The 138,433-nt window shown below is 48.3% G+C and overlaps 3 protein-coding genes and 1 non-coding gene across 4 annotated transcripts; 1 reads left to right on the top strand and 3 right to left on the bottom strand.

Moving 5' to 3' along the window:
* The first annotated feature begins 20,115 nt into the window (after positions 1–20,115).
* Positions 20,116–33,666, top strand: LOC144168616 (uncharacterized). Its single transcript, XM_077697563.1, has 6 exons — positions 20,116–20,183; positions 22,089–22,147; positions 23,778–24,047; positions 26,742–26,797; positions 30,201–30,324; positions 32,467–33,666. Exons 1-6 carry the CDS (start codon positions 20,116–20,118, stop codon positions 32,769–32,771), a joined length of 882 nt encoding a protein of 293 aa, XP_077553689.1. The 3' UTR covers positions 32,772–33,666.
* An 11,234-nt stretch (positions 33,667–44,900) lies between these two features.
* Positions 44,901–44,973, bottom strand: Trnat-ggu (transfer RNA threonine (anticodon GGU)). Its single transcript has one exon. It is a non-coding gene; the product is annotated as a tRNA-Thr (tRNA).
* An 8,163-nt stretch (positions 44,974–53,136) lies between these two features.
* LOC144168615 (uncharacterized) lies at positions 53,137–73,919 on the bottom strand. The gene is made up of 6 exons (XM_077697562.1): positions 73,886–73,919; positions 73,241–73,326; positions 71,062–71,313; positions 58,483–58,854; positions 55,051–55,451; positions 53,137–54,840 (listed from the first exon to the last, which is right to left on the bottom strand). The coding sequence occupies exons 1-6, from the start codon at positions 73,917–73,919 to the stop codon at positions 54,720–54,722; spliced, it is 1,266 nt and encodes a 421-aa protein (XP_077553688.1). The 3' UTR covers positions 53,137–54,719.
* A 16,049-nt stretch (positions 73,920–89,968) lies between these two features.
* LOC144167769 (uncharacterized) lies at positions 89,969–138,338 on the bottom strand. Its single transcript, XM_077696950.1, has 3 exons — positions 138,215–138,338; positions 94,128–94,317; positions 89,969–90,204 (listed from the first exon to the last, which is right to left on the bottom strand). Exons 2-3 carry the CDS (start codon positions 94,291–94,293, stop codon positions 90,026–90,028), a joined length of 345 nt encoding a protein of 114 aa, XP_077553076.1. The 5' UTR covers positions 94,294–94,317; positions 138,215–138,338; the 3' UTR covers positions 89,969–90,025.
* Between the last annotated feature and the right edge of the window lie 95 nt (positions 138,339–138,433).

Here is a 138,433-nt window from a genome sequence, read left to right as displayed (position 1 = left end):
GTGGTGTGTCTATTTTTACGCTCTCTTTAAACAAAGACCTGATTCACATCCTGGATTACAGATCTAAATTAGCGTTGTAAAAACAGCCACGTGCGAGCGTGTACTTTACAGGGCCCGCGTGTTCTCAACGGAGGACCAAAAATTTGCGTTTTAGTAGCATCGAGGTGCGAAATCACCGTATGAGGGAACGTATGGAGTTTGATTTTTAATATCGCTTGAATATCTTAGTATTGACTGTCTGAACACCATACCCGAAGATATCGGGCACTGGAGTGGCCAGTGTCGGTTTTATTGCTTCCAGGTTGCTGTTAGGGCCAGAAACCCCCACCACCACCACTCCGAGAATATTAAGCTACGTCTGAGTCTTCGTAAAATTTATGTGTGCCAGCGAACGAAAAGTTAAGTACACAGTGACAGCAAGCGGAGAAGGTGACGCTGAAGCAAATATGACACCACCATAATTTCCGCTCGCAGAAAGCGCAGAAAACTGCTATATGAACGTAAATTAGCGCCAACTCCCATACCGAGGCGCACCCCAGGCGTACCGAGGCCTCGTGGATGTTTATTGAGTGTGGTTCGAATTTCGGACTCGCGTAGTGCGTAAATCTGTGCGAGAGGGTCCACGCCCGCGCAACGCTATAGCTTTCTCAGTCGTTCACGAGGAAGGAGGTGGGCCCACACGCACTGCTCATAATTGGAGATTTTGCGGCTCCTCACACGGCCTGGGGATACCCAACGTGTAAGCCAAAGGGCCGAGACCTCTGGGAGCGAATACAGACGCATCATTTTACGCTAGAGAATAACATTCACACCCCTACACGAATCGGAAACAGCGAACAACGCGACACCACCCCGGATCTCACTCTCTCACTGCACACAAACAGGGTAAGGTGGGGAGTCACCGATCAGACACTGGGCAGCGACCGCCTCATAGTAGTAATAGTGATTATACTTAACCACAAAATCATTCAAATCCTCAGACAAAAAACAATGACTGACTGGGATGAGTTCACAACGCTCCGGGAATACACCAGCAACCATGCGGACGAGTGCGCAAGCCCGGAATACATTGGGGACATAAACGAATGGACACAGCAACTACTTGCATACATTAAAGCAGTCACCAAGGGCTCAGACCCCCACATCCCTTCCAAAATCGTAGACTCCCGTCTCAATCACCTTTGGGAAGTGTACCGAGGAATCCAAAAACGATGGCGCAGAAATAAGAGCTACCGCAAGCTGCGGCTGAAACTGTCCTGACTACAAACGGAGATTGATGCGCACGCGGTCAGTTTCTCGCTTAGCAACGGGACCAGATCTGCGACCAGATGCAAGGAAACTTTGGGATGAAGAAGAAGTGGAATCTACTTAGACACCTCCTCGACCCTGATCAGAACAAAACAGAACAGAGAAACCGCATAACCAAAATCCTCCGCACATACTCGGGCTCTGACGACGATCTCATAGCACAAATCAGAGACCTGTACCTCGCGATAGGACCCAACATCGCACCACCCCCGGTCACCCCATGAGCGAGATGGACATAGCTGAAGCCGGGGCCCGATTGGCGATTCGCAAACTTAGGTCTGATTCAGCCCCAGGTCCTGACCACATTCGAACCGGGCGCTACGAAACCCGGACAATACGTCAATCACCGCTTTTCTCAACACATGCTGGAGAACGGGGCAAATCCCGGAATCATTCTTATTCCCGAGCCAAACAAGCCACTCGCAATCGAACACCTCCCCCTCCATTTCCCTAACGTCGTGCTTACGAAAACTCATGCAACATGTCATATAGTCCGGCTCCCAGCACGCATGAACAACACGGAACGATTCCCCCACACAATTATTGGCGTCAGACCTGATCTTCCAACTCAAGATATACTCGTACAGCTATCAGAACAAGTTAACAAACCATACTCAAACCTAGACACAGCGGTGATACTTGTCCTGGACCTGACGAAAGCCTTTGACAACGTCTCACATGGGGCCATAATGTCCGGTCTAGGATCGGTCAATCCGGGTGAGAGAACCTACAATTACATTAGGAACTTCTTGAACCGGACAGCCGCCATACATCTAGTTTCCCGTTAGGAAGTCGTGGCATTCCGCGAGGAACCGCACTGTCACCATTATTCTTTAACCTTGCAGTCATAGACATCCCGAAAAAATTAGCATTAATCCCCCACCTCTACCACAGCCTCTACGCAGACAATATCACCCTCTGGATTAACCGGGGTAGTGATGGCCGCACCGAAGAAACACTGCAAAGAGGCATAGATGTGGTGGTGAAGGAGGCCAGGAGAGTGGGTTTGGCCTGCTCTCCGGCCAAGTCTGAGATAGTTGTCGTTCCCCCTAACCAGAAGAAACGACTGCAATCCAACGTCGAGCTCCACATTGAAGGTAGCGACATCCCAGACGTCACGGCCCTCAAAGTCCTACATCCAAGCCTTCGTAATGAGCAGAATAGTTTACTCGGTTCCATACCGTAAACTAACAGCTGCTGAAACGAATAAATTGATGTCCTTGTTAGACGCGCCTAAAGGCAGCACTATACATCTCTCCCCCGGCACGTTTAGTGCCAAACAGGAAGGGTTAGGCCTTCACAACAAGGCCATCGAACTAGCTGAGGCCCACCTAATGGGACTATACGAAGGCCTCGCCCGCGCACCCACAGGGAGACACATACTCGAAAAACTAGGAATAGGATACCATACACTATATCAAAACGCGACAAAGTTCCACACCCACCGCAATCTCCAGTACAACCGATCTGGACCCCCGCGCATTCTGCGCTCGAGGGAAACGAGGCGGCCCATGACCTAGCCCAACAATGTGCTATCCGGGCTCGGCCGAGCCCGTATCCTCACCATGGAGCCCGGTCTGCGCGGTACCGTCTGATCGGTTTTCATGACATCACCACCTATTACCTCCTCTCCCGCCGGATCTATCACCGGGCGGATAAAACCCTCACCTTAGAACAAGGCCACGTCCTGCACCAACTCCAGACAGGAGTCTTTCCCCTCTGGAGTTGGAGGCGTAGAAGGCCACCATGACCCATATCCACCCCAGCCTTTACCCAACCTCGGCATGCCCCTTATTTAACGCCCATTCCACCCAGGCTCACATCATGTGGGCATGCCCCCAGGATCCGTTTCCCGAGATCCTCTCTGAGGAGAGGTGGAAGGCCTCGCTTCGCAGCCCCTACCCGGACCTACAGGTCCGCCTAGACAAGCTGGCGGGACAGATCGCCGGAAGCCACCGGCCTACGGCCACCACGCGGGACCATCAAACTAAGGAGAAGACGTCCAGGAGGGGGCGGGCCTTCAGCCTGCCACCACCATTATTGATTCTGCTCGAGGCACTTCATCACAATAAAGTCTCTCTCTCTCTCTCTCTCTCTCTCTCTCTCTCTCTCTCTCTCTCTCTCTCTCTCTCTCTCTCTCTCTCTCTATCTCTATCTCTCTCTCTCTCTCTCTCTCTCTCTCTCTCTCTCTCTCTCTCTCTCTCTCTCTCTCTCTCTCTCTCTCAGGGCTCTGAGCTCTTTCCGATCTTGTAACAAATTCTGTTATCAAGGTTTTCTTGGTGGGCAAACCTTTTTAATTTTCACATCAAGACCGAGACCTTTATCCTTCACCATTGCAGCGCTCACGAAGTCGAGAAAAAGGTTCCACGAAGTTCTGCCGTAATCGTTTATAATAGACTAAGGGCCGTATTCTGAGTCCCTCCTCCGCTGCATTTGCTCCCTCCACTCTGCTAAGGGGAGGGGATTCCACAATGCTTATGCATGGGGAAATCTCTTTTAAGGATCCCCTCCTTTGGAGGTTCGAGCGGAGGAGGGAATCAGAATACCAATGTAACTCTTACTGTGTACCTAATTGTTTATCTTCTTGTTTTTCTTACTACTCTTATTTGTAGCCCGTTTCAACTCAGCACAATTAAGTACATTGTCCGCGGTGACAGCATGTGCTTCGACCAAACATCCGCTTCTGACTTCTAAGCACAGCTGGTGTGCTGGGCCTTTGTCCTTTCCAGCAAATCCCAGCCTTCCTGGGTTGAAATAAAGCATTACATTGCATTGCATTGTGTTGCATTGTATTGTATTGTATTGTATTGTATTGTATTGTATTGTATTGTATAGTATTGTATTGTATTGTATTGTATTGGCGCTATGCGAACTTTTAAAGCTCATCTCTACCCACGTCGCTAATCTCTGAGGTGTTAGTTAGGACACATACGCTCACGCCTGAAATTGAAAGCCGTTTTACCGAAGTGAATGCGATTTGTTGATGTCGAGGGAGCTAGCAGACGACGCGCTTCAAACGCTCCCGCCTGCAGCACCACCCACCGACCAACCTGGGTGTTGTGTCCTTCTAGCAAGGCATTCTTTTCCTCCGGGACCTCGATTGAAAGGCTTCACACCCCGACAGAACGACGTCCGCAGCGCGCTTCTTTTGCCTCCGCCGCCTGCCGATGGCCTGAATGACCGGCATATTCATTCCTCGACGTCACGCGCTCTTCATTTGCGGGCTGCGTACAAACGCGACGCGAATATTCAAAGTGGGGGCATATGTGACGCATAAAAAAGGGTTTTCTCATCGAAGCGACGCTGCGGGCGTCAAATAAACGCTTGAGAAGTCGTGAGCAGTAACCACAAAACTAACCCTCAGCGGATATCTTAGTGCACAAGTTGAGCTGCAACGGAGATGCCATTCCTTAAAAGCCCTTAAGTGGGCGGGTCGTTTTAACATGTGCATAGCTAAAGTGATTGCCGCGTCAGACATCAATGCAACCGAAATCGCCAGCCGCCTCTTTGGCTTAAATATGAGCTGCAGCGCAGCGACTTTTCGACTGCAATCTTTGGTGATGCGTGTTGCAATCCAAATGCGCGTTGTAAAACTTTTAAAGGGCTCGCAATCAGCCACTCCGAGAATGGCGTTTTTCGCGGAAGCCCTTTCTTCTCCGTCAACATTGACTGTCCCATTTTCAAGAGCAGGGATCTGGCACGTCTATGTTTGGAATAACGCACATCAAGAACATCCTCATGTTCCTCTCATAAGATAACGCCTCAAAACTACTATATGCATAGTGCGCACACGAAGCGCGGAGAAGGAGGAGTGGGGAAGGGGGGCGTTGCTGGAAGATAGAGCCACATCCTCCCGAGGCTTTCACAAGTATATCTCTCAACAGATGCTATTGATCTCGTATCTTTGGAAGCGGGAAAGAGGGTGCACCCCCCTTTTTTTTTCTTTCTATATCTCAATATTTTTGGGTCTGCCAGCTCTGCGTACATATTGAGGATGGCCGATTTTAGTGCGGTATGTTTTTCTTAATAATCCTATGACTCTTATCGCATGTTGGGTAGATAGAGGCTGATTCTATTGGAGGTGTACTTATAGTTGAAAGCGGTATGTTTAAGCTGCGGTGTGCACCAGACTCTCTTCAAGGGTTGTTCTAAGCAATTTGAGGGGATAAATGGTCTTTTGACATGACAGAGCCAACTGAGCGAACAGGACGGAACGCTATGTGGGGTCTTATTCTTTCCGTCCGTCCCGTTGTTTTCGTGCATTCTATTCTGTCATGTCTCTTCGATGGCGACGAGAGTAGTTCAGCGCATGTGGCCACTGCAGTTTTTTCGTCGCTCGTCTCTTTCCATAGTGGGACGTCGCCTGCACGCATTGTCTAGTGAACACCACCATTTTCTTTAATATTGACTGACAGGTTCCTCATGACAGCATTGTTGAAAATTTACGGAATCCCCGCCTATTGCTGCCAAACAAACAGTGGTGGGATTGGCAAGTTCTGATTTCAAAGGTTCTATTTTTCAGGAAGTTAGATCGAATTGAATCCAAGGGCTGTTTTAGGTGTCTTAAGGCGGGCCGCATGGTCGACCTTTCTTCGTAAAAATGCCGATTCTCAAGAGGCAAAGTTTATATCAGAGCCCATGTTGAAGTGAAGTCATGTTTGGGCCATATTTTTGTTGTTGTGTATGTCGATGGAATGGGCAGAACGAGCGAGTTAGTTTACAGTGAGCCTGTGATGAGCTTGAACGAGGTGATTTTTGTGATAACACAAACAAAATTATTTAGTCCTCCGGGGGCCATATTCGCCAGGGGCGCCGGAACGTTTCCGGACGGATTGAATTGTCACGCGGTCTCACACGATTGGCTGCGCGCGCAAAAACGTCATTGGCAGCTGCGCGCTGAGCCAGTCACAGGAGACCGCGTCAGAATACAAAATCGCCGGAAAATTTCCGGTGATGCGAGAATTTAACCACAGGTCACATAATACGCTGTCAATCCTGGCTGTCACACGATGTAAAATTTGACTTCGGAAACATTAGTTTCCAAAACAAAAACATATTTTACATAGCGGGATCAAATTTCGTGAAAGAACACTACTGAAAGCTTCAGAAACTATGGAGAATCTATGAGATTCGTCTTCGTTATTAATGCCTTGAAATCGTTCTTTAGTAGTGCCAAAGACCCAATATTTTTTCAACTGTGAAAGGGCGCTTATACACGAAGTCGAAACTGTGGCAAAGGCGTTCGCGTGGATTTGTGGGGAAATCACGTTTGACGTTTACGCGTTGTTTAGTGGAACTTAAACTAGGCAAGGTACAACGCGAGAACTCTGCCTAACGAGAAAAGCTTAGCTATACTATTAGAGGAGCTCTCGGAAATTAAGTGGGAGACCATAGGGATAAGTTAGGTTACGAGGAAAGCAGAAGGCCTCACTGAGTTGAGTAGCGGGCATATTCTATTCTACCAAGTACCTCACGAAAAGAAAGAACACGGGGTGGGATTTCTAATCCACAGAGAAATATCGGGGAACGTAGAGGAATTCTCCAGTATGCACCGACAGTTAGCTACGATGGCGACGTTGTGCATAGTTTCTACGAATACGTCGAATCAGCAATGAAGGAACAACACCGTTCACGATTGTTATGGGAGACTTTAAAGCAAAAGGAGGTGAAGAGAGAGTAGTAGAAAGGTCAGTGGGGAACTTTGGAATAGGCACTCGAAATAGTCGAGGAGATGCACGGGTTATTTGCGGAAAGAGATAACCTGAAGCTAATGAACACATTCCTTCGCAAACTAAAGAATAGGAAATGGACATGGAAAAGACCCAACGAGAGAACAAAAAACGAAATTGACTTCATTTTGTGTAACAACCCAGGTGTTGTGCAGGAGGTGGAGGTGCTAAGCAAGATTCCGATCAGCGATCGTACGGTTAGGTGCGAAATAAGGCTAAATCTCAAAGGAGAACGATACTAGCGAAACGTATACGAAGCCCTCCATGGAGTCAATCAGAACCAGGACGCAGGAGCTTAAAATATCCCCGTATGTTCGCGGTTTCAACCAACGACAAAGAGGACAGCATTGACACGCTAAATGACGACCTAACAACGGGAATCACAGACTCGGCAGCATCTGTGGGAGAAGCAGCATGTATACGGAACATAACGGCAAACTAACACAGAAAACAAAGCAACTTATTGCGAAACGTAAGAACATTACCTTGTTGAGTACGATGGATCAAACTGAATTAACGGAGCTGTCGAAATTTATTAATAAAAGTAAAACGAATGGCATTCGAGCGTACAACATGGCAATGATCGAGAAAATGCTGGAAAAGGGAGAAATCCTGAAGGCAACAAAGAGGAAGCCGGCTATTGGCAGAGACAGAATGTACGCTCTGCAAGATGAACAGGGTAACATTACGCGCGATATGAACGAGATAATAAACGTAGCGGAGCGGTCCTACACCAGGCTATACGACAGCGGCGTCAGGCCAGGGAAGCTACTGAACCCACAAGCTTATCTTGCGATGTCGCGCTAGTAACTAAAGAGGAAGTAGAAAATGCACTCAAGGGTATGAATAGAGGAGAAGAGGCAGGCGAGGATGGCATAATCATGGACCTACTAAAAGAGGGTGGCTATATTGTACTGGAAAAGCTTGCTAAACTATATTCTCAGAATGCTTAAGGACATTAAAAGTGCCCTTAGCCTGGAAAAACGCCAACGTATTTCTGATTCACAAGAAGGGGAGATAACAAAGATCTTAACAATTACAGACCCATCAGCCTATAGTTGTTTACAAGCTGTTTACCAAGGTTATAGTTAACCGCATAGGTGACAGCCTAGAGTTTCAACAACACAGGGAACAGGCTGGGTTTAGAAAAGGATACTCTACGATGGATCACATCCATGTCATCAATCAAGTAATAGAAAAATCCGTAAGGTATAATAAACATCTTTATGAAAAAGCGTTTAGTTTAATGGACACTGGAGCAGTTTTGGCAGCGTTAAAAAAAGGAATAGTAGAGACCTATATGACTCCCAGACAACATATATGAGGTATGTACCGGCAGGATGATCCTTCACAAGCTAAGGTGAAAAGTTCCCGATCCATAAGGGAGTGCGACCGGGCAATAACGTTTCACCAAAATTGTGCACAGCACGTCTGGAGGGAGTCATCAGGAAGCCTGACTGGGAAAACGCAAGTTTAAGTATAAACGGGAATACTCGAGGCATCTGAGGTTTTCAGGCGACACAGACTTCTACAATCTACAATCAGAAAGCTTCGCAGCGGGGTTAAAAATAAATATGGATAAATCGAAAGTAAGGATAAATAAGCATCCTGAAAGCGTCTTCTTCAGCATAGGTAACGAAATACTGGAATAAGTAGAAGAATGTAACTACCTTGGACAGTTGCCAATGTTGATTCCAACCACGGGGAAAAAATGCGGCTCAGGATAGGAAGCGGTTGGGGCGTACTCGGCAAGAACTGCCAAATAATGAAAAGTAGGCTACCTCTGCCACTCAAAAGAAAGATTTACAACCAGTGCATACTGCCGGTTATGACATATGGAGCTGAAACGTGGCGCATTACTAAACAACTAGAAAGCAAACTCAGCTCGTCTCAACGGGCCACGGAACTAACAATGATACGAGTAAAGGCCCAACCACATGCACGCGTAAAATCGACGTACTCGCGCAACGACGTACGCCTGAGGGGCCTACGCCGCTGCCTTTACGCCGGCCGACGACGTCGGAGAGGGCGAGTAACCAGAGTAACCACATATCGCCGCAACGCGCGCGTAAACCAATGCGCCGCGCAGTGTGGCTCGACTACTTCGGACTCAGCTTTGTGGCGACCAGTTCAACTACATTTTAACTCAAATAAAGCAAATAATGCATATTCTCACAAATATACATATATTTAATACAGAAGCAACTAAACAGTTCTTGGGACATTAAAAAACGTTAAGGATTAGTATGTATACTTGGCAGGCACAAAACCAACGAATCCCTTCCGCTACATTTGGAGTAAAACTGCCTTGCTCCCATAGTTGCTCGTTGCTTCGCGTGTTTTGTCCGGTTGTTTGGTCACCGTATTTTACAAATTACTTCGTTTTATCGCATAATAAATAGTGAAGTTAGCTTATTTATCAATTCACTGTCTTGTTATGCGACCTGACTGCCGATAACATCACCGCCAGAGGTGTACGTCAACACCGTACGCCCGAAAGTTTGCGTCGATATCTGAATCTGGCGCGCTCTGACTTGGGCGTCATTCGGCGTACGCCGGAGTACGCCGGTTCCTTACGCGCTTACGCCGGTTTACGTCGTTGCGCGAGTACGCCGGTTTTACGCGTGCATGTGGTTGGGCCTTTTAGGAAACGAGCCACCCGGATCAGGGAACAAACTGGAGAAGGAGATGTCATAGTTCAAATGAAGAAAAAGAAATTGGCTTAGGTTGGCCATGTAGTGAGACAAACTGACAACAGGTGGACAATTAGGGTAACAGAATTGATACTGAGAGGCGGGACTGGAAGAAGTAGACGTCGATGGAGAGACGAAATAAGAGAATTCGGAGGCCGAGAATGGATCCGGGCAGCGCAGGACGGGAGCGCGTGGAGGTCAATGGGAGAGGACTTCGTCCTGCAGTGGGGCTAGATAGGCTGGTCATGATGAGAGATATATATTTCTCAAAACTCTAAAACAATCTTTTTTTTTTACTCAAAGATGAATTTGATAACTTTCAATACCTAACAGATACTGACTGATTAGTGACAATGTACGCATCATTTCTAAAAGAGTTCCAAAATTCTTAAAAATCAAAAAACTCACTTTAGGGGGTATATGTGGCCTGGTAAATTGTTTAATGTTTCAACTGCCCGTGAGAAAAAGGTAAACTTGAATGTGCTAGTACCAGCGTAGGAAGGCGTCATATTAAGAGCATGATAGTGGCGTGTCGACAAATGGTAATCAAATGGTAATCAATGGAGTGAGATTTAGAGAAATCTTTGCATGTTTTTGGATTTTTGTATAAGTAATCTTTGGATGCAAGAAACGGTGCGACAACCCCACTTGCCCTAGAAATATTTCGGATTTGTAAAAACACAGCAGACAGGTGTTTTTACTTAGCTGCTTGGGAAGGAAAGTTCAAAAATGCTGAAATTAGTATTTAGTTAGCCATTGTTATGGCTAGTATCAGGCGTCAAACCAGTGCAATGACCTCACGGGATTAAGGGGTATTGAGAGGTCTGTAAAAATAAATTTAAGTGTTTTCAAGATCCCCTGGATGGCAAATTTCAAGTGGTCCGCTTCTACGTCAAAGAAGGATTGCTGTCTCCAAATTTCAAGTCGCTATGCCAAGTCGTCGGTCTATCCATCGTTCAGTCACCCCAATTTGTCTTTTTTAAACAAACTAATAATTTTTTACCGTCGCAGAAACGGGGAGAAACTACATAATGTGTAACCCTTCATTTTAAACAAAACGACATTTAACGAAACGATAGAGCGTTATCCAGTTTCAATTCAATTCAAATATTTTATTTCAGGCATTTGCACAGAGAAAACATTGGTGTCAATAATTTTATTTTACGTATTTGCACAGAGAAAACATTGGTGTCAAAAATATCTGGGCCCTCAGCAACGCTGCTAGCAGTGGGCCCATGCAATACGTTTATACACCAACACCGACTACTGTTATAGGACATAAACCAAATGTTCAGGATTGGCAATAATATATGCTGACAACAAAAAGTGGAAACCAATTTTCTCCCCACAAAATCTGCGTAATGTGTGGCAGCTACCGAGAAGACATTGAAAAAATCATGCTGAAATAGGTACAGGTGATGAATTATAGATTATGCAATTGGTAGAGGTTCATTTTCTCCTATATGCTTTTTTTAATTCAAAAAGAAAATTAGTGCTCTGCTTTACAACGATTGGCAGGATATTCCATATTTTCGTCCAAATTTAGTTTATTGTGCCATGTGGCGTGAGAAGTGCAGTCTTTGCAAGAACGGCTAAAGTTGGCCCATGAGATTGGGATGTCGGGACATCGCACCTTGACTCAGAGGCCCTACAACGCACGTTCTTTCCTCTTCTCTCGCACTAAGTGCTACTGACACTACATGCAGAAGATACTATCATTGTCGTTTCCACCGAGTTCGGCAGCCATCGGCCAGATTCCTTGCCTTGGAGTTATAGAACGCCTTCCGCGCTTGCGGGAAAACATTGAGAGGCTGTCCACAATGCGCGTCCACGTGGCGAGGGCGTCCGCCAACGTCAGGGGCGGGCGTCACGTATACCGGCCGAAGCGGATGCAGCATCGCTCAAGGCGCCGCAACCGTCGCTCCATCCAGGTCGGTCGGCCGGTCGACAGTGCTCCGCTCACCGATACAGCGTCCGCTCTGGGCGATTCGGATGGAGCAACAGCGGCGGGCGCCCAGGAGAATACGTACGGACGTGTATACGTACGGACGTGACGCCTCGAGCCGCGGTGAAATTTCCTCACGACGGTTCTTTCCTAAACACGTAAGCGCAAACGTTCTGCGCTACCTCGCTCGCCGTCATTCTCAAGGATGGGAAACCCAAACTAAAACGACACTGCGCTGGTTCACTGACTTTGGAACTTTGGAAGTAAGGGGAGGGGGGGGGGGGGCGCAGAACAACACTCACCAAGAAAGACCTGACTGTGACGCTCGTAAAAATCATTCTCTACTGTTCATATACTACAGAAATAAACCATTTGAAGTACCTCGGAACTTTTGGCCCTTCGAGCGAAGCTGGAAAGCAGGCTCTATCCGCGCACAGAACCCCGCATCTGGTAAATTGGACGCTGGTTTAATCACAGTATTTTATGTTTGCCTTACTGAAGCAAAGGTTTGTCTATCCGCCGATTCGTGTACATGCGTACGTCGTGAAGGAATCAATTACGACTCCGTCCCGCTTCTTGCACCGTGATGGCGTACAGGCCAGGGCCGAAAAGCACTGAAGGCTGTTGCGGCGTCGTGCTGCACAACACAAAGACGTCCTCCCGGGTTCTGCTGTAGCGCTCCGAACCTTCTGTACATTCTGTACAGGAGTCTTGAGAGGACGGATTCCTGAAATTCATCTGTCCTCACACCTCAGTTCAGTAGTGGTCCCAGAGATTTCTTTTTTTTTTTTGAGGGGGGAGAATTGGGGGGGGGGGGGGGGAGAATAAAGAACCGCTCCCCGCCTTTCGCAAGTTATGCGGAGGAGGTGCCATGCCGGCGTATGCGCGTATGCGGTGTAACCCGCTGGCGCACAAATCACTCAGCGACATAGTGGTTTTTGGTCCCCCTTAGGTGGTACAACGGCTGGCTTGAGACCCCATTTCTGACGGTCGCAACACGTTTGCGACCTCGCACAAGTGGGATGCTTAAAAAAACAAAAATTAAGAGGCTGAGAACCTCTTTGGGGGGCGCGATCGCCCCCTTCGCCTCTCCCCCCCCCCCCCCTTGGGACCGCCACTGCCTCAGTTCCACTATTAGAGTGCGGTGGGGAAGCCGGACTTCAGTACAACTTTCTCCTAGGAACAAGAATCGAACATGGCGGAGATTTCATATACCTACACATTAACCTGCAGAGTTGAGGAAGCCCCAAGTCTCATTATGTGCGCGGATGCGAAAGCATATGTCTGTTTTACCGTAGACCTGGAACCGGTCGGTGTTGATGCAAAGGGGTAAGTCAGGGTGATGGCGCCGCTGCGCGTAACGTTAGGCAATTAGCGCCAGGCCGGTACATTCCAGCGTTCTTAGTCAAAGGGTGATTTTTGTGGCAGGATGGCCCCATCGTTTTTTCGCTTCATGATCCAACTATGCTTTCGCAAAAGAAGTTGTCGCAGGGCCGTTTCTGTGGCTACCAGCCTGAACCAGCCCAAGCCAAAGAACGATTAAAATCGTGCTGATATACACTTCGACGTATCCAACTTGTCTACTTGTGTGCTTTGCCGGCTGGAAAGAATTCTAGCCGCACCCGCCGCATTTGCGCCGAGTCCTCGTAGGCTTTCGAACGTGGCTCATTTGCTGTCGTAAAACTTCACCGCAATACATTGTTAATGCGGGAAAGCCAATTTCACAAACACCGTCACTTGACTGCTATACCCTGGGCTCTGTAGTGTCGGATTCACTGATATACGCACATGCATTGCTAAAAACCATTCTTCCATAAGCAGTATAAGCAGTTTTACATCAAAATAGGCCCTATATCTAGGCTCATTTCCCCCTTCCCCTTCGCTCACATAGAGTAGCGGGCCAGAGCCTATACGACCAGGCTGACCTCTCGGTGTTTTCCTTCCACTCAATAAATTACTCTCTCTCTCTCTCTCTCTCTCTCTCTCTCTCTCTCTCTCTCTCTCTCTCTCTCTCTCTCTCTCTTAAAGCCCTAGGCCATTCTATTAAATGCCCCATATTAGGTTGTGTATGCCTTGATATGGAGAAAACCACGTCACGTTTTACTGAATGGACTGGTTCCGGGTGGGAGGCAGCTTAGTAATGCTTCGCCTTGAAATTGCGATGAGCACCATGTGGGAACGTCAAAGTTGACTTCGTTCCTTGCTAACTCGCTTGCTTACTTGCTTGCTGGGTTGCTCAATCAGATGCTCCATTTTCGCGTTTTATACGCTGCCGGCTTTTCAACGAAGGGCAACCGTCATAGCTTTTTTTTAGACATAAACGCACTGTGGAGCTATAAACGTTGTAAATAGACGCTGAGCACTTGTACTTCCCGCTGCAGTAAAACTAATTTAAGTGTGCCTACGTGCATTGACGGCGAACTGAGCCTACCGATTATCGTACTTGTTTACACCGTGCTTGCGTCTCTTTCTTCTCTTTGCTTCCTCGTATTTTGGCGCGAATTACTCCGACTGACAGACACGGCCGCATTTCACACCGCATCTTTCCCTCAGTCGGGGCTCTCCTCCGCGTGCACACGTTGTACGCACGTGCTGTCGCGCTCACCTGTCGCGAACACGAATCAGGCTGATTCCTGTTCTATTCTGGCACGCTGCCTGGTTATCACCCTTGGTTCCTGCTCCGGTGACTCGGGTTCAAATCCCAAACAAACCCGAATGAGTTTTACTGCGAAGCAGCATACCTCTAACCAGCCGAGGAAATGTTCATGTCCGCGTCAGCAGAAGACTCCCAGGCTAGTATACTGGCTACACAAACCAACATCCCAGGCTACTACTGGCTGCACCCAGGGTATACACAACCAAACTACAGGCACCGCCAGGGATTGAGCCGGGGCCCGAAGAGAGGAACGGAGAGAGAGCCCGTCGTCTTGCCGACTAAGCTACGTACCACACGTGGAGACGGGGCGAAAGACGGTGGTTTGGATTCAGCGTCTGAGGAGGGGGAGGGCGCTTTGTGGAGGCAACACATGAAACGAGAACGAGGGCAGTGAGAGAAACGACGCCATAGCCACGCGTGCCGCCCTACTCACCCTTCGAAAGACACTCCCCTTCATTTTGTTTCTGCTGTCGCTGCTGCGTCCGGGATGCCGGCCCCGTGATTCCCAGGTTACGGCTGGCAGAGTCTGTGGTTTCACTCTTTGTAGAGCCACATGTGTGATTTCAAGTGACACCGCATGCGTAATCGTTGTGGGTGTCGTTTACAGATTCGCAGTCCAACCACCTTTACAGCATGGATTGGAGCAAATTTTTTAACAGGTTGTAGTTGGCCGTAATGTGTGGGACGTAACGCGTTAAAAATACCAAGAAAATGCCGAGCGCTCGTTAACGCGTGGCTCGCGGTGACCGCCCAGCGTTCCCAGCACGCGCAGTGGTTTTATCGAAAGAAAAAAAGACTGTCGAAAACCCCGAAGAGCGCCTCGCGTTGTTTAGCAACAAACAACACCACAGCTGGAGCAGCACCTGCTGCACGGTACCTCGACGCGACTCCAGGAACTCCGCGCATGCGCCGTGCCCATATAAGCGCCGCCGCTGCGCCCCAGCTGTCGTCAAGCGCTACCGCGCATGAATGAAATGCTTGACATGAGGAACACGACGATATCGATGCATATAGCGATGACTACTACTAGCGCAGTGCAAAGCGACGACTGAACATGTAAATAAACCATTTCGAGCTTGTACAAATGCGTGGTGATGTCTCCTTCAGTGCTTAGCGTAGAAAGAAATCCTGCAGCTTCGCTATGGTTAAAGCCTTGCGCGACTTAGTGCAAGCTTCGACAGTTTCTTTTTGTTTTGTTTTTTAGCGCCAGCCATTTTGGAACCATTCGTGTTGACGGACGACAGCGACGACGGTCACTTTTAGCATTTGAAGAGGCATCTGCCCTTGTCGGTACGTGCCAAAAACTTTGAGGGGGTAATCATTATCATCATCATATAAGGCCTTAATAATACAATTTCGTTCTGTTAAACTCGCTTGATAATTTTCTGACCTACAGCCGAGCGGTTTTTGGAGATGTTGCGCATCCGTCATACCTGTACTGCTGCCAGATAGGGTATTCAGTATTTTCTTCGGATGTGCATCTACGACTCTCGGTGGACTTATCTTGGAGCTCACCGATAGATTGCGTTCTACTCAGCTGACAAATCTTAAGACTTTCAGATTTCGCCACACTAAAATGTAAAAACAGGTTGGCCGATATGTGTAGATGGCAGTGCTGAAAATACAAGTATACCACTCGTGCTAGGGAGAGTCGTTTACTGGTGCAGACTGAAAACGGGTGTCGTCGCTGCCCCTACATTTTTCCGCGCTACGATTTATGACGTCACAAATATGAGGGGAGAAATTCGCATGCCAAAGATTGTTAAAGCATTTTCCTGCAAACAACATCAAGCAGGTACACGAAGTGAAAAATCAATGCCGTGGAAACTTCTGTTGACCATGCTTTTTTTTTTCAAGACACAAACTTCAGCTTTTAAACGCAGCTTAACAGGTTCCATACTCCAAGGGTTAAATTTTTGTTTTGGTTCACCTCTAAACTTTTGCCTTGTGCATCAGTTCAATCAAAATATTTATGTAGGGGGACGCGTCAGCTATAGACCCTTCTGCTGCCAGCGTCTACAACTACGCACGTACGCATGTCCCGCCAAGCACTCTACATTAAAATCAGGACGAGAAAGATCTGTACACGAATGTTAGAAATGATTGCATATGTTTTAAAATGACCACCGAAAGCATCCGACCAATAAGCAAGCAAAACTTTTTTTTTTTTTTCCGAAACAGACAAATGCCTACCGGACGACGCGGACTTGAACGTGGCCCAGCTTGCCGGAGACAAAAATCAGAGCGCGACTGAGACAACGACAATTTTATCACCATTATTCACCAGCTTGCCCAACAGCTTGTTTTGCCGGAGGCCTTTCGAATTTCGTTCTTTACTACAAGGTTACACGTGCTGGCGTGTTTACGTCGGGGCGGCTGCGTGTGACGGTATGCGGGGCGTAGGAATTTATCTTCGTCGAAATCGTGTTTGTTGGCATTAACGAGGGGGCATTGTGCGGCAGCGGCTGGCGTGTCCAAGGAGGCCTGCTTGTATTTGACCGCTCAGCCTAGTTTGCCTTGATGCTGCCTCGTACTTCGATTAAGTGTGTTGGGCTCTCCGGCACGTAAAATGAAATATCGTGCGTGGCCGCTGACGCAAGATGCCGTCGTTAAGGCGCGAGGAAGCCGACAAACAACGCGGTTCTCATTGTGCTGTTATCCTCAAGGTTGCTAACTGAGCTTAATCACCCTGTGATTTACCAGAGGGTCGGTTAACCCCGCGGTACAGTGTACTAGAATAGAACTAGTACACTGTACCCGCGGCAGCTGCGGCCACGTTTGTGTATTCTTGTGCGTATGTACGGCCGCTTGTTCTGTTCCGCAGGGTCAGATGTGCCGACGTCATTGACACCGCAGGATCAAAACAGTCAGATCACCAGGGCCGTCTTGTCACGTTGCAAACAACCCTGTGCACATGCGGCAAAAGGTGCGCGCGAGAAGGATGTGGGCCTCTTCGAGAGCTCGCACGTGCGGAACACGTGGCGGGAATGGACCTTTTTCCAGTAGCACTCTGCGCATGCGCAACTCTCGCTCCCAGCGACTGATGCGCCATTCTTGGGGGGCTAAATGTAAACAAAACGACGCCATATTGGATTACCCAGTTGCGAACACCGAGCCAGCTAAGTGCTGCTCCGTTTTCTGAGGCCTGAAAGCGGGCGACAGATATGCGCTACGGCTCCCATCGAAAAATTCCTCCGCCACCAAAACCACGCGTGGCGCCTGGGAACGGTTTCCTCAACTGCACAGGGCAGGCGGAAAAATGTGGGCGGGTTCTTCAAGAATCCCCCAAGTGTGGTTCGGGCGGCCGCCGCAAGAGTGCAATAACGCTACTGGAAAAACGTCCATTGTTTCTTCCTGTGAGCAACAGGACTGCCTCAAGGTGTATTGAAAATGAGCCACTGAGGAATGCGGTTACAGATAAAATGGAGAGAGATACATCTTGGACTATTTTCTGAAACGGACACCGGTGGAGGCTAATTATTTCCTTGATGGCGTTTCCTAATGTTCGAGAGACTACGAACTAAAGAGCGTTCGTGTAAGCGGGCGCGCGTTTTACGAGTATAGAGGAAAAAAATATATGGTGCAGGCGGGAAATTGTTAAATGATATTTCATTGCCGTGTGACCGACCTCGAGCTCCTGAGAGAAGCGCCTTCCTTCCAAAGCAGCTGTATACTCGAGGCTACTAAACAGAGCGCAGTAAATTATGCACACGGTCTAGTGTGTGCAGTTTTTTTTCGTAGGTGGGTAAACAATCCTTTCTTGCTTATGCGAAAGGTAAGAGCTCCTTAATCAGAGCAACCTCTTAAAGTGGTGACCTTACAAGGTCTGCCTCAGCCTCAAAAGAACTTCAACTTTTCGACATGGAGTGAGGTTTGGGTGACGTCAGGAACTGCGACCAGCTAAGTGCGGCGGTCAGAGGTTTTGCCTTCAACACAAGGTCAATAGTTTGAGGTTCAGTGAAGTTAAAATTGGAACTGAAGTCAGTTCAGAAACTAAGATGTGTTTTTTTTTTTGGTAGCCATTTTTCCAACGTTTTACAGCATTTGTAGAGCAGGGGGAATTCAAAAAACAAAAAAACAAAGACTTATAAAGCTGTCTTACAACGTTTGCAAGTCTAAAAAACTTTATAGAAGTAATCTCAATAATTTCACGAGCGAAAATCTCTTGATCTAATCACTCCGTACTTTTGCGTAAGCAGTGCGTGGTCTTGTTTGCATGTAGGCTGGATAGCGCCGAGAGATTTGTTTCCAGCCACGTTACGGAATAAATTTTGTTTGTCTTACGGCCTCCCATCGCGTGGCCTGCCGTATGAATTTTTTTTTTTCAGGTAGCAGGTTCTCTATGAGTCGGCTAGATGAGTCTGCACGAAAAAATATTGATTGTAGTCTTTATATTTGGTTTTTCTTGTTTTTTAAAACAAAAATGTAAGTTTACACTATTATAAAGATTAGATGTCTTAACTTCACCAATTCGACATATTTTTGGAGGAAAGGCGCCACATAGTTGGTGCTTCTCGACGAATTTTATTTTTCTGTTTGTTTTTCCTGTTTCTTACAAAATTTGCCTTAACCGCGTGAAGGCGGTGGGTTATAGAGGCACTTGGGATTTCGTTATTTAATTTTGAGCTTTTATTACTTTTGTATTTGTTTTTAATTTCCTTCGACATACAGTCTACATTTACGCTCACCACGATTAAACGTCTTAACTTCCCCCGTTGTGCCCTTCTGGGCAGATACATGGCATTACCACAGTTTTCGCGGCTGAGGTACTCGGAGTCGCTTACGCATTAAGAAGATAGGCATTCTGAAGACAAGTGTAACCGCGCCTCTTTTCTCTCCATGACGTACGAGTGCTCCAGTGCCGCAAGACCTATCTCGACAGCTCGAAAGTTCTGCTCCGTTCCTCAAGTGCATAATTTATTGAGTTCTCCTGGTTCTTTAATTGCTTCCTCTGTGAATCCACGCAAAGGATCGTCCGAAAGGTCACGAAAGTTGTTGTTTAGGCCAAGAGCTCCGAGAGGTTGCCACTGAAACGCCGATTAATCTTGGATAACAGCACCGCTCGAGCGCAAGCCTTGCCACCGTTAGAAGGGGGTATATCATATATACCGTCCTGGCGGCTGCAGCACTGTATCTCTGCCGAGGCGGATCGTTGAAATTTTCTTCAAGAAGGGTGGGGTGCCAGAACAAGGCGTGGCTGTGAGGGAATGCCTCGCACTCTACGCACGCACTCTAGCCATAAAAACGCTAGCGTGCCTTGCCCCATTGAATTCGAAACCATTTCTGTGCGTCTCTGGCGAAATCGGGCAGCTCTGAATTTGAACGTAGAGTTGCGCTGTGCGGTGTATACCGTCTGGTCAAGTAAAGACATGTTAGAAACAACGTACAACGACGATGTCTGCATGCACGTGTTTGGAACGACGACAATGGGGGCATCCATCTATGTCATCCACCGCAAACGTGACGATAGAAGCAGTTGGACAAAGGAGCCTTGGAGTCTTTCCAGACAGAGCCGCTAGATTTTAACACGAAAGTGTTTAATGCCGGGGCCCACCAAGATCTCACGACGTCATATCCGTCACGGGAATAACTTCGCCAGAAAAAATTTCGATTGACGTGGCTGCGCCGGGATTCGAGCCACGAACTCTTTCGCCGCAACGGGGGGTACGAAATGCGTCAAGACTGCGCTATGAACAGGCGCGTGAATAGATCGACAAACGCGCATTATATCCTTATTTACAGATGGTGCTGCCATATAGAAGAGGCGAAGCGAAGTAGTGCATCATGACGCTAAAGAGCTCCGACAGTTGGCGCATCGATGCCAGGGCCTACGTGTGCGGGGGCCACGCAGCGTAAGCCCTCCCCATCCATGTTCCCGCACTGGGTTGTATGCAGGTGAGCCCCCAGTTGGGCTCAATAATATCCCCAGTGCACTTCCTTTCCTTTTCACCCGAATCACTTAGTAGTAGTAGTAGCTGCGGAGAAGCCGACTTGCGGATGTCGCGCTCGTGACACGGTCCGCTGCTCCTTTCGCTGCAGCGCAACGTGTGTTCACCGAACGATGCGCTGACAACCCGTTTGGTTTCGTTCGCACGGACGGTCTGCGAGCGCCTATGGTTTCAGTCGAATTTACGCAATGCTCCGGCGCGTGCAATGTCTAACGTTGAAGCGTACAGCGGTGCCATACGGACGAAATATAAATAGCGACGTGCAAGAACACATCGATGCACAATAAACATTCAACTGCTCTTGGGAAGGCACATTTCACTTTCGTATTTTACCGGTTCGCATGGAAGAGGGAACAGCCACATTTTGTGTGAGGTACGTCAGCGATGGCTTATGCGCCATAGACAAACAGCTCGTTTGGCGTTTCATTCAGCGTCTAATCGATACAAACGTTCAGTTATTTTACTGTGGAAGATGAATAGTATAGATCCATTCCATCTAGAGTGCCCCAAGTGGCCACTCCATAGAAGGTGCCTAAACTTTTACTCGGTGCACGCCATGTGTCCCCCAAACGACCAAACGATTAGTGTTGACGTGGCTTTCGAAACGAACAAAGTATAAGCGCCAAGACTTGGAAAGCCTGAAAGAAGGAACGAGAACAGTTGAAAAAGACCTACAATAAAAGGGATACCCTAAGCATTTTATCCGGAAAGAAGCAAACAAGGTGATGACCAGTAATTTACGTCGGGAGCAGGAGACAAGAACGTCGACGAGGACATACGTCAAAGCGGGCTGCAATTCTGTACGTCCCGTACAACAGCAAGTCCCGGCACGCGTTTTCAAGAAACACGGTGTGCGCATGGCGCGTGTATACCCACTAGCAAACTGCGTTTCGACCTTGTCAACGTGAAAGATCCCCTTTCCGGCTCAAAATTTATGGGTGTTGCCTACAAGATCTCTCGCGCTGTGTACGAGTCTGCGTCCATCGGCAATCCAACGGGCAATCTGCGCAGAAGATTGACAGCAATTATGTAACTAACGGCCATGCGAAAACAAACGTTACATGTCAGAGTATTTTCGGAATACGAGATACGTGGTGGGCTGTGATGAGGCGAGAGCGGCAAGAGTTTTTACTACCGGGCGCGATCTATTGTGTCATTGCGCAACCGATGTATAAGTGTTCCATGGCGCTTCTAATTTTGGTCAATGAACCCGTAGGAGTACTACAACGGCAAAACTGTTTTTTTTTTTATTTGGTCAGTGACATTTTCGTTGCTGTAACATAGATTTGCGGAATGAGTAAATGTTGAATGTGGCATGCTTTTATGCCGCACTTAGCATTGGAAACTATTTACAATCCTGCAAGCCGAATATAGTGGTTGCGGCATGAAAGACGAATATCGCCGTGTAATGGGGTAACCAGTTTCGCATGGGAAACTTCTGGGAAACCCCGTCGAGGTAGGTAGGGTATGCGTGACACCACCGGGTGGGAGAGGGAGCGGTTGTCTTGTCCCTACGGCGGCGAGAGGGATGTCTTCAAAATTCCTCCTCTCCTCCAGCGCGTATCACGTGACTGCACGTCACGCCTTTGTTCGTAAACGAGAGAGGCAGGCTGCAGAAGCATTGGCTGCGCACTGTCACCGGTGAAGCCACAGCTACAGTGCCTAGAATATGTATATTCTAGGCACTATACCACAGCGGTCTGCGGGGATTTCTTAGCCGTTGGCTTAATATTTCTCACCAGTCGGACAACTTTGCTGGTGGTGCTCTGCGGAAGAGACCTTTTCCGCCGCTTTTATATGCGCATGCAGGCTCTTCCATCACTTCTGGTGGCTCAATCTCAGCCGAGTTGCCTCTGATGACGGATACGGTGGGCACGCCGGGCTCAACTTTCCGGCTGTCATTCGGTGGTTGCTGTCAAAGCGCCAACTGCTTGGACGGCCAATGACCGCCATTGAGATACGTTGCGAAAATCATGAACAGTGCAGCTCTCCTTCTGACCCCTTTCTCTTGTGTTTCGGCACGAAAGCGCGGCGTACAGTCACGCGATGCACCGCGAGGGAGGGGAGGGAGTTTCGCCTTTTGTGAATGCCCCTTAAAGGGACCCTGCAACGCTTTTTTTCAACACTCTTCGAAATCTTAAATGCTTGCAGAATGTAGTCAACCAACACATCCAGCACTACTTAGATTAGGGGGTCGCAAATAACTGCTCTATGCCCATCAGATAGCTTAGAAACATGCTCAAAAGATTTTCCTCTCTTTGCCAGTCTCAGCGTTGTGCGAACGCTGGAATTACGTCATTACAGCGGTGTAGCGGCTATTGGCCGGCTTTCCTTCAGTTGCAGCAATGAACACATTCGATAGCCACTTCAAAAAGAAAACCTCAAAAGCACAGCAGAAACTGAAGGCGTATCTGCTGCGACGGGCAAATCACGCCGTGCCGCTCCCTGGCGATAAATATAGCTCTCGCCGTGCTTCCAGACACGAAGGAAGGAGTGAAAGCGTTTATCGGAAGTGTTGCAGACTCCCTTCAACGCACTGGTTCATCGCTCTATCGGTTGAATAGTCACGCAGCGAACTCTTCAGACGCGCAAAGACGCCATCGCTCAAGTGGCAGCAAATCTTCCATCCAACTGGTTGAAACTTAGTTATATCGGTTTAGAGCGCACGGCTGTGTGTTCTTGTTCTTCGTCGCCTGCAGCGAGGTTTTGCTCTGAATGTTGCACCAGCAATCCAGCGGAGCGTTCTCATTTCGGGTGACAACATCCCAGCGCTGCATGGTACACGAGCATGAACGGCACTGTTTGGCAACCTGGGTCAGCCTTGTGTAACTCTTTCTACGTGTAATCTAGACCTCCCTCCAGTGATCCTGCTGCTAAGCGAAATATTGTACAATAAAAAGATGTTCTCTCTCTCTCTCTCTCTCTCTCTCTCTCTCTCTCTCTCTCTCTCTCTCTCTCTCTCTCTCTCTCTCTCTCTCTCTCTCTCTGCGGTGTACTGAGTGACACACGATGGTAGAGGCGGCCTCTAAGTGCGCTGTCACTGATTTTGCCCAGGGTAATAGGTATGTCAAAGGATTCGACAAAACTTGTCGGGGGGCTAGTTGGGGGGCTCGCCCAGGGGCTGTCAAAGGACTAGTCCGCATACGTGGTAAGGGCAGTGGTTGGTACCCATGGTTCACGGTCATCCGCTTCTAACTTTCTCTCCGCCGCGCGCCGATCCCGATATTCGGGCTTCCAAGACGCGCAAGCAAGACCGTGACAAGCCAGACCCGGATACATAGACCGGCGTGCTTGGGAATTATGGTTTCCTCGAAGCTGCAATACAGAGGAGGGTCGTCGGACACGTACTATTGGTGCGGTTGACGCAACGGGACCGCTGCTGCGACGCGTCCTTGGCACTGACCGGCTGAGCGTGACGTCGCTGCGGGTCCACACTCTGCTGACCGCGGAGTGGCCGTCGAGGCGGCGTTGATGAGTCATTGTCTCCGCGTTGACCAGCGTCGCCGCGGGGGGGCACGGCCGCGTTAGACGCTGGCGGCGGCGAGAGCCGACGGAAGAGCCGGCTCACCTTGGAGGAGTCTGGCCGGTTGGTCGGACGCATGCGCGCTTGTGGCCGCTTTCTGGGTGAAGGACGAGCACTTCCGGCTGCCGCCGAGCTCAGCACCACTTGTGGCCGGAGTAACCAGAGCAACGGAAGCAGCTCTCCGAGCATGTCGCCCACAACCTCCGTCGTCGCCTGCTGCCTGGCGCTGTGCGCCCTCGCCACCGGTGAGTAGCGCCACACGCGCACCACGAACCCTTTCACGAGCAGCTTTCACGCAGAGGTGTCTTTCACGCGAAGACGTTCAACCGGACTACGCCGGAAAGTTTTGTAGAAGTGTAAACTCTTGGCGCCATGGGCGTTGCCGCGCGGGATGCTTTGGCTATGACAGCGAGTTCAACTCCATTGAGTGCTCGCCGTGCTGGATATTGAGGGAACGTAAATACAAACCGCGCAATGCTCTCAGATATTTTGTGATTCTTAATCCACTATGACGGTTGGCATAGACGCGCGCGTGGACGAAATCCTCGCGATAGACGTCGGTGGTGGAGCAAGGGGGTACAAGCAGTCCCTTACACCCCTGCGCTGTCGTTCAATATTGATGCGTAGCGATAAGCTGGTATGTATTCACGTTTGCTTAACACTGAAAATAGCTCCCCCCCCCTCAAAAAAAAAAAAAAAACTCCGCCCACTTTTCTACCGCTGTGGCCTAAGAACATTTAGAAGTAATCATGAAAAATGTGTGGGCTAATACAAATAAAAATGGCCACTGAGCCACGTTCATCGCTGCAGATAAGTGCTTGGCTAACCAAATATTAAGTGCGATTCTCAGCTGGGCCGACCTCATTTCCGAAGCGCGAAAGAACCGCCAGGTTGGCGTGCGCCGGCCGGGCAGCTTCTCGGTTGCCTATTCATTAAACGTAGATAAAAGTAAAAAAGAAATAAATCAACGAGATGAAAAGGCCTCCCAGGCCAGCGGCTACGAATGCCTATATATGGGCAACAGACGGTCGTTTGGCATTTACAAGGCGCACGCGCTGGGACATTATCTAGAAAGATTCTCACACGCACGGTTCGTCCCCGAGTGATGATAGTTCGCCCCTCACTTCGTGTTTTTTGCTAGCCACAGCTTGCAAACGCGTGACTGGAGGTACATGCACGCCGCGTCGTCTGCTTCGCTGATCCGGCGGTGTCGGTGATTGCGCGCACAAGGAAACACCTCCGCAACGCATGAGGTAACTTTGCCGAAAACTTTGGTGGCTGTCAGCAGCAAACACGGCGTCGCCCGCTCCGCAGCTTTATTTATGTTCGCGTGGTTAACGTGGCTATCACGACGAGGACACGTTAGCAGACAAGCACTATCGCTTGTGATTGTCCCACCCGCCCTGCTAGCCACGCCGAAGCTACGAGTCTGAAATACCGCCGTCCTTGAACCCAGCCGCTTTTACGCTTTTTTACTGATTGCTTTACGTTAAACAACACATTCCTTGCGGTCGCTTTGGAAATACGCGACTAGAGGGAAACTTGTCTTCCTCAAGGACGCGGCGGGCCCGGTTCCCGGCTGTGGCTGCTGTTTTTACAACTACAGCTGCTAATCGCACTCCGCGCGGAGCTATCCACGCCGACTACAGACTACGCAATGCTGGGAGAGAAGCTTCACAATGCAAGCGAATTTAAAGGCGGGACCACATCAGTAACGAGACCCTGTTCGCGTGCGTGGAATTAACATGTTCCTGTTCCTGGTTCCGTAACCTGCGTGCCCTGCCCGTGCGGCCGCAGATAACACGAGCAAATGAAAACTTGATGTCTTTCAAATGATAGTAGTTGCGCTACTGAGCACGAGGTCGCGGGTTCGATTCCCGGCCGCGGCGGCCGCTTTTCTGATGGAGGCGAAAAGCAAAAACGCCCGTGTGTACGAGATTTCGGCGCACGATAAAGATCCCCAGGTGGTCAAAATTAATCCGGAGCCCTCCACTACGGCGCGCCTCATCGCCTGCGTTGCGTCGGCGCGTTAAACCCTACAATCAATCAATCAATCAATCAATCAATCAATCAATCAATCAATCAATCAATCAATCAATCAATCAATCAATCAATCAATCAATCAATCAATCAATCAATCAATCAAATGATAGTAGTTTCGGGCTCGCAAGCGGGAGAAGCCCTCAATCCAGGGCTGCTGCGGCGGCTGATAAGCTGCGTGCCCGGTCCACCAGCTGCCGCTGATCCTTCGGGGCCAAGCTGTACAGCGCGGCCTCCCGCTGCTCAAGGGGTGGGGTGCGAATTATGGAGGCTGCTGGTGTGTTCTGGGGTTTCCAGGGTGTGTTGTACATGGTGGTTGCAGTTCACGAGTATGGGAATCACACGTATCCGTGTCTTTCCACTCAGTCGTATCGACATGCGCCTATTCGCGTGTCGGGAACTAACATGTTCCTCGCGGTGTGTCCGTCAACCGAACGTCCATGTCCGCGCGTGTTTAACTGGCATGATACTTCTGATGACAGCGACTCACACAGTACACACGCGTATAAAGGGATTCAAGTCATAGGTGAAAAATCGTGCTTATAGTGCTTTCCGGAGTGTGTTGATTGGAAACTTATAAATTGATAGGCGGCTCCTGTGCCACCGTGTGCATGTGCTGGCACATGCCACCCATCATCTTGGCTGTTTACACGTCAATGCAATAAACAAAAAAGAAAGCAACCGCCTGCGCCGACGCGTGTAGGCAATACCCGTGTCGCAGTGTATATATAGTGCATGTTATGTATAAGCACGCCCACATTGGCGAGTATAGGGCTCTCAACATGGTTACACGGGTTCCGAGGAGAAATTCGGCACAAACTGCCAATGGAGCTCGCATGTAGTGAGAGCAGACAACTTCGTTTTTTTTCCCCGTATTTTGACTTCAACAACTTTCTCAGGTGTCAAGTCGCAAGACGAGGACCTCACGAGGAAGTGCCTCAACTGCATCTGCTACGTAAGTATACCCTGCACCGCAGCGTTCCGAACACGCCATCAGTCCACAGAGAAGATATTTAAATATCGTATTTTAAGTATACATTTGAGCTTGAGTAAATTAATTGGCAGATCACACTCCATAATGGCTCAGAGTCCAAGGAGTGTTTTTTAGGCGCTAGGCTCAGAGTTAGATTCCTGGATACGGCGTTCCACAGCTTAGGTAGGTAATATGTTCGGCGCGTATAATCCAGATTCAGGACATGGAGCTTGGAAACCTATGAATGCCGGCTGCCAGGGCACTGTCATATGGTAGTCAAATTTCGGCGAGCTGTTTCAAGGATCAGTACACGCTAGTGTTCTAGATCTCTCTCCCTCAACGCATTCAGTATGGTTAAGAGAAATGCACACTAGACCCAAATGATCCCTATTTGCACTGTCCATCCTGATGTTGTTAAAGAAAAGAACCGGAACCTGTGTTCACATCGCGGTAGTTTTGGGGATCCTGCAATATCGTATACGTATACCTAAAGCTATTTGGCTGTAAACTTGGTTACGCTTGCTTGCGGCGCGCCTTCCCGAGGTGTGCTTTCGACCTAACGTTTTAAGGTGTGCGCGGACAAAATGTCCAGGATTTTCGTGCCGAACCGGTGATAAATATGTAGCACAACCCGGGTCGACACTTTCTTGGGTGGCCACTGTCAAGCCAACAAACACATATTTGCTGTGCATATGTACGGCAATTCAGTTACGACTCGCCAACTTATTACTGCTGCATCTAATTCACGGAATTAAAATGGCGGAGGCTCCAACCGAACGATAACTACTTATAAAAAGTACATTAAAGGGAGTTTCGAAGCTAAGAATGACCTCACCAGAATAATCTTAGCATGCGTAGGTCAAGCTCAGAAATTTTTTCAGCCCATTTACACGCATTGCTTTCGAAGGTGCCGTTTAGCTCTAACTACCAATTTTATATTGTCGGCCATAACGACGAGCGGCGATGTCCGCAAAGCTAAATTTAGCCGATTACTAATGCGTTTAAATTGTAAAACGGGAGTGTGAACAAACAGGGCATCGATATCAACTCTGAAATGGGTTAACATAAAAAAGTCTAAAAGCTGAATACCAGGTATTTATCACGAAGTTCGATTTTGGAGGGGTGTGGAAATCCGCCCGTTGGGGGGGGGGGGGGGGGGGGGGAGGGGGAAGTATAAATCCCTTTGCAGGGTGCTCGTGGTCGTAGAATCTTTTTGAGAGGCTGTCGAAATCCTTCTAGGGGGAGGGGGGGGGGGTGCGTGTACATAAATCCATGCTGAAATACTACAAAGACACATTGTGAACCTTCGGCCACCGATTACTGTGGCCGAATTATTCTTGCATAATGCTATATAATTGTGCTATGCTCACGAAGGCTGTATAATTGCGCTGAATAACCGAATGATGTAATAAATAACCCAAATTTCACATTGCAGCTACACATAAGCGCGGAGCAAGAATAAGATAGGAGGTGAAACTAGGTTTCCTAGCGCGGCCAGATAATGCCACAAGCTCTCGTCATAGGTTAAGCTAGCGGCATCTGCCGCGGGTGAAGAAACTGCGCGGCCGCCGCGATCGGCATTGCACTGCGCAGCCACGGAAAGAAGTGCGGCATAGGTTAAGCTAGCGGCATCTGCCGCGGGTGAAGAAACTGCGCGGCCGCCGCGATCGGCATTGCACTGCGCAGCCACGGAAAGAAGTGCTGCCGCTATCATTTTGTCCATCAGGTGCCGCTATCCTCTCCTTCGCCGCCGCAGCTAAAAAGCTTTGCAGTCCGCTTTGGTTTTTATTGTGACATTATCTGCCGCTCGTCCGCGCTTGCCAGAATGCGCCGTTTCGCCTCCAACATATTCTTGCTCCGTGCACATAAGTCTGACAAATTTATTTGAGTGTCCCTTTAACGTGGGGCGCATTTTTTCTCTTTCCTTCGGCAGAAATTATGTCCGTTGCCCACCTGACGAGGTGGGCAACGCCAATAACAGCGCCAGCGCCACAACCCTTGCGGGTATAGTGCCCTTTAAACCGTTCGCTTTACTCCTCCAGCAACATAGAGTAGCTTGTTTGGTGGCACTAAGGCCGACTGCTAGCTCATGGTTGATGGGCTCTCGATGCCGCATTCCGGTATGCCATCACATACCACACATGACGACACAACTGTAAATGAATGATTAACATCTCGACTAATGACTCACTTTGCAATGTCATGCTTGATGACCACGGTGAGCTTCATTGTTGTGCTTTTTTGGAAAGAGTGTTACATCTGAAACAGAAGGAACCTCCTACCACCAACCGGTTTTCGTTCAACTTCCGCACCAAAAGCAAATGCGCTACCGACTGACGTGCACAGCAAGCTTGTGAACCCGACTCGTGGTTAGCGTTGCGCGTCTGACGCGTTGTATGATGGTCAGTGACGTCAGTGCTGTTAAGTGCGGTAGAAGAAGCACGAGAGTGCCCTTGTTGTGCAGGATTTCCGACAACACACTACAGTCGCCAGCAAGCGTTGCACCCCAACCTCCAGCGGTGGCTTTGAGGATCCCACCACCGCGCTCTTCTTGCATTCCTCCGCGAGAACGGATCGAACCTGTATCTCTCGAACTCCGTTAATTTATGGCAAACAGCCTATTATCGCACATTACAAAAACGTCCAGGGCACATACTTCCTTGTAGGATCGGACAGGGACATAAGTACGCCCCCAGCGGACAAATAACAGGTGTCCATTCGAGACTGAGAGGAACAGGGAATCATCGTAAACAGAAACGCAAAAAGAAAAGAAAGGCCGACATCTGAGTTGGCGAGACAGTGATGGAGAGAGAGCCCAGCTTCAAAGGGGTGGGCACGTTTCCAGCCATTGGAAGCTACATCTGCGTCCTTGTGTCTGCCACCTTGCCAGGCCTACGAAGCCGAGGGTTACCATGCAAAAGTTTGAAACAAATGTGCCCTTAAAAAAAAGGCCAGATGGAGCAACCACCCGCACGATTTTAGTTCAGTTTTACGCATGAAAGAAGGAAAACTATCTGTTTCCTCCGTACAGCGCCCTAAACTAGTGTCGTTCGTAAGACCTTCAAGGGCTTCACAAATACCGCATATCATTTCATGTGCAAAAGTGAACTGAAGTTGTGCGGGCAGTTGTCCCGTCTGGCCGTTTTTTTTAAATTTAGAAATGTCTTTGTTCTTATAATTTAAAATTTTCTACTGCATTCTTTTGGAACAAAATCGCCTCCAACTGGAGCTAAAGCTTTGTGTCAAGCTCAGGCGCGGTATAACATACAAGTTCCAGGACCTTAGTTGCTTGAACATGTCGCTTTGTTGCCCTAGTGCCATCCCCTCCACACCTTGCTATTTTAGAAATTGATTAGGCAACGGCTCTGCCCGGCACTATTTGCAGGCCAGCACCAAGTGCAACACGCAAATCGGCTGCACAAACGCGGGCCCCACTTCCTACTTCTGCGGACCGTACCAGATCTCGTACGCCTACTGGGTCGACGCCGGCAAGCCCGGAAACTTTGACCGTAAGTATATATAGTCCCCGTTGCCTCTTACGGAAGAGCTCGCCTAGCGTAGACTGCTGGGCGAGCTATAACATTTTTTACTGCGTTTAAGCAGGCCTTCGTCGGAATTCGACGCAAAACTAAGCATTCATAATTAAATAGCGGTGTTTGGCTTCACGTTCTTGCCAGACAACAGCAGAACAAAAGAATGATTTATTAATTTCTTAAATTCTACGCAAGTAATTTCCGCTTTCGCGTTCATTTATTACAAACGTACATATCATACATTCACCCTCTCCTTCACCCCAACGCTTCCGTTGGCCTCTTGAGTTTACGAAGTCGTCAAATGCGTAAGGTGTATTATTCTTTACGGCTTATTGCAAAAGGACATGGGAATTTCGAGAAGCGCGTTGTTAAAGGGGCCTCACGAAAGAAGGCTCAGCGTTGCTGGACGCCGTAGTGCTCAGGTAGTGGAGAGCCGGGTGGTCCATACAAAAATACGAACTCCCTAATTGTAATTAATTAAGCGTGTTTATAATTTTGTTAGCGTGATGAAAATTTGCGGAAAGCTGATGCTTATGTCCTAGCCGACAAGCATGGCCAAATTGCTCCAGCAAGTTTGAATTATAACTAGTTCTACGGTCAGTTTTCAGAACCTGCAGCGGCTACGAGGCGGCTGTGATTATCCACTGTAATGACTGAGATGCAAAAATGAACATACGTAGTATGTCCTGCATATTAAGACACATGTGTTATAATTCGAGTGCACACGTGCTTTGTATTTTTCTCATTATCTCATGTATTTGAAAGAATAGAGCCGACGATAATTATCAAACGTTATTGCGGAATTTACTCGAGAAACAGCGATGCTATAGATAATTGAGAAGGTGATGAAGTCGCCCTAGTGAATAAATGGGACATAATTTGTTTTAATGAACGTCACTATGCTGCCCCCGCGTAGATATTTCAATAGAGGTATCTCGACTAGCTAAATCTTCCATAATTCTGTGCGGCCATAATGGGGCCAGTGACTTTCGTACCGCGAAATAATTTTTTTTTTATTCGAAAGTTTGCCCTGCGGCATAATAGATGTAGGCGCTTACAGAAACACGAACAAGTTAGTTTCGTGTATAAAGTTCAGGAGTTGTCGGTGACACGGTCCATGCACCCAGCGTTGCAGGTCAGGACGGCGGCCAGGGTGGAATTAATTTCAGCCGGGAAAAAGCCAATCCTTTGCGACTGTCAGAGTAATATGGCTGCACATGACGGTAACAATTAAGGGATAACGTTCTGTGAAATCCCCCTCTGTCTAACGTTGTGACAGTTTCTAGCTCAACAAGATCTTGCTGTGCGCAACCGTGCGTTAGTACAATTGTGCAGGCTGCGGAGAAGGATGTTTTCAGGCGGAAGAGAACGGGCTGAAAACAAACATCTCTCGAGGTCAGACAAAAATTGTGGTTGATTCCTCGGTCATAGGAATCGGTAAAACACAAAAGTGATATGTGCAGCGAAATCTGCAGCGAAATGGGCATGATTTGCGGGTCGGCGGCTGTCTGTCGGGTGTGCTTGGCGAGCGATGTCCTGCTGGCGGGTCGCTTCGAAAAAGTTGTACTGGCGTCATTTCCGTGACGACGTCAGTGAAATCTCGGTGTATCCCGGCATAAAACACTTTCGTGTTAAAATATAAAACCCGGAAACGAACAAACCTACTTGTATAACGTAGTCTTTGGCTATAAAGGTTGCTTCCCCGCAAGAAGACCCTATGTGCAGGGGTGCACCCTTTACAGGCCGCTTGCTTCGTTGTACTGGCGTCACTCCCGTGACGGATATGACGTCATTCAAATGTTTGTGTACCCCGGAATAAAACATAAAACACTTTCGTGTTAAAAACGCCTCCCTCCCTGAAACCATGGTGATGTTCATGACCCGTTGTATTGAGCAAGGGTGTTACCCACACCGTTGTATGCATGCCATAAGGGGCGTGGGCACAAATCCTTTGTACCGTCGACGCCCGCTATTTCCTCCGCTAAAAGCTTGTAAAGGGTGACTGTCGGAGTGAATCGTTACCCACACTGGCACTGCGGGTGCATAAATCTTCACAGCTGCTATCCTTCTCACTCGTTGTTTCACCCATTCTTGGCGCGACGTCCTGTCTCGTTGCAGACTTCGAGAAGTGTCTGAAGGACCAGCGCTGCTCGGAGACGGCGGTGGTGAACTACATGAACAAGTGGGGCACCGACTGCGACGGCGACGGCCAGGTCACGTGCAACGACTACGCGCGCATGCACAAGGCCGGCCGCTCGGGCTGCGCGGCCGCCTCGTGGGTGGACAACACCGACTACTGGGCCCAGTTCCAGGAGTGCTTCGGCTCGGCGCCCTCGGTTCCGGGCGGCTCCAACGGCGCTGGGGGGGACTTCGACGACTCCGGCATAGGGGGACTGGACGCCCGGAGCAACAGGCGCAACTAGGGCGCTCTTCCTGTCTGAGCCACTCCCTGGGAGACCGGGGATCCCGGTTCTCGCCATGCCCCGAATTTCGCGAGCCCTGTAAAACTACTACCAGAAAGGTCGTCGGCGCGGGGTTTCTCTAATGAGAGTACAAAAATGCGAGGATGGGGCGCACGGGGTTCGACCTCTTTAAAAACTAATGCGCTCATATACAGTTTTGCGACACGTATTTGCGAGAAAGCTATAGTTAAACCATTAGTTTTAACGTTTAAAAAGACGTGATGAAGCGGGTGGGTGGGCGGCTTCCTCGACGTGATGCGTAAGTGTCGCAAACGGTAGATAGCATAGCACGAGACGTGTGTGCGTGTAAGTGGGAATCTCTATTTTTCTGGTCATGAACAGGGTACAAACATCACGTCGGGCAGGAACCACGGACGCCGCCAGGGAGGGGGGCATTATAAGGAGAGGTATTCTTATTTCGTAGGCGGGGATTGTGTGGTGTACGTTGTAGTGGAGCCGTGGGGCTTTCGTAAGGTGGTAGCTAAGGATAGGGGCCACACAGGTCAATTATTTTGAGGTTACCCACCTTCTGGCGCAGGCGCCCGCTATGCCTGCTTCTTTTGCCGCTACAAACCATTCCAGGGCCTTAGCGGGTTTGCGGCAAATGGGCTGACTTTAGAGGGCCTCGATGTCGACTTTCCGTCTGGAAGACAGCTTGTAACCTGCGCAATAGAGTGCTGCCATACGCACATGCATCCGTTGCTGGGGCGATTCCCGCCGGCTATACTGAATCTCGTGTGTGAGACTAAACTGGGTTACGGAACCGATACGCGGAAATCTGTGACCACGTCGGCTATCATTCATTGCTGTGTAAGAGCCATTTTGTAAGAAAAATGATAAAAATGATAAGAATGTACGTAGTTTTTTTTATTGTTTTTTTTTTTCGCATGCAGAGCGTGGTGCATAAGAGGCTAACCGAGTTCGCTCTGAAGAAACAGCCAATCTCTGTCGACAAATATAGACTCATAGCTTCACATTTCGCGCAGAGAAAACTGCGGAGAAAATGGTCCTCGTAAGGCCAGAGTGGAATATCGAAAGTCGTAACACTCTGCGAGGAATTATGACACGATATAGGATGAAAGTTAGCGCGAAAGACGTCATACTTAGCGTTTAAGTCTAAACCTTTATTAGCCCGGCGTCGTCGAGGTCCGAAACTAGGGATTAATCTAAATGCATTCGCTGTGGGTTGCATATCTTTCAGAAAGTAGCGCGCGCCTAAAATCGACCTTTACGCTAAACATGTTCTATGTAAGAAAGAAGAAACTTCAGATTTTACCAGAGCCTTTATCCTTAGCTACACGTTACCAGAGAGAACCCATGAAGTTACAATATTTAACTCTCTATACCCCATACCCACACAGTGATAAAAAATTGCCCCGGTAACTAAACATCCCATAAAGATTATGGCTCAGTATATAGACATAATAGAGCTACAGAAGAGCTTCCAGGAATAAAATAATTTAAGGGGGAAGGGGGTATGAACTTCGTACATGCGTATATATCGTAAGTTGGATTCGCCTGCTCAGCCTAGAAATCTATGTAGCAACCAGACTCATGCATTCGAGGTCTTATGTGAAAACTCGCCTCCTTCCACGTGTCACTGACACCGTCTTGCCCATTCTTTTTCTTGAGGTAGTAGACCTCTTCTATTTATCGTGTCCTATCATATGCGTAGTACCTTAGCATCGTGAAACAGTGGAATGCATGTGTGCAAACCATAAAGCGAATTGGCAGGTGTGCACTAGCCACGTTTTTTACAGATGATGATTGATTGTGGGGTTTAACGCGCCGACGCAACGCAGGCGATGAGGCGCGCCGTAGTGGAGGGCTCCGGATTAATTTTGACCACCTGGGAATCTTTATCGTGCGCCGAAATCTCGTACACACGGGCGTTTTTGCTTTTCGCCTCCATCAGAAAAGCGGCCGCCGCGGCCGGGAATCGAACCCGCGACCTCGTGCTCAGCAGCGCAACGCCTTAGCCACTGAGCCACCGCGGCGGGTTTTTTTACAGATGTCTCGTGGTAGCGAGTACAATCATTAATACGGCGCCCCCTCTGCATTATGTATGCTTCGCCCCATGATAATGGCATCTGGTACGCCACGCAGTCCCAATATTGCTTGGTGTGCTTTATGTAGCGTAAGCTTCCATGGCCGGATTAAGAAGTTTCGCGTTGACCTTGAAGGGCCGTGCTCCGCAAGCGCGAGGAGCATTGGATTGGATTGGGATTGGATTAAATTGGATTGTATTGAATTGGATATCCAATACAGTTGGAGTACGGGTGTGTAGAGAATTGCGTCTGCCCATTCTCCGGTCTGTGCATTCCAGAGAAGTGACGTCATAGCCACGGCAGTAGCACTGGCGCCGGCGCGTGCCCAGCTTTGCGCCTCCGTTGCGCAGTAGCGAAGTCTGCGCTGCGCCGGAGCCGCTTGATAGCCGTTTCGCGTGGCTCCTGGAGAGCCGTGCTGCGCATGCGCGAGGAGCAGTGACTGGATTGGACTGGACCGGACCGGACTGGATTGGACTGGACTGGATTGGATCGGATCGGAAATCGTTTTAGCAGCAGTAAGCATGATAATCAGCTAATCCTAGACAACCAGGAAACCTAAGAATAACCAGCTGAACCTTAGCTCACGCTACGTATAGCCTGGCATAGCCGAGCTAAGCCACTGCTGATTTTTTTCTCTCCCATATCGTAACGAATTTCTGTAACAAATATGGAACAAAAGTGGCCTTTTCAGCCCCCGTCAAAACCAGAGGCATGCGCTCAGTCATGAGAATAAAGGGTAATAAGATGGGCTCGGGAGAAAAGTACACAGAAAACATCGCATAGTTTTTTTTTTGTTTGTTTAAATAATTAGTTAGGTTGGACGTCAGAAATTATGAGGAACGGTGTTGCTAAGCGGGTGGCCGTGTGCGGTGGTGTGACCCCTGCAGGAGGTCGTCCAAGAAATGATGCGCCATGGTCTTCTCAAAAGAAAGGTAAGAAAAAAGGGGAACGCATCCACTTGTCCACTTACGAGGACAAGGCGCACAAACACTCGAGCAAACGAACACAGCCTGTGAAACACACAATAAATCGAGCTAAAGGAAACGCGCAACGCTAAAGTTGGGCCAAGCGCAAGTCCAAATAACACGTGAGTCAGAGCTTACGACTTCGATGACGGGACATTGACGACTCCGCAGCTCCGAAGCTCTCGCGCTGCGGACGGCGTGCCGTTGAGTTCTGGAGGCATGCCAGGCACCGAAAGAGAGTCAAGCAATTGGGATGATCGCGCTTGGGAAGCCGCTGCTTATGACGGCCGAGTGTAGCGCTGGCGGTATCCATAAACGCTGCTCAGAACAGCTCCGCGGCCGGCTCCTGCGCAACAGCTCGTCTAGCCAACACCTATCCTTACTCCCTGCCCTAGCAGTGGAAAATCCTGTTGACCAACCCAAGCCTTGATAACCAGAAGAGCCTGGTCTCCATGCAGGGACCGTGTGGAAGGTAGAGCGCAAAGATTCCTGGACTAAGCACTCCTCCCACCTGCCAGCGGCCATAACACCTTGAGCTCGGCACAATAAAAGTTTTCATCATCACCGTCGTTTAGCCCGCTCCCGGTACTAGCAGGTCCTTGTGGGAGAGGGAGAACGAACTTCATTGTCTAAAGGAGTCTAGGTCTAGGTTCTAGTTGTCTTCAATTCACCAGGCCCACGCATTCTGTTGAAGAATGTTCTTGCGGATCCAGCGCGCCTGTCCACAGAGAGCGCCATGTGTGGCCGGTGTTTTCAGTGTCGGCGGAGGGAGACATCCAGAGCTCCCAGGAAGCCATGGAGGCGAGGGATTTTGCAAGAGAGGGTGAGGTGCATTCCCCATAAGAATTTACTTTATTTGGAAGTACCCACTATGCCTTCCATCGGTGGTGCACTAGAATTGCAGGGCGACACACAGACGAAACAAACAACGAAGTATGGGGATACTGGTTGCGAAGTGCAGTGAATCACGAGGTACAGTGTATAGCGCGCGCACGCACGCACGCACGCACGCACGCACGCACGCACGCACGCACGCACGCACGCACACGCACGCACGCACACGCACGCACGCACGCACACGCACGCACGCACGCACGCACGCACGCACGCACGCGCACACACACACACACACACACACACACACACACACACACACACACACACACACACACAGAAATAAGAGTTGGCAGTCAAGAAAACCTCGGAAAGCAAAGTGGAGGATGTGGTAGGTCATTGAAACAGATAAAGAATTTGGAAAGAAAGAAAGTGTAGAAGGTCGTGGGTTCGGACCCCTCATTTCCCATTCTGATTCGCTATATATATATATATATATATATATATATATATATATATATATATATATATATATATATATATATATATATATATATATATATATATATATAGTAAGAAAATGAGGGGCTCGTTGAGGAAATACAGAAAGATAGGTCGGCAGTCTACAACGCCAAAGGAGGCTTAGGGGTGTGGTTAGGCTCTTCTTTTCTTCTTTTAGATGCGACGCATCTCTTGCTCTGAGGCATGTCCCTCCTGCGTCGGCGTCGGCGGCGTCCGCACGCCACCTGCGCATGCGCGACTCTCCTCCGCTCTTCTCTCCGACAGCTGCGCGCAACACTCTCACTCCGTCTCATTATCATAAACAACAGCTGCGTGCGCGCGCTTCGCTCCGCTCCCGTCGCGCAAGTGCGCGCATGCGCGACTCACCTCCGCTATTTCCTCTCCTTCAGGCGCTGTGAATATAAAACGGGTAGCACGCTGCGGCTATAGTGTACTATACTGCGGCGGTTCAGTCAGCGCCCGCTCTCGTTCGACTCCGCGTGTTGCTTGACGACTTCCTGCTTGGCTTGATTCTTCCGATGAAGACGTGATGGAAGCGATGGTCCCTTCAGCGAGTGGGCTGACACAATCCAATACCAGCGTCAGCGCAAGAGAATCAACCCAATGGAAACGCCAATTGAACCCCCCGATGCGTCGCATCACATCAGGGTTCCCTCACGGGAAGATGGGCGTAATTTTTTCTTTTTTTTATTACGGTAATGAATTTAACAGTTTTTTAAAAATATACAGAAGAAAGAAAGTAAGAAAAACACGCCTCCAGAGTGGGGTCCCCACTCTGGGAGCGTGTTTTTCTTTCTTTCTTTCTTCTGTATATTTAAAAAAAATGTTAACTTCATTACCGTAGTAAAAAAAAGAGCCTAACCACACCCCTATGCCTCCTTTGGCGTTGTAGACTGCCGACCTATCTTTCTGTATATATATATATATATATATATATATATATATATATATATATATATATATATATATATACCGGTGCGGTGCGTTCACCATTACGCTATCCCGAGAGTCGAGAGAGAAGCCGCTGTGGGGATAGCGTAATGGTGAACGCACCGCACCGGTTATGCGGAGATGTGGGTTCGAGTCCCGCTCCCGGAAAACGGCGGATTTTTTCTCGACTTATATTTTCGCTTATTTATCAATGAATCAAAAGAAACGTGACAAGCACACGTCATTCGGCCCTATTAAATATTTCGAAAAAAGCCGAATAGCACTGGCAATGACGACTGCAACATTGATATGTATCTTTACCGAGTCCCTCGTCCCGTATCTCTCTGTTCTGCTACATGCATTACGAGGCACTGGCTCCAGCAGTTCGGATATGCCAATTGCTAACCCCGACCTCCGACCACGTTCTACGTGGCGGCCGCTGGGAAAGAAGACGTTCTACGTCTCCCGCGGTAGTCGAGGGGCGGCGCTAGTTGACCGGCCTCAGAGCTCTTGTAAATATAAACCCCCGCTTTAAAGTCGAGAGAGAAGCCGCTGTGGGGATAGCGTAATGGTGAACGCACCGCACCGGTTATGCGGAGATGTGGGTTCGAGTCCCGCTCCCGGAAAACGGCGGATTTTTTCTCGACTTATATTTTCGCTTATTTATCAATGAATCAAAAGAAACGTGACAAGCACACGTCATTCGGCCCTATTAAATATTTCGAAAAAAGCCGAATAGCACTGGCAATGACGACTGCAACATTGATATGTATCTTTACCGAGTCCCTCGTCCCGTATCTCTCTGTTCTGCTACATGCATTACGAGGCACTGGCTCCAGCAGTTCGGATATGCCAATTGCTAACCCCGACCTCCGACCACGTTCTACGTGGCGGCCGCTGGGAAAGAAGACGTTCTACGTCTCCCGCGGTAGTCGAGGGGCGGCGCTAGTTGACCGGCCTCAGAGCTCTTGTAAATATAAACCCCCGCTTTAAAGTCGAGAGAGAAGCCGCTGTGGGGATAGCGTAATGGTGAACGCACCGCACCGGTTATGCGGAGATGTGGGTTCGAGTCCCGCTCCCGGAAAACGGCGGATTTTTTCTCGACTTATATTTTCGCTTATTTATCAATGAATCAAAAGAAACGTGACAAGCACACGTCATTCGGCCCTATTAAATATTTCGAAAAAAGCCGAATAGCACTGGCAATGACGACTGCAACATTGATATGTATATATATATATATATATATATATATATATATATATATATATATATATATATATATATATATATATATATAACAGTACAGGGCTTGGCAGCTGAATAGTATTATAGTCACCACGAAAAACAACAATATTTAATACGACGTTTAGGCTGGGATCCAGCCTTTTTCAACTGAAGTACAAGGGTCGAATACAGGGTATATGTAGGCTCGCAGGGAGCGCTGTGAGCACGTGGACACACGATTTCAAAAGTGTACAAGAGTAAGTACAGCAAGAAACAAGTGGAAAGTGGAAGTCGCGCAGTACGTTTCTTTCAACTTGTTTCTTGCTGTACTTCCTTCCTGTACACTTTTGAAATCGTGTGTCCACGTGCCCACAGCCCTCCCTACGAGCCTACATATACCCTGTATTCGACCCTTGTACTTCACTTGAAAAAGGCTACATCCCAGCCGAAACGTCGTATTAAATATTGTTATGTTTTTCGTGGTGACTCTAATTTAATAAATATATATATATATATATATATATATATATATATATATATATATATATATATATATATATATATATATATATATATATATATATATATATATATATATATATATATATAGTGTGAGAAGCTGTACAGGTTATATTTTAGCATGTGGACAATCGCCCTTTCCTGGGTGTGCACCCTAATATCAACGCATCATCATCTCGGCGGCGACAGTGTCATCGACATCGCCTTCCTTGCTGGGCCTTCCTGGCGCTGTGACCGCACGAATAAAGTCTCCCGCCTGGCGACTCCCAGAGCCTCTCAAGTGGTGGAAGGTGCTTTGATCCCGCAGTCTACCTCTCGCTTCCGCACCACTGGAGCTACGATCAGGTCGTCGATTGCTACTGCCCACCAGCACCATGCAGCCCGGGTGAATACTGAAGCCAGTCAGCATCTCCGCAAGTCTCACTACGATGAGACTCACCGCAGTGTCTCTTTTCAGCCAGGGGACCAAGTTTTGCTCTGGACACCGGTACGCCAACCTGGTGTGTCAGAAAAGCTGCTTTCGCGATTCGTCGGTCCTTATACCGTGCTTCAGCAAACGTCCCCGGTGAATTATCGCGTGGCTCCGAACAACGCTGTCACCGATCGTCGCTGCCGCGGGACTGAAATTGTTCACGTTTCTCGGTTGAAGCCATACGTTCATCGTTCCGACACGCCCTAGCCAGCGGCCAGGTGACCACTTTTCCTGAAGGGGGAGGATAAGTGTGAGAAGCTGTACAGGTTATATTTCAGCATGTGGACAATCGCCCTTTCCTGGGTGTGCACCCTATTATCAACGCATCATCATTTCGGCGGCGACAGTGTCGTCGACATCGCCTTTCTTGCTGGGCCTTCCTGGTGCTGTGACCGCACGAATAAAGTCTCCCGCCTGGCGACTCCCAGAGCCTCTCAATGTATATATATATTGGCGGCGAAGCAGCGGTCAACAAAGTGACTAGCACAGGCGAGTGTCGTCAAATGAAATGCCGCGGCGTCTGCTCTGCAGGCTTTTATCTTTCGGCGCAAGTGTTTCTGGAAACGTCGATTCACATCCAGAACATTGTAGATCACAGAAGATTATTCGGGGCTAGTGACGTTAGGGCGAAACAGTCTGCTTATCTGAATGTGATAGCCCGTGCGGCATAAAAGTAAAGAATGTAAGACGCGCTTCGTTTGGAACGCAGATAACACAGCCGGGCGTGGCCCGGCAGTCAAAACAAACAATAAATAAACAAACCCATACATGGTTCGCGGCATTACCACCTCTCTAAGAGTGCATCGACCCGATGCTAAAATAAAACACAGTCCGAACGAACAACAAAAAAAAAGTCCGTCATCTTGCATAGTAAGCTTTCAAGTGAACTACGTGGACGACTTCGGGCCGCGTGCGTCGCCGTGATGTTCCGGAATCACCATCGGGGATCACCTCGTAGGTAAGTTGGCCGACACGTCGTAGAATCTGGTAGGGTCCGAAATACCGTCGCAGAAGCTTCTCACTTAGTCCGCGTCGACGGATGGGAGTCCAAACTTACATACGATCCCCAGGGTGGTACTCGGCGTCTCGGCGTCGGAGGTTGTACCGCCCAGCATCCACCAGCTGCTGGTCCGTTGTACGAACTCGAGCCAGCTGGCGGGCCTCCTCCGCACGCTGAAGGTATCCTTGGACGTCGGCGTTGATGTCGTCATCTTCTACGTGCGGAAGCATGGCGTCGAGCATCGTAGTCGGCCGTCTTCCGTAGACAAGCTCGAACGGCGTCATCTGCGTAGTTTCCTGGATAGCCGTGTTGTACGCAAAAGTGACGTACGGTAGCACTTCGTCCCAAGTCTTATGTTCAACGTCGACGTACATTGACAGCATATCCGCGATTGTCTTGTTAAGTGCGAATGCACTTCTTAAGCGAGCCTGAAGCGTCCGCCGCCGTCCGCATAGCAACAGCTGCGGGTGCGCGCGCTCCTCGTCTTCCTTGGCAACGGGGGGAGATGGGCGCGCGCTGCCTGGCCGCTGACATGGCACATACCCACGTGGGGGATTGGCCAGGAATCTCCTCGTCTTCCTTGGCAACGGGGGGAGATGGGCGCGCGCTGCCTGGCCGCTGACATGGCACATACCCACGTGGGGGATTGGCCAAGAATCGGGCGTGAGAAGGGCTAATGCACCCGCTTAAAGGAGTACTGACACGAAATTTCAAAGCTGAGATCCGCTCTAGCAATCAAGTACAACGACAACACAAATAGGTGTCTGTGAATAAATGCATCTTTCTTTCTTTGTAGTTGTGTGTGTGTGTGTGTGTGTGTGTGTGATCTCTCTTTCGCGAACATTACCGAACCGCGCAAATTCAACTCGTGCATTCGCACTTTCACATTCTTCCCCTCGGGGAAATGCGGGGAATTTTTTCAGGCGTTCCGTTAGTCCGTTCGTTTGGGGGTGGTACGCGGTCGTTCTTCGGTGATCCGTGTTGCTGTAGCGTAATATCTTTTGCATCAGCTCCGCAGTAAAGGCCGTTCCGCGGTCCGTGATTATCTTCCGGGGCTCCATGTCGCAGCACAACTTGGCTTATGAAGAACTTTGCGACTTCTTGTGCAGTCCCCCTCGGAAGTGCGGCGGTCTCTGCGTAGCGCGTCATGTAGTCTGTCGCTACAACAATCCACTTGTTCTCGGATCGGGATGTAGGGAACGGGCCCAGAAGGTCCATTCCAATCTGTTGGAAGGGCCTAGATGTGACGCCGATCGGTTGCAGAAGTCCGGCGTGTCTCGTCGGTGGCGCTTTTCGTCGCTGGCAGTCACGGCAGCTCCTGACGTAGTGGGTGACGTCGGATGCAAGGCGGGGCCAATAGTACTTCGCCTTGATTTTCCCAATTGTGCGAGCTGTGCCGAGATGTCCGGAAGACGGGTCGCCGTGGCACGCTTCCAAAATTTCGTCACGAAGATCTGCCGGGATCACAAGAAGATAATTTGCTCGCGTTCCGGGGCTGAAATTCTTTTTCACGAGGACGGAGTTTTTCAGGCTGAATGCAGGTAAGTTGCGTTTGAAGGCCCTGGGCACGGCGAAGTTGCATCCTTGGAGGTAGTCGATCATGACCCGTAGATCGGGGTCGGCACGCTGCTGGTCGGCCAGGTCGCTCTCAGTCACGACTCCGAAGAACGCACTGTCTTCACCGGAGTCTTGTGGTGGTAGGTCGACGGGGGCACGGGACAGGCAGTCGGCGTCGGAGTGTTTCCTCCCGGATTTATAGACTACTGTAACGTCGAATTCTTGCAGGCGCAAGCTCCACCTACCAAGACGGCCCGAGGGGTCCTTCAAATTGGCGAGCCAACACAGCGCATGGTGGTCTGTCACAACCTTAAATGGTCTTCCATACACGTATGGGCGAAATTTCGAAATGGCACATATAATCGCGAGGCACCCTTTCTCAGAGGCTGAGTAGTTTCTTTCTTCCTTGGACAGACCACGACTGGCATAAGCGATTACTTTCTCGCACCCGCTTTGCTTTTGTACGAGGACGGCACCCAAGCCTATATCACTGGCGTCCGTGTGCATTTCCGTTTCGGCATTTCCGTTTCGTACTTGTTCGCGCACTTTCCCCTCCAGACAATTGAACACTATCACGCTCTATGTAACAACAGGGGAAATGAATGAGTACCAATGTAGCATTGGTCTGTTGCTGCTGGAGGCGCGAGCGTAGTGCAAGCTGACCAAACGAAATGTCATTCTCGGCAGCTTGCAGGGGATATAAAACGACTTTGCCCTTCCCTAGCTGCGACTTCATTGGAGCAGTCAGGCTGCAGGAGTGCTCCACTGCGCAACAGCGAAAGCTCACACCCGATGTGTGCAAACTTTTTGCATTTCATAATTTGTTTAAAAGGTCCGACGCCTGCAAATTATTAATACTTGACAAGTGTGACCGCAGGAGCTGCTTAGTGGCTAAGCCGTTTGCTAAGCCGTTTGCCCAACTCGCTACATTGCTTCTACTGCTACTTGTTCCGGAGGGGAGTACTGCTGTGGACGAATTAAAGAGCGTCTACCCAAAAAGTCCCATTTCATGCTCCGCGTGTCAAATTTCCCTTTCATTTTGTAACCGCATTATCTGTTATAAGATTCCGCAATGTAGCACATGGAACGATGGTAGGGGTTCAGGCGGTACGATGACATACTGATTGTAATGCACACTTTCGGTATCGCAAAAGGAATTGCAGTGGTCAGAGCAATAATGCAGTGACTGAGCGTTAACTAAAGCTTACTTTTAACAAAAGTGTGGCTAACACATTCGATAAGGTGACAGCTAACAAATTATTCAGGGTGACCAAATATTCTAATTCATTGGTAGTATTTATGTGCCTGTTGTAGGATTTTTCCGTTTTGTTACAAATATAAAAAATGTGCGCCATTGGTATTAAGCGCTGGTATTTGAACACGCCAGTACGCAGGACTAAATTTAAGGCTTCAAGGTTAGCGTGATGGGCGATTGCATAGCGACAATTGCGGTTTCAACAAAAAAGGAAAGGACAGAAAATATATCCCACCGTCATATCTCTTGGCGTTGGCTTTATGAATAGTTGCTAGGACAACATAAAGTCTGAGCGATAAAAAAGGTGGTAAATCGTCGCCACTTCATGTGTTTTTCTAATATCTAGTGATTGTTTAAAGTTTCCTTTGCAATTGCGCCACTGCCCTTGAGGAGCAGCAGCATTTTGAATGTTAGTTTGTGTTTTGATTTGACGGTCGTTTTAAACTGGTAAATGTTTTTTTTTTCTAATTTCAGTGATTATTCAACCCATCGAACCGGTTCGCGAACCGGTTCGGTACGTGATTTTGTCGAACCGGAACTGAACCGGAACGAAATTATTTCACCCGAACCCGAACCGTAACCGAACCGGTATTTTTTTCGGTTCGACACCATATATATATATATATATATATATATATATACACACACAGAAATAAGGGTTGGTAGTCAAGAAACCCTCAGAAAGCAAAGGGGAGGTTGTGTTAGGTCATTGATACAGATAAAGAATTTGGAAAGAAAAAAAGAAAGCGGAGAAAAAAATGTCCGCCAGGTGGGATCCGAACCCACGACCTCCAGAATACCGGTCTGGTGCGATAACCACTACGCTACCGGCGGGGTGATTCCCCCCCCCCCCCCCCCCCCCGCTTTCAGGGGTATTTATGTCGATGTAATTTTTTCCTGTGCTTGGGGGTGGTAGTCAGCGCAACTCTGACTTCTAGGGGTGAAGGGGACCTTCTTTTTAATCCCCGCGCCGTGACTCGAGTGTCTACGACATGTCGAGAGTGGTCAACCAGCGTTGAACCCTCTTAAAGGGGCACTGACACAAAATTTTGAAGGCGAGATAACTTCGGAGATAGATTGGTGGGAACACATATACATCACCTGCAAAATATCAGCGGAGAATACAGCCTAGAACATATTTAAAATCAATTTTAAAGTGTGCGAAACGCAACCGAGCAGCCAGCAGAGGACCACGCGCAATGGACATCCCGAGGATATTGTGTAAATAAACAACATACAAACACGTCACGAGTTTGTGTTTGCCGCTTCCGCACTGCCGGCGTTTTTCGCCGGCTCGCCCGGCTCGCCGCTCCAATCGGAGGGCCGGAGGGCGGAGCTTCTGCTCTCGAGAAAAAAACGACCCGATCGTTGGCGGCAGTGGCGGAGGCGCCGTGATTTCGTCAGCTCATCGGGCAGCTGGCCGCGACCAAAGTTCTACAGCGATTCCAGGCACTCTGTTTCTATTACTGTTTATTACCATTGGATGCGAAAACGCGCCGGAGGCACGAAAAGCCCACTGAGCTAGCCGCACGGTCGCTCTGCAGGCGGCGGCCACGGCCGCGAAGTGGCCCAGGCTGGCGCAGGTAGCTCGAGTGATAGCTTGTTACTGCTGCACGAAATTGTCCCCAAGTCCCGACCATGGTGGCTTACATGAGAAAAGAGTTAATGATGCGATGGCGGATTGCATTGAAAATTGTCATCCGCACCGCTTATGAGAGCGGCACTCGAATATCCGCCGCAGTGCTAGGCCGAACACATCTGTAAGCGTACCTGTTGGCCGACCGGCCGGCTGCTCCCAGCGCGCGTCTTGCCACCCACCGTCTCGAGCGTCGCGCGTCGTTCTTTAGCCGCGGTAGCATTTGCACTCGCAGCGCCTGCGTCACATCCACGGTCGCTTTTTAATTAAGCGCCTCACGAGATCAGTACGTGGGGGCATTCGCAGAAACTGCCGTCGATGCGGATTCGACAGTGCTACGGCGGCTCTGCTCTGTGATATCCCTCCGACGGTCACGTGGTCAGCTTTGTTCACACAAAATCCACAAAATCCATCGTTTCGCGGCACTCGCTGAAACCGAAACTGCGACTGACCGCATTGAAAATGCCTTTAATTAAACAACCGTCGCACGCTGAAGCAAATGAGGTTTCTACATGTTATAAGTAGGTCACTAGCTACTTATCGCAACAAAAAAAAAAAACAAGATGCAAAATTTTTGTGTCAGTGCCCCTTTAAAGGAGCCATGAAGACAAAATACAAGTTGGGTTTATTAGAAAGACTGCTTAGTCCCGATAACAATGATACCAATATCATCGCAATCTTCGAACAAATAACGGAGATATTAAAGAAAACGTGTGAAGCAGTCACGACCCCCTAGCTAATTTCCCGCAACTTTTCTATGACGTCACGGAACCTTGTTTGTGTGATTGGCGGCCGCCTAACTGACCTGTCGCGACGACACATGACTGGACGTCTGTAATGGGGCCTCTAGTTCCATTTGACCGCATCACTTGAATGCTAACGCGCAGTTAACGTACTGAAAATTATGTTTTATTGTTGGCCCGTATGACGTCATTCTTGCTCATAACACGTCACCGTGGCGCAAAATTTGAAAGTTTTTAAATACTTGCTTTTTTTTCGTTAAAAAACATCTTTTGTGGCTGTAATTGAGCTGAGTGAGATACTGAATCCTAGTTCTTTCAAATTAAACGAAGTTGTATTTTCTCTTCATGGCTCCTTTAAGCTCCCTATGGCACCAAGACTGCCAGAACAGAGGCCCTCGCTATGCATGTAGCGAATCAAAATGGGAAATGAGGGGCTCGTGCGAGCCCCTAATTTCCCATTCTGATTCGCTATATATATATATATATATATATATATATATATATATATATATATATATATATATATATATATATATATATATATATATATATATTGTGAGCGATTACTTGTGCACCTGTGAACTGCCCCACACTGTGCCAATCTACCGTCCACTGGAGTGGTCAACTTCTCACCTGTTCATAAGCATTGCAATCATCATTTGTACATAACCATCATCACAAGTCGCTTGGTTGTTGAATAGCGATCTGGAAAGTAAAGGACGGAACCGCTCGATCTGCTGCCTCCTTGAGAAAAGCGTCCTGCTTCCTGACAAGTGGTGGAGGTTGCGCTTGATCCCTACCTGTATACCTAGTCCGGCTGCACCCCTGGAGCTCCGTTCCGGCCCCCTTTTGTCGGCGCGAACCTTTCCGATGGAGCGAGAAAGCGCGCGGAATGCACCCGTTTCTGCCTCGTCACCATTCCTCATGACCTGCCGCCAGCGCGACCCCCCGTCTTTCCCTGGCCTTCGTGGCGAAGATGTCGAGGACTGGCTGGAACAGTACAACAGGGCCACTCAGTTTAACAGGTGGGACGACGGTTACAAGCTTCAAAATGTCGGATTCTACCTGTTTCAAGTAGCCGAAACATGGTATTTAAATAACAACGAAAGGCTGACTGATTGGGGTATATATCTTCACCGAAGACGTTCGCAAGATTTTCGGCGTTTCTTCCGCTCGCTCGGATGTAGCAAATAAGGGCCGCATGTCAGCGCTTTGACCAGCTTCACGCGATTCGCCTACAGCCGACTACGGGACTCGCTCGTCTTCCGCCAGAGCCAGAGTTGCGAGCTTTAATACGCAGCATCATCCGCGAGGAGCTCCAGCAACAAAGCTCCCTCAGCTCCTGCCCTCACGGTGACCGCTGCTCCCAGCCAGCAACTGACTTGCGAGAAGTCATCAAAGAATAGTTGGCGTCAATGACTGGCAGTCCTCGCAACGGTCACCCAGTTGCTCCCATCTGCGCTTCTTACGCAGACGCACTGCAACGACCACCGGTTGCGCCAGTTGAACTTCCGTCACCGCCGCCCATGCTCGGCCAGTTAGCAGCCGTCTCGCCCCGACGACCCGCTCAGAGTGCGTATCCGAACTGGCGGCCACGTCTCGACGTTCGTTCCAACGAACGCCCGGTCTGCTTCTACCGAGGCATAAGAGGCCACATCGCGCGCTTCTGCCGACGCCGCCTGCAAGATGAACGGCGAGGTTACGCACCTTACGAACGTGATGTCCGCTTTAACTACGCGACTCGAGGACCTGCCCACTCTCCTGGACAAACGTTCTCTGGCTCCTCAGGACTCACTCGACCATTCGCGCAGTGGCCGTGACTCGAGGCGTCGTTCACCCTCGCCTTACCGTCGTTTCGTGTCACCCAGTCGCCCCGTCTCTCGTGACCCCGACCTCCAACCGGAAAACTAGGCGCTGCAGTTTGTGGAGGGGAAACTGCATCGTTCGGACTGATTGAAGCTCCTCCAGAGTGCCCTTCAAATGTGTTATCTGTTAAAAAGGAAGGTATTCGCGTGCAAGTTTTTCTGTTATGGATTCTAATCTTTGTTCTCGTCTACGAAAAGTGTAGACCCCTTACTCTGGCCCTTCGTTATTTGATGCAAACGGACATATTATGCAGCCTATCGCAAGTTGTACTGCACGAGAGTTCATCGGGAAAGATCGTAATCCTATCCAATTTGCGGTCCTGTCACAGTGCTCTCATGAATTAATTTTGGGTTGGGACGACTTTTTATCCTCAGCTTCCGCAGTAATATCCTGTTGCCACCCAGCCATTCAAATCAGTGATACCGAGTTTACATTTGCTGCGACCTTACTACGTCACGTTTTGATTCTGCATGCTGACCACGTCCTGCCGCCTGGTAACGAAGAAGTCCCGACGGTTTCATCGGGAAACATTTTTGAAGGCGACGTGATAGCTTCTCCAGCGAGCCGCTTGATTCGCCGTGTCTACCTGTCTCCTTCGCTTTTTGCGGGGATTTGCAGCTCTGGCAGCGCTCAACACCACCGGTGAGCCAATATTGCTACGCAAGGGAACGGCCGTTGCTTCTGTAGACGACAGCGAGCCTCTATCTTGTCTAACACCATTAGACCTTCGCGCATGCGGGATTCTGCACCCTCGGCTGTTCTGCCCAGCATCGCTGCCACTATTAGCCCAGACCTCACGGCGGCACAGACGGAAAAATTGCTGACCGTTCTGAAAAAGCACAGCGCATCATTCGACGTTACTTCCAACACACTCAAACGTACGTCTGTCGCCGCGCATCGGGTTGAAACAGACGGCTCAGCCATTGTACGCCGTCGTCCGTACCGAGTATCTTCGCACGAACGGAAAATTATAGAACAAGTTTCTGACATGCTGAAGCGCGGTGCCATACGCCCCTCATCAAGTTCATGGTCATCGCCGGTTGTGCTTGTGCAGAAGAAGAATGGTTCCGTTCGGGACTACCGCGCGCTAAATAAGATAATTCGAAAGTATGTTTATCCGATGCCTCGCATTGATGACGCGTTGGACAGTCTCCAACGGGCAGAATACTAGTCTCGACTTACGCTCCGGATATTGGCAGATCCCGATGCACGAAGATGACAAGGAAAAAACTGCCTCTTCAGACGGCCTCTACGAATTCAACGTAATGCCCTTTGGTCTGTGCAATGCCCCTGCGACATTTGAGTGAATGATAGACACTGCTCCGCGGGCTCAAATGGAAAAGCTATCTTTGCTATCTGGGCAAGATCGCTGTTTTTTCGACTACGTTTGATCAACATCAACAACGTCTAGATGAAGTGCTTAGGTGCCTCTCCAATGCAGGACTGCAGCTGAATACAAAAAAGTGTACTTTCACCAGCAAGTCGATAAATTGGGACACGTCGTCAGCAAAAAGGGAATCCAACCCGACCCAGAGAAAATTTCTGCCGTTCCAAATTTTCCCCGATTACTACAGCAGAAAGATCTCCGTAGCTTCCTCGGGCTAGCATCCTATTTTCGCCGCTTCATACAAAATTTTGAGACAATTGCCTCTCCTTTGCACCACCTCCTGCGTGCTGGCATTGCTTTTGTTTGGAATGAGGAATGCGAACGGGCTTTCCAGTCTCTTAAAGACGCCCTAACAACGAGTCCGGTGCTTGCCTATTTTGATGATGCTGTGCCAACCATTCTGCAGATGGACGCCAATGGCCAAGGCATCGACGCAGTCTTGCTACAACTTGACTCTCACCAGAGGGAGCGAGTAGTCGCCTATGCCAGCCGGTCCCTCACCTCAGCAGAGCAGAACTACACTATAACGGAACAGGAGTGCCTCGCTGTTGTGTGGGCCATTGAAAAGTTCCGCCCCTATTTATACGGCCGGAACTTCACAGTCGTCACGGACCACCACGCCTTATGCTGGTTATCCACGCTCAAGAACCTTTCCGGACGCCTGGGTCATTGGATTCTCCGTCTCCAGCAGTATAAATTTACCGTTGCCTACAAGTCGGGAAAGAAGCAAATAGACGCAGATGCTCTTTCCCGCTGTCCATTGCCTCAATCGTCCGCATCTGCCTCCCTTGCAAACCAAGCTGCTCTCCCGGTCACACCCATTCTTCCTGCAATGGTTGATATTCCAGACAACCTGCCGGCAATCCAGCTAAGCGACACTTATTGTCGTACCATAATGGACAGGATGGACGGCTCCGCCCCACCTCCCAATGGCCGTTTACGTCGACAGCTAAAGAATTTCCCGCTTGTAGATGGAATTCATCGTCGCAGCCATCATCCTGAAGGCAGCAGTTGGGTCCCTGTGGTACCTCAGTCCCCACGGAGAGCCATTTTAGAGGCGTTTTATGATGAAGCCACAGCAGGACATCTTGGTTATGCAAAAACCTACGACCGCATTCGCAGTCGCTACTTCTTGCCTGGACTCTCCACAGACGTGGCCAAGTATGTTTCCTCTTGCGCCAAATGCCAAAACCGGAAGCACAGTACGTCTCCCGCACCAGGTACGCTACAACCGCTTCCTTGCCCGTCGGTGCCTTCCGAATCAGTGAGCATTGATCTCAACGGACCGCTTCCATGCACACCAGCCGGATACCGCTGAATTGCGACTGCAGTTGATCAATTAACCCGGTACGCTGAGACATCACCCCTGCGATCTGGATGCGCCCAAAAAATCGCAGATATCGTCCTGAAGAGCATCATGTTGCGGCACGGTGCACATCGCATGCTTTTGAGTGACCGAGGCAAGGCCTTTTAAGTGCGAATGCACTTCTTAAGCGAGCCTGAATCGTCCGCCGCCGTCGTCCGCATAGCAACAGCTGCGGGTGCGCGCGCTCCTCGTCTTCCCTAGCAACGGGGGGAAATGGGCGCGCGCTACTCTCCTCCTCCTCTCTCCGCTCAGTGACTGCGGGTGTTGGGCGCCTCCTCTCCACTCCAAGATCACGATATCCACCGTAATCGCGCAATCAACAACCGTGCATTCGCACTTACACACTCTCCCCCTCGGGGAAGTGCGAGGGAATTTTTTTATTGCAAGTTCTTGCGGAAGGGTTTCGAGCTGCCAATTTCGTTCATAAAACGAGCAGCAGCTACCACCCTCAGACTAACGGCCTCACACTCTCTCCGACGTGCCGGACTATCTTGCTCCGTGGAACGGGCCATACCAACTGGGACCACGTTCTGCCTTTCCTAACATTCGCCTATAATTCGGCTGTTCAGCGCCCCACCGGCTACTCACCTTTCTTCCTCGTTTTCGGCCGTTCCCCTTCCTTTGTTATGGACACTGCTTTCTTCTTTGCTCCGGTGTCTCCTGCAACTCCATTTTCCGACCAGTTTATCTCTCGGATCAGTCACTGGCGTCAGCTAGCCCGCATAAACACTGAAGCCGCGCAGCAACAACGGAAAACACAATATGATGCCACTCACCGCGACGTTCATTTCCGCCCTGGAGATCAAGCGTTACTCTGGACGCCAATTCGCTCACCTGGCTTGTGCGAGAAGTTTTTGCACAGGTATATCGGCCCCTACGTCATCACTGACCAAATTTCTCCGGTGAACTATCGAGTGTCGCCGGCAACTGTTTCCACGGACCGTCGCAGACGCGGAAGTGAAATTGTGCACATTTCTCGCATGAAGCGTTTCATCGACCATGCATCGTAAATCCACGCGGCCAGGCATCCGCTTCAACCACGGAGGGGGGGGGGGGGGGGGAATATGCGCGCTTACTTGTGCACCTGTGAACTGCCCCACACCGTGCCCGTCCACCGTTGGGGTCAACCCCTCACCTGTCCATAACCATTACAATAATCATCACAAGTCGCTTGGTTGTGGAAACGCGATCTGGAAAGTAAAGGACGGATCCGCTCGATCATCTGCTGCCTCCCTGAGAGAAGCGCCGTCATACTGGCATGCTGGCGATGGGGTTGAAGGCGTGGTGAACACAAAGTAAGAAACCTCGGTTAACAGCAACAACGGAGGGTATATTTCGACGTTTCGACTTCGAGACAAGTTTTCTACAGGAATGACTTGTAGAATGACCCTTAGAAGACTTGTCTCGAAGTCGAAACGTCGAAATAAACCCTCCGTTGTTGCTGTTACCGAGATTTCTTACTTTGCATATATACATATATATATATATATATATATATATATATATATATATATATATATATATATATATATATATATATAGGTATTCATGTTGCACTGCTTGATGCCACGGTGCTTGATTGATTGTGGGGGTTTAACGCGCCGATGCAACGCAGGCGATCAGGCGCGCCGTAGTGGAGGGCTCCGGATTAATTTTGACCACCTGGGGATATCTTTAACGTGCGCCGAAATCTCGTACACACGGGCGTTTTTGCTTTTCGCCTCCATCAGAAAAGCGGCCGCCGCGGCCGGGAATCGAACCCGCGACCTCGTGCTCAGCAGCGCAACGCCTTAGCCACTGAGCCACCGCGTCGGGTGCCACGGTGCTGATTTCAAAAGTTGCCCCCAAACTATTTTTTGCAGGTGTCACTTCCACAGCAAAGAGATCAGAGTTAACAGAACATACCTGCCAACCTAGCAACATGAAAATTCGGGAGACCGCAGTGGGAGGGGGGGGGGGGGAGGGGGGAAGAGGGATTTTTTTTTTGCAAATTACTGGGACTGGAGATTGACATCAGAAAGGGGTAAGGATGTTTATTTTGAGCTGCTTTGTTCTTTCCGCGAAGTCGCGAAGCACGGAAACTCAGCTGTGTATGAGTCCAGAAATACTTGCAAGTACTACTTTGCTTTTGACAGCGCCATCGATCTCACAACTGAACTCGGGAAAACATGCAACTGACGCCTAGGCAGGCGCCGTAGGCCTAGCGTACAAAATGCGCTCGCACTTCCTCCAAACCCGGTCGTGCTCTAAACGACCTGCCTGCCGCGTGCATGAAAGACCTGTTTTCAGTGGTGGTAGCTAGCGATCCTTGTGGAGCTCGGTAGCAACAGATTTCCGCACACACGGCCACAGCCAACGTTGGCCACGGCCGCCTCGATCCACGCCTACCGCCGCCGTGGCGCGCATGCCCCCCTTCTACCGAACCAACCGATCTCCATTGGCAGTTGGCGATCCGAAGTGGCCGGCGTTGCTACAAATTTCAAGTTGAAAACACGCCGTATTAACGCAGACACTCTTGAAGTACTCGCATCAACGCTTCATGCCAAAACTATGCGTGGAACGTCAGCGACGACAGACAGACGCGAAAGTTGTGGTACCATTTCCCTCGCCTTCTTTCGGTACGGTGGCGAGCGCGTCTCGCGGCCGGCCTTCGCCCAGTTGAGCGGTACTCTATAGCAGTTTATAGTGCCTAGAATATACTTAGCGGTACTTTACGGCAAGGTTACAATAAATTAGAAGTATAGTGGCGAGTGCTCTCTAGCAGCACCACAACTGTCGCAGCAATAAAGACTGACGTACGCGCGTGATTAAAAATTAGCGCCATCTTCCCGAAGGGAACGCTGAGTAGATGCGAAGGTGCTGACGCTTGCTTGCGCCAACCCACTAACTGACGGAACTGTTGCTTCCATCACACTTCATCGGAAGAACGGAGTGAAGTGGAGTCAACCGCAGCAACCGCTGAACTGAACGCGCGCAGCGCGCTACCCGATTTACATGCAAGGTTGAAGGAGAGGAGACGAGAGGAGGAGAGATGCGCAAGCGCCGAGCATGCATGCGTCGCGAAAGCAGAAGCGAGTACGCGGGAGAAGCGAAAGCGAAGTGCACGCAGCTGGTACGAGAGAAGAAGTGGCGGGAGTCTCACGCAGCTGTGGGAGAGAGGGAAGGAGGAAAGTTGCGCATGCGCAGTGTGAGTGCGGACGCCGACACCGGACATGCCCAGACTATAAGATGCTCCACATCTAAAAAAAACGCCTCTACTGTGGCGGCCACTTTTCGGGAGATTCAAGATAGCTTTCGTACTATCGGGAGATTAGGTCAAAATTCGGGAGTCTCCCGGACAATTCGGGAGAGTTGGCAGGTATGACAGAAGTTCTTGCACGTGTGTGGTTAGGGAAGATGAGAAGTAGTGAACGAAGTTCCAGAGGGTCACCCGCCCACGCACGTACATAGGTGCACGCACGCGCAGACACATATTCGCTGAACTAGTATTTATACATGCAACAAACGTCTGCTCTGCACCAGGGGTTGTGCGAATCACTGGTCCGACCCTTGCGTCCGTTATATGCACTTCCGGAGTCCACGTCAGGTGTCAAACAAGGTCCCCCACTGCATCACGGCAACAGACGTCAGCGCCTTGTACTCGTACACTGCGGCAGAAGCGTCCTGAACCGTCGTTTCGTCCGGGCATTTTTCCGACGAGTACCTAAGGAAACGGAGCGAATGAAATTTGTTAATTCCTGATTGTAAGAAACGTGATGGCCACGATGAAATACACCACCTTAATGATGACGCACACATTAGTGGCCGAGACTCTGCTGAGAAGAGTACGATCGACTTCTTGCGCGAGTATAGTATAGGTATAGTATAGGGTATAGTATAGTATGGCTGTAAACTGAAGGGGTGCTTGGCGTACCTGTGCAAGGTGAGCAACTTGGAGTGGTGCGCCAACGCTGAGCCGGAGAGCAGGGCGTCCACCCCCGCGACCACCGCGCCCGCGTGCTCGAGGTGAGGGTGCCTGTCCTTGCGCGACAGCAGGTGCGCCTGCGCAGCTTCCTGCCTGCTTCCGCGCTCGCAGAAGACCTTCCGCGACAGCCGCATCACTGAGCCGCGCGCCTCCGCGAGCGTCCACTCGTGCCCGGTGCCTCCGGTTGACCCTTGGTCGCCAGAGGTGCTGGGGACAATGAACTCGTCCGTGTCCACCGCGACGAGGACGGTGGCGAGTCCGCGCATGCGCAGGGCGCAGTCGTACGCCAGCAGAGCGCGCGCTCTTTGTCGGGACCAGGACAGGTACTGGATGTTGATGAAGGGCGCCTGCTGTATCCGGGGAAGCATTCAGAAAATTTAGGGTGGTGAAAAAATCGAAAGAACATCGAAAAAAATCGAACACACACACGCACACACACACGCACACACACACACACACACACACACACACACACACACACACACACACACACACACACACACACACACACACACACACGCACACACGCACGCGCACACGCACGCGCACACGCGCGCACGCGCACACGCACACGCACGCACGCACGCACGCACGCACACACACACACACACACACACGCACACACGCGCTCACGCGCACGCACACGCACACGCGCACGCACGCGCACACACACACGCACGCGCACGCGCACGCACGCACGCACGCACACACAAATGGTTCTCTAAAAGTTTCGCAACGATCAACGTAAACTCGGCAGGATCCGCGGCGGAACACTGTAGGTAATGGCCCCCAGAAGAATTCCTACGGGAAAGGTGGACACTGCACGGCCCTTCACGGACTCCGCAGGACAAGTGTTCAAAGCAACGTGCCAACCCACAAGGCAATGAAAGAGTTCAGCAGGTCAACGCCCGCCAAGTATAACAAGACGCTTTTCCAACAGGTTACCGAGGGCGGCGCTACTGTATGCAGCTGCCACCACGGGCGCCGGCAGGGACGTGAAACGGAGGGTTTCAACCAGGGTGTCGAACCGGAAAAGAAAAGAAAACGGAACCGCACCGGTATTTTGGCACGAACTGAACCAGAACCCAAGCCGTTTTTTCGAACCAGATAAATCCGAACCAACTTATATGCAAGATGCCCGACACTATCTCCAGTCATGTGCATTTCTCCAATTGAACCGATTTTGCTAGTCGGCACGAAGAATGTAAAATGATGACGCATAATACTAATATATTGATCCGTAGCATTTTGAGATGCAGAAAACCAGGATCCGGCATTTCGGCAATTTTTGAAGACGAGCCATATATTTTCTTGGGAAGAGTTCCTTCCGACAATTGAAAACAAATAAATTTAGCTGTGCGAAGTATTCCATATCTAAAAAAAAAGACTGCTGTGATAGATGCAATAGCTTGTGCTTAAGCCAGTTGAAAGCCTCAAACTTCGCGCGATCGTCCAACAGGTCTGTAACCCATGCCGGTTTTGGGATTTCTTTAGGGGAATCTTTTTGGCGCAAATGAAGTTCAGATATCTTATTCTCTGTGCACAAGGAGCTATATATCAATTCTTTGTAAAAATTTAAAAAAATGTCCCAATGGACTAAATAAAGGCTGGGAGGCAAACTGGTGAATCGTCGCTACTTCGGCTGTTTTGCCCAATGTGTGGCCAAATTGCTATAAATTGTATTGGAAATTGCACGACAGCTATAGGGAATTTTTTTCAAGGTAGCTTTGAACTACTTAACTTCTTTTATTATTTTGCTAATAATTTAACTAATTAAACCGGTTCGGTACAGGATTTTAGTCGAAGTGGAACTAAATAGGAACGAAATGAATTAGCCCTAACCCGAGCCGTAACCAAACCCGTACTTTTTCCGGTTCGACACACTTGTTTAAACGTGCAGCAGCACAGGCGCATCATGGTGGAAAAATCAGTGAGCACAGGATAACAGCAGGAGTTTTTATGGGCCTGTATTCATAGGACGAGTAGAGACCAGGACAACTTGGCACAGAACCCAGTTTGCCGCAAATCACTGCACGCCACATGCACCAGGCAAACACTGTGGAAGTCCGGAACAGTGCCCGTAGCATCTTCCCGCCTTACTTGTACTTTCCGCCATCAGGGCAGGAAGAAAATTTGTAGGCACCTGCGGGTTTCCATGACTCTGTTGCATAACCCAAAGGACTTAAGGGAACAAGCAAGACTTTAAGATGATGCTGTGCAATCCAGTTAAGAAATTCTGCCATTTCGATAACTTCGACTGCGAAGCTGAACGTTAGCATCGACTGTGAATGGATACGGACTTCAACAGAAACGCGAGGGACCTTCTAGTATTCGCTGGGGGGGGGGGGGGGGGGGGGGGTGTTATTCCACCATCTATCGCGCCCTCCAAAGAGCCATTATATGCCGTGCGACGACGAGTCGCCTCGGCCGAGCGTTCCTTTAGCGCGATTTGCGTGTGAAAACGTGGCTTTGTGTGACGATGTACGACAATCCTCTCTCAGGACGAGGTATGCTTTCACTGCAGTGTAAAAAAATTAAAAGCAGGGACAAAGAGTGATCCCACAGAAAATTTTGCGTATGGAAGCGGGAAACTTGTTTCGAAAACTTGTGCCTTCATTCGCTCTGTTTATAAAATGTAAAATGTTGCCGTTATGTAACAGAGCCGCTTCTTTTTAAAACGTATGAGCGTTAATAAACACTGAAACATGTGACTGCTAGGTACCGAAAAAGCTTTCTCCCCTTTGTACATGGTATCTGGAAGCCGCGGAATGTCGCTTATTTTACCTGTCCCCCCTCCCTCCTCATCCCAGCACGGTGTAACGGGTTTGCCTCCCTCAAGGCAAAATCCTGCCGACGCCCATGGCTGCCACCGCGACTGAAGTTCGGGTGATCGGGTTTAGGAGTCTCGTTCTTTTTAACACGAAAGTGTGTTATTCCCGGATGCACGAAAGTTTCGCTGACGTCATATCCATCACGGAAGTTACGCCAGTATAACGAAGCAAGCGGCCTGTAATGGGTGCACCCCTGCAAATAGGGTCTTCATGAGGGAAAGCAACCTTTATAACCAAAGAGTACGTTATACAAGTAGGTTTGTTCGTTTTCGGGTTTTATATGTTAACACCAAAGTGTTTTATGCCGGGATACACCAAGATTTCACTGACGTCATATCCGTCACGGAAATGACGCCAGTACACCTTTGCCGAACCGACCCGCCAGCAGGACGTCGCTCGTCAAGCACACCCACAAGACAGCCGGTGATCGCAAATCATGCTCAGCTGCACATCTCGCTGCACATTTCACTTTCGTGTCTTACTGATTCCTATGACAGAGGAATCAACCACAGCTTTTTTTTCTCGGCGTTGCGCCACTTCGGCGGCTTACCATGTTGAAAACTCCCAGGAATTTGCGAACGCGCCACGACTCGGTGTGGTTGTAGAAGATGAAGTGAGAAGCGCCCAGGTCCATGTAGTGGGCTAGGAACTCGGCGAAACTCGAGTCTTCCACCTCCGCACCCCGTCGCGCCAGCGCACAGACCACCGCCTTGCTGGACCACAGCCTTGCCGGCTGTCCCACGGGCAGCCAATGGACGCGGCTCGTGTCGACCAGTCGGAGCCCAACCTCGTCGGCCTGCAGTTGCGGGTCTCCGGGGCAGAAGATGAAGCCTGGCTCCAGCGAAGAAACCCCAATGGTTCCATCCCGTTGCTCAGCGGACGACGCGCTATCGTTCAGGGACTCGATCCGAGCTGCTGCAACCTGCGGGATAACAGTACTGGTCCTTTTTATGACGCGTTATGGGCACCGGTTCTGGTTGGCATATAGAGATGCTATTCACTGAAAAGTTTAGCTATCAATTTCTTCGCTTGGCAACACTGGAAACGGCCATGGACATGGCGCGGCTTGTGCCACTGCGCCTGCACGCCGCGAAAAAAAAAAAAAAAACACAGGCACGTATCGTATGTTCTGTGGGCACGGCAGACCCGGCAGTGCCATGATTATAAGCCGCTCCAACTTGATCTTGCAGACCATCGTGCTTGCCCTGGCCGCGCTTCCTGCAGACGGCTACACGTGTCAGCAGCAGCATGACCGAATGAAAGGACAATGCATCGACGGCGATCAGCGCGCACTGCCTGTCATCGTCTTCAAGGATTGGGCACCCCCTGGTGGCCCGATTATTCAAGTGGCACATGACTTCCGTGACGACACATCATCTTCGGCGACTACTATAAAAGAGGCCCCACAGAATTTCGTCTTTTGTGGGCACGCAGACCCGGCAGTGCCATGATTCTAAGCCGCTCCTACTTGATCTTGCAGGTTAGTTTTCACTCAACCTCGATTCGTAGCGACAGTCGTGGTATAGTGGTCGTGCCGTGCCCCCATCAGTGCGTGAAAATTGTGTATGATTGCTTCCTTGTATGTAAACTGCTTGTTTGCGGTGACGTGGAATCAAACCCTGGTCCCGGTCCTTCGAACAAAGACGTCTTAGAAACGTTGCTTGTTGGTCAAGCTGCGATCCAGGCAGATATTGCTGGAATTAAGACAGAACTGGCCTCCGCAGTTACCATGCTAACTGATCTGAAGAACTTGTGCACCCAAATTGACAAGGATTTCCGAACCTTCATCGTCTCTAAAAACCACGGAACAAGTGCAATCAAGCATTAATTCAATGGCCAATGTAATGACTTTTCAATCCCAAAAATTAACTGATCTGGAAGATCGAAGTAGACGCTCTAACCTGATTATCTATGGCCTCGAAGAAAGTGCAGAGGAAACAGGCGAAACTCTAAAAGAAAAAGTTGTCACAGACGTATTGAAGAAAACTTTAGAAGTCGAGTGCAAATCTATCGGGCGAATTCATCGGCTTGGCAAAAATACCGGTAATAGGCCAGTAATCGTTTACCTTCAAGATTTTAATGAAAAAAAAGCTATATTTGGAAACGTCACAAAGCTAAAGGGTTCAAAAATTTCTGTACAGAATGACTACTCCCCGCAAACCTTGCGCAAGCGCAAACTGTTGTGGACAAGTGCCAAGGCGGACAAGAATAATGGAAAAAAGGTATATTTGGTCCATGACAGAGTAAAAATAGACAAGGACGAGTACATCTGGGATGAATGCAAAAATGAACGGGTGAAAGTGACGAAAAAAACGGCAAAACAACCTTCCCTATCGGAACCTTGACTGAATGTCATATCAGCCGACAAACAGCTCCTGAAGACTGGTCAACATAAATGCGCGTAGCCTAGCGAATAAGACTGATATGCTCGAAGTTTCACTCATTGAAAATGATGCACACGTCGCCATAATAACTGAAACCTGGTTGCGCGAAGAACTCTGTGACGAGGATGTATTTCCCCCTTCCTACAGAGTGTTCCGCAAAGACCGGTCCGGAAGGGGTGGTGGTGTGGCGGTGCTTATCAAAAGCCCAATTGAAGCCGTATCGCTAGGAGAAGTCGCCGACCTAGAACGCTTGTGTATCAGTCTGAGTTGTTGGGGCCACAAGTTCATTTTATACGCTCTGTACAGGCCACCTGATGCACCGATTGACTATCTTGAAAAACTGCAGGCTCACATGACACAACATAGCAAAAATAAGGTAATCTTGGTTGGTGATTTCAACCTCCCGGACGTTAGCTGGGAACGCCTTCAGGATTGTTCGCAAAACAGAAAGCAAGTGAATATTTTATTTGATTTAATGCTTACACATGACACTACTCAGGTTGTTCTCCAGCCTACACGTGTCCAGGGAACTTGCAGTTCTATTCTTGATTTGGTTTTCCTTCCCAGAACTTACGCTGACACTACGTCAGTCGCCATTGAACCAGGCATATCTGACCACCTCCTCGTAAGCGTCTCGACGCTTATGGTACGGCTCAAGAGGCACAGCAAACCACCGCTGGGCTGTTTCAAAGATTTTTCTCGTGCGAATGATGCAAGGATTATTGAATACATGGGAAGTGCTTTTGAAGGCTTCTCAGACAAGCTTTACGCGCTCACTCGTTCCACTAGGAGGAGATTCAACGTCCGCACCAGGGGACAGCCTGATGCGGACTTGACTGCTGTCCTCCGGGTCGAGCGGTTTGCGTTTGTATGCGACACAAACCATCAGGTGCCTATTAAGGCGAATTAAGATAATTACAATGGATTAATGGTTGCGTAATTCGGGATTGATAGCAATAATTAGTAAAGCGAAGTTAAGAAAGATGAACGTTAATGGGTTATTATGGTAGGATTAAGATAGAATAACATTAAGTCGTATAAATACGGTTAAGATGGATTAAGGTGGGCTGAGAAGGATTAGGGTAGATTAATACAGTACTCACCTACGGGGCAGAAACTTGGAGGCTCACTAAAAGAGTTCAACTTAAATTGAGGACAACTCAGCGAGCAATGGAACGGAAGATTATAGGTGTAACATTAAGGGACAAGAAGAGAGTGGAGTGGGTCAGGGAACAAACGCATGTCAAGGAAATATTAGTAGAAATTAAGAAGAAGAAATGGTTGTGGGCAGGGCATGTAATGCGAAGGCAAGATAACCGTTGGTCATTAAGGGCAACATAGTGGATCCCTAGAGAAGGCAAGCGTTGCAGGGGGTGGCAGAAAGTTAGATCGGCAGATGAGATTAATGTTTGCGGGGATAAATTGGTCGCAGTTAGCACAGGACCGGGACTCAGATTGGAGATCTATGGGAGAGGCCTTTGCCCTGCAGTGGGCATAGATAGGCTGATGATGATGATGATGATGATGATGATGATGATGATGATGATGATGATGATGATGGTGATGATGACGTGGGAGGGAAACGGACAGTGCCATCTTTCTTCTCCCCCGTTTCTTCGCGTTTCTTCTCTAACACGATCTCCCCTCCCCCCTTTCCAAGCCTCTACGGACGCGAAGAAACGGAGGAGAGCGTGTAATAGCTGCGCCGTAAAATACGCATAGGAAAAAAATGGCTCCAATCCACGCTGTAAAGGTGGTTGGAAAGAAAAGCTTTAAACGACACCCACAACAACTGCCCATGCGACGCCACTTGAATTCAAACATGTGGCTCTACAACGAGTGAAACCAGAGGTTCTGTCAGCCGTTACCTGGAATTCGCGGGGGCGGCGTCCCGAAAGCAGCAGCAGCGTCGACCCCGGCCGGGCTAGAGCGGCTGACGACGCCGCCGCTGTAGCCCGGCCGTGAGTCGGGAGAGAGGAAACGGAGAGGATCGTCTTTCCAAGGGGATCCTGATGTGCTAGCTTTGAGCTACACCACCGCACGACACAAGCGCAGACACCGAAACAATTCGACATGTGAGCTTAGTGATTCCCATTTATACCGGTTTAAACTAGCTGGTTTAGTAATTTTGAGAATTGCGAGAAAGCTGAGGGAACTTTCATAATCGCTATTTATCAGAACCAGTTGCTCCTTCCGCTTTTTGTAATACCTCTTAAAACACAACCGAATTGGTATTCACCAATTTAGGAAACGGAGTCCCATTCGGGGCAAGCAGTGCGCAAAAGGTAGCGTTTCTCTAGCGGCCAGATGTCTGTATGGGGTTTGTACATTTTGTTTTCCCGCCCAGCAAACCAATCCTTAAAGTATGTTTGTCGTACGACCACTTAATGCCGTCGTGTGCGGGTTACCATGAAGGTGGTGTCGACAAGTTAATCAATCCGTGCGAATGCAGCGCGCAGTGGACGCGATGCTGCTTCAAAACAGGCCCGAAACAACCGCCGTTGAAGTAGACGACAAAGCCGTAACACTGACGCCGCCGCCGGCGCGCAAGCACTTCCGCGCGGAGAACGCTGGGTAAATTCGCTGCGTCATCTACAGTGTTCTGTGCGAGTGAAACCCTTTGCCCCCACTCTTCCCCCCAGCCGAGGCCTCCGCCGCGTTGGGAGTTTTTTGTCCCGCACGCCGCGAAAAAACCGTTGGCTGGTATAGAGGTAGAAAGCCTTGCTTCAAAAGGAGGAGGATAATAATGAGAGGATACAATTGCACAACTGTACGTACCGATAGGGACATGCAAGGCGGTGCCACTGTTGCCGCCGCGTCATGAGTGCGCATCGAATCGAACTCATCTTTCACGGGATTTTTTTTTTAGAATTCCATACGCGCGATGTTTACGGCAATATAGGATCTAAGCCTTTTGCCTCAACAGCAGATGTGAACTGTTCTCGCCGACAACATTTTGACGCCGAAGAGCGGAGGAAGCAGCAAAGCGCCGTAAAGAGAGCCAATCCATCATACCCGCTCGGCAACTGCACTTCAATGCTTACGCAAACAGGGCTCAGGTGCCCTAGAGTCTTCGACCTAGCGAGTTAAATAATTATTTCGTATTAAAAAAGCAACGCCCAAGCTATCTTCCGTGGTTCATCAAGGTATGCTTAGCCTATTAAAGAATCACCTCATTTTTGTCGAGCTTGACTTCTCGATGTATAAAAATGACGGCACAGAGGGATTTCGTTCACTCTAACGCACTCCCGAAGACGCTGCCGGACACGCTTGTGAACTACCGGACTTGTACTTGCGGATGAAATATACGAGCAGTGTAGAAAATTAGTGACCTCACCCATGCTAATTCAGGCAATAGCAAGAAAAAGCCAGTTGGATTGTTATTCGTTACTGTCAAAGTTCACGGCAGGATATGTAGCTGCTCTTGATGAACCCAGCTGTCGGCTGGACGCAGGCAAATTTCGCTGGTTTTTTCAGTGGTAAATTGGGGAGTCGCCGAATGTTGATAAATGGTGTGCGCTTCCCTTAGTCACTAAAGTAGATAATTAGCAATCGAACATTGAAGCTAATAATACCCCGACGCCACTATACGAGGTTTGGAAAGACTCCCGTGAGACAAATCTAAGGCGATGACGCCCCCCCCCCCCCCACCTTCCCCGTGTTGGCGCAGTCCTTCCACGTGTCGTTGCAGAAATAGTTGAGTGGGGAGTGCTCACCGGGGTGCAACGAATTTCAGAATCAATTGAAGTTATTATTGATGGAAATCGCTGGTGCATTCAAACTAATCAATTGAAATGGTTGGTGGGTTCCACTCGTAGTTAACTGGTGAAATTCCTCATTGATTACCTCTTTCATCGATTCTCGGTCAACACCGCGTTGTGCGCGTTCTCGAATTACTGCTCGCATGAGTCCGCGCGACTGCCAGCGCCTCGGAAAGGGCATGACTACGTGCGCGAGCTCGTTAGTAGGACTTGCCGCCGGTCAGCCCGTGCAGCTGACACGCTGGCGAAAAACTGTGCCGCCAAGCGTCGAGGCGGAAGTGGCGCTCGGGCAGACCGCGTTCTTGGGCCGAAGATAGCAAGACGGAAAGGAGCGGGGTCCGCTCCATTTCGGCTGAACGCTCTGCGGCGGCGACATTCTGGGCCGCAGCCGCTTCTCCACATTTAAGCCACGCTCTCCTACGACAAGTCGAATATCAAGAGAGCCAATCGCATGTGGCTTTCGCTTTCCAGCTGTCCAAGGCAATGATGCACTGGCAGACAAAGCAGAGGATGAAGGTATTCAGATCCCCCCCCCGAAAAGACCATATGCGAGCATGATGATGATGATGATGATGATGATGATTGGTATCGGTTTCCCCTTTGAAGCGGGGTGATGACATGTCATCTTACCAAAAAGGACTAATAACCATGTTTTACACACTTGGTTTAATACTAGCGCTGCTAAGGGCAGGCATTACAGCTTATTAGGCCCGAAATACTTTATTTTCCCTGTTACAGGTGGTAACTGTCCTAGGCAATATTCCCGTCTCTGCTTTTCGTCCACCAGCATTCTAATCTTCTTTTCGTCCCCTCGACAGCCTTGAAGTTAACTTCCTCTCTGATACCTTAAATCCTAGGGCATCTGGAAGCCCAATATTCCCTTAATGTAGATCTGAATGGATACCCTCACATTCTAACACTATGTGCCGCATAGTTTCTGTTTCTTTTCCGCAGACCACACATACCTCATCATTTTGTGAATACTTCCACACAAAACTCTTAGTTCGCAGGCAACCTGCTCTAGCCTCAAAAAGCAAAGCACTGCCCTGGGAATTATCGTAGAAATTTTCCTTTCTGATGTTCAATTTCTCAGCCCTGTACATCTCTAACGACATTTTAGCTTCCATTTTTTCCCTCTATTTATTCGTTTCAATCTGCCTTGCCTCTTTTTTGGTTACCTTGGCTGTTTTTGATTCTCCGCTGTTCTTTCGCCCAGTTTCGCCCGCCTCCCCCCACCCCCCCCTCCAGTTTTGCAACAAATTATGGAAAATGGCGACTTTTCTAGATATAGACGCGGAATGTTTTCCGTAGAACCGTATGAGAATTTAACGTGCCACTTTGGAGCAAATTTTATTATGAAAACACGCGCGCGACGGTTTCTTCTTTTTTTTTCTCTATTTTTTTTTCATGCCAAAATATCCCAGGTATGGAGTGCGGCCCGGTCCGGAAGTAAAACAGAATCCCGGATACCTTGGAGGCTACACTAGAGAGGTTCAAACATGCTAGGAAGGCTCTTTGGGACACAAACAGCACTCCCTCACCACAGAAGGATCTGGCCACCTTGGTGTGGCCAGATCCTTCTCTCGGCCTTCAGTCCCCAGCAGATGTAGAACACCTGACCACTGCGGCGGTCAGGCAAGTGATACAGCGGAGGGTGCTAAGAATCTCTGGGTCCGGACAGGCCGCCTATGGAACTTGAACTTGACAACGTTCAACGCACGAACCCGGGTAACTTAGCGGTACTACTAGAGGAACTCAAAGACGTTAAGTGGGGTATTATTGGGCTAAGTGAGATTAGAAGAACAGGAGAAGGCTGCGTAGCGGGCATTACTAGCGGGCATGCTCTGTGGTACCGGGGGCCTCACGAAAAAAAAAGAGCACGGGATAGGATTTTTGGTCAACAGGGAAATAGCAGGAAATGTGGAAGAATTTTCAGTGTTAACGAAAGGGTCGGAGTCGTTGTGATCAAGCTTACCAAGCGGTACAGGTTAAAGATAATACAAGCGTATGCGCCAACAGCTAGCTACGAGGACGAGGCCGCACATAGTTTCTAAGAAGACGTAGAGTCAGCAACGAACAAGAGAACCGCGCAGTTCACAATTGTAATGAGACACTTTAACACAAAAGTAGGTGCAAAGAGTAGGAGAAAAATCAGTGGGGAATTTTGGAACAGGCACTCGCAGCTGTCGAGGTGACACACTGGTTGGATTTGCAGAGAGAAATAACCTCAAACTACAGAACACATTCTTCCGGGAACGCAAGAGTACAAAATGGACTTGGAAAAGTTCTGACGGGATTAAATTGACTTCATTCTTAGTGACAACCCACGTATTGTGCAAGACGTGGAGGTACTAAGCAAGATTCGGTGCAGTGATCATAGGATGGTTAGGTGCAAAGTAAGGCTAAATCTCAGAAAAGAAAGAAAGAAGCTCGTAAAAAGTAAGAAGCCCAACGTCAGGTCAGCAAGAGACAGGACGCATGAGTTTAATAACCCTTCAGAACAGGTTCGCACTTCTAGACGGCCAGAACGAGGACAGTGTGGACACTCTAAATGATAACCTAACAGCAATCACGGAGTCAGCATCCGCTACTGGAGAAGCAGCATGTAGGAAGCAAACTGGAAAACTAATTACGCAAACAAAGGAACTTATTTCGCAGCGCCAGAAGATATTGTTATGAATGTTGGGCCAGACCGCTTAGAGATTCACGAGCCTGGACTACGCTTTCGCAAATGCACACACACCAACTATATCAACTCAGTAATGTACAAAGCTGGAATGGCACTTGAACACACACAGACGGACTAGACGCTGGAACACTCAAGTGCGGAAGACAGTGAGCAAAGTCATGAAGGAAGTCGCGCTCACAGCCGTCGATCACCGAGACGAGATGGCCTGGATGTGACGACGCGGAGACCCACTGTCTGGCTGGCCACGGAGCAGGTTGCTGTGGTCGTTGAGGTGGTATCTCGCTGACAGGGACGTGCACGAGGGTGGCCGATGGCTAGCGACGGGACGGAAGGGGTTAGGCCTGCGCCACGGCGAGGCCTCGCTGCCCGCGCTCCACGCCACCGGAACACCGCTCACTCCGACGGGCTCAACAGCGTCTTGTCGTCCCGCTGTCCGCCGTCGTCTCGTTGACAGCCCGAGTGGTGGCTCGGGCGGAAGAGCCGGCAACGGTCCTCGGGCCTACACCGCGAGAGTGGCCGTCTTGCTGCCTCCGAGAACGAACAGCTTCATCCACCTCCTCTTCGTCAGACTTGCGTCTTTCGTACGGTACACCCGGAAAATACGGTGGATTGGCCTCTCCTTGACTTGGGGCAGCGACACCTCATCACAGATATTGTCGAGTACGGTGGATCAAACTGAACTAGCGGAGCTGTCAAAAATCAATAAACAAAAGTAAAACAAATGACATTCGTGCGTACAACATGGCTGCCATCGAGGAAACATTTTCTTAGAAAGGGGAGAAAGCTTGAAGAGATAATGAAAATCGCAGAACGGTTCTACACCAGGCTATACGCCAGCGACGCTGGAGCGAAGCAAAGTACCGAGCCTACAAGCGTTGCTTGCGTTGTTCCACCAGCAACGAAAGAGGAAGGCGAAAAGGCACTTAAGGGCATGAAAGGAGGGAAAGCTGCAGGCGACGACGGCATAACCATAGATCTTCTAAAAGAGGGTGGAGATATAATTCTAGAAAAGCTTGCTGAACTATTCTGAGTATGTTTAAGGACTTTAAAAGTACCAAAAGCCTGAAAAAACGCCTGAAAAAATTAGTTCGACCAATGCGTCCTTCCGGTGATGACCTACGGAGCGGAAACTTGGCAAATTACTAAACAATTAGAAAGCAAGCTTAGGTCCGCTCAACGTGCCATTGAGAGAATAAGGTTAGGAGTAACGCTTAGGCAAAGAAAACGAGCTACCTGGATTAGGGAACAAACTCGGTGAAATGATATCATAGTCCAGGTTAAGAAAAAGCAACGGACTTGGGCTGGCCATGTGGTACGACGAACGGACAACAGGTGGACCACAACGACAACAGAATGGACACTGCGAGACGGGACTAGTAGAAGAGGAAGGCCATTAACTCGCTGGAGAGATGAAATAAGAAAATTCGGAGGCAAGGAATGGACACGGGCAGCACAGGACAGAAATGGGTGAGGGTCGATGGGGGAGGCCTTTGTCTTGCAGTCGACCCAAATAGGCTGTTGACGACGATGATGATGATGATGGAAAATGAACAGGGAACAACGGTACAGTCAGGTGCGACGAGTGTATACAACGACATGCGCTTGTACTTTGCACCGCTAACTAGGATTAGTAACCGCTGCAACAACAGGCTAACGTGGAAATTCCCCGAATGAAGTGATATGTAGTAATCAATTTTGTAAATAGGTGGTTTTGGTATTGTGCACGTGGGGTGGAAAGACTGAACACCTCAGTTATGAAGACCAACATTTCGTGATTTCGCTGCGCAAGAAACCCGTTCTACCTCTGAATGTAGCCTTCTTTATCTCTTAGAAAAAGCAGGACGTATTATGTTTCTTTTGCGATCTTGCTCTCCAGACAAGCTCATTGCTAGCGATGCAAAGCTGTCAATATGTAAATTGACTATTGCGATTACCAAAAGCGCCTAAAACTAACTGTATCTGAGTATATGAAGTAATATCGCCAGTTTTAAGACAGTTATTTATAGATATCAGGCCCGCCTTGGGAACTTGAAAGCATGTGCATAATTTTAGGACGGGGGTGAAATTCTAGGAAGCAAAAGCATGACAATAACAATGCGGACTGATGAAAGAGAACGTGCGGGTGCATGGTGCTTTCTTTTTTGGACTCATTTGCAGTGTATGTTCCGCTCAAAGTAATTATATGCTGTGGGTGTTGCGGCTATGAATGGGCTGTATAACCGGGCTAGTAAGCCAGAAAACTGCAAAAAAGTACACGCTGGTTTTTCTGCCAGCGTATACGCTTTCTTCACTTTTCCTTCGCTCTGTCGCTCTTCTGGGTGCGATGGCTATGATCCCTTTGACTCTGCCTGCTTACCTGCCTGCCCGCCTGCTCGTCTGCCCACCCGCCCACCTGCCTGCCTGCCTGCCTGCTTTCCTGCCTGCCTCGGCGAAAAGCGAAAAGCGAAAACGCCCGTGTGTTCGAGATTTCGGCGTGCCTTAAAGATCCCCAGGTGGTCAAAATTAATCCGGAGACCTCCACTACAGCGCGCCTCATCGCCTGTGTAGCGTCGGCGTGTTAAACCCCACAATCATTCCATCCGTCCGTCCGCCCCCATCCGTCCGTCTGTCCGTCTGTCTGTCTGTCTGTCTGTCTGTCTGTCTGTCTGTCTGTCTGTCTGTCTGTCTGTCTGTCTGTCTGTCTGTCTGTCTGTCTGTCTGTCTGTCTGTCTGTGTGCGTGCACGCGTGCGCGTTCGCGCACGTGTGTTTCACATACTGAAAGCTAAACCTCGGTCTTCCGCGATAAGCCTTCCTCGAGACGACGTGACAGAACGAGCATGACACGGTGTGTAAACAAGCATGACAAAAGGAGCATGAGAAATGCCTTTGGTGAGAAAAAAGTAACCATCGGTCTATTTGTGGACCTTCAAGAATACGGGACCACCACTTTCTCCCTCGCGAACTTGAGGCTGGGCTTGATGCGTACGCCTTACTACGGCTTTAGAAGCTGGAAACCGTGCTTTGCGCCCTACCCCTCCCTGGGGTCACGTTTGCCCGCTTTAGTGATGGCTTTGCCTGCCTGTGGCAGCTTTCGTTGTCCGTGCATTTCGTCCTCATTCCCATTTCGCCCTCTTCTGCCGCCTACTTGGCACTGTGCTCGCGTCACACCTCACTTTACAACTCGCATACAAGCGGTGAGCGGCACGCCGAAAAGCCAGGCGGCGGGTGCGTCAGGGTCGGGAGCGCCACCGCAGCCAACGCCATCGCCGTCTCGGAGTTCGGTTTGACGTCCGCCTTTACGAACAAGCTTTTAGGGGCAAAGCACCTGACCTCGCTTTGTCCGTGGCTTGTCCCTTGGCGTCCGTGTACACAGTATTGCGCATGCGCGAGGAGCATTGGATTGGATTGGAATAAATTAAATTGTATCGAATTGGATTGGATTAAAATTGTATATACTGTACACACGCGTTGTCACTCATTTACATGCGCGAGTGGGCAATGCCACGGGTGATTTACGGTAAGAACGATCCCCAGTGCTTCGCCCACTCGTCAGTCAGTTTTTTTTTTGTCCTTTGTTCGTCTGTCGCACCGCACCCGCGAATCGACATGCCTATGCAGTAGCAAAATTATGCGCACACATGGCTTGAATACGGAAGCACGTTTTATTAGCAATACATGCGTAATACTCGTGCACTGCTTGGCGCGGCGTGAGTTTGGTGACGACACCTGCAGAATAGAAGAAAGTTCCCCGGCGTTTCGCTCCCTTCTCTGCATGCTTCGCTTCCTCTGCTTCAGCCCAAATGTAATGCTTGTGTAGTTTACCGCTATGATTCCCGCTGGCATGATTCCCGGAGCTCTGTCGGTAGATCCAGCATGTACCTTTCCTGCCAGTTTCTTCTTTCTTTTGATTTGAAGGCGCACAAAATTTCGGGGCCTTTTTCCGGCTTCAATCGCCTGGTCTTTAGCCGCATCCGCTAGAGACGATACGTCGCGCTTGCAGGGTGGCGTACAAAAACTTCGACCAAACGACGAGCTCACTCTGTTCTTGCTCTACAGAAGGTCATTGAAATTCCATGCCTCCGACGTCAACTACGACCCCACAACGGTACGAGAACTCAACTTGGCGTCCATCAATGATCCCAACAGCTTCGCCGTTAAAGCCTTTCGCGTGAGTGCAAGTTTCCTTGAATTTTTTTTTTTTTTTGCCGCGGTTGTATTTTTGTTGGACTCACGCGGATTTTTAGCGTCACGCCCTGCTCACAACGCCAGGTTTCCCCCCCTCAAAATGGGCTAACGGTTTGGGAGTAATAAATACCTGCAGGTGTGAGTAGTTGTTGTAGGCGAGCGTGCAGAGCAGGCGCCCGCGCAGGCTTCCCCTGGGTGCGAGCAGAGAGACGACGCGCACCTCGTTCACGTCACCGCGGAGTTCGGACCAGGCCGAGTACACGTGCAACCTGCCCGGGGCCAGCTGGACCCAGCGGTCGCGGGACCAGTCTCGGCGGCCGCTGTACAGCCACATGAGCGCAACGAGCAGCGGCAGCGCCACGCAGAGACCCAGCCGACTCGCCTGCGAAGACCGGACGCTATTTTACGGGGAGGAGGGCGCAGCGGTTCACCGTTTAGAGAAAGGGTCGGACCACTTTCCTAAACTGCGAAAAATCGCCGCAGGTGGGCTTGACCGCAACGCCCCAGAAAAAGCGATCAGCGTGACTAAATGTGCGAATTCGGCGAATAACGAAGCCAAGCATGCCCTAGCGTGCTGTCTTGTTCGTTTTCAACAATGTTGACAAGTATGAACATATAAACCGGACTTATACGTTTAGATTTGGCTGTGAGTATATAAGACTATTGCGCAGACTTCGTTTGTCTTTGCCCGGGTGGCCGAATCGAGTCACAGACAGACAGACAGACAGACAGACAGACAGACAGACAGACAGACAGACAGACAGACAGACAGACAGACAGACAGACAGACAGACAGACAGACAGACAGACACCAAAATTTCTGGGATTAAGTTGCAAGAAAGACTATCGTCTTTAAAAAATCTGTGGAAATTCAGAGAATTGTCTACTGACGCGTAGCATTCTTATGCACCTTGTCTATAGTGTGAGTTCTGCACAGCCACGTTTTTTGGTGTTTCGAAGTTCTGTCCGAACAATTATCTCCATTTACGCTATTATAACGATTAAAGGTGGAACTTCCGTAAAATCTGCATTATTGTGGAAATGCAGGGTGTTATACGGTCCTGGCTGAGCGTGTACTAACAATGCTACGCATTAAAGTAGAATCTCCGCTGGGGCAACAGCGCCCATGCCGGCCTTGTGCTGTTTTCCCTGCGCAGTTATATTTTTTATATTCTCCCACCTATCCTCCCGTCTATACGCGCCTGATTCGCATCAAAATTACGCTAAGTGACGACAGGGAACACAGGAGCACAGATATGGGATTGTGTGCTTTTTGCCCATGTCGTTTTGGTGTTAGCGTTGCAACGGGTGTGCGTCAGACCCTACCCCCGCCCCACCCTAACCTTCCCGGGAACAACTACCCTACGGTTCATACATTCCGGCTCCTTCCCACACCCTACGCGTCATCACTCAATGCACCCGGATCGCTACGACGCGGAATGTAAATTTTTCTCAGAAGTAGGAACCCTCTGCCACATATTCGGGGTGTGCGACTTTAGCCCTGACCCCCCTCTCTTCCCGACAACTACCCAACAAGAGAAATGGGAGATGCTGCCCTCTCTGCCTACCCAGCTTCCGCTGGCGGACAGAGCAGAGGCGGCGCGGACTGTGAAGAAGGAACCACTCCTGTGGGCCGCCCTCTGGGCCGTTCAGAAATCTAAAGGTATTTCGGCCTCCTCCCCGAGCTTTCAACCGAGTTACATGGGTATGAAAGCGTCTGCAAAACGTCTGGCATGCTCACGTATTCATGTCTGGGATTCATATGATACCCTTAGTTCATTACTGAGCATATGCTTGTAATAAAAAAGTCTTTACTACTATGCTTAGTAGTTTTTTTAGAGTGCTTACTTATAAGTTTAGGAGAATGCACGCGTAGTACATAAGTCGCTATCAGCGCCATATTAAAATACAATGTCCTCGAAAGTAGATAGCCATACACGAAAGTATTAAAGTTGTGAAGGAACAATATATATAAGAAAAATATTTCTTGGACCCCGGCAAGTCGTACGAGTAAAAAAAGTATAATATATATATATATATATATATATATATATATATATATATATATATATATATATATATATATATATATATATATATATATATTGTAAAACAATGAGGTTCATGTGGTTTCTTCACTCTGCATGGCTGTTTCATGAGGTTTCAACTTGTGAATGATAGGCAAAGTATTGCATGTAAGAACATCATGAAGCGACGTCTTTAAAAAAAAGCCAGATTTTAGAAGGGTACTGGCACGTCGTCGAACACGACGTCCGTCCAACCCTATCACTTGCGCGAAGTCCCCGTACCAGCGGGCGTCCGCTGTGCCTGCGCATGATGCGCCTCCTTCCGAGAAGCTTGAACAGGTCGCTGCCGATGCCCACCATGTCTCCTCCTGCAGGCCACGGAATTCACGCATGAACGAGGACGCAAAGGTTTGGGCGAGGAGGCCCGCAAAAAAGAAAAGCGAGCGCGAACACAGAAATATTCGTAGTCGGAGAAGGGGAAACGTTGGCGCGGGGCAGTAAACTTATACGTACGCTACACGGAAATTTCAATTCACAGTTCACTAGTCTTACTTACAAGTGGGCCATAGATAGATAATGCGTCGCTCGATAGACAAGGCCTTCAAAGGCCTTCGGCCTTACAAACTTCCGCGTAGCCCAGGTATTACTCAGCGCAACGACGGTTATGAGTGACCACTTCCGTTATTCGGCATTGGAACATGAGCAAAAAAATTTGAAATATACCTCTACAAGCGTGAGACGACGGCATCGTTCATTCACAACATATTTGCGGTTAATAAAGCTGCCGTAGAGACATTGCAAGTTTGGTGTACTGAAAAAAAAATACTGTTTTTTTTTGTAATAACAACGATGAAAAGTTAACCGAAAACTGCGACCACTTCACTTCTTTAGCTATTGAGAACTATCGACGATGCAGTGGCGACTGACCAACCACTTTATCGCCCGGGCCTTGCGACGTCATGTCGACTTGTGCGCGCCTATGGAAGCCGCCGACCAAAGCTACCTCCAAGAAACATGACTGAGCGATAGCAGTGCATGATGGCAATGATGACTGTGTTTTATTATTTACCCCGTTACATCACTGTTGGCATCGCGTTGGGCAATTGGTTGATTGATTGACTGTAGGGTTTAACGCGTCGACGTAACGCAAGCGATGAGGCGCGCCGTAGTGGAGGGTTCCGGATTAATTTTGACCACCTGGGGATCTTTACCGTGCGCTGAAATCTCGCACACACGGGCGTTTTTGCTTTTCCCCTCCATCAGAAAAGCGGCCGCCGCGGTCGGGAGTCGAACCCACGTCCTCGTACTCAGCAGCACAACGCTATGGCCACAGAGCCACCGCGGCGGGTATTGTGATGGGCAAAATTTGAAAGCTTCTCTCTATTCCTCACTATTTTAGTGTAAACAACGTCTTTCGATGCCGAAATTGGAGCTGATTTAGTTACCAAATGATATACATACCCAGCTTTCTCGCTGATAATTCCGAACTCTCGGGAACCAAGCAAAACCACTTCAGGAAAGTGATATTCGGCATAAAGCAAGAAGTCAGCGTGAAGATCAAAAATATAAAATAACTTTCCAGGATTCTTAATATTTTTTGTGTAATTCTCTGTCAAATCTTACTCCCCTTGCATTTGTATGGAATAGTTTCCATGTCTCTGGAACTTAGTCGCGCAACGTGCAAGACTTGAAACTGTGCACAAATCAAGTTTTCACCCCCAATATTAGCTACGCGATATACTTTGCGTTTCGCTAAATAACTACAGAGTAATCACTGTTGAAAGGGCTGCCATAAGCGGGAAAGCTGCACTTGAGTTCTTTCAAACTAAACCAGGTTTTACTTTTCCTTCCTCGTTGTCCCTTTATTATTTTTTAGGGACCCTGCAACCCTTTTTTTCGCCTTTTTTTTTTTAAATCTTAAATTCTTGCAGAACGTAGTCACCTAACACACCCAGTACTTAGATTACAGGGTCCCAAAGTACCTGAGCCGAAAATTACTGCTCTTTGTCCATCGATAGCATGGAAATTCGCTCAAAAGATTTTTCTCTCTTTCCCGTTCTTGACATTCTTCGACCACACGAATTACGTCACTAAGGCCATGTAGCGGCTGTTGGCCTGTTTTCCTTCAGTTGCAGCAATGAACGCTTTTCGATGGCAACTTCAAAGATAAAGCCACAGAAACAAAGCAGAAACGGAAGGCGTATCTGGTGCGACGAGCAAATCACGCAGTGCTGCTCCGTGCTCGCAATAACTATAGCTTTCGCAGTGCTTCCAGACGCGAAGGAAAGAGTGAAAGCGTTTATCGATAGTCATGTAGGGTCCCTTTAAAGCGTACATTGCATTCGGTGACCTAACTGCACGGCGCCAATTATTTCACGCTCTGGCAACAAAACCTTCGTTTTCGCTCGTCACGCCCAAGGTTTGCTTCTAAGTGCGGTTCGTCATTGGCCAGCACCTTGTGTGCGGTGTCAAGTTTTCATAACATCATTCATGAGGCTGTCGCTATGCAATGCAGTTAATGATCATGAATGGTTCTTACGAGCCAGATGGAGATGTTTATTTCATCATCATCATCATCATCATCATCATCATCGTCGTCGTCGTCGTCGTCGTCATCATCATCAGCATCATCATCAGCCTATCTACACCCACTGCAGGGCAAAGGCCTCTCCAATTAATCTCCAATTACCCTGGTCCTGTGCTAACTGAGACCAATTTATTCCCGCAAACTTCTTGATCTCATCTGCCCATCTAACTTTCTGCCGCCCCCTACAACGCTTGCCTTCTCAACGCTTGCCTTCTCTTATAAACGCTAAGAAATCATACGCACAGACGGATTTTGTTGCACTGGGCTGCGTGTTCAAAAATACCGCAACCGTCCACTATGGCCGTTTTCTTTTTTTCTCGGAACACGCTAAGTTCTAAACGCTATCCCGGTTAAGCGGGGTACCACATAGGGCTTTTTGCTCGCGTCTGGCGGCTGTCGGCGTCTCCTAGCGGCGACGCAAAACGGACATTGGAGAGGACCATATTCAAGGAAAGAAAGAGGTAATTTGACCAATCAGGCGGTTTTTAGCTAACAAGCCTATCTGGCAGATGGTGGAGGAGTAGACTGCGCTCTCCAACGTTATTCGCGTCGCCACCAGGAGACGCCGACGGCTGCCAGACGCGAGCAAAACGCTCCCCCAGCTGCATGAGACCGGCTTGTTTTGAAGTAAGGTGGGGGAAAACTTGTATTTTAGGCGGCGACTGGTACGAGGTATGCCCAAGGCTGCTGAAAAGGCTCCGCTGTACGGGGCGTAACAAGCGCGAATCAAGCAGATATTAATGCCCCACCCATTAGAACTCCGACCTCGCACGGCTATCACACTGATTATGGGAATAGAACAACGGCATGTTGAACTGCGCCTATGACGCGGGAATCACTGCTTCAAATCGCGGGAATGAGGTCGAAGAGCATTTAACGGAGCCACGAATACCCGACCGGACTTACTTTTCGAAGCGTCGGGTCCAAAGCAGGCTTCGTCTTCTTTTTCCTCTCCTCCTTGCCATGTTCACGATCGTCACGCGGGAAGACTCGCTCGAGCGGCGCGAAAGTACAGAACTTCCAGTTTTTTTAAACGCGTGTGACCCATCATTTTTTTTTGTTTTGTTTTGCAATTGAGTAGTCGAGGGCCACGTGGCTATCCGCATCTCCGCCGCGTAGGCCAGTCAAACCACAACGTGTTGACTAAGTGCAAACGCAAGCCAATCCCCTGTCCTGTGGCTGTGAGAGGCCGTTCTTGGGCACTCCCCTCTGCAAGGCTAGATACCACAGGACGTCCAGATTCTGCAAGCACCACCTTAACACCGCTGGACTCTACCTATAGCTCCATCCTTTCCCACTACACAAACAACAGAAGAAGGTACCCTCCTCCCCACCCATCCCTTACCCCACATGAAGCCTATGTCTATCGCCGCCTTCAGACGGAAACTTTCTATAATCACACGATTCTCTCACACATCTCCCCATCCCTATTCCCCCATAACTGCCAAGCGTGTGACCTTCCTCTTACCACCTTCCACCTAGTCTTCTCCTGCCCGCAGCACCCAACCCCCCTTCACTCCCCCACCCTTGAGCAGTGGGAGTCCGCTCTGACCAGCTCGTCACCGGAGCAGCAGCTCGCCCTGGTGAAACGAGCTCTGGAATCGGCGCGGGCTCGCGGCCTCCTGGACATGGGAGGCTGACCACTTCCCCTTCCCTCTCCCCTAAAGCTCAAATAAACGTTTTTACCACCACCACCACCAAAAGCAGAGGTTTTCTTTTTTTTTTGTTGTTTATTGCTGTGGCGGTGAATATGGAAGAAAGGCACCTGGAAAATTGAGGCACGAAAACAAGTAATGCAATGTATTACAACAGCGTGGTCTTGTTTAATAGGAGATTTTGGACAGATAAATAACAAAACATAATGTTCCTAAGGTACGCTTTTCTTACCTACAAAAGGAAAAGAAATTTGAGTGCTTACGCTGCATGTGCGGGTAAATACAGTGTTTCTGAATATGCATGTACGTATTTATTGACCATTAGGAAGAGAGGAACGTCCACCAGCAGGCGGAGAGAGAGAGAAAAAAATTGTTCATTTCGCAGAGCCTTGTGGGAGTGGAGCCTTCTTACAGGTAGCCATGTGCCGTCCTTGATGCTACCGCTCTCTCAACCAGCAGGAGCTGATCGCAAAAGAGGGAGCTGGACAGCAGCGTCTCCCACTGCTCGGGTGAATGGCGAGGGGTGGAGGTGGCAATTGTGTCGCCCAATGCGCGCGCCGTGGAAGGTGCACGAGGTTGCACGTGCCAAGACGGTGCTGAATCTGCAGCGTGTAGAGCGGCCAGTCTGCCTGCAAAGATGGAAGATGAAGCCGCAAACACGAGAGAGATGTAGCATCCTTTCATAATCGCTAGGCTTAAGGAAACGCAGGCAGAAACGCATAAGTGCTCGAGGAACGTTTTGTGGTGTCAGTTTGCCCATTCAAACTCCGCCGCACCAGCCGAGTACATTTGCGTTTTCTGTCAACTTTAGTCCCTGCGATGTGAAAGAGGACATCGATTTTATTTAATCCGTTGCAATTGTGCCACATTCATCCTGTACGTACGTCTTAGAATTTCAGTGAATTTGAAGCACATACGAAGTGCGTTCGCTTAAATTTCTTCTATGCCAGCGCCGCCGTACAGGGTGGAGACACCCTTTGAACGGTCCCGTGCCACCGCTGTTGGGTCAAAGGGCTCAACACGTTCTTCTTTTTGTTTCCCACAAGACCCAGCAACGCGAAACAGATCAGATGATTCAAACTTCGCGAGTGAACAGCGTTACGGCGATAATCTTAGCGCGATTTTGATACAAAGACTTGCTGCGGCGGCGAAAGAGTGACCCCAAGTGGCGGCGCCAGCGTATACGTGTCTCCACCCTGTACGGCAGCCGTGCGTGAATCGAGGCACCCTACGTAAGGTTGTCATACAGCGACATCTTGCTGCCTCTTCGAGGGCGACGACGAATCGCTACGCCGTCACTTTGGGTGCTTCGGGGCCAATAGCGGGTACGGAGTACTACCATTACACGAACCTAACTCACCAAGACTTCAAGCGTGTGTGTGAGCACGCGCTTTCCTATGCACCCCACAGGGACCACAAGAGCACCCCGGCCGTCAATTTTAAATTTTATTGCATGTACAGTCACGGACAAATGAAACGCGAACACGAAAATGTGAACCAAAACACACAATTAGCGCGATTTCTTTCCATGCGACACACAATGTCCACAATGACGCGTTGCTTAGTTACAAAAATGAAGTTGGGAAATGGGGCTTTCCAAATATACCAAAAGTGAGCCAGTATTCGATCTCAACTATCCATATTCTTTGATTGATATTCTTTGATTTGATTCTTTGAATGTTACGGTTGATATTTCCATGTTTTCATTTAATTTGTTCATGACTGTACATTTTCACTCCTTGATCGTCCAACAAGTTATACTTCCAGACACCGCGCATTCACATTGATATACGCTGACAAAAGGTCATATATTAGTGCCCGGGCCAACGTCCTATATACACACTTATAGGTCACGTGGCGAAGAATGGACACGGGCAGGGCACGACCGGAGCAACTGGAGTTCTGCGGGAGAGGCCTTCGTACTGCCACTGCCCTGACCCAAAATGTCTCGTGAGTTAGCCACCCACAGCGGAGGAAAACCTAACCGACCTATCGCATATGTTCTGGTGGCACAGACAGACAGACAGACAGACAGACAGACAGACAGACAGACAGACAGACAGACAGACAGACAGACAGACAGACAGACAGACAGACAGACAGACAGACAGACAGACAGACAGACAGACAGACAGACAGACAGACAGACAGACCAAATTTTTCGCGTTTACCTAGCCCAAGAACGGTTATCGTCCTTAAAATTATTGGGTAGACTGCGAACTGCGAAATCGACAACCGAAATGGCAGCGGCCAAAACGCTGTCGCCGTCTTTCGACGTCATCTCCTCCCCACCCCCCCCTGCATAAATTCCTCCCGGCCGATTTGTAATACTCTGGTTGCAGAGAATGCCCATTATTATCCTGCCCTCGTCATATTTAAGTGAAAGTTGTTTCGCGAAAACCAGTCGGCCTATTCAGGGTAGAGTTTACGTTGTTTCTTCTTGCGTAGTCATCTAGAACATGTATGTATATGTATGTATGTATGTATGTATGTATGTATGTATGTATGTATGTATGTATGTATGTATGTATGTATATGTATGTATGTATGTATGTATGTATGTATGTATGTATGCATGTATGTATGTATGTATGTATGTATGTATGTATGTATGTATGTATGTACCACAATACCATAGCAGCTTCTATGTGATATAGCGTCACTATTCAAGGAGAGTAAAAACTTGTTCACGGCAGAAAAAGGTATATCATAAACAATAGCAACAGCAATTATCTTGCGGACGACGTATGTAACAGAAAGAAATTCCCCACAAAATAAATCATGGCTGATGAAAGGACCTCCGATATTATCAACTTCGACCTGTTTTTTTAGTAGGTCGAATTGGAAATCAGATGCGCAATGCCGTCATGTATCTTCGTCTATCTTTGCTCCTTTCGCGTCTTTTGATATACTACAGTTCCGCCGTCTACGACCTCTGCGTCCTTCCCTTAGACAAAGAAAAACAAAAAAAACTGATTACCATTCAGAGTTTCTTTTTTCTTGAAGCGTTCGTGGCAGAATTTGTGTCTCCTAAATCTCCGCATAGGCTTAGTGAGTTGGAAATGATTAAGGGAAATCACAACGCAGAGCAGCGAATCGCCATTCGCCGAGCCCAAATTGGTCATTACTACGGCCTTACATCATATTGCGCAGCGCTCGCGGAGCTTTCTCTCGGCTTCTGCAAACGACAGGTTTGGAACAAAGCAAACAATACTTTCCCAGGTGGACTTTCACCGAGACAAGAGGAAATAAGTAAAATGTAAACCACAACCGCTGGCAATTCAAAATTGTCCGACGCATACCTTCTTTCAACCCCTGATGAAAAACAATTTTAGAGGAGGTCGTGCCAGGATAATTAGCAGGCAGAGCGTTCCAGTAAGGGCGCTCCCAAATACCGGATCAAAGACAATTCCGGAACTAATTTCCCTTCTGTGGCAACACGTGGTAGCTCGACTGGACGTGCCAAGCGGGGCGTTTTATGAGGCGCGGACGTCGTTATGTCGTGCGCCGTTCTCATCGACGGCCTGGCATAGAAATGGGACGAACGCTTTGTACTCGGCTCCTGTGCTTTTGGGATTTTATAATTCGTGAAAGTCCGGTTGTAAGAATGGCGGACTTCTTTCCACGTTGCTTACCGGGAGACCAGGAAAAGAAATAAAGGAAGAGAGAGAGAGAGAGAGAGAGAGAGAGAGAGAGAGAGAGAGAGAGAGAGAGAGAGAGAGAGAGAGAGAGAGAGAGAGAGAGAGAGAGAGAGAGAGAGAGAGAGAGAGAGAGAGAGAGAGAAGTGCGTGTGTGCGCAATCGATCTCTGCGTCCACTTTCAACAAATGGCCACCCGACGTCGTGTTGCGGCAGAAAACCGTTTCAGTATGTTATTAAAAATTATCTCAGCGGGGCGCCTACTGTGGGCAGGCGTGAGGTGCAATTTATTTTGAGTTGTGTAATTTGGTGTTCCGAAATTCCTTTCACACAAGCACCGTGAAAACTCACTCTGAAGCACAGTTTCTGTTGTTCGCTATTCAAGGAGTTTGAATTCGCTATTACTAAAGGAACTAATGCGCGTCACAAGTTTCGTATTGATTAGGAGCTACTACTTGCGATTATCTATCCAGCGCAATCTTGCTTAGCCAGCAGACTATCTCATAAATAAATTTGTGGATAAAAGATTTCTGACGACTGATGAGCTTCCCGTATCTTTATCGATTTCACTCGAGAGTAAATATCCGCTAACCGGAAAATGAATTCTGTCCTCGCACTGAACGTACAAAAGCGGTCAAAATAGAGGTTATCACTCCCTTGGAAAAGGAAGGAGATCGTTAGGGGAGCGAAGACGTAACCTGCTTCCCTTAACACCACCGCCCTGGGGCGTGAGGTAACAGGGGCACATAAATAGGGTACTGCGTTTTCAGACACATTGGAAAGGCCCCGGAAAAACACTCGTCGGGAAAATTTTGCGGTTTCTTGTTTAGCTAAAAAACTTCGATTTTTTATGGTTTCTGGAGGGAAAATACAAGTTGCGCCCAGTTTTCTGTTTCTGGTAGACTAAGCTTGTCTCTTAACACTTAACTGAGGTTATCACATAAATAAGCACTTAGCTGAGCACTTAACAAGCACTTACCTGCGGTTATCTTTCTTCACTGAGCTATACGCACAGCCGAAATAGAAAGGAATTATCCCACGGACGCCACAACATATTCGGTTCGCAGCTCAGGCGCTGCACGCATAGTAAGCATATAGGACGAGGAAGAACGAGGGACCGGCTCAGAAAGCTTCACTGGGATCGTGTTGAAACCGCGAAGGGCCGACACTCGATGTTTCTCGTTTGGCTCAAAAATGTGCTTGGACCAGGACCAGCAGCCTAATTGTGCCAGTGCTCCGAACAGAAGCACTATGCACACACTATAAACTTTTTTACACCCTGTTTGGCCAAAAAGGGTGTAGAATAAGTGTAAAAAGGGTGTTGGGAGCCCATTACACCCGTTTTCGTGAATCTCAACACCATTTTCTTAGCTCTACCCGCCGCGGTGGCTCAGTGGCTAAGGCGTTGCGCTGCTGAGCACGAGGTCGCGGGTTCGATTCCCGGCCGCGGCGGCCGCTTTTCTGATGGAGGCGAAAAGCAAAAACGCCCGTGTGTGCGAGATTTCGGCGCACGTTAAAGATCCCCAGGTGGTCAAAATTAATCCGGAGCCCTCCACTACGGCGCGCCTCATCGCCTGCGTTGCGTCGGCGCGTTAAACCCTACAATCAATCAATTTTCTTAGCTCTACACTCTTTTTTCGTGAAAAAAGGGTGTAGGTCAACTTCAGCCCCGTTGGTTTTTTTTAGGGTGTTGAAATGGTGTGGAAAAGGTGTTCAGCTATTCATTGAATAAGGCCATGCTTGGATGCATAATTGCACAGTAAAGAACAAGACACCCCCTCATACCCTCCTCTGCTCGTAAGAAATGTTCAAAAGCAAGGAAATAATTGTTCGCCTGGAGGAGGAGGAATAAACATTTATTGAGCATAAGTGCTGATGGCAGGGCACTCGCCCGGTGGAGGGCATCCTTATTCCGGGATACCCAGGCTGCGACTTGCCGTCCAGGCCCTCTTGACCAGTTCTTGAAGAATCACTCGTTTCCATATACAGTACGCCTCATGCCCAAAGTTTAACTTTGGTACGTGAAATATCAATTTGTACCTTTAAAATTAAAGACTTTTGTTGTGTGGCAAAAGGGGTGTTGACCGACTGCAACACGCTTGGCTTTCTGTAGGGTTTTGAAATGGTGGGAAGTAGGTGTTCAGTTGCAAAAAAAGAACAGCGGAGCTGGGGGTCGTCCTAGTTTTTTCCGGTGTTGCTAAGTTTTGCTACGCTTTGTTAGCTTTGCGATGTTCTTGCTAAGCTACGATAAGCGCTGAGGGGTGAGGCCAAGTTTATCCGGATTTTACAAGGCTGTTTCAGTGTGTCCCCCACGCTCACAGCGGATCCGAGGGTGAAACAAGCTAGGTCGACCCCCAGCAATGCTGTTTCTCCAGCTCTGCACCCCCATTGCAAGCTGCGCAATTATTTTGCGTTTTATAATCGCAAATTGCATAGTAAGTATAGTTGAAAGTATAAGTATAGTATATAGTATAGTATAAGTATAGTAAGTATAGTTGAAATTGTCGTAAGAGGAGCGGATAGTAAGAGGAGCGCCTACGCTTGCACCTTCTGTGATCACACACTCGAATAGGCTCCAAAGCCGGCTTCACTGTTATAATACCTTATCTTCGGTGGTGCAGCCTTTACAGGGGGTACAGCCCTTTTTCTCTGTCTTTTTTGCTAACGCCACCGAAGCTAGTTCAATCTTAAACAGCTTCACCTGTAATAAATTATGCCAATTTTATATTGTGTGAAACATCGGATTGTACAGAACATATTCTGCTTGTAGAAAATGTTCTGTCCACCCGTGTAAACTGGTATAAAATACTTCCAAAGTTGGAGGTCTCGTACACCCTTTTTATCAGTTGGCGGTCTTTTCTTACACCCTTTGTCTTACACCCTTTTTCTTTACACCCTTTTTCTTCGTTTCCAACACCTTAATTTGTAACTTTGCGCCCTTTTGGGAAAAAGGGTGTTCAAATAATGATTGAACACCCTTTGAATAATGATTGATGATTGATTCTTGAAGGGTGTTGAGCTGGCGAGAAATATTTGTTTGGTATTTCATAAAATTCTATTACTTATTGTACGTAACTACCTCGCGATTAAAAAGTTCTTGCAAATCCGCATGCTGATTTGTATATTATCACATTAAAATGCATAATTCCGAAATTAGCTCTAAAATATCTTATTTTTGCGACATGCCCACCGACTCCATCGGAGGACTTTCCTTTGCTGGCCATAAAAGCAAGAGCAGATGTATTTTCAAGTAAGTATGTACTCGCTGTCCCCATGCATCCCGTTGGTCTTCTTCTTGCTCAATTCATTTGATGGAGAAGTGTGACTTGTGCGTGTTGAATATGTCTGTATGTCATGCTGCGCTCTCGGCCCATCCACACCGTCACGCGTAGCTCCGCTGCCCACACCCTTATTTTAGGGTGTTGAGCAACCATACACCCTTTTTTAGGGTGTTCACACGAACACCTTTTTTTCGTCCTTACACCCTTTCTTAGCCAAAACACCTTTTAAAGGCGTTCGCCATGGGACAAGATTCTTACACTCTTTTCGGCGAAAAAAGGTGTAAGAAGGTTTAGTGTGCACTGTGCCTCATAACGAGGTCCGCATTACTTAAATCGCGTGGCCTCCGGATCAGCAAAGCGCGCAGCTTAACGGAGGAGCCTCGCGTTGAGTTAACTGCATGGGAATGAAGAAAGTCCGTTACCGAATAAATACAAGTCATACAACACCCTGGTGTACGCACATGAGGAAGGATGGGGGTTCCTGAGGCCACTTATTGTGCCTCATCCAAAAACATTTTTTTTTTCGTCGCGAGCCACGGGTCAAGCTTGCCGGCTTCGACGTCTTCTTTCACCGCTATGATAATCCCTTTCCAATACCCCCGAAGGAAGCCAATAATGTACAAAACAACTGAAAGATCATGTAAAGCATGCCCACGGCATGCGAAAGAATAGTTCCTTTTTTTTATGGGGGGGGGGGGGGGGGTGCGAGGGAATTTACTAAACTCTATTTTATGACGTATGAGTTTTTGTAATTGTTTTTCCACTTGCATGTCCTCCCGCTCCCTTTTTTTGGAATCTCCCCCCACCCCCCGAAATGAAATCTGCGTACGCCACTCTTCAACGGATCCCTTCAAACCGTCCTTTCGGACGTGTCTATGTGTCGAGAAGCCAGCAGTGGACAAGGCCTAAAGCTCATTGCTGAGTTATTGGGGGGAGCACTATGTGCCAGTAATCAGTGTTTTAATGGCTCAACTGTGTACCCCAATATTTTTGCTTGTTTGACAATGGTTGAGCCGTCGCAGTTGGGGCACATGGACGCCGCCCGGGCGTGAACTTGCTGAGTTCTCCCGTGCTCAGCCTGAGCTTCGAAAAGGCATTGCGTCAAATGAATTGAAAGGAGGAGCACTACGTTCAAGGGCGGAAACAGTGGGAAGTTATTGCGTAAGCTCGAAAAAATGCAGGAAGGACGTCCTGTACGTCTTGTTGCTCTGGTCATCAAATTTTAAGCGTTTTTGTAGCTCTACTGTCATTCGAAATTAGGTTGTTTTTAAGTTCAATAAAATCGAGAAAATCTCGAGCATTTCGAAATACGACTGAAATGTTAAAAAAGTCATGATTTCCGCGCGCGCGCGCACGCACGCACGCACGCACGCACACACACACGCACACGCACACACACACGCACGCACGCGCACACACACACGCGCAAGCACGCGCACGCACGCATGCGCACACAAAAGCTATGAAAATGATCGTCCGAGCTTTACCGAAAATAAACTGCGAGCAAGCACAATCTTATTTCCTAACACCGCATTGTCCTTTTTTCCCAATTTGTTTGCGCCAAGGCCTTATTGCGTCACTTAAACCCAGCCTTACTCTTGCAGGTAAAGAAGGTTTTTCTGCGGCCTACACTTTGTACCCCTGCAAGATCCTGCTAACCTTGAAGGTGGAGGTGCGAACCAGGCCGCTGGTCCGAACACCCTATACGCGTGTGCGAAAACATAACTCAATTATTCGGCAGTCCCGAAGCAGATTTAAAAGGGCTGAAGTTCCCGGGAGTGGATCTAATGAGAGGCTACGAAGGGGTTGCGAGCGAACGATCCGGCCGAGAGCTTTCCCTTCTTCCCACGAGACCGCGTGCAAGGAAACGGTGGGGCGGGATTATATACGTACGAGATCGTGCCTCCACTGATCCTTTTTTCACTTTGGACTACGGATATTTATATATAGTAGATCTACTAGGCTGGTAAATTATCCGGTAATGGTTACTTAATTCACGCTAATTTGTGCTTTCTCGTGTGGCCCATTGCGAAACTTAGAGTAACAAACCAGGTGGATCACACGTGTGGCGGGTACCTTTCTTGTAGTAAGTGTAATGGCTTCGCGGCGCAGCCGACACCACGTATTTAAGACGTCGGGGACGAAAAACCCCAGAGCGCTGCGGGGGATTAATCGAGGCAGCCCCATTCTCAGCAACACGAAATCCGTCTCACCGCATCGCTCCTCAATCTTCAGTCATTCTGCGTCGTAAATGCAGGCTGCTTCTTTCATTGTCGCCTTCGAAACACTGCTGATTTTTTTTACAATAATTTGCTTATTCCCTTAGCACGAAAAGCTGATTTTATTTTAATTCGCCTACATAAAAAAAGGATCTTTACGCCATATACAGACTACCACAAGCACAACCAAGAAAACATAGAAGCTAACTATCGATGAATAAGTTAATTACCATAATTTATTAATCAGTTTATTATTAGTAGCTTACATGCGGCCTCGTGCATTTCTTTTTCGTCACAGTTTGCGTGCTCTCAACAATAGCGTGGCTGCTGTTAAATGGCATGCCAGCACACACTGTACCGTTTGGTGCATGCGGATTATACTCACCCAACACCGCACACGCTGCGCGGTGACCTCCAGGTTTCTTATTTTGACGATACGCAGTTCTCACCGAGAGGGAACATTTTTCGTGAGATTCTTTTTCTTTCTCCGGATTTTTTTATAGCCAGCATTTGTTTGGCAGGTACAAACTGTTTACTTGTCGAGCGTCGTTACCTTGGCTCGCGTGCAGCTCCAACAGACACTTTGTCGGGCCATGTTCGGAACCCATTACATTCTCGGGTATCGATTGACAGGGTAGTCCATTTACACAACTTTAGGCTAGGTTGCTGTATTAGGGACAATCATGAGTTCGTCGGTACCCTAATGACTCAGTTTTCAAACCAGAGTCGGCAGGCCTTGTTCAACGCCAATTGGCTACATGCTGGACTAAAATGGCAGCTACTGGGTGTCTCCAGATGTCGTCAAAGGAGCAAGATACTGCCGCGTTTCGTTGCTTGCAAAATTCAGAACAATAGCGTTCCGAACAAAATCACCACAATATGCTCAGCAATAGAATGTTGTTTCCTTTTTGATGCCAGCGCTCTCCTACTTATCTTACTGGCGTGAAGGGGGTGGTTTTTTCCTTTTCGGAAGAAACGAGACAGAGTAAAGGGCGTGCATTTCTGAATGCGTACTGCTCTCCGGTGCTGTTGAATCCGGGCTTTTTTACTTTGCGGCGCTTTCTTTGACGAAGAAGAAGTAAGGATGCATATTGTTAGAAAACGAATTGCCACCCCAGCCTGGTCGCACGCGTTTCAGGCCACACGCAGAGCGAGAGTTGGGCAGCAGTGGCTCCCAGATTGCTCATGAATGCGGGATTAGTGCGAATCGAGAGCCGCGCTGTGAGCGCGCTTTGTGCGCGCTCGAGTGAAGCTCCGTTGCGGCCGCTTCCCCGCCGGACGCTGCGGTCGAAGCCGTGTGATTCGCGCCCTTCATCCAGGGGCCGTCGTTCTGGCTAGTGCGGCGACCTTGGGGAAGTTCGTCTCCCTCGTTGCTGTAACGTCGTGAACGCGGAGGAAACTGGAAAGCCTCCAAAGCACGAATCAGCTATAATGAGCGAGGATGAGTCCACTATCTGGCAAATAGAAATTGATTTGGAGTGAGTGAGTGAGTGAGTGAGTGAGTGAGTGAGTGAGTGAGTGAGTGAGTGAGTGAGTGAGTGAGTGAGTGAGTGAGTGAGTGAGTGAGTGAGTGAGTGAGTGAGTGAGTGAGTGAGTGAGTGAGTGAGTGAGTGAGTGAGTGAGTGAGTGAGTGAGTGAGTGAGTGAGTGAGTGAGTGATTAAAACATGTACTGCAAGCGAAAAAAAGAAGAGAAAATGTCCACACATCTGTTTGCCTGGCTGCAATTGTCGTCGCAATCTTCAGCCGCCTCTGGCTCGTAAGCCGCTCCGCTCCTGTCTTCCCCGCCAGCCTATCCCCTTTCATTCCCCCTCTCCCATTCCCCCGGACTGGATTGTATGCTGATGAACTCCCAAATTAGTTCAACATATCCACAGTCCACTTCTTTTCCGCTTTCTATTTCAATAAATCACTTACCTTGGCTTGCCCCGCCAGCCCCTTATTCCCTTCTCCCATCTGGCTTCTCCCATGATGAATGCAATGGTGGTTTGCTCAATTCAATTCAACTTTCCCGCGTTCGCAGGCAACGTGCCCCATCTGTTGGGACCGTTTGTTTCCATTGGTCTGGGAAGAACTCAATCAGACAGCTTTTGTTTCAGTTTAATATTTTACATCGGCTCTCTTCGACACCATTTTTAATTTTTTTCGCTATCCTAAGCCCCAATCCAACGTGTATCCTTCATTGGAATAACGCTAGTACTCTCGGTTATGTGGCACGGCGATTGAACAGACATGCATAAAGACCGAAATTATCACTACTGTTACCAAAAGCCCCACGTGGTCTGCCTTCTGCACTGCAGACGCCGGAAAATCGGCCGCGTGCTGTAGATGACATGCTAACGGACACTATATATGACCTTCATCATAGGAAAAGACAAGCAAAGCGCTCATCAGTTGTTTTGTTTGCTTGTTTTTTTGTTCTTGTTTTTACAGAGAAGGAGTCTATGAATAGTATCCAGCAGATCGTCTACGGCGACAGACCAAACGTGGACCAACAACTTTTTAGCGTATAAAAAATTTTGATATTGCCCCTAAAAAACGTTTTTCTAGCAATGGTGTTGTGTTAAAAGGTGAAGCCGACTTTAGGTGACTGGTGTAAGCTTGGTTTTTGTAAGCTGGTTTTCTGACATTGTGTTTTGCGCAGTGAGCATGGCCATCCACCCGAGGAAGTAGGTTCTAGCCCCACTCCTCTCCGCCGCCACCGCCTCTTTCCCGAGCCGGATACACAACTCGCCACGCGCGGCGTCTCTCTCCAACGCCACCTGGTTTGTCTAGGTGGTATAGCTATCTCCCCACTGTCACTGTGCAAATCCGCACGCTCTGCGGCGGCCACGTGTGCGGCGCACCATAACCCACCAAGCATGTGTGTCCCTTCTGTGGGACGCAGACGTCGCGCCACTGTCCTTATAATTCAACATCCCCAATATAGCTAAGCCCCACATGGCAAGTACCACCAGAGCTCCAGCTTCACCGGATTTCCCTGTTCAGTGGGTGAAGGGCTCACGGGAGTGCCGGTGGATGCCCAGTTGTACAGTTGCCGGTCGCGTTTCTTTATGCCGAACGTGCATGCCTGGCCAATTAGTCCCCACACGCAGCCCCTCCGCGTTTTTTTTTTTTTTTAGTGGCGAAGCACCTTAGGACCTCGCTTTGTCCGAGGCTTGGCGTCCGGGTACACAGTGTTGCGCATGCGCGAGGAGCATTGGAATGGATTGGATTGGATTGGATTTGGATCAGATTGGATTTGATTAAATTGAATTGTATCAGATTGCATTGGATTGAAATTGTATATACTGTACACACGCGTTGTCACTCATCCACATGCGCGAGTGGGCAATGCCATGGGTCATTTGCAGTAAGAACGATCCCCAGTGCTTCGCCCACTCGTCATGATTCACTTCGTGGAGATGCGTGAATTTTTTCGATCTTAAATGTTTGATGTGCCTATTTCTTTAGTGCAGCTGAACAAACCGGATGGTTCTTCGGTTATACCCCGTGCCTTACCTCTCCTTACAATCCCTCTCTTTCTTCTGGTCTTACTCCATATGAGGCGAACCGCCACGTCGATGATGTCCTCATCGGACCCACTGCAGTCGATTACCCGAGGAATGAAGACGCGAAAGCAGGCGTGAGTGTTGGCGCTTTAACGTGCGCGTTATTTAATGAACGCCGCGGGGACGGGAGCTGCGCGGTCAGCGCCTCCACCCCTGCGTCTGGAACTTCCGGTTGGCCCCGGCCGGGTCGAGCGAGCGCGAGGCGTCCTTGTTCTTCTTGGCCAGCGGCGAGGGCCGGAAGAAGGGGTAGAAGCTGCTCACGTCCGACGCGGCCGCCGGAGGATACCGGGTGCGCCACTCGAACGCCTCCAGGGCGCCTGCGCACATCACGCGCACACGTTACGTGCCGGCACAACACATAGAGTCCAGTGTCTAGACGAGCCGCGCTTCAGCGAGCGTGCCGTCATGTCATCATCATCATCATCAACAACAGTGCGCTATATAGGTGCACTGCAGTACGAAGGCCTCTCCCATCGACCTCCAACCGCTCACGTCTCGCGCCTCTCGAGCCCAGCCAAAAAATAAAAGAAGTCCTACGGCCTTCATGTTTTATTATAAGACGGCTTATATTTTGCCTAAAAAATGTCTTCCCAGCAACACTTTGTGTTAAGATGTGAAGCCGACTTCAAAAGAATTGTTGTAAGCTTGTTTTTATACGATGGCTTTGCCACATAAAGTATTGCACAGTGAAGCACGTGCACCTTCGTAGGGAGTGTAATTACAGAAAGTTGCTCTAACTATTGTTCTATTGAAACTATTCCAAAAATATTTATATGAATATTAGCCGCTAAGACGACTCTAACGTTACGCCCAGTTTTATTTACTTTTCAAAATTACATAGCTCACAATGAAATTATAAATATTGTGGGATTTTCGTCTGCTGTTAATACATGAGCTTCTATGGGAGGTAAACCGACATCCCATGTTTGACCTCTGGAATGAAACTCCAGTTTGTCAGATTTTTATTCAAAGTCTTAACCAGAGAATATATGCTCAAACGCAAATTACAAACAAACGTGTTTTGCTTCGTGCGCTACTTGGACTACGAGTCGGTCAAAGCATTGTCGCTTACGTTAAGGCTCGACACCACAGCTTTGCTGGTCATCCTTCTTCACAGACTGGAAGGGCCCTGTAGTTTGTGATAATTATTTTGAGTGATGTTTTACTTTGAAACATGGTGCAAAAAACAAAATCTTAATATTCAGTATTTTAACTCGTTATACTTTGTTGGCAGGGCAATGGTGTCTTGTGAATTACCCCCCGTAATAAATGGGTGACTAAAACTTTAGTTTCGCCAGAAAAGGGGCAATGTATGGTGGGTTATCGGTCACGAGGGGTGGCGACAAGACCATGCCTTCCAGCTACCTCTAGCGATCGTGTCAAGGCCCAAGCTTCAATCTATGGATCGGTGTTGAGCATCGCGCACTCCCACTGCTCTGAATTAAGTACCTGGAAACCGTAAGAAGGCGGGTTTTAGGGGCAACCATACAATCCATCAGCTAAATCTACTCTTTCGGCTTTACAGAGGGAGAATAAGGGTCAGTAAGCTCCTGAATGAATCAATGATAATTTATAGGGGGCACAGATTGTATTAGTTTGGAGCTGCCTCAAGGTGGCTTTCTGAATATTGTTGAGGGATTTATCGGGTGGAGGCTATGCGTGTGTCCTTATCTATCTCATGGTGCCTATCTCATGGTGCTTTTTTGTGCGTTCTCTGGCCGATCTGAGATCGAAGTCACCCACTGCCCGGTTAAGGAAAGAGCCCGTATAACAAAAAAATGTGCAGGGGCGGACAGGCCACCAAATTGCTGCACCGCGCAAAAACGACCCACACCCTAAAATTTCCTACGTGTTGCTTTGTCTAGTTCCTGGGGATGCAAAGGGGTACATGGTGCTTTCATACTGTGATATAAAACTGCTTACATTACTCGTGGGAAAATGTCGTCCCACCTATTCGCTTCTGCATAAAGGTGAAGCCGACTCTATACAGGTGGTTACATTAGACTGATTGATTGATTGATTGTTGGGTTTAACGCGCCGACGCAACTCAGGCGATGGGGCGCGCCGTAGTGGAGGGCTCCGGCTTAATTTTGACCACCTGAAGATCTGTAACATGCGTCGAAATCTCGTACACAGAGGCGTTTTTGCTTTTCGCCTCCATCAGAAAAGCGCCCACCGCGGCCGGGAATCGAACCCGCTCGTTACATAAGAGAGCCTCTGGAAAGAATTCTTACCCATTAGTATACAACTGTCACAGTTTTTGTGCCATGTTTTTGTAGATTGTAAGTGGCATAAAAAATTCAAGTATAATTATCTTTTGCTGGGCGTGAAAGGCAGCTCCGTGCCGAAGTCGCCTAAGTTAGTAGTCGGCACTATTCCCCTAACGCGTCTACTTTTACGCTCTACATGGGACGTCAAAGCAATATGCATGAAAACAAAATAAACTGTGACCCTGTTTTATTTTAAAGAAATATCCTTTGGTAACTCGCTCTACGCTATTCCGGCCCCGCAGGACATTGTGTACACCAATAAATATAAATGTTGAAAAACCTTCAAGTTTGACTATACCCACCCGTGACCTAATGTGAGACAGATTTATCAGCGCTTCAACGTCATGCAAGCAACCAAGAGGTACGGTATAACAAGACTTCAGGCGCCACTTAATAAGCACCTTAGGACCTCGCTTTGTCAGTGTTGCGCATGCGCGAGGAGCATTGGATTAGATTGCATTGGATTTGTATTGGATTGGATTGGGATGGATTGGTTTGGATTAAATTGAATTGTATCGGATTGGATTGTATTGGATTGGAATTGCATATACTGTACACGCGCGTTGCCACTCATTTACATGCGCGAGCAGGCAATGTCACGGGTGATTTACGGTAAGAACGATCCCCAGTGCTTCGCTCACTCGTCATGATTCACTTCGTGGAGATGCGTGAATTTCTTTTAGGGGTGGTTTTGCTCAGGAGCTGCCAATGGCATAATTATGTCCTTGTGACGTCATAAGGGATGGCAAGAAAGTGCCTGGTGAACGGCAACAATTTAATTTATTTTAAAGTTATTTTAAAGTTTAAAGTTGCCATTAAGATCAACATCATTGCTATTAGGGCAAAGCCATCTTTTGAATGACCCAAACTTGTTTTGTTTATTTTGGTCACGGTCCCTGTCAACTACAAAGTTATTTTTTTTTCGCACTTATAGCTAATCTTTCCGGACCGGTTCGCGAACCGGTTCGGTGTGTAATTTAGTCGAACCGAAACTGAACTAGAACGAAGTTATTTCACCCGAACCCGAACACGGACCGTAACCGATCCGGAATTCTTTTTGGTTCGACACATTGCTTTTTTGTTTATTTTGGCTCCAGGAGCGAAAAGAAGCCATGTGGCAAGCCAAGCCAACTAGGAGAGGAACGATTCTAGCTACTACGGCGGCACCCACGACGACACGCGATTGCATCGACACATTTTAGAAGAGTGCCTGGAATGTACTCTAGCATATGTTAGGCACCAAAATATTAGTATGGAACTCTATAGGCAAAACCAACAACTGTTGCACGAGGTTGCGCGTTCACTAATCACGCGTATATGCGTGCAATCACTGATTGCTACGTATTTTGTAGCTAGCTCTCATAAGATTCGGAAGTTAGATATGCAGCGTGCGTACAAGCAACAATATAGAGCGGGCGTCGAGGCATTCTCCAGCGAATGAAACTTTGGGTATGCCGGTTGACGCTGCGAGACACCAAATCGTAGCGTTGGGCCCAGCTGGTAAAATCCGGCGAACACCGACAGCTGTTGCTGTTAGTCTAGGGAAGTGTTACGTGTACCGCAGAGTAGCACAGGCCCGCAGTGGTTTACTGGACAGCGCTTTATAAGAAGTATGTGCCCTTACTCTGAATACTGACTCAAGACGAAAAGCGCGATGATGGTTAAAAGAGAGGACACTTCGGCAATCACTAACGCTGTCGCATTCACGAAATCATAGGGAGTTCTACGTGCTCTCGCATCTTTTCTAGATGAAAAACAGCTACATAATTAACATCATGCGAGCTCACAACGGAGGAGGCACATTGTAACTCCCCCGTACGTTATCACGCCCAGGAAGACGTAGTGCGACCACTACGAGCACCAACTCATACACACCTTTACCTGGCTTGTGAGAATGGCAAACTCCATGGAAATCGTCCATAAAGCAGAAGTGTTAAGAGCGAGAGGGGTGTGAGGAGCGAGAGACTTACCGGGCAGCGCGTACTCGTCGTCCTCGGAGAGGTCCCCCTCGAGCCTCTTTGCCAGCGCCAGGCTGCTGCCTCCCCGGCCCCGGTAGAAGGCGGACGAGCAGGAGGGGCACAGCAGGGCCACCGCCAACACGCTGAGTAGCAGGCTTCGCAGGCACGGCGCGTCCATCGTCTCCCCTCTAGGGCTCTTCTGCTGCGCCGCACGACCAAGCGGACACATTGATCTCGGCTGCGCTCACATACGTCTCCAGCTGAAAACAGATACATCGCTGGTGCGAGCCATATCCCATGCACCTCGCGCAGGGCCGCCGTGAATAATCTCTTGAGTACCGTCAGAGAATACAAGACACTGGGAGACAACACGCCGTGGCATTCAATTGGCCGACTCGAGTCTGCGCACGTCGTTCATGTTGACTGTTACTTCGACGTTTGTACTTATAATTGTTTATAATTTTGGAGCACAAATTCCCCCCCAATTAACCAGCTTTACGCATGGAACCGTGCGTCACCCCTTACTTCGTGACAAGACAGATTTTTAGCGTATACCGTGTGTACCGTGTGTACCATGCGTACCGGGACTCGACTGGGCATATATGTACATTCGTTCCGGTAGGGTGGCTTAGTTCTGCTGACAGGCCTCGCCGTGCCCGCTCATTCGTACCGGTGAGGGGTGGTCCTTCTCGCCGCGCGCGTGCGCAGTCGAGTCCCGATGCACACGGTACACACTGTGACACCATGCGCACAGTAAGCTAGAGCTTTCTAATATATATAAAGATCTCGGTTGACGAGACACCTCTAGAACAAACCTTGAAGACTTTCACAGAAAACTCCTCCTCGGAAAACGAGCTGTTTAACCTCTGAGGAGAATTTTGCGCGTTGGAAAAGACAATGTGCTCGCCGGATCCTGCGTCGATCGTACTTCATTAATGTCTTAAAAGGTAGTCCTGGAGGACGCACAATTAACAGTCGTAGCGAAAACTGACGTCCGGAGTGCATTCGCAATCTTGCCAGCAAGAGCCCGCCCATCGCAAGGCGGCGGGGGAGGAATGGATAAGAAGAAGCAGCAGCGGCGGACAACGTCTAATCCGGGTCCCCTGATGAGATACGGCTTAAAAGTTGCACCCTATAAATGTTCAATGGTTCCCAAACACGGAAGTCTTTCCTTCGCTGCTTTCAGAGGAGCTTTGCACAATGTAGCGGCCAATCCTTTATACTATACGCCCTCGCTCGTTCATCGCCCTGACTGATGGAGTCCGTGTTGTGTCATACGTCCATGTCCCTCTTCGATCATGCGTCAGCCAAGGTCCGATATCCTCCGATGACGAGGCAATATGAACAGGCTTTGCGACGCTCCACTTGGCAACCAGCCGCGATATCCTCATCTCGTTGAGTGATCGGCGAGTTCATACTCTAAAAGGAGCAGCGGTGCCTTGTTTTCATTGAACCGGGATTTGCAGTGCCTTTAAGTTAGTCATGGACACGGCTCGGGACGCTGCCGATATAAGCCCCCTATAGATCAGAATTTAGTTCGGGGGGTTGATAAATGCTAGGTTATAAAGAATTAGGGTATGCCACAGCCAAGCACCCTTAACCTCATTAACTCCACGTTGACGAAACTGTGGTGGTTGTGGGGCTCACAGACGGAAATCACGCTAGGATTGTATGAAATTGAGTTTGGCTTAGCGAATTTTACCTTGTTTTGTTTGGTAACCGGAGAAATTTTTTTTGTTCTTGCCTTCCTTGTGTCTGTTTATTTTTTTGAAAGTCACCCACGCACACGCACGTAAAAAGGCAATTAATTGGGTTGGATAAAAAAATAGGGGTGGGGGGGGGGGGGGCAATATTTGATGTCGCTTTGTTAACTTTACCATTTCCTTTGTGTGCGATTATTTTTATTATTTCTGGACACCCCAAGTTCTTGCCTACATGGTACGCTTTTTTAATCCTTAATCTATAGCCACTACTAAACCTTCAAATTTGCTTGCTGCCCCCCCCCCCCCCCCCCTCAATTTTTTTTTTAGAAATAAAATTGATCCGCCCCTTTCTCGAACAAGAAATGGAACCATGTAGTTATTTCGTACTGCGGTCAGGATAAAGCAGCAATTTTTGTTCGGTGGCCCCCCGGCTATGAACCAATAACACGTATTCGAGGCTCAAACTTAGTTCCGGCGGAGGGAGCGTCGAAAACAAGTGGAACTCACGGGGACCACACAGTTTCCGCCCGCATGCCGCATCGCTGCCGAGACATCAGAATATGTCCCAGTGCCTCTGCGCGCCTTGTGCAACTCCAGGTAGATAAAAGATAGTGCCTTTTGCATTAAAAAAAGTGGTTAAGATGATTGGGCATCCCGTTTTATTGTTGAAACTGCACGATAAGGCAAGGGCGGGAGAGGAATGGAGTGTGACGTTTGCATTTCTTTTTCTTTGTTTTGTCACGTTAACGGATTCCCACTAACTTGCCCAGTTTCTTTTTCTCCGGAAGACTTTTTTAACGACTTTGTTATCTTCACGCACGGAATACTTGAAATACGGACTTATCAAGCATTCTTAATACCCTTTGAATGCCCAGTCACCGTCGCGTATAGTTTTTCACATTTTCTCAGGCTATATCACCTATCACCCTCCCCCCCCCCCCCCCCCCCCCCCTCTACCCCCAACGCTTTGTGACATTACTTTTCGCATCAATCACAGCACTGCTTGTGATTTTGCGTTTCAAACTACTCGCATCGAAAACTTTCGCCACATTTTATCTCGAAAATTTTTCACAAGCGTTGGAACGTTATCACCAAGGGATGTTTGCATTCAGTCTGGCCTGTATCTTAATGCGCTCTGTTGAGATGGGCCCTTGGCCTACTTGTCAGCTCTGTAAGGGTGTAAAAAGTCACTGCGACGTTAAGCCATTCTCTTTTTCTTCTCCAACTCTACGTCTCATTTGCGAATATGAATGATGAGAGCAAAGCGAGACAAAGCGTCTATATACGGTACGTCCACATCAAAGCACATAGGTTCATGGAATCAAACACGCCAATATTATTTGAAAATTGTGTTTCCATGGGCCCAGCACTTTATTTTGAATTATTCCACGCCGAGTTCCCACACGAATAATTCATGCTCTTTTTTTACTGCATTCAGCCATCGAATAAACGAAACACCAAAAGGTAGGTTTTGCTCCAGACATCCCTTCCTTTGTCCAACCTTTAACACTATCAAACGTGTCATCACGGCGAATGCAGCGAGCGCCGTGGTGCCTGGTATAATAATTAGTTTTGAAAACGCGTAGAGCGGAGAACTTCGCGTTTTTTTTTTTAGCGGATACAAATGAGGATTACAGGTATAGCAGGGAAATCTGTTAGCGTATGGCACGCACTTTCTCATTTTGCAAGAAACTTTGTCACACGACCATGAACGCGCTACGTTTTTCGTCTTAAATAGAAAACCGCACTAAACAAGTAGACGACACATGCAGAAAAGCAGGCCAGTCCCGCTTTATTCCATTTGTTCAGCGCTAGTACTTCGCGCTTTTTCTGTTTTGTCTTTTAGAGATACTTTGTTTTTGGACATGCGCTTCCATGGCTAGTTAACTCACTGATATGCTGCTACGGTTCCATGGGGAGGGGGGGTTGATACTGCTGTCGAGAAGTTGAAGAGCGCCTCTCCAAAAGAGTTCCATCTCGGGCTGTACGAGTCAATCCCACAAATCCCTTCTCCCTTAGTCCCTACTGCACCTCCCCCGCCCGCGCTGGGTTGTATGGTGGTGAGCTTCCTGCTACGCTCTATAATATCCCCAGTGCACTTCCTTGCCTTTTCCGTCCCCTCAAATTACAGGAACAACGACAGTCTAATCACCCTTCACTTTATAATCGCATAATCATCCCTGAAAGACCATCTTTTTTCCTTTGAATCAACCTTTTGCCACTTTTTTTTTTATTCCTCATGGGAATTGGATATTCCGACCTTGTTTTTTTCACTGGTGAACTATTTCCTCTTTTGATTGTTTACACGTGGACTCCGCGATCGGCAACCGGCGGCGCGCCGCCGGCAGCCGATTGCGGAGGCCATGGTTTACTTAAAATGAATTCACACTTTTTTTCTTGGGCGCCTTATATTTTTGAAGCGTCTTATATTGGAGCGTCTTATATTTTGGAGCGTCTTACATTGTGTTTGGCACTGTTGCTGCCAAAGTTTATTGAAATTATTACCACTGTTATTAACTCTTTGAGGGCCCGGTACAGTAACTGACTTTGCGCCTCTTGTCTGCAGTGGTTTTTACTTGTGTATTTTTCTAAAGCACTTCAATCAAGTTCGTTTATTTGATTTGATTAGTTAAAATAACCCTGCAACACTTTCAATAAACGCTTTCACTCTTTCCTTCGCGTCTGGAAGCACTGGGAAAGCTATAGTTATTGCGAGCACGGAGCAGCACTGCGTGATTTGCTCGTCGCACCAGATACGCCTTCCGTTTCTGCTTTGTTTTTGTGGCTTTATTTTTAAAGTTGCTATCGAAGAGCGTTCATTGCTGCAACTGAAGAAAAACCGGCCAACAGCCGCTACATGGCCTCAGTGACGTAATTCGGGCCGATGAAGAACGTCAAGAACGGGAAAAAGAGAAAAATCTTTTGAGCGAGTTTCCATGCTATCGATGGGCATCGAGCAGTAATTTTTGGCTGAGGTACTTTGCGACCCCCTAATCTAAGTACTGGGTGTTTTGGGTGACTACGTTTCGCAAGCATTTAAGATGTCAAAAAAATTTGAAAAAAGTGTTGCAGGGTCAAGATTCCGCAGCTTAGTGGACGGAACGTGGGTGGTGATCAGGCGTAACGGAGTCGTGTTCATAGTGGCGCACACACCTGTAATATATATCTAAAAATGCAACGAGTGATCAGAGTAATAATGGGTGAATAAGGATTAACTAAAGCTTACTTTTAACAAAACTTTGGCTGAAACGCTTGAGTATAGTGAACGCAAACAAATTATCCTAAGTGGCCAAACAATCGAATCCGTAGGTATTATTTACCTGGCTACTGTGGGATTATTTTTCTTACGCTAAAACTGATGGAAAATGTGCACCTCTGGGATTTAAACACTTCCCCTGTTAATGTGCAGAGCGGAGCCGACGACGCCAGGCCGAACTCTCTCTGGGGGTTGAACGTTCAGGGTGGTGAAAGATTCTAGAGTAGCAGTAGTAAAGTCCTTTATTGGGAAGGGAAGGCCGGTTGGCCAGAGGGGGAAATGGGAATAGCAGGAAGGGAGGATTAACACTTATTGAATCTTCAAGGGCCGTGCAGGCAACTTCAATTGAGTTCCTAATTGTCCAGTTTGAGCGGCCGAGTGGGTTGTAGGCCCCGGCTCACACTACTCGAGCCAGACCGCTCTCAAGGGAAAAGGTGCCTAGCGCGGCGAAGAATTGGGGGTACTTGGGAGGGAGATTCTAGACAGGAGACTTGCGATTTAAACAACAACAAAAAAAGGAAGGGGGGGAAAGTGTACCCCACCAACAGTTAGGACCCTTGTTGGTTTTAAGTAGTCCCTAGGAAAACATAAGGGCTGGCGGGAAAGTATATACAGTCGAACACGGATATATCGAACTCCAAGGGGATCGCGAAATAGTTCGATATATGAAAAATTCGATATAAAAAATATTGGCTCTGAGACCTCACCTATTGCGAACGATCACTTACCGATGGGCGCATTCAAGAATGACAACTAATTCCGCACTCACGACGCAACAGAACGCTTTATTTCCGTGAAAAAAAAATCGCTGATCTTGGCCTGCTTCTTCGTCCTGGAAATGAAATTAAAGACGCTGGTCTCAATCTTCTTGAGGCCGTCCAGGTGCGACAGCCCAGTTCCTTCCATGTCGCCGCAACAACGGCGAATCAAGCTGAACGCAGCGGCCACTTCACCCGCGGAGTACGATCGTGTAGCCGCCTCCTCGTCCAGACGATCTTCACCACTCGAGCTATCAGCCTGGGTTCCTGCGACCGCAGCTACAATATCCTCGTCACCGAGGCTCGAAACAGCCTGAACATTGGTGTCAGCGTTCACGAAGTCGTCGGGAGACACTCCGGCTGGAACAGCAGCCGGGAAAAGATACGACAACCCGCGAAACGTGTCGCCCATGCACTCGTCGTCGTCGTCGCCGTCTTCGCAAGCTTCGGAAAGTTCGGCCGTCACAAAGCCTGCCTTCCGGAAGCAGTTGGCCACCGTCTCCTTCTTCACGCCGTTCCAAGCGCATGTCATCATATGTATGGCTCCCAGCAGGTCAACCTTAAGCTCGGTGCCCACGCGGAGGTTCATCAAAAGCCTATCGAGGAGTCGCCTCCTGTACCCGACCTTCGCCATGCCCGCGCATTCCTCCACATCCTCCTCAACCTCAATCGGGGGTGCAGCGACCGCCGAAGAGCACCTACCAGCTGCCGCGGCGTACGATATACCCGATGTCGGGAAAAATACGGTTCGATATAAACGTGCGAATTCCTATACTTTTACACAGAATTTTCAAGGGGATAATTTACGAGTTCGATATAGACAATAATTCGATATACCCGTGTTCGATATATCCGTGTTCGACTGTAGTTGGTAAGTCATCACTGCTTCATATGTATTTTTTTTAAATATCTGGTCTAATTGCTCATTGTTCTTTTTAACGTTGCGCAACTTTTGTTGAGAAAAGGTTGTATTCTGAATGCGCCAGAATCACATTTAGTTTTCGCGGTCGCGTTAAACTGCAAACATTTTTTTTTTCGCACTTCGCTAATACTTTAAATCACCGAACCAGTTCGCTAACCGGTTCGGCCGGGTTGTGATTTAGTAAAACCGGAACTGAACCGGAACGAAATGAATTCACCCGAACCAGAATCGTAACCGAACCGGTATTTTTTTTTTTTCGGTTCGACACACTGTAATAATAAATACATCCCTGTTTGATGGGAGAACAGCTGTCGAGCAGGCACCATTTTACTTCGAGCAACCTGCGCGATTGGTCATACCCAATCCCTTTGTCCGCCTGCTGCTCCGGCCAGCTTCTCCGGTTTTGTGCGGCTGAATGGATCGGCCGTCGCCGTCAGTGTGCAGCGTTGATAGCATCTGACGGGCGATACTGGCGGCGCAGCTGCGCGCCACCGCATTTCATTAGCGCCAGCCCGCACGGAGAGGCTGCGCGCCGTCCCACCACGCAGGCAGCCTGACTGCGACGGCCTAACCGGTTGAGTGAGCGGTGCCCCGCCGCTTACACAACTCCCGCATGCAGAGTCACACTTGGGAGACCTTTGAGGGGAAAATCTGCTTGATCCCTCTTTCATAGGAATCGGTAAAACACGAAAGTGAAATGTGCCCTTGCAGGAGCAGTTGAATGTTTATTGTGCATCGATACGTGAACTTGCACATCGCTATTCATATTTCGTCGGTATGGCACCGTTAGACACAGAAACGTTAGACACTGGATTACACGCGCCGGAGTATTGCGCAAATCCGACTGAAACCCCAGGCGCTCGCAAACCGTGCGAACGAAACCGAACGGGTTGTCAGCGCATCGTTTGGTAAACACAGCCCGCTGCAGCGAAAGGAGCATGACTTGCGGGTCGGCTGCTGTATCGTGGATGTGCTTGGCGAGAGACGTCCTGCTGGCGGGTCGCTTCGGCAAAGGCGCGGCCAGTTCGGCCCTGCTCCATGGCATGCACGACAGACGGTTGCGTTGCGACGAGCTCAGTTTGTGGAACGCGAGAGGCAAAGTTCGTACCTTGGAACGCGCGAACGCCGTTTGTTTCCCGCTAACGAGTCTCTCGTCGCACCAAAGCAGTCACAAGCGCGACATTCGCCAGTAGGCATCATTGTCTTATTGTGGCGCTTAAGCGACAGCTTTTTTGCACGGGGCCTTCACACCCGAAGCAGTGGGTGGCAGCTTACGCTGCTAGCTAACTTTTGTCTTCCTCCATGGCTGCTAGGGTGGCTAAATTCACGTGCGTCCCCCGTACACGTAGGCGCTGGCATCGAAGCGCAATCGTCAGCGCTCATTAGCGTCATGATACACTACTTCCCTTCACCTCTCCTAGACGGCAGCATCATCTGAATAAAGCAGGTCATAGGGAGGGATATGAGGCGTGTTCGTAGACCTAATTTCGCTTGAGTCGATATATCGCAGTTGGCAGAGCGCTTCGTGCCTCCCGATGCGCCGAGAGAGTTTGTGGTTTCGAATCCTGGCGCAACCGCGTCAATAAAACTTAGCGATGTCATTTCCGTGACGGATATGACGTCAGTGCGATCCTGGTTGTATCCCGGCATAAAAAACTTTATTTAAAAAAAAAGTCGGCGCTATCACAGCGTGCCAAGATCAACACCACGTGTTTCTTCTATATCTCTCTCTCTCTCTCTTTCGTCGCATTGCTTTGAGAGGGATAGCTGTGGTGATGGGTAAAGCTTAGCGCACTATTGCTAGTCTAAGTGGCCGTAAAGGAATTTTTGTGTCAGTGTAAGACTTAATATACACCCCATACCCATTTTTTCTGCCACAGGCTACTTGCCTACGCGTCTAGTACAGACCGGTGCTGGTACTTCACATTTCGTGATCTACGAGTGGGAACGTAGAGCTTGTGATATTAACGTCTGTGACTTAAAAAATACTTCAAAATATGTGTGCTGGGGAAGATATTTGCCTGTGGACACGCATCGGCTTACATGCTGGACGGCGTGCCTTCATCTGTTTAATGACGAAGCGCATTCTCCTCTCCGTCAGCCTCTTGCGCTGAGCTATCACGATCGGCCGTTTATAATTGCTTCACTCCTAGTGGAGTAACAGTAAAATTCAAAGACATGCTTCACCCCTCGAAATATTCATTGTTGGTGTTTTAGCCTTCTGTCCTAAGTACCCCAAAAATCCCTGGTTGCACACTGGAAAAACATCCCACAAGATGCCCATTCTCTTCTTTCCTTTTCTGTTTTATATCGGCTCGGGTGAACGTTTTTCTCCTCCTCCCATAATTTTCACTGCACAGTTGTTCCAGTGCTACAGCGAAACTGCTGGTTGTTTCGTTGGTTGCCTCAAGGTGGCCCCGTACCCATCTAGGGATTGGCCAAGAAGCTGGCATAAAAAAAAAAAAACTGGCGGTTACTATGCTCCCTAATTCAAAATTTGTGCACAGTGCGAACTGCTGTAGTCTTGTCGATCGCGGCGCATATCTGCTGCGTCTCAAGAAGTGATCGCGTGACCAGCGAAGGCACGGAAATGCGCGCTACTCTGCTGCTATCTCGAATCGCGTCGTCGGCGTTGTTGTTGTTAAATCTTTCATTCAAAAAGGGAAGGCCGGAGGCCATGGGGGGGGAGTTGGGGGGTGGGGGAGGATTCTTGGTTGAAGGGGACTCATATGAGTTCGTGATCGATTCCGAGTCACCAGATCCAACGCGTCAGTAGATCCAACGAGTCATTACATCCATTCGTGGATCTACTGACTCGGTGGATCTATTGACGCGTTGGATCTAGTGACTCGGTTGGATCTACTGACCCGTTGGATCTAATGACGCGTTGGATCTAATGACTCGGATGGATGTACCGACCCTTTGGATCTTACGACTCCTTGGATCTAGTGACTCGGTGGGGTGGGAGGGAGAGGAGGGTAGTTAGGGGAGAAACCTTCCCCCGCCGCCTACCATTCCGGCTTTACAAAACGAACAAAAGGGCGCCCCTCTGCTTACTGCTTTGGGGCGCGGCTATGCTTTCTAGCGCTGCACACCTTTATATCCGCTTTGTCGAAAGCTCGTGGTGAGTTCGTGCTGCACACAAATAAGGCTTTCAAAGGAAAGGGGCAAAGACGTTTGAGATTGACCACGATGATATTATGTGCACAGGTTCTCCGAAAACCTTACTTTGGAGATGGGGGGTGAGGGGGGGGTGGTGCCTTACTGCTAATTTTAGTTCGCGGTGGCGGTTGCTAGGAAGACCGGTACAGGAAAAAGGTTTATTTTTTTGGTTTTTGTCGGTTGTGTGCCCAATAGAAGTAAATGAAACATCGTAAAAAAGCAACGCAAGGAAGGAAACACGGACCCGGAGCTGTGCCTGGTCTTTTTCTCGGGTTGCTTTTTTTATTGCATCATTGCTTTTATTATGATGTTTAACACGCCATCGCCACACAGGTGATGAGGCGCGCCGTAGTGGAGGGCTCTGGATTAGTTTTGACCAACTAGGGATCTTTAGCGTGCGCCGAAATCTCAAACATAAGGGCGTTTTCGCTTTCCGCCTCCATCAGAAAACCGGCCGCTGCCGTCGGGGATCGAACGTGTCGATTTCTTTGCTAAATTATTTATTTACTTATTTTATACTGCAAACCTCACTTCAGGGTATACAAGTAGGAGTATAACACGAGAAACCAATATACTATAAGACGAAGAACATTAGGATTCGTGCTGCCGGTAATACAATCCTAGCGAATGCTCAAACTCTAACAATCAAACTAGCAACACCGTACTCTGATAGCCTATTCCGCACTTAAGAAAAAATGATCTTTAAACCCGTCTAGACGAGCCAGATAAGGCCTTATCGGTTCGTTATAACTTAACGGAGCACCTCGTTTGGTGGCCGGTTGTTCATACGCGTCTTCGTTTATTTTAGTTTATCCCCTAATATATAATTTCAAACTTTTTTTCAGTCTCTTCTTGTGTCAGTTGACTTGCAGCAGTTCCAAATCATATGATTTTAAGATATTTTTGACAGATACTATCCCGACGTATAGTCGCACTGGTATTGTTTATTTTTTTTACTAATCTTTTGCTCAGTCAATGCTGATGAGGACTCCGCTTGGAAGAGGCATATATTATTTGACAATACTGCAGGCCATAAATTTGGCCCCACCAGGAGAGGGTACAACGCTAAATGCACGACACTATTCACATGAAGGTTGCACATTGACCAGAATGAATAAATGTTTGTCCCGCAAATTTAAAAAGGGAAATGTTTTTCTACCTCGGTCATGAAATTAGAAAAAAGAAATAATTGTGCAGGGAGTGAATTCCAATCTTCAATTGTTTGAGGGAAGAAATTGTACTTGTAGCTATTAATTTTTGCGAAAATGGGAGCGAATGAATGTTGGTGATTGTGACGAGTCCTCCTTGTTTTTAGAGGTTCTACATAATCGGGTAGGTTTAGTTTAATTTTTCCTGAGAAACAGTTGTGTAAGAATGCAATGCGACTAATCTTTCGGCGAGTTTTCAAGATCTGAAATTGATTATCATGCATTAACTGGGTAGGAGAGTCCTCCCTTTTGTAGTTCCCAAATATAAATCGCACGGCCTTACGGTTGGCTCTTTCTAGTTGAATCTTATCTCTTCTCGTATGTGGGTCCCATATTACCGCTGCATATTTTAATTTACTTCTTACAAAAGTGTTATAAGCTAAAATCTTAACTGTCCGGGGCGCTTCTGAGCTTTCTTCTGAGAAAATAAAGCTTACGCATTGCGGACGCACAGGTTTTCGAGATATGGGATGACCATTTTAAATCGCTTGTGAAGGTGACGCCAAAGTATTTGTCTTCTTTGACCTCAGAAATAATACAATCTTGAATTTTATAAAAATATGAGCTCGGTAACTTTTTCCTGGTTATGCGCATCAGTACAGTTTTTCCCCTGTTCAGTTCCATGCCCCATTTCTCACACCACCTGTCGATAGCAGAAACAGCACCTTGTAGTGAACTATGATCATCTGGACATAAAACCTGTTTAAAAACAACACAATCATCCACGAACAACCGCAATGAAACGTCAGCCGGAATACAAGAATTCACGTAAATTAAAAATAACAGCGGTCCGAGTACGCTTCCTTGCGGAACTCCAGCAGAAACACCACATTCATTTGAAATACGATTACTAACATCAACGTACTGTTTTCTATTCATAAGATAAATTTGTACCCATTGTACCCATCGCATACTTTAAAATAGGGCATACAAGTTTCTCGCATGCAAGTAATTTAATATTTTCGGGGATGTTGTCGTTTTTTTAGGAAAGTAGAACTGCTTTTTATAGGCCTCCGCCTCCACCGCATCCTCAATCTGAGTGTGCCGCCCCCAATCGTATTTAACGCCATGTGCTTTATTAATGCTGTGTTGAGCCAAGGCGTGGCGGGAATGGATCAAGGTAGGAAGCGAATTTATTTGCTCGGCACCCACGGCAGGCGTTCGATGTTTGGCTGCACGGGGGGCGAGCTTCGATTTCTTTAGTTTCATTTCGCTGGGCATATATTTTTTTCGCCCTCTACTACACGCTTTGTTGGCATTTACCCGAACCATACCGTATTGACTCGAGCTTGCACAATCGCACCTAAAAAAGGCCAGAACATCTGCCGTTGTGGTTTAGCGGTTACATCTTAGCTTTTTGCTACAGAAAGCAGTGGGTCGAGTGCGGCTCGTTGCCATCCTTTATTTTTCTTTTGCGTTTTCATACACAGCTTAGGTTAGTTTTCGCTGTTCTTTTTTTTTCTCGTAGTTAGGTTGTGTTCGATTCGTTAACCTTACGTTACCATAATGGAAGGCGAAGTAGTGCCAGACTACAGTGCCTAGTATATTCTAGGCAGTACAGCCAGACGGACCATTTTTCATCAAAATACCGCTGGTGGGCGTCGCTTTAGTGAAGGGCTTATAATACCGCCGGGAGGCATATAGCCACAGCCTAATATAAACGCACTCGACTTCCTTGAAACGATTTCTCGTGTAATTATTAATTGAGAATAGTTCCTCGATCACGCTTTATTCTCTTTACGTTTTTTTTTAATATCTCCGATTGGTTTGTAAAAAAAAAACATTTATTGGTGCCGCAGTAAAGTCTGCATTCAGGCTTCAGACGTGGCCTACGTCGTCTTCTTGACCCCAACCGCGGCCGAAGCCCCGCTAGCCGTTCCCGGCCCGCCGGGCTCCTGATCGATTCCTATGAAGCGGGGGTCCCAAACACGCGGTGCGCGGACGTTTTGATTCGAACCTATTTAATCAAACCTATTCATTACAGATGTCCTTGTTCGCAATTATGCGTTATTTTTTGCCCAGCGGATGGTTATGCGGCATCAGCAAAAGCATATGTTTATTCGTTGAATATTTTCTGGAATATGTGAACCTTCCGGAAGCTTCGCTTTAAAAACGCGGAAAGCCAAAACAAACTAGTTCAGTAGCGATGCGCACAGTTTGTACCAAAATTCGGAAGCTTCGCATAAAAACTGAGCATCAGTCCTGCTCAGCTGATTTGACAGTGGAGCTGTTAGACACCGATGAAAATGATGTTACGAAATGAATTACAAAAGCGCTTTGAATTGCAATTTAACAATATAGTTAACTCCTATTGATACGAACTCCATGGGGACCGTAAAAAGCTTGGAACCAACACAACTTTGAAATAAACTGAATACCGCTGTGGTAGCTGTGTGGTTAAGGCGTTGTGCTGTTGTCCAAGGACGAGGGTTCGATTCCCGGCCGCGACGGCCGCTTTTCAGATGGAGGCGTAAAGCGAAAACACCCGTGTGCTCGAGATTTCGGCGCACATTAAAAATTTCCAGGTGGTTCAACTTAATCCGAAGCCCTCCACTGCAGCGTGCCGCGTCGCCGGTGTAGCTTCGGGGCGTTAAACCTCATAATCAATCAATCAATTAAACATAGCACAAAGACGGCATTGCCATAACTACGCTAAACTTCTTTATTTTTGATGTTGGTCACAGCCTTGTCTTTCCTCGCCAATTCAAGCGCACGACATGGTTTGTCCTGAGTGTCAAGACTCATCGTTAAATTTGAAGCCTGAAGCGTCCAAGCACGTAAACTGCTTACATGGAGTTGTGTGCAACAAAAAACGTGGAAAGTACGTAGGGATGCGTTCGCTGGCGCGAGTTTCAACTGAAATGGCTGCGCGTGGCCTCAGTTGCGATGGCGCCGACATAACACAGTTCACGGTGCTGTTTTGGCGCCGAAAAAAATCAAATTTCATCGAGAAATGACGGCCCCCTGTATGTTTTTTACTCAAAATGTCTCCCAATTAACCGACTTGCTTGGTTTTGGCTTCAAATTATCGGGTAATTTTTTCATCTAATTGCACGTATATTTGCCGGGACCAGAACATCACTTCAAGTTAACCGAAAATTCTAATTAAGCCACTTTTAATTATCGAGAGTCGGTTCAATCTTGTTTGCGAGCGTATTGACCGTACGTAGTCCGAACGAGCGCAAGGAACACGACACTATTGTTATTTTCGACTTAAGCTATTTGTCAGTTCAATGTAGTAATCAAATTTGAAACTGCTGCAGTTTTATTCCAACAGGTGAACATGACGCTGCCTGTTTTACGTTGTTTTCGAGACGCTAATGGAATGTCCTAGGAGCAGCTGCTTCATGTTCTTTGTATTAAAACTGCGCCTGGTAATTACCCGTGATATAGTCTATAAAACTCCCCGCGAGTAGTCAGAGTTAGTTTATATGTTTCTGGGTTCGATAAAATGGCGCTCGATAAAACAGCGTTCGATAAACTGTCCGGATCCCGTTTCGGGGTCTCTTCAGCAAAACAAGAGTTACAGCCATTTTCTGCAACCATTTTTATCCGGTACATGTCCAAATGTTTACAACAAATGACAATTCCTCGACTTCAACCATTTCACTGTGGATCACCTAATTACGACAAGTAAATGAATCGGTAATAAAATACCTGTCAAGCCGCACTATAGTTTTTCCCGGGATGTCTACGCTACAGCAGCTTCCTGAAAAGTTGGGGCTTTGTCGCAAAGCGTATTCTGCTGAACGATCCTGCTGACATAGCACGGTAAAGTAGAAATGCACACGAGCGAGCGACTTCGAGCTGCGCTGTAAAATAAATAACTTTATTGCCACCTACTCGGGAAAAAAATTGCGTATAACAAATGGTTGAATAAAGCAAGACCAGGTGACGCTTTCCGGCTTACCGCAGTTCTTCCAGATGTGATTACTATGAAGTTATTGAGCGCAGTGCAATGAATTTTTGTGCAGCGTATATTGGGGACAAAAGCTTGCTTTTTGCACAGTTTCAAGTTTATAACTTTGTTCTACCAGGTTTTATGGCCATTAAAATATCCCTTATAGGTGTCTGAACAGTAATTTTTGATATTTAATGGCACGCAAACTATTCGGAGTTTCATATCCAAGTCCACTTCTTGTTCAGTGCGAAATATCACTTTTCTCTTGCGGATTAACTAAGCTCCTGCCCAGTTATATTTTTGAGCAGGAAAGCTCGGGGTGAATCAATTATAAATGAGTGATTGTTCGTTGATCTTCCCTCTTGCACGCCAACTGGAGGTTGGGGTGACTTTTCGCGCCAAACTCGTTGCCAAAGTAAATGAGGGCCAGGAAGACGAAGTTTGAAGTAGAATAACGAGATTTACGTATGCTTATTTACATTTGTGAAAGATGGTAAAAGAGGGGAAATCATCCGGACTGACGACATGGGAACAAACCCGTTCGGCGAAGTAGATTGGGCTGCCCACCCTACACAAAAATACTGAAATATTCGTCCACTCGCGGGGAACAATTTTCACCTACACCATCGCGTCTCCCATCCCTCCGGGTGTACGCCCGTTCGTCACATGGCGTTTCGTCATAGGCCGGTTCGTAATAGGCCGTTTGGTTGCATAGGATCATTCGTCATAGGGCATTTTGTCACTTAGGGAAGTTCGTCACAGCAACGGTAAAACAAAATTTGCGGTGTGTTTTTAGACGTAAGTGGTGATTAGGCATCACTCATTATCTTTCGTACATCTTGCATAATGGTTGATGGGTGAGAAAGTGTAATTGTAACTAATTTGTACGTGTTGTTCTCACAAATTACGTGATACCCGCAATGGACCTTTTTCCAGTACCGGTCCCTTTAGCGGCCGCCACGGCGAACTAAAAATGGCAGTAAGGCACACCCCCAAGAAATTTTGGCTTTCGGAGAACTCGTGCACAAAGTATCCTGGTCCTGCTGCCGCTCCCGCACTGACCCGTCACCAGCACCTTTCACATGAATGTCACGGTAGCAGGCGAACGTTCTCGTGACTAATCTGGCGTGTTCGAAGCGCCCCCCCCCCCCCCTTTTTTTTTCATTTTCGTAACCCCCTCACTGGCAGCCATGTGCTGGCAGGGAACGAGCCCACTCGTCACAAGCCCACTCGTCACCGGAAAACTCGTCGTAGGCCAACTCGTCACACCAGCCTTTTCGTACAGTGCCATCTCGAGATAGGAACTTTCGTGCCAGGGGCCTTCTCGTCACATGGATTTCGTTACATCGCGGCCGTGTGAACAAAAGCCTAGAATCCCTGACCGGAAATTGGCGTTTAAAGCCGTTCTGAGGCTGGTTTCTACAATGGCAAATTCGTTACGGCTGTTTAGGAGGGCGTGCGGTGGTCTGTGTGAGCAGCAGGTGTGCATAAAGAGCTGTTTTTTTTTTATTTTGCTGTGGAGGGGGGAGGGGGGAGAGGTCAGCGCGATTTGCACTTCTTCAAGTGGTGATAGTCAGCGGTGTTGAGGTGGTGTACGTCCGTATTTTCGCACGTATACAACCGTAGGTCCGTATTTTCTTTCTTGCATACAACCCGCACCCACACTTTCAGTCTGCGAATAAAAAAAAAATAAAAATTGGCGAAGCTTGCACCAACTCGCGCAAGGCTTGAACCATAGCTAAGATGGAGGCTTCCTTTCTATGTAAACACTCAAGGACACACCACCAGGCATTGCATTAGGTTTGAAATTGTTTATTTGTTGATTTGATTGATTGCGGCGTTTTAACGCGCCGACGCTACACAAGTGACGAGGCGCGCCGTAGTGGAGGGCTCCGAAATCATTTTGACCAACTGGGGATGTTTAATATGCGTGCGTCGAAATATCGAACAAACGGACGTTTTCGCTTTTCGCCTCCATCAGAAAAGCGTCCGCCGCAGCCGGGAGCCGAACGCGCTTCCTTGGGCTCAACAGCACAGCGTCATATCCAGCTGTGCCACCGCGGCGGGCAATTGTTTTTTAAATAATAATAATCTTTATTTCACTGCACTGAATACATATTCGGGCCAGCCCAAGCCGAAAAATCTTGTGGGGCCTTTTGTTAACCTGTTCCGTTGTCGCTTTTCACGGTGGTGGTAGTAGTCATCGTCGGACGGCACCCCCCAAGGCTCGGCCGTAAATACCAAGATGTCAACGATCGCATCGCAAGAATCCTGGCTGATCACGTCGGCTGAGCTTCGGAATATTGCCCGCAACATCCGCTTCCGGTACTGATGAAGTGAACAACGTCTCAACCCAGCGTTGAAGACACCTAAACAACGAGACAACAGTGCAATAGTACAACAGTACAAATAGAGTGCAATAAACATTTTTTTTTTAAATTTATGCACAACCTGTAAACTGCGTCATTTATAACAATTTGTTTACTTTTTTGCGTGCCATGTAATACAAATGGTTAAGTCTCCTGCCACGCGTGGCACGAGCTGCGCCCCCCTGGCAACAGCTGCTGCCACGCAGAAGTGACGTCAAGCTAAAGTAATCACGTGACTTCCTGTGACGTCGCAAAACAAACGTCATATTTACGTCATTTGACCAAGCCTCTTTTTTGTGTTAACGACCACGGCAGCCGGGTGTTCGCGTCTTGTGTCCCGATGTTCTCCGCCCGTGGTTCGAATGGCAGGCCTGACGCATGGTTACGTCCTTATCTCCCCGTACAGCGGCTGCCTCGCTGCGCTTTTTTCTTGTTGGGACGTGTGCTTGTAATTATTTAGATTGGGTATTTTTGCTGTTGCACGTCTTGGTAAGCCTAACGCATTGTTTTCTGCACGCTGCTTCGCCCCGCTTTTTACATGCTCCTAGAACTGTACTGTTGTCGTTTAATATTTTGTAAGCTTCACGTTGTTTTGCAGTTCGCGTGCTATCGGCTTTACGCGCCTGCATTTGTTGTCTACTTGTGCCTCGCTTCTTCCATGCCAAGCCTTGTGTTCTGATTCTGGAGTGGTGGCTCAATTATAAAACGTAGGGATCAGTATTTTCCATCGCGTCGCGCCGTGGCTAGCGACGTAGTGTCAGCGTGTGCACGAATCGAGTGTCGTCAGGTAGCGCACGGCATCATCGAACGCAATCCGATCTCGCATGTAGCTTCTGCAATTTTTCCCTCGGGGCAGTAGTACTGTCGCCGAGAAATGTATCCTGACTATTCCACAGAAACGATCTGTGCACGTGGCGCTGCAGAATCCGTGCAGGGAGCGCAGTTTCACTTCCGTGGGTGGAGCCCAACTGCCCGTCCAAAGATATATCTATTCAAGATACCACTGAAACCATTCGCTGACTGGCTGGCTTCTTGTGCAAGGAGGCTCAAGCTCCAACTGTGCAAGCATGGGAGAAGTGCAGCCGATAAGATCGCCGTGTGAGCCAAGTTTTTGAACTTCTGCTAATAGTCCTTTAAAAGTCTGGTGTGCATAAGGTTAACAAGTGACAATTCAGTTATTGTTCATCTATGCTCAGGTTTGTTGCTTAGTACCATTGTGCTTTCAACTTAGTAAGTCTTAATGAAATGATAAGCAAGGCTTAAAATTGCTGCTTGGCTTTTATTTCCCTTTCCTTCGCTCCAGTACCTTTCGCCTCTTCTAACCTGGTTAGGCAACAGAACTTCCTCCTGCATCTGCTTTGAGTATGTATTTTGATAGGCTCGTTCCTTCTTTACTCTTGTGTTTGGCTTGGTTGGAATTGAACATAACCAGCCACAATACTTTCATTCACTCTCAGCAGGATGGGCTAATGATGATGAGAGCTTATCTCGGAGGCTTGCAGTCTATGCACAAATTCCAAGTGGCCCATCCCAAGCACTCTGCGGAGTTCAACTTGACACTAATGCTTGTATTCGCAACTGGTGAAGCGTGCTTAAGCGTCTACTGTCAAAGCCTTTGGGGTAGTGAACAGGAAGAGTTTCCAATTGTGAGGGGACGTTTCACATTCTATTGCTTTTTAACTCCGCACTGTGCAAGCTGTTTTGGAAAATTGCTCAAGTGAATTTACTTAGTGGTAAGGGGCATTATAAAATGTCCCACATTTCGTTCACAATGATGCAAGTCTCGTCAGAAGCCAGCTGCTAGAAAACACATTCACGGGTTGTGTGTTGTGTGCCATTCACAAAACGGGCACTTAAGCAATCCTTTAAGCCAACAGGCTTAAAAAATAGTTCATCAAGTACAACTTCGGGGTAATGGTTGGTGTCGAGCGTGACATTGCCCACTACCGAGAGTACTTCTTAATACCTTGTGCAAGAACTGGAGCCAAGGCCACGTGCGTGGATGTGAATGCCTGTCGGTGGTTGTGAAAGTTGCAGTACAGCTGGAAGGTGTATGGATCATGGGTGGCTTTAACAATAAAATGACTGCTGAACGTACTTTTGCTCTGGTATCAATGAGCAGCATGTGAGCATTGATAAGTGCTTCACTGTTGACATTTTTGTTACACAAAAGCAGGCCATGTTAAGGCCCCCTGGCAAATATTCATGAAAAACACTGGACCAAAAAGCTGCCAACACATGGAAACCATGTTGACCACGGCACCTTTCCTAGTACTTCAGTACTGTTTATCAGCGCTGCGTTTTTTCCCCCCAACTAGTAAACTGTCCCAGCGTTGCACCTTAAGCCAGAAATCAAACACTTGCTTGTCAATGACAAGTGATCTGCCAAACTTCCGTGTCTATGCAAAAAGTGAGTAGCTCTACTTTCTGTGCACTGTTTGTGGTGTGAAGCTCCGTTTCTAAACAAAATGCCAGGGTTCTTCTGGAAGATGCACAGCATTAAAACCTCAACAAAAAAGGAATAAGCAAGCGATACTCTCTTGCACTACACTAGAGTCCTGCGGGAAAGCCAAACCAGCAAGTGATCTTTTTCTACAAAGTGCTGCAGACGAGCCAAGAAAAAGATTCCTTTTTGCGGACACCAAAGCTACGCTGGAAAGCCAAAATGTGTGGTGTCTGTTACTGCAGATTAGCTGCAAGACAAACATGTTCACGCAAAGATTTATGAACCAGGCTGGCGGGGTAACAAAATCATTGAATGAGGTTACAACAAAATGTGTTATGAAAAATGATATAATACTGTTTGCTATAAATAGCAAGTAAAGGTATAAAATGATTTTGACACTAGTTAAGTGAAGTGGCCTGTTGGAAATCATTGGCAAAACCTAAAGAGCAACATTTCATACAGCTGCAAAAGTGAAATAGCAAAGCGTGGTTGGGGCCTGAATTCAGCAGGCATGCTCCAGCTGAGAATGTATAATTGCAGAGCAAAATAATTATAAAGGCCTAGGGTAAAGGTGAGCTTAGTTGAGTTACCACCAAGGTATTTGGTAGAGAGAATAGCTACAAAAATAAAGAAGCAACATGGGAAGCTTTATTTTCCCTGATTAAAGTTTATCAGCACTGAGCTTCATGTTCTGCATGTCCCATTGAAGAATGTTACACCTGCATGCACTCGGCACATCACATTTTACGGTATAACACAGTTTACTTCGAACATAGGTAAATAAGAGAATATTGCATAAACAGTTCATTTATACGTGAAATAGAAACAGCAGGGTTTTTAAAACGAAGCCCGTAAGTGTGCTGAATGAAAGGGACCAATGATGAGTTTATGTTGTTACTAATAACAAATTTCAACGACCTTGTCTGAAACAAACCCCTTCTATGGAGAGACTGTGTGTAATCATAAGATTTTGTTTTTATAAAAGGTTGTAAATGCCCTGTAAATGTATGTCAAAAGGTATTTTAACGCCCTAGTCGTGGCCTGTGAGTCATCGGCGCTTTTTTATGGTGTTTAGATGATCAAGGGCTGTTGTACGGGATCCACCTTCTCTTCTCACTTGGTCACCATCTTTCTTAGTCACTGCATTCATGTGCTTGGTCAGGGAGCTAGCAAGCGAGGACGACAGTCGGCACCAACTATCAGCCGAGTTCCTTCAGGCTGGGACAATTGCTGGAGAGGCTAAACAATGTTTTTAAAATCCCTAACTGAGAGCTTTCACTTTTTGTTTTGTTAAAGAACATTTAGGCAACCCTTCAAGAACTGTCCGAAATAACAAAAATGACTATTGTGCCCATTAAATAGTTAATCTACGCACAGTGAACGATGGCATAAAATCTATCAATGCGAACCTACCCTTTGAACCTGCTTAATATTTAGCAGAGACTCACTCCATTCATTAGCTGTTTTATGGCACTGTGGGTGGGCTACTGGTTTCCACTTATGGAGCGTGTGGGCCGCGCTAGTTTCCAGTCGTCCTGTCTAATGTTTTTGGAGACTAGCACTACCCTGCAGTGTACGAGCCATGGATTCCTTGGGTTGGCCATGTGAAATTCTAGTGAATCGTTACAAGCCACCAAAGAAAGGGAGCATTTGTTTATCGACCACTGTTTTGTGGCCACGAAAAGTTTCGTTCATTAATTAAAAAGACTAACAAATGACATCAATTTTATTGCAAACTTCAAACAAATAACTGGTATTACAGAAAATGTTTAAAGCAGCTGGAACTCCGTAGCCACTTTCCAGCTATTTCTCCATGCCATCAGAGAATCTTGTTTGTGCGACTAACAGATACCGACCTATTCCACTGCAAAGAAACATAACTGGGCGATTGTAGTGGGGCCTCTAGTTCCGTTTGATCATATCACTTGAGTGTTTACGTACAGTTAACACACTGATGACTGTGTTTATAGTGCATGCACATATAACATCAATGTAGTTTGAAATTGGGATCTTTTTCACCGTTTCTTTTTGTTAAATTCGCCCCATGACAGCCTTGACGTTTGCCTATCAATTACATTTGCAGCATGCTCGCTGCTTATACCTGTTTACACAAACAATCCGTAGATGCTTTCACGTTCCAGGCACATCTTAAGATTCTCTTTGACGTTGCTTATTGAGCCTGTGCAGAACCCATAGGTTTTCATATGCTGGAGTGCATGTAGGTGTATTAGACATGATGGCCGGCCAAGCGTACAATCTTCCTATTACCGTCTGTACAGCCTCTTCTCTGACCCTATTGTCTGGGTGTGTGTCCTGAATTAACTTCCTTTGCATGAGGGACTCAGTCAAGTCTGGCCAACATAGCGTACACCACGGTACAGTGCGACGTGAAAGTTATACCAGTGCAGTGGCTATGAGATGAAGCGTCTAGCTAGTCTACCTTTTGAAAGTCGCAGGTCCTAAACTGTCATAGAATCATGTATTCTACTACGAAATCTTTGGTTTCTACTAGGAAATCTTTTTAAGCGCTGAATATCACGCAATATGATCCTTGTGGCGCATGCTCACAAGACTTTTCTGCTCATAAAACGTATCGTGGGTGTAAAACAAATTTTAAGCTACAATTTCGCCCACTAGAAAATAAGAACTTCCCGATTTTCGGAAGTTTTCCTTGCTAATATTTCAGAAGAGGAGATCTACTGTAGTGGTACGTACGTGGTACATGTGTGGGGACACCAAACATTACCTTTCCTATTCTTGGTGCAATTGTCTGTAATTGTAATGCGCACATGTGCCTAGTAAAAAACAGTTGCCGCCACTACCCTTCGTCCTCGGCACTGTACATTCTGATTATCTTTTGGCGCTGCTAAGTTGTCTTCATTTTGAGAACACACACCGCCATTTCAGGTCGCCCATTTAAGCATTCTGGACTTGCCGTGGTGCAAACTGTTGATAGCAGATGCCGCCGCGCCGACATGTGTTGGAAGGTTCACAGAATTACGCTCGGACGGTGTCTTTTCTTGTGTGGAACGTAGCTTGTTCGAACGGGGCCAGTCGGCTGTGCGATGTCGTCTCACGTACGCTGAAACTACGCAGGTAGTACCATCGGCGTACACCAAGCATAACCAAGCGGTCACAGGTCAGCATTACTCGAGAGCGGCTATTTTGCTGCGGTCTGGAAAGGCTGGCTGGGTCCCCACGCAATACATAATCACAAGCAACTTTCTCACGTTTTCAGATAGTGCTTCTAACAATATGAACTCCGGTTTATCTACGTTGTCGGCCCGAGAAAATCGGAGCTTCGTCACGCGTTCGGATACGCGACTCCATTTACGCGATCAGCTGGCAGCAGCAGCAGCATCGCCGGCTGCTCCCGCAAGAACAAAAATTGTTTGTTTAGAAAAGTTTTAGCAGTTCAGTGGTGCGTTATTTTGTACTGCAAATAAAAAAAATGTGTATTTCGGACTACACTACACAAAATAATGACAATTAATAATGTTATGACGTCATTATGACGTCACGCGTGGCAGCAGCCGTTGCCAGGGGGGCGTGGCTGGTGCCACGCGCGTGGCAGGAGATGCTGCCAATACAAATTTGCAGGCTATTATCATTTGAATATACCTCGGTATGGCGGCATATTTACCTAACTTCCTGCGTTAAAAACTTTGAAAGAACACTCGCTAGCCTACATCATTTTGAAATGGGCGACGTATTCGCCGCGAGCTCGACATGTAGGTGGCGACAGCGTCGCGCTGCTAGTGTGGATGCTCCGCTGAGCGGCCCGTAAGAATGCACACTGTGGGCGCGCTTCGTGCCTTTTTCTCGCCGTATGTGCGCTCGAAAGGTGCAAAAAAAGAGTGGTACGCTGTAGGTCAGTTCCTCAACGTTCAATGTATAGCATGGAAGCGGCAGTTAGTTTTCATTACTACGCCAAAAAAAAGCGACGACTCATCGGGTATCTCAGAATGGCCGTAATTGTGACAATGAACTTGTACGCTGTGGCTCGTAGCAAGCTCGATATTTCCAGACTATGGCTGTGAGCCTTCAATAAAAGCATAAATAGGAACATAGCAGGAAGCCTCGGTCTATGAAATTCCGTTTACAACGGCAATCTCAATCGCTTTCACTGGTAGCATGACGCATTCTTGCATTTGTGGGATGCCGTGAAATGGTAACACTACTTAACTGGCACGAAATTCTTTCTAAGAGCTTACGATATTTTTGGGTGTTCGAAAGGCAACATAAAATTACTGAATTTTGATCAGCGCAGAGATATAAATGTAACCGCTCTAACGGGTCTTTTAAATGAAATTTTAGCGACTCTGAAGGAAGGTTTGATGAATAACGGTTTCGGATCACTTATTTACGGCTTTCGTCGCAACCGAACTTGCGAATTGAATTGTCCGCGCACGCAGTACAATCAACATCTCATGTTTAGCTAGGTTTTCGCAAAGTGACAAGCAGGTTTACAGTGTGCAAACCAACCTTCTGGGACCTCACAGTGAGCACAAATTTTCTGTTACGGTGCTCTGTTGACCATTTGCGTTCCTTTTAAAACCTAGCAGGTGCCTGCAACAGCGAGATGTGTTTGCATTCTTGCGTATAAGGTCGCTTACGAACCCTAGAGATGGCAATAAATGAAGTTGCGCTGTTGCAGATGTAGTAAAACATTAATCCTTTTTATTTCTCGTTGCGAATCAGCTCAATGGGTTCCCGGTAACTACTTTGTTTTGTAAACTGAATATCGCCTTTGTCTTGGCATTTAATTCTTGAGGATTGGTTAAAAAATGAAATTCTGTGCATTTCGTTTTTTTTTTTTCGGGAAAGGGGGGGGGGGGGTCCTGCCAACGTTGCAAGAGCAGCGAGAAGATAACGCATGTAACGCGAAAAGCCAAACTATGGTTATCAGTTTTACGCACAATCGAAACTACACTAGGCGTCGTGTTCTGTAGCGGTGAAAAAGCAGCACTTTAACACGTATTTTCAAAACTGATTAACCCCCCTTTGGTCCGAGATTGTCCAGGAATATTGGCTCGCCTTTTTCAAAATTATATTGAAAGCAAGCATCGTGGGAAAAAATTAAAAAAAAAACAGCGAGTCATGGCACACACTCCTCACACATGTGGGCAACAAACGTGCATCATATTACGCGTTTTCTCCACTTTCTTTAAACTTATGTCCACCTTAAGAGGTTAAGACGTGACCATATTAGGCATTAGGCAAACGTGAGACACGTTTCTGGACAAGGTGATTCATGTCTGATTTGAAAATGATATATATGAAATTGATTGATTGATTGATTGATTGATTGATTGATTGATTGATTGATTGATTGATTGATTGATTGATTGATTGATTGATTGATTGATTGATTGATTGATTGATTGATTGATTGATTGATTGATTATAGGGTTTAACGCACCGACGCAACGCAGGCGATGAGGCGCGCCGTAGTGGAGGGCTCCGGATTAATTTTGACCACCTGGGGATCTTTAACGTGCGCCGAAATCTCGTACACACGGGCGTTTTTGCTTTTCGCCTCCATCAGAAAAGCGGCCGCCGCTATATATGAAAATGACACCCGAAATGCCACATGACAGACGCAAACTCACAACTGCTTAATTTTACCGAAAAATCCCCCCTAAATTCTCTTGCGCATCCATAGAAACGTATTTTAAATAATACGTAAAGTTAGCAACTCCATACAGTGTAATAAATGTTTATTCCTCCTCCGTAGTATCAACAACGACTGTCCAAAAATGGTATTTATTTTAAAAAAAGGTACGGGAAGGACACGATCACACAGGCGCTTGCGGGTGTAAAATACGTGTCCGGTAATGTATGGGCGATAGCGCACGGGTCGTGTGCAGTGTAAACGTTTTTGTTCGTTTCTTCTTTCTATAAGGACACAGCGAAATTTTACAAGGGTGTGGAATTTGCACGCGTATGCACAGGTCTTGTCGCATCTAGTACCCGTTTCGCGTACTAAACTTTTATCCTGTAAATAATCACCACGCCACCTTCAAAAAGCACCCTTCGACGTTCCCGAAACGGTAGACGACTGCACTCAACAATAAGAAAAGTTCAATGTGTGGAAGCAATGTTTATAACACGTTTCCCACTCAAGCGGTGACCAGGGCGATGATGTTTCGTGGAATTAAACCAGCGCATTAACCCGCAACGGCCGCTGATTATTGCATTTCTAGAGGAAATGCGCAAGCAAAGGTAACTATGTCATTGCTTACTGCCAAACGAGCACACATATTGGCTGTTTTGTCGTGTGCAGCACGCGTCTTGCGCCGCACGTAACGTGAAAAAGCAGACGACGCGAGAGCGCCATCCACACTAGGAGCGGTTCGTCCCGCCGCCGCCAGGGGCCGACTGTGTTCGCGCTCGGGGCGAATGTATAACAGGCGGAAACATCGCTTTAGAAAAGAAGCTCGTAATGCGAGTTTTCCGTGTGACGAATATTCCGGTGATACGAGAATTCCTCGTACTAAATGCCCTGTGACGAGTTGGCATTCCTGACCAGTTTACCTGTGACGAGTTGGCCTATGACGAGTGGACTTGTGACGAGTGGGCCTAGACCCGTGCTGGCAGCATGTTCAGTCTCAAGCTCAAGCGTCTTCGCCCCTTTTCTTATAAAGCCATTTGTGTATGCACCTACGAACCCACCACGAGGAGTACAAAGAGAAGAAAAAAGAAAACGTGCAGATTATAGCCGCTCCCTAAGCAGCCGGCCGAAATCACAGAAAAGGGGGGCCCGCGTTCTTCGTTGTAGCCCATCTTCCAAGAACTTTATTACGCTACGTCCCCGCCTCACTTTTCTGTCTAGGGTTGTGAACTCCTGTCGATAGTTTGAGTGTAAGTGAGTAAAAAACATTTTATTGAGGTGGTGAAGTGGGAAGTTATCAACACACGCCACCCTACATGCCCACTCTGGGTTGCATTCTTTGCTGAACTTTCCCGGAGGGTACGGGCCGCAAAGAGAGAAAAAAAAGAAAACCTGTGCCTCACTTGCCGAGAGAAATTCGGGGAGGGACAAGTCGCTGACCCTTGGGGAGAACGCCCATCGGGATCCAGAATCCAAAATTTGCTATACAACAACAAAAAAAGAAAATAGAATAACACCTTTGTTTTGGCGGCATTTTCAGAAGGCCTTTTCGGTGCATCAACATACCATTACACGCACAGTTAGTTACCGCATGGCTACATAGTGGAGTTGCAATGAATTAGAATTTTTCATGTTCATTTTTAATAATTATAAGGGCACTCAATTTCTTCGAAACGATTTCTAGAGTAATTGTGTATTAAAGATGGCTCCGCTATCATGTTGTATTGATTTGAACCCCAAGAAAGACGGGCAGTGCAGGTTTTCTCGTTGGATGTAAAGTCTCGTTGGATCTAGTGACGCTTTGGATCTATTGACGCGTTGGATCTAGTGACTCGGTTGGATCTAGTGACGCGTTGGATCTATTGGCGCGTTGGATCTAGTGACACGGTTGGATCTCTTGACTCGTTGGATCTTCTGACTCGGGCATCACGTGACCTAGTGGATCTCCTGACTCGTTGGATCTAATGACCTGTTGGATCTAGTGACCATAAGCGTTCGTGATCTTCGGGGGGGGGGGGGGGGGCATCAGTTTTTCACAGGACAATTGTAAGCGTTGAATGGCCCATTCACTCGTGTAGGCCATCGCTATATAGCTCGCACTAGACCGCTCTTAGTGGCGAACCGTATGATAAGGTTATTGGTGTGTTCATCTAATGTGAGGGGATCGATATGGGTTGAGGGATCTGGGTTGGGGGAAGGGAAATTCCGGTTATCGAGAGAATTTGGGTCATATCCAGACCAGGTGGTGCAAATCAGCCTTGACGGTTGCTGACAGTATGGACATTTCGGGTTGATGTGGGGGAAGTACCATTGGCGAATTTTTTCCTGTGAAAATGACGCATCTGTGTAGAATTTGTTAATAAAGATTTCTTGGGTTCTTGTAAGGAAAGGTCTCTTGGAAACGTGATCCCTTGGCGTAAGTTCCTTGAGTCGGAGTTTATTTTCGTGTTTGTACCGGTGTATTCAGATGGCGGTGGGTACGCTGGTACTTTCGGTCGTGTCCAAGCATTCAGGAAGGTCTGAAGGCTGGGCGATGGCGGGGTCAGCGGAGGAGAGAAAAGAGCAAGCCTCCTGCGCAGCTTCGTGGGCTGCCTGATTCCCTGGTGCCGCCAAAACATGGCCAGGAGTCCAGTCTATGCGGACTTGAATGCCGCACAGTTGTAGGGACATTGCTAGCCTGATAATTTCGTTTACGGAAGGGTGCGTTGAAAATGGTCGTCGAAGTTCTTGAAATGCTTCGTAGCAATCGGTTAACATTCTGATCTTTTTTGGTATGGGTTGATGGTGGTCGTACATTAAGTAGTCAAGAGCATGGGTAATAGCGAGTAGTTCCGTTTCCGTGGGCGTGGCAGTAATTTTGGAGTGTCGGGTTTCTTTAAGGGTTCGGTCATCTGGGGAGACCCAGGCAGTTCCAACATTTGGAGGTGCCAGGCTGGCATCAGTATAAATGTCGATTCCGTCGGGCTGTTTTGTAGTGAATAGCCTCTTACAACGTTTTTGTCTAGAAACGGCCCTTGAGCGGCGGATGGGGTGGGTTGTTGTTGGTTCCGTCAGGACAGGTCGTTGCCACGGAGGAATGGGTATCGGGAAATCAGGTAAGGGGATGCGATCTTGCTTATCCCAGGCGAGCATGTTGTTTCAAATCGTGTTTGAACCCCCGCTTAAATGCCATGTGGTTCGGTTGACACGCAGTGATGAGGACGACCATCACCCGAAGGACTGATGAACATGCGGGACTTGAAAGAAAAATACGCTTGTTTTCATGAATGCCTGACGTTTTGCGTTTCCTTTGTCGGGCCCAACTTGACTCTGAGGGTGGTTTACACACACGGGTCCAGCGCGGGCTCCGCAACTGCCCTGCGAATTCGCAGAATACGATTTCGCCTGCGCATTCGCAGAAGCAGTGCCGCTTGTGCGGCGAAATTATCTGTTCTCGTTGCTGTAACAAATTTCTAAATGTTTGTAACAGTCGAACTGCTCCTGTGAACGTCGCTTGGCATTTGTCAATTTGTCGCGGCAGTGAAAATAGAAAACTAGATCGTTCTGCCACACAAGCGGCACTGTTTCTGCGAATTCGCAGGTGAAATCGCGTTCTGCGCGAGACACATGGACGACTGGTGCATGCGATTCGCATGCGAGTAATCGTTACGACGGTCGCCACGACTAGTCGTACGCGTTAATTTGACACACGTGGTCCGATGCGCGCGTGCGATGCGTAATTACACACCCTACCTTAACCCTAACTTTCCTCAAGTGGCCACGCTAATTCAACGCAACTATAGCGTTGAGCAGCACACTCTCTGTTCGGACATCCCCCACATTTTCACCGTTATACTGCCGAAGAAACTCGGACAGACCAGGCTCCACGTTCTCAATATATACAGTTCTCCGAAGCAAACAAAACATGCCTTCCGCGACCTCTTCCACTCTGCTCTCACAATCGCCAACCGTCATCCACTCGTCATCCTAGGTGATTTTAACGCCCCTCACATCGCCTGGGGTTATCACCGCACCACCAAGAAGGGTCGCCTCCTCTGGGACACTATTCAAGCCCTCCACATTACAGCACACAATGAGCCCGATCTAGCCACCCGAATTGGTACCAGCGTCCAACGCGACACGGCACCCGACCTTACACTCTCCCACTGCCTCGGTCCGGCCGCTTGGCAACCTACTCCACATACACTGGGAAGTGATCATTATATTACCGAGCTAAGCACCTCGCTACAGCTATCCCCCCATGAACATCCCACCCACACTACAATCACAGATTGGGACGCCTTCCGATTAGAAAGCCAACACATACCACCCCCACAAGGGAGCACAGAGGAGGACTTAGAGGAGTGGGTCTCTAACATTCTGCGTACAAAACAAGAGCACGATCGCCCAATCGACCCGGACATTCCTGCGGAGTATGTAGACTCCAAAATGCTTCACCTTTGGGAAGCATATTCCAGTCTCGAGCGACGGTGGAAGCGTCACAAACACCGCCATCGCCTCCGCCGAAAGTTAAATTTACTTCGGCAGGAAATCACGAAACATGCAACCTATCTGGCCAGAACCAGCTGGATCCAACTATGCGACGATATGAGGGGCAAGCTTTCCATGCGTCGCACATGGGCATTACTCCGTCATCTCCTCGATCCCACAAAATCCCGAACGCATCAACACACGCGTATAACCCAGCTTCTCCATGGTTTAAACCTGTCCCAAGAGGCCATCCTTCGACAGCTCCACACTACATACATCCCGAAGCCCTTTCCTTCTGACTCCACCCCCCTTTTCTACACCGGCACCCCTAATTCGGAGCTAGATGCTGAAATTACGCGAGAGGAGGTAGAGGCAGCATTACGCGCCCTTCGACGGCAAACGGCTCCCGGCCCGGACAAAATCTCGAATAAAATTCTTCGCCATCTGGATGACACATCTATAGACCACCTCACCCAATTCTTCAATGCACACTGGAACGCTGGTACACTACCTCGTAGTTGGAAACACTCCGATATAACTTTGATTCCCAAGCCAGCCAAACCTCTCGCACTGCCCAATCTACGACCCATCTCGCTCACCTCCTGCCTCGGAAAACTTTTCGAACACGTCATTTATAATCGGCTATCCGCACACCTTGAAGAACATTCCCTCTTTCCCCCCAACCTCATAGGCTTCCGCCCCGGACTGTCCACACAGGACGCCCTTCTGCAAATCCACCATGATATTCTACAACACCCCCCCACCAGAGACTATGCGGCGATCCTCGCCTTAGATCTCCATAAGGCATTTGATCAGGTAGGGCACTCCGCCATTCTTAGCTCCATCAACACACTGCACCTAGGCGATCGAACATACACCTACATACGCAATTTCCTCACTGATCGCACCGCCACTCTCCGACTAGGCACCGTCAAATCAAACATTTTCGACATGCCCAACAGAGGCACCCCCCAAGGGGCCGTTCTTTCGCCTCTACTATTCAATCTCTCCATGCTCCCTCTCGCGAATGCTCTAGAAAATATACCGTCCCTCCACTCGACAATATACGCGGACGACATTACACTTTGGGTCACGCAAGGCAGCGACGCCCACATAGAGGCCACACTCTCAGCAGGGGCTGCCACAGTCTCCCGTCTTGCTGCACAAGCAGGCTTGACTTGCTCGGCGTCTAAATCAGCACTCTTACTCCTTCCTCCACCTAGAATTAGACCCACTCCCCTGACCACCATTCAGGTAATGCTGGACGGACAACCAATCCCCCGGGTCTCCCAGCTTCGCCTTCTCGGCATGCATCTCCAAGCCAACAGGAGCAGCACAGACACCATACATCTTTTGCGCACTCACACCATCCAGACTATTTGCCTCATTAAACGTATCACGTCTAGGAAACATGGGCTAACGGAATTAGAACGGCTGCGAATTGTGCAGTGCTTCCTGGTGAGCCGTTTTTGCTATCACCTCCCGTACGCACAGCTCACCCCATCTCAACGTACCTCCCTCGATGCCCTACTTCGGAGAGCCTATCGCTCCGTGCTGCTACTGCCCCCCCACGCACCCACCCAACGACTACTCGCGCTTGGTATACATAATACCATAGACGAACTAATCGAAGCTCATCGCCTGGCCCAGCTTACGCGCCTTTCCCAGACCCCGGCTGGTCGGCAGATCCTCGATCGAATTCATGCCAACCCCCCGCTTATACTAGATCCTCCAGCGCACATCCCCCGGCTTCTCCGCGGGCGTCTCCTAATTAAGCCGATCCCGCGAAATATGCATCCAGCTTACCACCGCGGACGCCGTCTAGCCCGAGCCCAAGCACACCTCTCCCGCTACCCTTCCTCTGAGCATACTCTCTACGTAGACGCAGCGGCCTACCCCACCCATCCTGCCTTCGCACTCGCTGTAGTAGGCGCTTCTCCAACAATCCCTCAGGCTTCAGCTACAGTCGCCACCACCTCCTCGGTAACTGCGGAAGAGGCAGCCATTGCCCTTGCCCTAACTCAATTACCTACCCCCCAGATCATTTTATCTGACTCCCAAACTGCCATACGAAATTACACAAAGGGCGTCATTTCCACAGCTGCCCTCAAAATTCTTCTTCAGAATCCCCCTGCCCACCCCGTGATGCTGCTGTGGACTCCGGCCCACACCGGCGTAGGTTGTAATGAGACGGCACACCAACACGCCCGAGCTTTGATATCCCGGGCTCCCGTTTCTTTTACGCCTACACACGGCATCCCCGAAATGTCCCACGCGTACCTACTTACGTACAGGGACATAACTCAACATTACCGCCTCCTCCGCAGGAACCTACCTCCCCCGCACCCTTCACTTACTCCGCCGGCAGCGCACATGTGGCGGCTCTTACAAACACACACTTTCCCACACCGCACTCTCCTTGTGCACACTCACCCACACCAATTCACCTCCCCTCACTGCCCCTCATGTGGCGCGCTGGACACTCTCTTCCACTCGCTCTGTGAGTGTCCGCGCGACCCCTTCCCCCCTTTCCCCTCCCCTTCTCACTGGGAGCAGGCTCTGGGGAGCTCTGACCTCGCAACGCAAGAAGCCGTCACGGACAGAGCCCTGGACGTCGCGGGGGCCCTTTGGGCCTCCGCCACCCCCCTACCCTGAACCCAGTGTAAAATAAAGTGGCACTACTACTACTACTAGTCGGCGTCGCTCCGCCCACGGTTTTTGGCCTCCCTATTTAGGCGCATTCCGGCCGATTTAGAGATGTGCAAGAGAAATCCGTGAAGGAAAAGAAAACATTTATCAACTTGAAGCGAAAATAAATAGTGCTATTACGTTACACATTGCATTTCTATATGTTCAGTTCAGCGGTGTGGGAACATTTAGCATCCATGGTTCCGCTCGTCCATGCTGTAGGTTCCGCTGGCAACATGTGTCGACCAGGCGGAGAGAGCCCACGGGTCGACGGCGACGGCGGCGGTGAGCTGCTCCGCACGAAATACCCGGAATTGCCACTGGCGCCTCCCCGGGGCTTTGAAAGAAACTTTCTCAGCGGCGACACCTACGGGCGCTCATTGGCTGTGGCCCCACGACGATCGCAACGATGGCACGACTGCATCTGGCTTGCCAGTCGCACGTCGTGAGCCTCCTCCGACAAGCGAACGACGCCAAAACCGGTCCTAACGATCAGTCGTAACGATCAGTCGCATGCGAATCGCGTGCACTTGTCGTTGATGTGGCTCGTGCTTAAATGTAGATTTTTAGATACTTTCGCCGCATTGAGGAAAAGCCGCGACAATCTAAAAGAAAGTTCTTAGTAGTTTACTGTTCGTCACAGAAAGGGCACTGAGGGTAAGTTAGCCAGGCCTGATTTGTGTGAATAGAAGGTTAAATGGGGAATTTCGCACCGCAATACAGTAATCGTTCCTTCGCCGTTCCGGGGTCCACAAAACAGCAGCTTCCATGGATGAGAAAAATGGTTAAAATAAGATGGAGTGAAAGCGCCCTGCCAGCGACCGGAGAAGTCGGAAACGCCTGAATCTCACCCCCGATAAATAAAAGGCAAACTGGCTAACTTATCGGACGCTTCATATCCCTGCACCATGAACTTAGACTAAACGAATCTCACGTATAGCTGATGTGGAACAGGGGATTGCGCATTTATTTTTAAAGTGGAGCTGTTTGGGGAATATTGCTCGGAATATATTGTCCCGTTTGTCAGCAGGTTGTGCTTCACGGTAAAGACAATTTCTTGCGAAAGCTGTGTACCATTCATTCCGATGTAGATGTCTTTAAAAAAAGTCGTCCTGAAATTGACCGCTAAGACGACTCTATCATTGCGTTGGGTTTTATTTAATTCTCGTAATGAGTTAGTTCACAGTGAGTTTTAAGCGTATTGAAATCCACACCTGTTGTCAATGTACGCAACGGCTTCTACGGGACGACTGTGGGTAGTGTACAGAAAACAGCTGTAACTCATGTTTCAGCGGAACAATCCCGAAACAAATTGATGTCGTTTGAAGGATCATATGACAACATAACAGTGGAGTGTTTTATCTCAGTCGGTATCATGGATAATTATCAGTCGTAGCTTTAACACAAACATTAAACAATGCAAACATTTTTTTTTTCTGGGATGGTTTGGTGAAATATCATGTACCTTGTCTCCAGACTATTTTTTCACTTTGATTTTTTCGGAGATCTTTCTTAGTTTTTAAGCGTCTAGCAAATTGATAGCTGGGAACTAAATAACCACCCAAATGACCTCTAGGGCTTGCATGGGTCGATATTAGGCTGAGGATATTCGGAAAACATTACTTTTATAATACCTGAACGCAAACTACGCTTTGTTGCGTATCGCCGTCGCCCAAATGGCGTAAGTGCGTGGGTTTCTAAGTCTCAAGAAATGAGAAAAGAAAATCGTATACACATTAACAGGCACCCAAGGAAGTCATACCAGCAGAAAGAAGAAAAAGTTGGTATATTCTTTGAAAGGTTCTAACTCCCCATCGTCTAACGACAAAGATGCATCAAACGCGAAGCTTTGTTCCGCCGCAAACCGAACCGAATCAAAGTCCAATTTTGTGAGGGATTCTTTCGTTGTCGTCTAAGTTTAGACTTTGATCGTTGACGGTTTGGACTTGGATCGTTGCGGTTCAGTCATCTTTCACTTCACCGACGATCATAATTCGTCCCCCTTCATCTAACGACACAGATGATTAAACCATCTTTCACTCCCTCCCCCCCCCCCCCCCCCCAATCATTGTCACAGACGATGATCCTGAAGTGCGTTTTAAAGTGGACGGTCGTCATCAAAAAGGCAAAGAAAGCTTCGCTTTAAAAAAACAAAGATAGTAATGCAAAAATACGTGACGTTGTGAATTGATTATTACTGCGCCCTAACTTTGGTAGAAAACGGAAGGGGGGGGGAGGTTGCACTTTGAGAAACAAAGTGAGATTGAGATAAACTGCAGTCATTGCAACATAACCTCCCATTTCTACTAAATAAATATCAAGGCTCTTCTAAGTTATCAAAAATGGAACTAAGAACGTTTTTTGTTTGTAAAGAATAAATATTTGTTGGTACTGCATTTTTTTTTCAAGTGGCTGTATTTTGTAATCTCCTCCAAACTGATTTTGTATTTCATTGTATTTGTGGATGGTGATCTTCAAAATTGTGACACGACCTATCATAAATAAAACTCGGATTTTGCGGCCTGAGACTGCCTGGAAGTCGTTAATAAATTAGGAACACGTAATAACGACTTTATTTTATTCCAAGCGAAACAGAATTTTTAGGATTACTTTCCCATTAGCCTCTCCTAAAGATTATAAAAAGGAAAAGAACAAAATAACAAAGATAAACAAAAGCAAACAATGAAAAATAGCTCATACATGTTAGTGGGAACTTCCGAAAACCGTAACCATAAAAAATGGGAAAGCGAATTGTAAAAATAAAACAAGCAGTGTAATGCATTACTATTCGTCTGTTTTGAATTAACTGTACGGCTGCACCCTGAATCGCTATCCGTGGAAATGCAACCAATTTAACTCCCTTTTTTTTCGCGTTCCGGCATACCTCCACGTTCATAGGGGTGTTTATTTAATATTTATCTCTCTACTCGCGCTGGTAATTGAGAGACAGCAGTTGTGCAAAATGTATTTCTGCGAGGTTAATCGCTTACTGTTCGACTGCAACGCCGATCCCTTTTGCTCTTTCTCGGTGAAGGCCTGATTCAGCGCGTTTAGCCGCGTTCGAAAGCGCTTTCCCGTTTCGATGGCCGCTTATTTGATAATGGCTTTAAACGTTTCCTCTGTCTACTCGCAGCGGGCAGTGAGCGAGAGACTCAAAGCGACCCTATATTAAATGCGGGGGTGGTGGTGGTGGTGGTACCTTGTGAGATACTCATACCCACTCTGGGTGATTGGTCAGGAAATGGGCGCCTTACCGAATTAAATTATGCAGTTTTTTGTCGGGAAAGAAAACTATTTAAATATTAGAATGGATTAGCAGTAGATGACTAAAAAAATAAAAGGAGAATATAGAAATAAATAAAAGAGTTAGAAAGAACACCATTGAATGAAAATTAGGAAGTAAGAATCACGTAGAGAGAATGTGGTACAGACGAAGCAGTGAGCTATAGGGCGCATAGGCCTGGCAGGGGAATCTAGCAGGGCCAAACGATGTCTAACACGGCAGACGGCCTGATTCTAGGATGAACGAGTGTAACGCTCGGCGAGGATCCCCGTGGCAGAATCCGAGTTCTTTCGCCCCGAATGACAAAATAAGTGTAGCAGACAGCAGTAGGTTTATCCGGATGCATGTGCTCTCTAAGTACCTTCGTCTTACAGAGGAGAACCGTTGGCAGGAGAAGAAGAAATGGTCGATTGTTTTTGGTTTATTGCAGAATGCGCATAGCGGAGACGGGGTCAGATTAGAGCGGGGCAAGTAATAATTTAAATTTGGAACGCGACAGCGGAAGCTCGTGAGGGTGAATTCGCAAGATCGCGACTGCCTTATGCTGCACTTCCATGAGTAAATGTGCGACTGGAAACGCGAGTACTCTTTTTCTTCTTCCTCGATGGAAGTATAGGCTAATTCGACGCTTTTCGTTGCGTTCTAGCTTGTTTTCGTGTTCCGATGGCCAGTTGTTCGATAAATGGTTTAAATTCTCTCTGTGTCTGCTCACTGCGGGCTGTAAAACTGAAGGTGCCTCTGATATGTTAATTTTGCAACTGTCAGCATATTCTTTATTTTCTCTTTCTCGGTGAAAATACAGCCTATGACCACCACCTCCGCTGGATAAATAACAGTAGATAGGTGCGATTAAACAAGAAGTCTCCCTCAGACACAAGCATCCATTCTTTACCAGAAGAGGACCTGGCCACACGGGTGTAGCGTTCGGCCACGGCATACCCCCATGAACCGAAGACTAAACTTGAGCCCCCCCCCCCAGTTTCCAGCAGCACTGGAGCACTTTGCTACGAAGAGTTGAAACTTGCGCCGGTTGGTACACAACTTTGAGAGTAGAGGGCAGCGCAATGTACGAGACGAAGCGGAGACGAGACAAACACAAGCTCTTGTGTTTGTCTCGTCTCCGCCTCGTCTCGTTCATTGCGCTACCCTCTACTCCCAAACTTTACTAAGGCCAGTCAGCGATACACAATAGAATGGGCAAAGAAGCTGTGGTACCGGACAGGCCGCCACTGCAACTCTAATTTGGTCACGCTTAACACTAGAACTCTGTCGGGCGAGGGAATCACATAGTGGAGCTCTCGGGCGCTAAGAAGGACATCATAGGATGAAGTTAGGTTAGAAGAATAGGGCTTTAAGACATGTTGAATTGCGGGCATTATCAGTGCTATCGATAGCATCGGGAAAGAAAGGAGCCCGCATGGGGCAGGATTGTTATTACGAAGAGGTAGCAGGGAATGTGAAGGAATTCTGCAGCAGAAGTGAGACGGCCACGGCCGTTGTGGTCACGCTTAAGAGGAGCAACAAGTTAATAAAGGTGGTGCAAACCTGTGCATCGATACTTAGCTACAGGTATGAATGAGGCTGTGTACAGCATCTCTGGGGATGTCTGTGCACGATAGTGATGTGAGACTAAGGCAAAAATACGAGAGGAGCAGGCAGGTGAACAAACCGCGGGCTTGGAACTTCGGGGAAGGAAGGTGGAAAAGCCGTACGGCTTCAACTTAAAGCGAGGAGTAACTTGAGGATTAGGAATGCATTCTTCTGCTAACGAAGAAATGGGAAACTGAGATGAAAATTTCTTAACCTGAAAACTAAAAATTAGATCGACTCTACTTAGGAGTCAATCTAGATAATTTACCGAATGCAGCGGTGCAGCCAAAATCGTGAGTAGGGATCACAGTATGGCGAGGAGAACTCGGCTAGATTTGAGGAGAGAAAGCAAGAAAACACCAAAAAAGGACACCAAACTTGCAGTCAGAGACAGGGCACAATAAGGGTATAGAGTAACGCTCCAGCGCTAGGTCGCCGCCTTAACCGCGGTGAAGTGGCTAAGGCGTTGTGCTGCTGAGCCCAAGGACGCGAGTTAAATCACTGCCGCGGTGGCCGGGTTTCTCATGGAGGCGAAAAGCGAAAACACCCGTGTGTCGAGGTTTTGGTGCACGTCAAAGATCCCCAGGTGGCCGAAATTAATGCGGAGTCCTCTACTGCAGCCTGCCGTATAGCCCAAATGTCGCGTAAACACCAAAATTTTGAAATTTTAAATATTCTAATGACATGATCGTACAGCGAAGCTTTCAAATGAGTTAATGATAGCGGAAGGGCGGCGATGGCGCTCGTGTTCCTGGGGTTGTTCCCGCACGGTGCACGTCCAGCTTCTTGAGCAAGAACGGACGCATGGGCAGGACTCCGCTGCACTGACTAACGTTTCTGTCCCTACGTTGTTTATCATTATCGCGCTTCGGCAGTCTTAACAATACGAGGCTTGCCCATACGTAATGGTAACACTAATTAGTGGAATGCTTGCAGTCTTTTCCGGTGCAAATTCGTAATGTGAACGAGTAATGACGCCAGCCTACTGAGCTCGAGCTTATCCATAATGTCGCCTCATACTGTTAACGTTCTCATGCTACTTGCCCACAGGTTTGTGGTGCTGAAGCCCAAACAACCATGTCGCCTTATATGGTATATATTCAGCCTTATACATTCAGACTTCGATGCTCAGTGGTTGGTGGGCCGCGTGAGCATGCTGTCGCTCGCTCGGGACTAGAATGGCCGTTTTGCCGTCTATTTTTCCTCACTTCGACAAGAACATGAAAGACGCCGACGAAAGCAACAGGAACAGCTTCACTGAAACGTGGGGCATATGACTGAAAGGTGAAAAGAAAAAAAGAGAACGCCCTGGCTCTCAGATTTCGGTCTACTTCCTGGACGTCACGCATTTGTGTAGACGCTGCTCCGATCTTTTTTTTTTTTTTCAATTTTGCCTCCTGCGTAGATATCTACACGGTGAGCAATCGCAGGCAGTGCTTTCCCAACCGGCATGCAATTATGAAAGCGTACCCAGCAGGTTATCTCTGATTATGCAAGGTCAGCAAACGGGTCACAGGTGCCTGCATAGCATTCAGTTGCTCTAACCAAGCCAACGAGAAAGTCTTTCGCCCTCCTATCTCCATTGCCCTTTCTTTGGCACCAGCACATGTCCAAAGCTTTTGTCCAAACCCATGCACTCAAAATGACCGTGGCAAACATGCGGCATTGGTTCATTATCGCCGTACTTTATAATGGTGGACCTCCATTGCTACATTATGTGTACTGTGATGATCGTGTCGCCTTCGTTAACAAGGCGAGCGTTCTTTGTTAACAGTTATAAGCGGGCTGGAGTGAAGGGCTCACTGTTTGCTCTTCTTGCTCTAGCCAGGCGACACCCGATCGGTCCTCGTACAGTCCCTTCCGTTCACCCCCTAGCACGTCCAAACCACTTTCCAGGCCACTTTGTACTCCGCCCCCCCCCCCCTCCACGCACACACACACACACACACACACGCCCTGGAAAAGCTCAACCCACGGTCTACTAGTCAAGTTTTTTGAGAAACGCAGCCAGGTGTCTGCGGTCATCGAGTCCCAGTAACGTGCACCCACTACCGGGCCGCGTCAGAGCCATGCCGGCGGCGACGCCCGAGGGATAAGGGGATAATCTCCCGCGCAAGCCAGTCGACGCTCCGCCTGCTGCGTGGCTTCAGCCGAGGCTCAGCACGGCATTAAGAAAGAGGGGGATATTTGTGGCCTGCCCGTGAAATGGCTGTGCCCTTTCGAGATCGCGGTACGAGTCACACGGGATCGTTGAATTTGAATCTCGACTTATGGCCTAATCTCGCAATCTTGGCTGCGTTTGGCGCCTTTTGAGATATTACGGACCGCACTACCGGTTCAGAAACCTAACCAACAGCCCTCACAAAAGTGCTGGCACGATATATAAAAACTGACATGGTTCGCTCCGTGAAGGGGTCAATACGCCTTCCTGCGATCATGGGTGCCAGACGCCGCTTGGAACCAATTTTAATTAAATCTGCAGTGTTGTCGCAGTCCTGAGAGGGGGAGAAACGGCACAGCTCAGCCGCCCTGTGACGTCAAACTTGCTTAAGGAAGTGCCTCACGTAGAAACTTCCCACCGGTCAAACTCTGGGCGCTGCCATCATTCCCTCTAAGCGACATACATATTAGTGAAGAACGAAACTGACAAGCAGTGGAAGGAAAAATTACAACACAACGTAAACATTTTAGTGGGGCTTTAAATGTAAACGATAACATGATGGAGGGAAAAATCACAGAAGTGGTAACACCTTTACTTCCGATAACATTAGCAGTGAAATACTAACGCGCGTGGAGCAGGTTAATGATCCAGGTATTAATTTCGACAGGAAGCTATGGGTTCTCCACGAACATCAGGGTAATTACTCGTAGGGTTATTAGACCCCTCGGCGTTGTGTGTCGCTTATCATAGGAGTTCAAGGCGCCTGATTCTCCTTTCGATCTCTGCACTACAATCTGTCGTCTACGGCTTGGGTATGCTTCTGTAGTCCGGTGTCACGTACGAAGCTTCTGCCCTCAGTTGTCGCTTCGCCAGTAACTATAGAATTAACTGTGGGTCACCGAATTCGTTAATGTTATTAACTGACAAATGGTGGTAATGAATATGCACCTAACGGGTGTGTCACGCACCCGCTGGAAAGATTAACCAGGGCGAAAACATCTACCGGGCTTTGGTCGGCACTGACGGGAAAAATATTAACTCGTAAATTGGAAAAGAAAGCAGGAAAGTTTGTCGAGAATTGGATTGCCTACGCGTGAAATTGTAGAGCATATAATGACTGAACGGTGGTGAAAAATAGTTGCGGTAATCATCAAAGTGAACACCGAAAGTACGAGAGCAAACGCGCTGTGGTAAACAAAAGTAGAACGAACAGCTTGCTTCTCCTTTTATGTTGCGGGAAGAGCCACAGCACCCACCACCTAGCCTTTAAATATTCTGATATTTAAAAGTAGCTGGACGTAATTAATGGCGACCCGAATTAGCCAATAATTATGGCGCCCTTACGTCGCAGAATAAATTTACGTCTCGCCCTTTACGTAACTCCCGTTTGCGGCCAAAAAAAAAAAAAAAAAAAGTAAGGAGCATAGAAAGCGTCCGCCGCGTATATACGGTTATTTGGCTCCTCCAAGAACAACCACCTGCCGCCGGGAAGCGACGGCAATACATAAAACAACGGTCGACTCACTCAGGGCTTGGCACCGTACACACAGTTCAGTGGCAGAAAGCCCTGATATTAGAATACCTGGAACTTTTTTGCGGTGCGCATGGCACAAGCATTGCTGCAAAGCAGTGCGTTACTTCTGCAGAAGTTGTCGTTCTTGGCATTTTAAAAGTATACGTGCATGCCTCCATATAACATGTTGTTGCTGTGATTCAATCGTGAGAGCGAGTGGCATGTTTAGGTATCCTCTCGCAACTTCGCAGCCTTAAGGAGATGAGACACAGCTATTGACAGCAAATGTCGGAACAGAGAGGTTGGGGAACAGTCTGGTTGAACTCAAAAAATTCAGTTAAGGATGAAGAGTTCCTACAAGAAACATGACGGCACAATCCGGTGAAACCCGCGAGAAAACGAAGCCACCTCGAACTCATTCACAGTCAGATACGCTGCAGAATTTCGAGAGAAGCGCAAAATTTGTACGTTCATTTTTTTTAGTAATATGTTGTACTCAGAGAGAAAGGGAAATCATGAAGATTCTTTTCGACCACGAGGCAAGTTACGTGGCATCTTTACAGTTCCCCGAGTCTACTTCAAAATGCAAAGTTGGGGGATTTCCTAGTTTTAAAATGACTTGTGAGGCAGTGCCAATAACATGGGTGCAAAAAATCCCGGGCCATCTCCACTAACGTGAAACCTGGGGAGGGGCGAAGCATGCAGTGTATAAGTCTAATATTGGAGCTTTGGCGTTTTAGCCAACGGAGATTAAACCGTTGAGAGGGTAGAAAGAGAGAGAGAGAATCAACTTTTATCAAGCCCATTAAAATGGTTAGTGCACGCAGACACCAGACGCCTTGGGACCTTCTTCGCGGGCCCCACATGCGTCCAGTATACAGCTTTGTTGCAAAAGTCTCCTGTCTTTGAAGCACGAAGCTCTTTAGCGCGAGTCGTAAACGAGTGTCCCGGAGTTTTTTTTTTTTTTTTTTTTTCAGTACGCGTTACATTCTAGCGCGGGGCGTAAGCGAGTTTCCCGGTGTTTTAGTACCGTGATTAGGCGAGATGAACGACGATTACGGCGACGACGACGACAGGAGACGCCGACAGCCCCAGCCCCTAAGGGGCTTCGCCCCTAGAAATGTGCCGACGGACGCTCAGTGCGTGTGCTTCTTTGCCAGCTATAGGTTAGTGCACGTGGCGGCAAGCTTTTTTTTAGGTTGCCATTGGCAAGTACTCAAGTTGCATAATAAATCGAGGGTAGCTCATCCGTGACGCCACCGCCTCATAAAGCAAGCATCTGCGGAGTGCCTCTGGTTCGTTCTCAGAAGTTGTGCTACTCTGCGCCAATCTGTTCGTAAACAATCTCTTTTGCCTTTTCCTTTTTAACCCTAAATAAAAATTTATAATTTTGGAAATCGCTCTAGACCGCTATACGCTTTACCGACTCAGGAGAACTATTCTCTAAATGCAAAGCTTACCATAATCAAAAATGCTTTGCACAACGCTCCCCAACTTTTGTGTAATTCATCGCCACAAGTTTCATCGCACATGTTACACATGATTGATTCCATCTCTCTGGAACCTCGTAAAACCATCCGACTAAAGTGATATCGCGCACAAAACAACCGCTCACCTTTAACATTAGCTGCGCGAAAATTCTTAGTTAACACTAAATAGTTCACGAGTAGTATATCGCCTTAAAAACTGTGGTGAGCCGGCAAGCCTCAATTGCGTCAATAAAATGGCCCTGTGATCACCTGCTTAGCATCTTTAGTCGTTGCCGCTAAGATAATGTTTGCCTAGTGGGAGCGTCCATTTACTTCGAATTATGCGCAACTCCTCCGGGACGGTTTATCGAGAGCAACGTAGACCCGTTCGCATTACGGCGCGGTTCAGAGCCGGTTCGTTCTATACTCTTTTCCTCAGTTCGAAATAGGCGCGAAGTTAAAATTTGGTGTTGAAGCAACTGGAAGCGATATTTGTAAGTTAATTGCCTCTTGCTGTTACGTAAAGCTCAAGGTCTCTTTTATGTAGTTAAGAGTTCGGCGAAAGTTCGTCTGATCAGGAATCATGATGAGGACGAAGGGAACCCGGTGATCAAGGAATCCGTACGGGTTCCGAAACGTCCCTGTGTTTTTCACCTTGACTTGGTCAGTGACCGCAACTTCGTCCTCAAGTTCTCTTTTATGTTTTTTGTCCTTTAAATTTTTGTGTCTTCCGTGCCGTCACTTGTGTCCCCGTGTTTCAGGTAGAGTTTCAACACTGCACAAAACATGCTAGCCACGCAGCTAACCTGCCTGCGAAATCATGTCCGCGATGCCATTTCAATTATAAACGCGGCGTCTTTACCACTAATAAGGTACCTTAATCCTGAAAATCAGTCTCGGATCAAAGCACGTTCGACCACCCAGTCCAAGCCTTGGCTGCTGAAAATGCAGTGTTCCCCTGTTCTGTGAAACCTACAGAGGCACTCGATGTGGAATGCCGTATTGTTCTGCGAAAAAGCGTGAACACAACGTTAGCTTTTACTTCGTTCAAGGCGATGGAAGACTCTTCCTCTTCCACGTTTGCGTTTCTACCTTGCACCTCAGCCACTACTGCATTGCGCTTACAATCCGGCAAATAAAAAATAGGGCTGGCATTTCTTGGAAGTCATCGGATGCATGAAATGGCTGCATTACTGTATAAACTCGCGGATATACAGTAATCTGTAGTGAAAGCAGTGCCAACAGCAAAAGGGAGGAATAATGTGCGGCGGTACCGATTACAGCCTCCTGTCTCGTCACTCAACTAAAGCTATTCGTTTTCCGTTGCCCCAAAGAACTCCGCAAAAGTTAAGGCCCCACTCTTCCCTCCACCTGAACCGAAGAATGAAGGGCAACCAGCTCGTAATAAATTCCAGTTGCAAGCGGGCGCTTCGACTTTTCACTTTCCAGCGGCATACAAACTCACAAAAAACACGAAAGCTTCAGGGCGGGTGAAACAATGTCGCATCTGCATAGCGGGTCATTCAGGTGTTCGGAATGGCAGCATCTCCTTGAAAGCCGCGAGACCAAAGAGGGAGGAGGCTCACCGGTCTGAGGCACACTCCGGTCGGGCGCTCGGGGTCCACGCGGGGTGGCGATGTGCGTGCGCGGCGGTCGAGCTCGGTCTGCGGAGTTGAGCCGAAACGCGATCCTTTTTGTCGGCCCGGGGGCGGAACCCGGGCCGACCCCCGGTCGCTCCCATTGGTCTCCGTGCAACCCGATTGGCCTCGCCGCTCGCCGACGCAATGCTGCCCCATCCCCGCCAC

Source organism: Haemaphysalis longicornis, unplaced genomic scaffold (genome assembly GCF_048455015.1).
Source record: "Haemaphysalis longicornis isolate Haplotype H1 unplaced genomic scaffold, Haemaphysalis longicornis Haplotype H1 scaffold_2, whole genome shotgun sequence".
NCBI lineage: Eukaryota > Metazoa > Arthropoda > Arachnida > Ixodida > Ixodidae > Haemaphysalis > Haemaphysalis longicornis.
Note: the sequence above shows the minus strand (reverse complement) of the source record. Positions and strands in the feature narration are given on the sequence as shown.

Excerpts from the sequence above, each read along its gene's own strand:
- LOC144167769 (XM_077696950.1), bottom strand. The coding sequence starts at position 94,293 with ATGGACGCGCCGTGCCTGCGAAGCCTGCTACTCAGCGTGTTGGCGGTG. Across the intron at positions 90,205-94,127 it reads CGACGAGTACGCGCTGCCCG|GCGCCCTGGAGGCGTTCGAG; the intron begins GTAAGTCTCTCG and ends TGATGTGCGCAG.
- LOC144168616 (XM_077697563.1), top strand. The coding sequence starts at position 20,116 with ATGACGCTAAAGAGCTCCGACAGTTGGCGCATCGATGCCAGGGCCTAC. Across the intron at positions 20,184-22,088 it reads GTGTGCGGGGGCCACGCAGC|GCTCTTCCATCACTTCTGGT; the intron begins GTAAGCCCTCCC and ends ATGCGCATGCAG. Across the intron at positions 30,325-32,466 it reads CAAGCCCGGAAACTTTGACC|ACTTCGAGAAGTGTCTGAAG; the intron begins GTAAGTATATAT and ends GTCTCGTTGCAG.
- LOC144168615 (XM_077697562.1), bottom strand. The coding sequence starts at position 73,919 with ATGACGTCGCAAGGCCCGGGCGATAAAGTGGTTG. Across the intron at positions 73,327-73,885 it reads CCCGGGCGATAAAGTGGTTG|GAGGAGACATGGTGGGCATC; the intron begins GTCAGTCGCCAC and ends CGTGGCCTGCAG. Across the intron at positions 58,855-71,061 it reads ACAACTACTCACACCTGCAG|GTTGCAGCAGCTCGGATCGA; the intron begins GTATTTATTACT and ends GTTATCCCGCAG.